At 40.7% G+C, this 121,679-nt stretch overlaps 3 protein-coding genes across 11 annotated transcripts; all 3 read left to right on the plus strand.

Annotated features, from left to right (window-relative positions):
* Positions 1–1,206: 1,206 nt before the first annotated feature.
* On the plus strand, positions 1,207–7,837 carry SULT1C4 (sulfotransferase family 1C member 4). The gene is made up of 8 exons (XM_066313718.1): positions 1,207–1,252; positions 1,709–1,886; positions 3,506–3,643; positions 4,948–5,045; positions 5,357–5,483; positions 6,683–6,777; positions 6,980–7,160; positions 7,320–7,837. Exons 2-8 carry the CDS (start codon positions 1,721–1,723, stop codon positions 7,430–7,432), a joined length of 918 nt encoding a protein of 305 aa, XP_066169815.1. The 5' UTR covers positions 1,207–1,252; positions 1,709–1,720; the 3' UTR covers positions 7,433–7,837.
* Positions 7,838–13,617: 5,780 nt separating this feature from the next.
* Positions 13,618–44,501, plus strand: GCC2 (GRIP and coiled-coil domain containing 2). Its single transcript, XM_066313719.1, has 23 exons — positions 13,618–13,719; positions 16,589–16,651; positions 17,323–17,407; positions 18,474–18,541; positions 19,660–19,764; positions 20,568–23,039; positions 23,700–23,769; positions 24,456–24,556; positions 24,637–24,735; positions 26,312–26,431; positions 27,811–27,975; positions 28,346–28,450; positions 29,033–29,195; positions 29,750–29,850; positions 29,978–30,055; positions 30,743–30,880; positions 32,906–33,027; positions 34,607–34,783; positions 35,959–36,176; positions 37,603–37,797; positions 38,592–38,731; positions 39,538–39,739; positions 40,843–44,501. The coding sequence occupies exons 1-23, from the start codon at positions 13,618–13,620 to the stop codon at positions 40,911–40,913; spliced, it is 5,160 nt and encodes a 1,719-aa protein (XP_066169816.1). The 3' UTR covers positions 40,914–44,501.
* A 6,783-nt stretch (positions 44,502–51,284) lies between these two features.
* LIMS1 (LIM zinc finger domain containing 1) lies at positions 51,285–119,571 on the plus strand. Of its 9 annotated transcripts, none has more exons than XM_066313733.1 (11): positions 51,285–51,377; positions 102,015–102,174; positions 107,414–107,480; positions 110,283–110,403; positions 111,252–111,401; positions 112,607–112,757; positions 113,554–113,646; positions 115,046–115,094; positions 117,170–117,245; positions 117,501–117,692; positions 118,069–118,145. In XM_066313733.1, the coding sequence occupies exons 1-10, from the start codon at positions 51,340–51,342 to the stop codon at positions 117,646–117,648; spliced, it is 1,053 nt and encodes a 350-aa protein (XP_066169830.1). In that variant the 5' UTR covers positions 51,285–51,339; the 3' UTR covers positions 117,649–117,692; positions 118,069–118,145. The 9 variants fall into 9 exon arrangements, 8 of the variants coding, with proteins under 8 accessions (XP_066169830.1, XP_066169834.1, XP_066169831.1 ...); XM_066313737.1 differs by lacking the exon at positions 51,285–51,377 and adding an exon at positions 77,531–77,631; XM_066313734.1 differs by lacking the exon at positions 51,285–51,377 and adding an exon at positions 80,016–80,164.
* The last annotated feature ends 2,108 nt before the right edge of the window (positions 119,572–121,679 follow it).

The following is a 121,679-nucleotide window of genomic DNA, read 5'->3' on the forward strand; positions in this document are numbered from 1 at the left end:
CTGGAGAAGAGAAGGCTTCACAGTGACCCAACTGTGGCTGCGCAATACTTGAGGGGAATCTACAAGAAAGATAAACTTTTGAAAAGGGCATGTAGTGACTGGACAAGGGGGCTTCACACTGAAAGAGAGTAGATTTAGATGAGTTGTTAGGAAGAAATTCTTGACTGTGAGGGTAGTGAGACAGTGGAACAGGCTGCCCAGAGAAAATGGGGATGCCTCATCCATAAGATGGAGATAATTTCCCCCATAGCACCCTCAGAGTGCTAGTAAGTATAAGTGCAGTAGGCTTACATACAGCAACCACCTGTGGGCTGAAGCTCTGCTTCCTGGAAGGTGGGTGGATCACCTGCTGATGGGAAGTAGAGAATAAAAATATTGGGTGGTTCTTTCCCTTACCTGCACACAAGGGATCTTTGCAAATTAGATTAGATATTAGGAAGAAAATTAATTATTCCAAGACTGCTGACAATGAGAGAGACTAAAATAATCCTGCTGGAGATATTGACTGACATTTTATGTTGTTGGGAGTAAAGAATCACACTTTAGATAAGAATTCCAAGTGCTTTTCTTCCACGGGGTTAGAAAGGATTACATAACCCACACCAGAAAACCTGCTCAGCTGCTGGCTGCTGCTGCCCTTCCTTCTTTACTCTCCTCACACTGATAGGAAGAATGGAGTCTCCACCCACACAAATTTTAAACCTACTTGTGCCCAAAGATTTAAGTTCCTGCATAGTTGTCAGTACAGCCAAGGACTGAAGACATTTAAGCAGGAAAAATTCTCTGGCAAGTTTTTTTTCTTTCATTTTCTTAAAATTTCTTGAGTCATTGACCAGCCACCAATCCAACATCTCATTCCGCTCAGCTGAATCTGTATGAAATTGCTGTGAGTAAACAAGAAAACTAAACAAAATACTCTAGCAATGTTTGCTGTCGGGATCGAAATGTCTCTTTTTCTGGCTGATGTTTTTAACTAAGGTTATTTCTATAGCCTCCTCTTAAGCATAGCTTTCCTCTGATCAGACTCTGGAGCTCTGAAAGTTATGCCTAGGAAGTCTCTCTGGGAGAAATCCAGAAATCAATAACTAATTATTGTAAAACAGATTGATTCATATAATTAAAGTCTAACAACCTTTAGTTAATGATCAATCTAGTTCAGGTTATTTATGTGCAACATATTTCAAAATACAGCTGAGATCCAAGAACTAAAAGATCCAGGAAGGAAACTCAGAAAAGGTCTGCAAATACTTTTGTAAGTATAAGGCACAAAAGGTGTTAGCAGACATTTCTGTTTATTTTCTCTCCAGAGGAAGGGTTGGGTCCTGTATGCTGATTTCATTGCCAGCTCTTATTCTCTGCCTTCTTTTGAATCCCACCTCTGATTTTTTTTTGTTTGTTTGTTTGCTTTTAGAAGCCCTCATACCAACCACTGAAATTTTACATAAATGTGTTTGATATGAGAATAATGATGTTTCTCTTTTTGTATCTGAGTAAACAGAGTGAAACAGAAAACTACCACTAGCAATATACCATGCACTTCTGAAAACGAGATTCAGTTTTAAGGAATCTACATATGGCTCCAGATAGACCAAACCATGGCCAAAGAAATCAGGACATGGAATTTGATGAATAGGAGAGACTTCAAGATGAGTAAATTCAGATTTTTTTTCAGAGCAGCCATGTTAATTCTAAGCCTTTCTTAATGCAGTTCTCATTGGCCATGGATAAAATGAAAGATCTGAGTCTGGGAGAGACAATTCTTCGACCTGAGTTAACTGAAGTGGAAGGCGTTGTCCTCACACAACCAATTGCCAGCATTTGGGACCAAGTGTGGAAGTTCAAAGCCAGGCCTGATGATGTGCTCATCGCAACCTATGCAAAAGCAGGTTGGTGTGGGTAGGAAACAGAAAAGTTTGGCATAGTACTTATTGTTGGGATTGAGATCTGTGTTTTTTCTATTGTGACGGATACTGGTTTAACTCCAAACTAGACATATTTCAAAGGCATGGAGCTGTGTCAGCTGTGACTAGTAACTCCTGTCTTCTTTGACAGATGAATCTGTTACTACTGAAGTACAAATCGCCAAAATCTAATGACATATAATTGTTACCTTTAATTGAGATTATACGCATTTATATTAATGGTAACAATGTAAGTTTACTGCCAATATGTAGTGATTTAAAAATGCCTAGAAATAAGTGATTATTACAAAGAAATAATAGAAGTTGACTGTATGACTGTGGAACATATTATATATTTGGGGAATGATTTCTTCTGTAAACTAGTACCGATTTCTGAAAACTGATTAATTCTTTAAAATAACCAAATTAATTTAATAATTTTGGCCAATAAAATAAAATCCCATCATTAATATTAGCTATCTGGCATCTTACTCAGTGACTGGACAATATTTCTTCTCTTCGTCAGACCCTTTATACTAACCACACAAGAAACAATGAGTAACAAGCATCAATATTAATTCTGTATGAATAAATACATGTGCAATTTTCCAGATTCAGGAACAGATATGGGAGAATTTTATCATGCTAAAAAAAATTATTTTAATTAGCAACAATTTTTAGGGCTTTTTTTTTAGGGGAAAAATATGTTTTCAACAAAACAAAAACAAAACCAAAAAAACACCATTAGTTTTCTAAAACCTTGAAAGCTTTTGATTTACTACCTGTATACTGAAGGAAAAACTAAATTTTTTTTTTTCCAGCTGGGATTAAAACTTCCCAGCCACTGAACTGAAAATAAATAAAGTTAGGATTCCATCTGACATTATGTCATATCTGTGTGAAATGCATAACACAAGCATCTTAAGAAGGGCTGAAACTCCTGCTCAAATTGCTTTCCAATTTATCCTTCAGCCTGTTCTCTAGCTGACCCACTCCAGTACCTCAGAGGAGATGCGGTTGACACAGCGATGACAGCTATAAAAGAAAAAAGACACGAGATACACTATACTGTAACTCTTGCAAAATGTTGCAGTCACTCAGGCAGATGAAACTGTGTACAGACCTTCATTAAGGTGTTTCAAAAGGAAACTTTGCAAATACTGAAACTTTTTAAATATTTCCAAACTGTGTGAAATTTTTACTCTCTTGAAGTTCAGGTATTGCGTTTTTTTTACTCAAATTCAGTATAAAAACAAAATTGAAATACTTGAATTTTGTGAGGGATGAAAGGAGGATATTTCATTCCTCTGAAAATAGTATAGTCTCCAAACCATAGTGAGTTTATCCCAATGTTTTTTTCTACACCAGTGTGGGAGTTATTTCTTTAATCAAGAAGTCTGTCTAAAATGGAATTCCTGAATTGAGCTTTGGGAATTACCTTTGTTGCTTAACTAGACATTTTACTCTCTTTCCATTTTGTCAATTATTTTCTATGCTATTCTTTCCCCCATTAGCACATAGTCCATTACTCTGGCTTTCAGTTACTTGTACAAGAAACTCTTGACGATATTGGAGGGAAACATCTAAACACTCGATATTTTCAGGTACCACATGGACACAGGAGATAGTGGATATGGTTCAGCAAAATGGAGATACTGAGAAGTGTAAACGTGAGACTACTTACAAACGCCACCCTTTCCTCGAGTGGTATTTGCCAGAGCCTGCGTCTGCACGTTACTCAGGTGAATATTTTTTGTATTTCAGACAGAATGGAACAAAACAACCACATGGTGCTGATGCCACAAGTTTCCTGGAAAAGGTCCCACTTGCTGTGTTCTTGAATAAGCACCATTTTGGCTACTAAGGACCAGTTCAGGTGCTTTAACATAAACATTTAGTGCTACTCAGGGTGCTGCAGGGCTGACAGATGTGATCGCTTTGGGTGCTACTGAAGAACATGATGTTTTGGAGTGGTGTCTGAAGCTGTGTTTGATACTCCACAGTATTTAAAGCAGCAGCAGATATGTATAAAATGGCAACATGAGCGCAATTGAATGTCATTCTGTGATCACAGGCCTTCAGGAAGAGAAACCTATGTCATGGACTTATTTTCAAAAGCTGCATAACATTTTCAGCGGTTTTGGTACTGTTTCAAGGACCTGCTGCTCAGTTCTAAGGTCTTGTCATCTAAACAAGCTATGGAAAATTCAGGCAAGCAGCAGGCTTCACTGGTTTGCAGTTTCTTAAAAAAGTCACCCCCAGCAAGGCTCCATTTCCACACAAATCATTGTCAGACTCTTACATCTGAAGTTAAAAAGGTTGATTAGCTCTGCAGATCTGCTACTTTTTTCCTTCTAAGTTAGCCTGTGTTGACATAGAGAGAGAAAAAAATAATTATAGATGACAGATGATGATAGATGATGACAGGGAAAAAATTATGGACGTCATGATAGATGTTTAAAAGGGAGAAGGGAGGAGATAACACATCTTCAAATATCACCAGAAATTCCCAAGTAGTCCCATATATCTATAGCTACTGAAAATCCACTGGCATCCTAATAGTTTCTCTTTATGTGCTATCCACAAAGTCTAGTCAGTCATCATATTCCTATACCCTAGAAAGAAACTAAAACTTCTTACCTGTTAGGTGGAAGGAGACCACTAAATATTGCTAAGGAAAAACTTTTTAAAAATATATTAAAAGTTTTAAAAATATAAAAAAAATTTAAAAAATATAAATCAATACTCATCATTATCCCTTGGAGAGAAGGAGTTGGGTATGAGCCCAAGAAAGCAATAAGATATAAATCAGTGTTTCCCCTTTTCTGCTAAAAAACGCTGGTACATTTTTTTCTAGAAACATTGAAGATGGTTATGTAATGTTGTACATGTTACCCTGCTATGCAAGTGCTTTGGAGATGAGTGATCCATGCAAGGTGTAGTGCTGAAAAGTCACAGTCACAGTAACAATCACATGTGAGCATAGGAAAGAAGTGCTAATGCAATTCAGAAAAGAACTCACATTGCATAATTAAACATCCCCCAGGTCTGGAGCTAGCTGAAGCCATGCCATCTCCACGAACAATGAAAACTCACCTGCCAGCTGAGCTGGTGCCTCCATCCTTCTGGGAACAAAACTGTAAGGTAAGGCTGAAGAGCCCTACTCTACTTCACAGACAAAGAAAGTCACGTAAACCAGGGCAGAAGATGTTTTCCAGAATCTCTGGGAAATCAAAAGGTCTCCAAAAATATTTTCCCTTTAATGTGCAAAGTCTGTGAAAATCTAAAGTCACAACTAAGTTACCTGAGCTGGATTTTAGAAAATGACAGCTTCAAAGCAAAATACCTTAAACCTCTACCAGTAGGCTCCAAGAGGAAACACCAGGAGATGCTCAGTATCTATATTTGTATGTGCAAGTTAATTTCTTTCTCTCTCTCTTTTTGTATTAATGAAGATAATCTATGTGGCAAGAAATGCAAAGGACAACCTGGTGTCATACTACCATTTCCACAGAATGAATAAAGGATTGCCTGATCCAGGAACCTGGGAGGAGTATGTGGAGAAATTCATGACTGGAAAAGGTGATTAACTGCAATCAGTTGTTTAAGAGACTTTGATAATTTTAAGAATGCATGGCATTGATTTATTAATTTCAGTTATGGTTTGAAATTGAGTACAGACGCTGTGGAAGAATATCTGCTGAAGGTGTTTCAGTCATAATTTTTCTTAATTCACAGACTTTTATTATTACCTAAAGGATTAAATCTATCTTTATGCTCCAATTTTGAGAAAAAATAAAAACACTACTCTTTATACTGTTATAATTCAGAAACATACATGACAATTTTCAGGTTTCATCTCTTCTCTCTGAGATTAAAAGAAGCCATTTGAAAAGGAGCAATGGTTTAACTGGTTTTACTTTAACCTGATAAAATCTGAAATTTAAAAAAGAAGCAGAGAGTTAATTTTCAGCACGAATTTGAGATAAGGGAGTCTTTGTACCTAAATTAATGTATCTAAAAATCAGGCATCTGAACAAAGACAGTTATCTGACTAAGGGCAGGCAACCCCAGAAGCTGATTCCTCCCTTTCTAAAAGAGGTGCTGATATCACAGGATATCTAAGAAACAAAACCTGGTCAAATGAATGGCAGTTTAAAGTTTGGGTTATTAAAGCTTCCTTATGTCATTTTTCCCACCATGTAGGCCTAGAAATACCACTGTCTGGACCAGCGTGAGAGTCACATGTCCAAAGGAGACCTTATGTCTTGTGTTTGGGCAGCTCAGTCTGGGAGTCACCTGTTGCAGTGCAGACATATAGAACATACCTACTTCTGTCTTAGCTAATTTTGACACTTGCTTGAGAGAAGGCGGCACTTCTGATAACATAGCAAATATTATAACCATGTAGAATCATAGAATAATGCAAGCTGAAATGGATTTTTGTTGTCCACACTGTCTCAACCCCTGCCCTGCTCAAAGCAGGGCCAATTAAGACAAATCTTTTTCAGCTGATCAAATTAATACTGGAAATGTGTGTTTCCATTGATTATAATGCATCTGCATTTGTTGCCCTTTAAAGCTACACAAGAATCCTGTTCTGAGCATGCATAAAACTGAGGGATTAATAGCAAAAATGCTGTAATAAGCACAGAGCACAGCCATACTGATTCAAAACCAGCTTGGAAATTCACAGGTACTGGTTAAGAGAGAAACATGTGTTCCACATGTGTTAAAGACAGTTCGAGCATCTATAGCTGCTGATGTTACTTCTTTTTCAGTCCTCTGGGGTTCCTGGTATGACCATGTAAAAGGATGGTGGAAGGCAAAAGATAAGCACCGTGTTCTCTATCTCTTCTATGAAGACATGAAGGAGGTAAAAGGAGAAAATATTTTTATAGAGCTCTCAAACCTCTAGGTCTAGTAGATACTAACTACCAGCCACAGTTTTATATTATAATGCCAGTATCAGTAAACCACACAATAACCTGGTCTTCTCTGTCTGCGAATTGCAGCTCTTGTTTGACTTCTTTGCATTTCCTAGCTCTGTATCTTATCCCATGTAATCGTCTCTGCAGAATCCAAAGCGAGAAATTCAGAAAATTGCAAAGTTCCTGGAGAAGGATCTGAGTGAGGAGGTTCTAAACAAAATAGTCCATAATACCTCATTTGAGGTAATGAAGGAAAACCCCATGGCAAACTACACTAAAGACTTTCAAGGAATAATGGATCACTCCATTTCCCCATTCATGAGAAAAGGTACTGAGGTTTATTACTGACATCAACTCTCTCTGGTTGTCATTCTGTTTTGAAATAAGCATTAAAGTACAAGCATCTGATAAGTTGTGCATAATGAGCTTCAGAAAATACTGGTAAACCAATCTCTTTTTTTTTTTTTTTTTCTTTGCCATTTCTTAGGCACTGTTGCAGACTGGAAGAATCATTTCACTGTGGCACAGAATGAGAAATTTGATGAAGATTATAAGAAGAAAATGTCTGATACCTCTCTTGTTTTTCGCATGGAATTGTAATTACTTGCAATGGAAATTAATGATCTTCAGCCTTTTCCATGTTATATATTTTGCTTTTCCTTCACAAAATGTCAGTGTCCCTAAGATTCCAAGATCTCCGTTTCACACATCACTGATTTTTCATTATTGGGAGACTGCTCAAATTATGGCAAAGTTTAAGTCTCCCTGAAGAAAATAATTCCACTGGACACATCTCAGTCAGCCCTACCACAGTAGTTTTCAGCATTAATAAAAATATTTCAGACAGGCTGTGGGTTTTGATCTTTGTAAAATTGCAGTTGATAGTGCTGATACTTTTTAAATCAAACTCTAACAGAAACTAGGAGCCAACAGGAAAAAAGGTGTTAAAAGAGTGCAACAGGTTGTACAAACATTAATCAATAAATAACAATATACAAATTTAAAGGTGGTCAAGTATAAAGAAAGGAACAGAATTACACAAAGTAGAATTAATTTCATTTTCTCTCATTTTAAGCTGGACATAAGAAATGCTGTTGAAATAAAAGCAGCATTTCCAAAAAACACCGAACACTCATTACTTCCTTTGATAAAACTTGCTGAAGGGCTACACAGAGCCATTTATCTACAGTCTAGCTGTGGGCACAGTAGTCCTTATTGCATCTCACATTTGCCTTCTGAACTGGATAGTGTTCTCTTAATATCTGGAAAATTCTGAAAGTTAGTATGAACCAGGTGGAGAGTCAATGCTGCAAATGCCATCCTCTTCACTGTTGTAAAAGCATTCATCAGATGCCTCAGGTCATTGTTTTCCCTTTTACCTTACTCTTAATCAAATATGTAAACATCTTGTTGACAGCTCTCAGTTGCTATATGGCCTGGTAGATATTGGAAAATAAAAACCAGAAAACTAGTTCTGCTTCAGCGTTAGCACCATAACTACAGCCATACTTTGAGTTTCTGCAAAGTTAACTGAAGCAATTCATAGGTCATTTAATTATAGGCAACTGTTACCAAACCACTTTTGGATTTAAAGTGCCATCGTTGAGCTTGGCACAAAAAAAAAAAAAAAAAAAAAAAAAGGCCACAAAGATTTCCTGTCTAACTGAGTTTGCACTCCGAATGTTGGAGGGAACAGAATGTAGATTACAGCAGCTAAAGGAAAATACTGTCTTATTCTCATTTAGTCTAGTTTAGTCTAGTTTAATACAAAAAAATGTTTGCTGGGGATATTTTTCTTTTTGCTCATGGACAGTTAAAAGTAAGTTAAAAGCTGTAGCAATATGAGCAGCTGTCAAATGCAAAGTTAATTTCAGCCTACCTATTTAATCCACATATCTAAAGTGAACACAGTCATAAAGGACAGCAATACCTTGCACCAATTTGAAAACAAACAAAAAGTTGCCTGTTAAATGCAGGGGTTCCATTGTCCTAGCCCACAGAGTCTTCCCCAAAAATGCAGGAATCACTGAAACTGGAAGCATGTATTTACGATATTAGTGTAATTTTTAATTTTTTTTCCAAATTGACAGATTCCTGCCCGCCAGACTTCAGGTTGTCCTGCCCACAAACAAAGGACAGCTCAGTAAAATGACTGCCTGAGAAAAAACCAATCTGTCAGAGGCACTGCTGCTCATGACAGCAAGGCTAAATACCAGCTTGAGGTGCTTTCTGCTACTTGCTTGGGTTTTGTTTCATATTAACTTGATTTACTGTCTCACTAGTATGAGGAAAAGGTGTTGCTCTCTCAGATACTTCCGTTCTCTTGGGTTGCTCTATGAAACCACATAAGTCAGCACAGTTGGTCAATATAATCCTCATTCAGTGCCGCAAGGGGTATCAGTAAATGGAAAACATGCTTAACTCAGTAGTTTGGTGACATTTTATGAGCAGTGCTGTACAAAAGGTCACACAGATGACCTGTTTGCTTCTCCCTTGAAATCTCAAAACTATCAGAAAAGCAAAATGCTGACAGTGGCTGAGCCTGATTTGAAAAGGGAGTTGCATAGCAACTGCGAGGGTAGAGGCGCCGTATAATAAGGGTCTTGTATCACACTGGGAAAGTCACCTTTGCTCTCACTTCCTTAGGTAACCAGCTGCAATTCAGCTGCTGTGAACAACAGATAGAAAGTACCACAGTGTTGCTTCGTGTGGCAACAGTGTTCATCGTGTCGAGGAAGGTGCAGCCGCCGGCGGGGAAACAGACGAGGCAAGTCTCTTTTGTTAAGCACAAGAGTTCATTTTATTTCCTCCCCCCAGCCCTAGTCGGGGTGGGAGGAGAAGGCGAAGAAAGAGAAGGCGAGGGGCGAGAGAACCGAGAGAGGGAAGCTCAGCTCTGCCTCCCCTTAAGGGGAGGGTCCGGGGCCGGGGCAAAGGGCAGGTTGAGGGCATTGACCTGAAGCCAGTGGCGACACACCGAGGGGGAAAGGAACCACAGGCCAAGGTCACTGAGGTGAGGGCAGAACCGACCAAACCACTGTGTACAGAGATTACATTGAGTGGCTGAAAGCATTCCACACCACAGGTAAGACTGCAGTCCTAGAATAAAAAAGTGAAGAACTCTTGATGTGTGGCTACATAAACAGTGGCTTTTCTTATTTTATTTATATTATCTTTCTATATATTCAAAGACAGAAATCTTAGATATTTTGACAAAATACAGCTGGCAGGAGGATAGCAAAGTGGGCAGTTTCTGCTTTTTATGCCTTCTCAAGCCACGATAGCTGAGAGATCAACTCATGGATTCAATTATGATTTGCAAAATGCTCATAATTAAACTAGAAGAAAACTAGAGGGAGTAGTTTATTGTTACCAGTGAAAATTATTTTACCTGTAGTTATGAAGATAATCTGGGTAAAAGGTTAATGGGTTGTATGCATCCGTCAAAAGACATAGATTCTACCATGGTTTGGTGCCTATTTTGGCTGTATGTCAGTAGATATCTGCATATGCTTCTGGGCTGGAGGGTGCCCTCATCCAGAGTGCCTTTAGTTTCCATATCTGTAGGTCTGTCAGTGTGTATGGACAGAAGAGCTTTAAATGACGTGTTTGTATATGGAGATTTTTTACTAATACTAACAAAAGTTGGTAAGAGATTTACTATCATTTACCTAAGATACCATAAATCAATGAGCACCTGCGAAGGAGATTGTACATGTTTGGCAAAATTATTTCAAATAATTTATACTATAGTCACAAACTATTCACCTCTGTTTCCTACTGCAATTTAAGACCAGAATTAAGGACTATATATACAGTCTGTTTTTTTAACACCTAGCCAAATCCTTCACACACAAAATGGTACTGAGATAAATAACTCTTTTTTCACTGTACCATTCCATCCTGTGGGAACCTACTGCACCTCAACCTAACCTGACAAAATGACCATAGTCAGCCAAATAATTTGCAGTTCATCTGCACAGGGGGTGTGCTTTAAGTTTCCCAACTGAGGAGAATACTACAAATTACAACTATAGTTACAATACTATAAATTCATATGCTATTTTCCTTTATGTTAACCTGGCATGAAAAAAAAGGCATGTGAAAAGAAGCAGCTCAAAGCAAGTACTCGGACTGGCCTGGCATGGGTCACAACTAAGAGTCTGTGATCCTCAGAAGTTGTTGCAAAGACAGATGCTACAGTGGCAAGTATTTCAAGCATCTGCTCCTTTATGCTGAAAACACATTCCCTGGTAGCAAAACTACAGGCATTTTCTCATTCTGTGCTCTTCAGAAAATTCTTCCAGGTCTAATAATTCCAATGATAGTGAACAAGCATTTTTACCCTGCCTTGATGTAAGGGCTAATTACAGCCCTGTGGGACTTGGCTTCTCAATGAAAGCAGAATTGAAAATTTGTTATGCTCTGCTCCAACACATCTCATAAATCTCTTGGCAATCTTGTTTTACATAGACAATGCTATTTAGAAAGATGAATTAATTACCTTTTACAAAGATAATAAAATCATGGGATATATGGACTATGTAAATTATTCTTGTTTTTCTCACTTATCTTGTCTCAAATCAGCTGCACTTATTATTATGTATCAGCTTACTGTCTCCTTCTAGATAGGTAAGACACAATTCATAAATTGTTTAAGAAAACTTTATCAGACTATTGCAGGTACAAATCAACATTTTTCCCCACAAAATTCAGAGCAACTTGTGCTTTATTGTAACAAACAGAAGCAATCAACAGTCAAAATCCTCTACCTTTTTTCTTTTAGTTATTCTAGAAACTTTTAAAATTCTTCTACCATTCCTTAACCAGGATTCTTTGCAATTGCTCCTGCGATTCAGGACTGGAATGAAAGACTGTTAAGACAATCTCAAATGTACAATATATCTAAGTCCCATTGCATAAAATGGAGGGCGGGAGGGGAGGTTTGGCCTGTCTCTGTCAAATAAGTGTCTCACAGGAGCATGGAGCACAGGGAAGGCGGGGCTGACTGGTCCTTAGCCAAAATCAGCTTCAGAAAGCCTGCAATGAGTGAGCCTGAGTTCATTGTCTTCAGTACTAACACCTCTGAAAACTCTTTTGTGTCTGCTTTGGATAAGCTCCAAAATCAATTCCTTTGTAGCTAAATCATGAGATGACCCAAGAGTTGGTACACAATACATATTTTCTGAAGACAGAACAAATTTGCATGAAACATTGCCTTCTCTGTGGTTTCTCAAAAGAGAAGGTTAGTTTCCTACAGTGTTCTTCCCAAATATCCAAATTCAGCTGGAGGCTGACCTCAAAGCACAGAGCCGTGCATTATGGCATAGTTTAGGACGAAAAGCTTCTGCTGTGGAATGGTTTTGGAAGGACTCTATCTCAAAAGACTCTTCTAGAAATTATGTGAAATCCCCATGTTAGACCAGAGCTGCACAGGCATAGGTATCCAGTTCAGAGTACCCCAATGCAAAAGGAGAAAGAAAGAATTAATCTGTTTAATGCCCTCTGAGGTTTCTAAAAAGTATAATAGAAGAAATGAAGAAGCACCATCATGCTGTTTGGTAAGGGACATCTGTTCCTTGCCAGTAACCTATGTGAGCATGGAACCATATGTTCCTGCTACAGTTGTTAGCTGCATAAAAAATATATATATGAATACATATAATGGACAGTGAATACAGTGGAGGGGGAAAGAAATAAACACTTTCTTAAGTATATGTAAAGAAGCTTTCTGTTTTTTGTCACTATTTGCTGTTTGAATTTTACAAGAAGAATGACAGGAAGCAGACTTGGAAAAATGCAATAACTCTTCCAAGACAAGCATTTTGACAAACATGTTTTTTTATTAAAATACATACTCTCTCATGACATTATAATTAATTTGGTGATATTCAGTATTCACCCAGTGAACCATAAACAGAATAATATGTCTAAATTGTTTTTCCCAGGCAACTTTTCATTAAAAATCAATTACTTATAATGTAATGTGAAAAATTATTCAAGCACTACCAAAGTGCATGCATGGTTACAATGAAAAATGTGCGCCCTTTAAAGTAGGCGTTGCTCCCCTCAAACACCTACTCAAACAGGCATAAAAAGTCTCTTTAAAAACATGTCATTACAAGCCATAACACCTAGGTTCTGCTATTTGCTCTGGTAGTCCTTCACATCCATTTTTGAATTTACGCAATCATGGAATTCTTAGGGTTGGAAGGGATCTCTGGTGATCATCTCATCCAACCCCCCTGCCAAGGCAGGGTCACCTAGAGCAGATGACAAAGGAAGGCATCCAGGTAGGCTTTGAATGTCTCCAGAGGGAGACTCCACAAGACCTTTGGGCAGCTGTGCCAGTGCTCTGCCACCCTCAATGTAAAGCTCTTCCGCATGTCGGGGTAAAACTTCCAGTGGTTTTGTTTAAAGCCATTGCTCCTTATCCTGTTGCTGGGAGCTGACGAAAAGTCTGGCACCATCCTATTGGCATCTGTCGCATTTGTTTGATAAATAATCGCTACGTTTCTGCGCGAGCCCGTCACCCTTCACTTCATGCCCTCCTCATGGAGGCAGTGAGAGAGGCGCCTGCAGCACTTAGGAGCCCCTCATCAACGTAGAACAGCGAGGGGCAGTCGTGTTGCAGCGCTACCTCATCCCCTTTGCCCTTTTTATAAGGCGGAGAACACGAAGTCGGCAGCGCCGCCCCCGGCCCGGCTGGCCCAGCCGCCGAGGCCTGGCTCAGCCCCGCCCGTGCCCCGGGGCGGCGCTGGGTGACGGGCCGAGCCCGGCGTGCCGGGATGACGGAGGCGGAAGCGGCCCGAGGAGGATGTAGCGGCGCTGGCAGCGGCTGTGGCGCCGCGCTCTCCCCGCCCCTGCAGCCGGCCGGCCCCGCCATGGAGGTAAGGCGGCCGGCGGGGGCAGAGGGGCCCGGAGCTGTCGGGGCACCGCAGCGGGGGCGGTGCGTGACCTTGGCGGGCGGCGAGGGGGAGCGGGAAGGTGCGGCCCAGCCCCTCCCACCCCGCGGGCTCCTTCCCCTTCCCACGGTGACGGGAGGAGCCGCCCGCGGGCCGCTGGGGTCCTTCGCCGCCGCCTCGCAGCCCCGGCGGGCGGCAGCGGGGAGGGAGGCCGGGGGTGGCGAGGGGCCCTGCCGCTGCCCTGCGGAAATGCGAGCGCCGGTGCGGACTACAGGCGGCTTGTTTAGTGCCCCTCCTGCTTGGAAGGTGGGGACGTCGCCCTGTTGGCCCGGGCTGGGGAGAGCGGGCGGTGCTGACTCGGGGGGAGCGACCCTCGGGTGACTCACGGCCCGGCCGGGGCGGCGAGCGGTGACTGTGTGAAAGCACCCACGGGCGGACAAGGGTTCCTCTTCCACTGAGGTGACCCGATGTGTTAACAGTACGTCAGCTGTGAAACACCCACCAGCACAAGCAAATAAAACCACTGAAGTGTCTGTGTCTAGTGTAGCTTTCGTAAGCACCAAGGCAAATCCAAAGGCAGCGTCGAAAAGCTCAGACAGCAAATTAACTCTCCTGGTAGTGTCTGTGCTGCTCGCGTGCCACATTCTAATAGAGGTTCAATGCCAGCGTTGGTTGAAGCAATCACAATTATTCGAAATGCATTTTGATGTAACTTGGTACACTTAGAGTTGATGGTAGCTGCACATTGCTCAGAAAATTGCTGTTAATGATGGCCATTACTGTCACATTTCACAGCAAAGGCTAATATATTGCATTTATGCATTGGTTAGGCTTTCTAAGTGTATGTTAAGCTATTGCAAAGTAAGGGATAGATAGCAGTTAAAACACATAGAACATCTTTAAGTGTGGCATGGAAACCCCTTGTAGTGTAGGTGGTAAAGTAGGCTTGAAATAAAATCTAAAAAAAGAATATATGTGTGTATGTATATATCAGTAAACTATGGAAGCATCCAGATTTCAGAATGGGTGGCCTAGAAACCATGCAGGATTGTGTTGGGCGTAAAACCATACTTAGTAGCTGCTGTCTCACAGCTTGGATACAGCTAATCAAGGAAAATTCAGGGTTTCTTTGGTAGCTCATCTTATTTTTCTTCTAACGTATGTGGGTGAAGCCTTCTACATGAGCTGCCTCTGGTTTCTGTTGCCAGAAAAGCAAAACTGGATGCATTATTTTACACAGTGTGTGATTCTGCCTCTGTATGTATTAGCTTGAAGGAATAAAAGTATTGAGAGAAGAAAATTCATCTGACCTTGTTGTAGTACGGAGAGTGGTGAGCTGTCATTTTCTGAACAGTATATGCAGCTTGTTACAATTCATTATGCTGCCCAAGGGCAAAAATATTAGGAATGTAAATGCTGGCAAAGTTTTACAAGCTAAGAAAATCTGAAACTTTAACTTTATAGCTGTTTTTTTCCCTAATGCTGTACAGCACATTTTTTTCTAATAAGTTTGCTTTTGCCATCTTAAAAAAAACAAAACCAAACACTTAGCATATGTGTTACATAGATTGCTATAACTGCCTTTGTCCTTGGTCTGTACTTGAACTCATAGTTCTAAGGGTGATGCTTTTTACTATCTATATCACGTGTTCTGTCTAAATTATTAGGGATTGTTCATTCTCATATTGTTCAGATCCAGTTTGGTTCTTCCTTTGTTTCTACTATAAGGGTTTTAATTTTTCTGCAGGATGAAGAGAGTAGCAAAATAAAAGTGAAAATATGCGTGTATACATGCACAACTATATATATAAAAATACAAATATGCAGATACATACACCACTTTTATACTCATGCACATATGATAGTAAGAAGAAAAAAGCAGGGTAAAGGTCAAGGCTTGGAAATGCTATTCCTAATATATTGGAAGCATCTGTTCCCTTTTCCTTTGCAGTGTCATGGCTGCACACATTTCTTTGTGTTCCTTATTATACGTAAGCATATCCCATATAAACCACTGTAAAGCAACAGTCTCCCAGATTAGACCTATGGAAGTTTACAGTAGAAGGCGTTTTGCATGTATTTTAGGGGGAGGGAGCCCAGAATTTGCAGAGCCTTTTCAGATAGGTTTGTCAGGCCAGCAATCGGAGTAGGAACTAGGATGTTTTTGAAAAAAGCAGAGGGGGGTTATAATTTGTCCAAATGAGCCCTGACTTTGCTGAATCTTTTGGAATAAATTTGGTAGGCTAACTATTGTAGTGATAAACCAGTGTGTTTAAGGAGGAAACAAAAAAAGATAGGAGCTTATGTGGTTCAAAAGTTCCCAAGGTTTGATTTAACTGCAACTCTTCTACACATTTTTTGGGTTTTTGTTTGTTTGTTTTTGTGGGGTTTGTTTGTTTTTGTTGTTCTTTTTGTTTTGGGTTTTTTGTGGTTTTTTGTGAGGTTTTTTGCTTTGTTGGTTTGGGTTCTTTTAGTTGTTCTTGCTTTTCTTTTTTTTTTAATGGCTCTTTTAAGAACAAGGTAGTGAGTCATGCTTTTGAAACTGCTTGTAAATAAAATTATTTTGCAATACTGTATTGGTTTTAGATGTCCATTCAGTAATGGAATCATAAGATCATACTGGTTTGGACATTGGGAGCTTTCTATTCTGCTGTTCTAATAATCACAGTAGATAATTTTCCATTATGTTTCTGACTAATCCTACAAATTCATGTTGTTTCAAATTTTTACTTTAATTCTTTTCTTGTGCATTTGCTGTATTCAGTTAATCTCTCTTTGAAGACTTTCAATTAGTTCTTTTGGTAGTCTTCCACTGAAAAGTTCATTACTGCAGATTGTACTTCATTTGTTGTAGGTTCAAGATGCTGGGCAGGAGATGGTGGCGTCTTCTGGCACGCCAGGATCAGGCAAATCAAAGGTAATCAGTCCTCACAAACCTAATTTATTTGGATTTCAGTAGTTCCAAGGGTTACAGCTTAGCATGCAAGCTGTGACTAATAGGAAGACAAAGATATTTTTAACTTCTCTTCTAGACAGGATAAATTAACTTAAAAACATTAAGATAAAGTGTTTTGGAAACCATGAGGAAAAAAAAATCTCTTTTTGGTATGTTCACTTCCTGTTATTTTTGATAAATTATTAATAGCATCCAGTTTTGGTAGCAGTCTGTTTCATAATAGACACAGATATCTTTGCATATGTTGGAAGTAAATTTAAACAATGACAATGTTAGTTCATGAAAATAGCATGCTATTTTCAAAATATTGTTGAAATTGTATTAGTGAATTGTAATCCTTCCTAACTGAGTTTTGCTAACTGATGCTGCCCAATTGTGTGCTCCAGAATTCTTTCCTGAAAAAGTACAGAATGAGGAGTAGTTTCTGTTACAGTAATTGAAATAACAGAATTGGATAACAGAGCATCACTAACTTGGACTGTTCTTTGAAATGTTATTCTTCTTGCAAATGTATTGTAAGAGTTTCTTGTCCTAAAATTCAGTTTCTTGGAAGTCAGATGCTAAAATGCCTTGTTTCTGTTTCCCTCTGGGTTAGAGGAAACTGATTTCTCTGATACAAATATTTTTTACAGCTGGACACATTGCCCAAAGAAGACCTCATCAAGTTTGCAAAAAAGCAAATGATGCTTATACAGAAAGTGAAGTCAAGATGTGCAGGTATCTTATTGGAAAGTGCAATTTCTGCCTTAATGCTTAGCACTACCTGTCCTTTTCAAATATCACTGTGTCTTTTTGATAGGTAGTTTTAAATTCTAGGCAAAAATACTAGATTTTATTTTTCTTCAATTTGGCTATGTATGGTGGGAGGATAAGGACTGAAGTAATTTGATTAAGAAAGAGAAGAAAAGAAGCATTGCTTTTGTCAGGTATTAAATTAATTTTGGTCTGATAGTATGGCATGATGTGTAGCTTGTGTAAAAGTTTAAGTGGGATTTGTCATTGTCTGTTCCCCATATTGATGCAGGTTGTCTATCAGGAAACAAATGGGAGGAGGAATGTCTGATTTAATTTTTTTTTTTTGCATAATTAGTAGAGTATAGTTTGTTATAGAGTTCAATAGCTTCTTTAAGTTAGTTTGCTACTTTATAGTTGATCATTTGTTGCTTTAACAAGAAACTGTAAAATATGCCAAACAAACCTTTGTGCTTAACACGTAAAAGTACGTGTAAATAAATTTGTGCTCTCATGTGCTGTCCTTCTCCACTCTGCTGTCCCTTTTCCTCCAGTGGCCCACCACTTGGACAGTGTCACTTCCCTTTGTTTGGGATGACAGTTATGCTGACTGCTGGTAGCTGCCCACTGAAACAATAAGGATACAGAGATGGGCTATCCTCTGTGTGGTTATTCATATGATTTTGTTCTTCTGCTTGATGTCTGTTTTTAGAGAAACAGTAGAAACTCTGTATCTTTCCTCTGCTTTAAATTGACCATGAAATAGGAGGTAAGATGATAATCAGAAGAATTTCTATCTGTTGTCCCTCCGTCCAAGCAAGGAAGTTTTGCTTCCTCAGGAAACCATGTGCAGTGTCAGGACTGGAGAAGTAGTACCGAATATATGTTCCCTTCCTGTTAGTCCTGTCTATCTCTCAGTAACAAACAAAAATTGATGAAGTAAAAGACATCTCTGATTTGAATAGAAGTATTGTCAGGCACAAGATTTACTAGGAATTTGCTACTGTGATGCAGCATCAATTCATACTGTGAAATTTGTTTACATTTTAAGAACTGGAGAAAGAAATTGAAGAACTCAAATCTAAAGCAGCTACTGCAGGAGCTGATGATATTATTCAGGTAGGAATATATAATGGGTTTCTATTGTATTACATAAACTTAACTGAAATAAATCCACAGAAATAATTTGATAAATAGCAAATAGCTTGAAAACCATTATTCAGATTGAATGCAATCTTCAGGAATCCAAGACACTTTATAAAATCTTTTTTTTTTTCCTTCTCCCCTCATGTCCTTACTCCACTTGCCAGCAAACACCATTGGTTCTGTGAGGAATAGTCTAGAGTAGTACACTTTCCAGGCAGGACTTGCCTCAGCACTTTAGTACTTGAAGGGGGCTTATAAGATGTGGACAAACTTTTCAGCAGGGCCTGCTGCAATAGAACAGGGCATAGTGATTCTACTCTAAAAGAGGGTTGATTTAGATTAGATATAAGGAAGATGGATTTTTTTATGGTGATATATTGGAAAAGGTTGCTCAGAGAGGTGATAGATTCCCCACCCCTGAAAATATTCAAGGTGAGGTTGAATGAAGCTCTCGGTAACCTGATGGAGTTGAAGATGTGGTTGAAGATGTGCTCACTGCAGGGGGGGGTTCGACTAGATGGCCTTTAAAGGTCCCCACCCACCCAAACTATTCTATGACTATGAATGTCCCCACAGCAAGACTTTTCCTTGTGTGGCTGGTTAGACCAGCTTTTGTTTATTTTGGAGTGACCATTGCAGAAATACTTCAGCCATTTAGAAAAAATCTGAGACAGTCATTTGATGAGATTAGAAACATGTAATTAAAATGTCATGTCACAAAAAATACTCTGAGGATCTGTCTTTCTCAGGATAAGGGTCATAGCATATGAAAGTGAAAATTGGTAGTGAGGAGGAATTTCTCAGAGAATTGTTTTGAATAATTTGGATAGAGATTACTTTTCTACAGAAAAGGAACTTCACCACCACCACCTGGTAATGAAAATTAGCTGATCACAATTTTTAAGAGAACCTAACGTCATTGTTTTAGTCTACCTATTTTATATCAGTTGTATTTGGGCTGGAAGCAATTTTTAAAACCAGACTGATGTGTTTATTTGACAAAAGTGTCATAATCAATATGCGAGTACCTGAATTTTTCAGAAATCACTGTTTCCATTGTTAAGAAACTCTTTTTTCTCATTTAAAACTAGGCTCTCACAGAAAGACTGGATGTTGTGCTTCTGGAAAAAGCTGAAAGTCAGCAGCAGTGCATAGCACTGAAAAAAGAAAATACTCAAATAAAGCAAGAAGCAGAGGTACTGAAATGAGCCACAGAACATTACTGAAATATTTCAGAATTGTATTTATTTTCTAGGTTTGCTTGGCGTGTATCTAATTTTAATCTTTTTCTTCACTTACCTGTGCTCTATCTCTTAAAAAATTATAAATCAATATAATTTATATATTAAAGCATTTTATCTCTGTACTCCCTAGTTCATAGTAATAAATACAAAATTCTTACATACACTGTCTAGTTCCACGGCTGCAGGAGGAAGTCAGTCTGTGCATTAAAAGCCTACATAGACTTCAATCAATCAGCTCTGTCTTTCTATGGATAGCACAGATTTACCTTTATGAGGTAAACCTTTAGATATTCATATGAGGTTTACCTTTAGATATTCATAAGAAAGAGCCTATCAGACAAGGCATCTATATTATATCAATAATCTCAGTTAATAATAAAGTGAAGACTGAATTGCTTGCAATTGATGGACATTGTTATATTCCAGATACCTGAGTTCAATGCACTTAAAGTAATCTGATCTTTAATACATTATCAGAATAGTTCCTGAAGCTAAACTGTGGCTTGACCATGTTGTGAAATTATGCTGGTAAACATGATTTAGGACTTAGTTTTTCTTTCTCATTCTGCAAATGTTTTTGTATTCTATGCAATGTTTTCTGAATTGAATTGTCCTAATACAGTTAGATATTTAAAAGCTACAGAAGTTTATAAAACTGAGGACTACTGCATTTTCTAATTAATTATTGTAAACAGTTCACTTGGAAATTCTGTCTTCTAAATTACCAGTATTTAATAATTTGCTTGTTTGCTTAGGCCGCGGTGGCTAAAACAGAAGAATTGCAGAAGCAACTGGAACAATCAAGAACTGACTCTCTGGAAGAAGTAAAAGCTCTGAAGAGTGAATTAGCAAATGCACAATGCAAGCACGATGAGGATTTAAAAAAGCTGAAGATGGAATTAGATAAACAAGTGAAGAAACAAATGGAGCTGGTGGAACAGGTTGAATGTTACAATGATAGTCAAAAAGAAATTAAAAGATTAGAAGATGATGTCCAAAGAATTAAATCTACTTATGAGGAGCAAATTTTGTGTCTGAACAAGCAGTTGGAAGCCGTGAATGAAGACAAAAACAAAGAAGTGATAAATCTGCAAGAAACTATTAAAAGCAACTCTCAGTGTTACCATAATGAAATAAAAAATCTGAATGAAGAGCTTAAAAACTTTAAAATTACCCATCAGGAAGAGGTGTCAGAACTAATGCATCGGCTTGAAATATCATCTAAAGAAAATGAAGAAAAGCAAAATCAAATAAATCAGTTACAGCACAATTTGGCAGAGAAAAATGCCAAGGATGAAACACCTGCTCAGACTGACCAGCGTGAATACGACTTGGAGCAGCTGAGAGAAGTCTTAAATAAAAATTTAGAAAACAAGATAGATGTTGCAGATACACGAGAGGAACCTTGTGTAGAAGCAAAAATGGAAGAAAAAATTAGGTACCTGGAGCATAGTTTAGAAGAACTTCAGTCCCAACATAGTATATTAAAAGATGAGTTAACTTATATGAGCAATGTCAAGATAAAACTGGAAGAAGAAATCCATCGTATGAAGGATGAGTACTTTCATGAGCGGGAAGACTTGGACTTCAAGATAAATGAATTGCAGCTTACTAAAGAAGATTACTGCTGTGTAATTGAAAAACTAAAATTGGAGCTTCAAGCAGCAGGACAGCACTATGAAGCTGCTGCAAAGGAGCACAAATTAGAGATTCAGACTCTGAAAGATCAACACGAGAGAGAAATTTCTGATTTAAATGAAACTTTATTATCTGATTCTGAAAAAGAACAGATGGCATTAGTTTTTGAAATGCAGGAACTTAGAGAACAGCTTGAAAAGCTAACTCAGGAGAAAGAAGAAGCAGTGTCCAATTACAACAGCCTGAGAGAAACAATGGAAACTCTACAGGCTGAGCTAGGTGAATCTGCTGGAAAGATCAGTCAGGAGTTTGAATCAATGAAACAACAGCAAGCTTCTGATGTCAGTCAGCTGCAGCAGAAACTCCGGGCTGCTTTCAATGAAAAGGATATTCTTCTTGAAACTGTAAATAGCCTCCAGGAAAAAGTAGAAAACTTGTCATCTAATCAGTTAGAGATAGAAGAACTTAAGTGTCAAATTGATAGTCTTCAGGAGGACAATAACACACTGATAAGCTCCATTAACCAAAAAGAGATTACTGTAAGAGAACTGGAAGAGAAGATCATTGCTCTTACTGATCAAAACAGGGATATTTTAAATGATGTAAAATGCTTGGGTGAAGAGAGAGAAACCCTTCAGGAAACATGCAAGCAAGAGCAAGTTAAAATTCAGGAACTTCAGCGGGAAGTAGATGTTGCTAACCAGTACAATAATGACCTGAAGCAAAAGGTAGAGGAATTAACAGAGAGACTGAATGAAGCTTTAACTTCAAAGGGTGCAAATGCTCAAATGCTAGAGCAACTAGAAAAGCAGATTGAATCTCTGGTGCGTGATAAAGAGCAGCTTTCATCTGAAGTGTACACTCTTTGTGAGGAAAATAAGAAACACATTCAGGAAAAAGGTGAATTAAGTGAAGAGCTGGGAAAGACTACAGCTGAAAAAGATAGTTGTTTAGTATTGAAAGAGCAGTCTGAAAACTTAGAAAAGAAACTGCAAATGATGACTGCAGAAAAAGAGCACATATCAACATTACTTGAAAATGAACAAGAACACACATCCCTTGTAAGAACTCAGCTGTACCACCTACTTGAGCAAGTGGGGTTCAGCATTTCAGATTCTAATGAAGAATACGATTCTCTTAACTTGTTAAAAATTGCAAATGAATGCTTGTCAAAAATTAAAGAAGAGCAGTGTCGTGCTCTCCAAAAGGAGGAGGAAGTAATTAGTCTGCAGCAAGAAGTTGAGAGATTACAGGAAGAAAATGCAGCTCAACATAGAGAACATAGATCCCTGATTCAGGATTTTGAAAAAGAAAAAAATCTCTTGAGAGAAGAACTGGAAGGAGTGTTGTCTGAAAAAGAAGCGCTTCAACGTGATATCCAGGAGCTGAGGGATGCCAGTGAAAAAACAAGAATTGAAAATCAAGATCTTTTAGCTGTTACTGAAGAGATCAGTCAAAAACTTGCTCTTTATGAAAGTCAAATACAAGAACAGCAAAAAGGATCTGAAAAACAAGATGACTTAAATTTCATTCTGGAACAAAAGGAAACAGAGCTTAGAAATGTGAAAGACGAACTGAGTTCTCTAAAGGTTATATTTTGTTATTGAAGTATAAAGACTAAACCTCTAAAGTCTTCAGAATTAAGGTTCAAAAAATACTTTCGATTCTCTCTTTTCTTTTTTTTTTCTTTTTTTTACCTTGGCCTGAAAGTGAGTCTCCCTTCTAGAAAGCACATATTTCTGAGTTTTCTAGCGTCTCAGAATTCCCTTCTTTCCCCCAGGAAAAAAAAAAAAAAAAGGAACCCAATCATAATGTTTTTTTAAAAAAAGTTGCTTGTACTTGAGCCTTTCTTCCTGTCAATATCCCTTGAGGCAATCAATTGACTAGATAGAGTAACTGACCTGGTAATCTTTCACCTCTAACTTTCTGTGGTTCCATCTCAAACAAAACTGCTTGATCTGCATTAGCTTCAGGTCTTGGGAATTGCTGGTCATGTAAAGCTGACCGCTGCAGAATGAGGGTGTCTCCCCTTTTTTGTCCTTGGACAGGATGGAAAGCAGCTCTTAAAAGATTGGAATGTTCTGCTTTCAACATAACTTTCACCAAGCTGTTACAAAGTGGCTTATAAATGGTAGTAAGAACACAGACAGTTTTAGCTGTAACTAAAACTTCTGGTGGCTCATTAGGGACCAAACCAGTACCACAAGGAAATGTTTTTAATATTTCTTATATCTTTGTTTATAATGCAGAATTTAATGGAGACAATGACTGAGAAAACTGATCAACAGTCTTCAGTAGCAGAGCTTCAAGAAAAAATTGGTATCTTTCTCACTTTTTTCTTTTATATAAGTGGTTTGGCTTCTTTGGATTGTTACCTTTTCGTCATTTGCCTGATTGTCCTGTATTTCCACAAGCTGAGGAAGATGGGGAAGTAGTTATTAATGCATCTTCCTACAGCATTCCTTCCACTGGGGATTTAAAATGTTGTTAGCAATTTTAAGTTATATATGATTTGATACTTTTTAAGGCTTTTTCTTACTCTGTACATCTGTCTATAAACAGTGTAGTGGATTTAATCTTTATTTTTTAAAAGCGGGAAATGTATCAGTAAGAATCTCTGAGGCTACCAGAAGGAAAGGGAAGCAACACTGCCAAAACTACTGCTTTATTGCAGTTATCCCAACACATTAACAGGAAAATGCTTCTGAGTTGTTAAATTTATGTAGAAGTAGACAGGAATATGGCTCTTAACTGTGATGGAAACTTCTGATGGGGAAAGATTGTCCAGGGAAAGATGGCCCCTAAGCTCTTTGTGTGTCTGGATGTTTTAGCTTCAAATTAAATGCTTAACTGAATGAAACACTTGAACATTTCCCCCTCCTTTATATTTTGTTTGGTTTTGAAGTCATGCTGATGTTTGTGTTCTAATTGAATTTCATTTCATTTCACTTCTTGGGAAGAAATGGAAAGGTGTAATTTTTAATTTTCTTATGTATTTATCTTAGGGATGCTCGAAAAAGAATCTGCCGAAAAAGGAGAGAAGCTAAATAAAATTAAAGTGGTTGCTGTGAAAGCAAAGAAAGAATTGGATGCCAGCCGAAAAGAGGTACCCTGACTACTTTCTAATATGAAGATGATTCTGCACACGGGGCTTTGTTATAATGACACAGAATTCTTTTTAATAAGATGCAGACTCTGAAGGAAGAGTTGGAGTTGGTTCGATCAGAAAAAGATCAATTGTCTGCTTCAATGAAAGATGTAATTCAAGGAGCTGAAAGCTATAAGGTAAGAGTAGTGCTGCATTCAGAAAAGACAGTAAGCTGTCAGAAAATACTTTGAGTTTGAAGCCTACCCTGGCTTTGTTGCTATTTACTTGGGCAGCTATGTTTGGCGAAAGAAATTGTGTTGGTGCAGTTCAATACCAGCCAGAATCAAGAAATGTAAGGTTCTCTTAAGGGAGCAATGCAGCTGCTGTCTGCAGCATGCAGAAGAAAATGAGACACTTCCTTTCTACTGGAAAGCTATTTTTAAACCTTTTGAATCATAGATACCAAGCAGTATGTTGCTAGGCAAAGCATAAATCCCTGTGAATTCTGCTAAGTACATAAAATTGAAGATCAGTTTGAAAATCCTTAAATGATGAAGACAAACTTGTACTTCCCTGGGAGCAAGACTTGTTGGAGCACATCTCTGGGTACAGGAAGCAGAAGCAGGTAACTAGTCAGGATTGCTTCCCTAAGAGAAAGCTGTTCCCTGTAAGACTTAGGAGGAAAAGCTGTGGGAACTGGGATTATGTAGTGTGGAGAATAGGGCTCAGGGAAGCCTTTTATCACTCTCTACAACTGCCTGAAAGAAGGTTGTAGTCAGGTGGGGATCAGTCTTTTCTCTCAAGCAACAAGATAGGACAGAGGGAAATGGCTTTGAGTTCTGCCAGGGGGGGTTTATATTGGATATTAGGAACAATTTCTTCACCAGAAGGGTGCTCAAGCATTGGAACAGGGAAGCAATGGAATCACCATCCCTGGTGGTAGTTTAAAGTGCATTAAGTAAACACAGCAAGCACTTTATATACAAGTATTTAAAGTAAACATGGCATTTAAGGACATGTGTTAGTGATGGATTTGGCAGTGCTGGGTTAACAGTTGGATTCAATGATCTTCAGTGGTCATTTTCCATCTAAATGATTCTGTGGCATCATTGAGAGTATTGCATCTGTCTTGTACCCCCTTCTGCCCCCAAATACAAGAAAGACATTGATACCTTGAAGTGATTTTAGTGTAGGGATGACAAGGTTGGTCAAGGGACTGCAATAAGTGATGAGGAGTTGCTCAGCCTGGAGAAAAACCTCAGAGGTCTTCCAACACCTACAAAGACATTATGAAAGGAAGAGAGTCACTGTATTTATGGTGGTGCAAGGTAAGGCAGTAGTCCTCGACTAAAAGGAGAGATTCCAACTGGATACATGGATAAACATTTTTATGCTATGAGAATGATTGAGCTTTGGAATAGGTTGCCCAATGGAGTAGCCATCTCCATTCTTGGAGGCAAGTCCTTGGAAACACCTGATGGGACAAAGCTCTGAGCAGCCTGGTCTCATCTCACTGCTGACCCTACTTTAAGCAGGTGGGTGACACCTGCTGAGCTGTCTTCCAACCTGAATTATTCTAGAATGTCCTGAACTGAAAGGGGTTTCTCCCAGAGCCTGTAATGGAATGATAGCTTTATTTTCATTCTGATATTTCTGATGTTGCAGTTAGACAACTCGTATAATGAAATACTGGGTAAGGACATCTGAGGTGTAGAATGTGCATATGCAATACCGTTTGTAAAAAATTACGCCTTTTTGTTTGTATGTGTTAAGAATCTTTTGATGGAATACGACAAGCAAGGAGAACAGCTGGATTCTGAAAAAGGCAGAGCAAATAATCTTGAACGTCAGATAGATGACCTCACAAGGCAGCTACAGGTGTCATCCGAGCAGGTCAGTTTTCTATGTGGGTTTGATCTATTGGAAAGTACCACAGAAATTAATTCTGCCTGTTTGGTGTAAGTTTTAATCATGTGATTGTTGCTATAGTTTCATAATGTAAGTGTTTTTTAAATAATGACTTGAAATTTAGAGTGGTTTGTTTGTTCCTTTTTCAACATCTGACATCTTACCTGGGCCATGACAAATGCCTGGCTAGAATGCCTGGCTTTGTCAATAGAAAGAGTTTAATTTATCCCAGGTCAACTCACAGAAAAGAGAAGATCATCTCTGGCTTGACTTTGGACCTACAGCTCTGCTGCAAGTATCAAACTTGCACTGTTTCTCTGACTGCACACCTACGCTTCTCATGAAGTGCAGTAACTTCAGTAACCTAACTGAGCCTTTTTTTCTTCTATTTCTTCAATAAAATGTGGTTTGGGGTTTTTTAATTTTTTGTTTAATCAACAGAGTGTTTAAATATACTAAATGAATTATGGATTTTACATTTTTACGAGGATGAGACTTTTAGATGCATTGTAGAGTACTATAATGACATTCAGAGGGGTCTAAGATGGTAATTAAGGGGCTGTGAGACACATTTTTGCAAAGCTAGCTGCAATGGGTTTGGTAATTAGGATTTAAACTCCCAAACCCCATATACCAAAGATCCACCTGGGCCACTGTTTCCTTATAAATGCAAGCCAGTAGTCAATGGCATAGGAAGAAGTTATAAATAATAGTATATATTCTGCTGATTATGCAGGCATTGCGTTTATCAAGTTTGTTGTAAAGAATCTGTAAATACAATACTGTTTAGGTAGTTGCCATCTTTTACTTACACTTCATTCTTAATAGGAAAGTAAAGACTAGGATACATCATTGAAGATGTCAAAATTTAATCTGTTAAAGTCATTGCAAAAGTATGCCTGATGGAGCAGAGTTTTACTGTATACTGGTGGAAGACTTGGTGGTTTAGCCTTTTTTAGGAGTTAATAGTGTGATCATTTGTTTATAAATACAGCAGCTGTATTTGAAGTGTGGCAGTAAGTATTGAAGTACTGTGTTGTTGCAAGGGGAAGGTGATAATGCAGAAAGCGTAAAGTTTTGGGTATTTTTTTCAGATTTCTTTTGATTCTTGCCATTTTACAGAAAGCTGGGCAAATTAACTGAACAAAATAACCAAAATGTGCTAATGGCTTTAATTTCGCCTGTTTATTAATCTGGTTTAAAAGAATTAAGCTGGACAAGACTTATTTGTAGGAGCTTTGTTTGTAAGGAATTTGGATAGAAATCAGTGTTGGGTATTTTTTTTAATACAGAAAATATTTTATCTGTTGACATTGCACATAAATTCAGCTTATGTTTTTATCATTCCTTTGTGCTAATTTCAGCATGATCAGTTACGCTCTGCTAATGAAGACCTCCTGGCTCGTGTGGAAACACTGCAAAATAATGCTAAGCTGCTGGAAACTCAGATACTGGAGACACAAAGAGCCAAAGCAAAGGCTGACAAAGAGCTAGAAGCTGAAAAGCTTCTAAGAGAACAGAAAACAAAGGTAGTACTTCATAGAGATGGTGAATGGGTTGAGGCATTACTTTCACTGGGTGTGGTTTCTGTTAGACCTTTGTAAACGGTTTTTATAGATCAGCTTCCAAGCTTTCCCTCCATGTTATTTGACTTTTTTTGAAAACTTGGTCTGTTCATTGAAAGAACTTTGCAAGGCTGTCAGTTCAGGTTAAGGGTAGTTACACAGAAAGTGAAAACTACTTCATAGTATTGTTGATTTTTCTCTGGTTCACAGTAATTTCCTATAAAAGGAATCAACTGTCTTTGTACAATGCAAATGTGTGTGTGTCTAGGCATAGAAAGATGCTGACATCTATTTTGAAATTGGACTGTGTAATTGACAACTACTTAAATTTCAGGAACATAGTGGTGCTCTCCGAGAAATGGAGGAACTTCAGATGCAGCTTCAGAAGGAAAAGAAACATCTGCAGAAAACTATGCAAGAGCTAGAGCTGGCCAGAAAGGTAGAGTTGCTGTCCATTAGTGCTTCATGAGCTACCAAAGACTTTGGCCCATCTGGCTGTATTGAATGCTTCCCTTTCTGTCCTGAGGATTTTAAAGCTGGAGGTTTACAAAAAGGAGAATGTGAGGGCTTTTGACTCTGGTTGTGTGCTTGGAGATCTGAAATGTACTTTTGGGACTGGTTTTGTTGTTTTTGTTTTTGTTTTTGTTTTCATTTGTTTGTTTTACCTTGGGTTTTGTGGCCAGTTATGAGTAGAAATAGGAATACAATTCAGATGTCTGGAGTACATGTATAGTGCAGTATTAAGAAATTGCCTTGGTTGTAGGGACTGAAGATGACAGAAACTAATACGTGCAAAATACCTACTGATAAAAATAGCAGTAAGTTTTTCAAAGCTTTTGATTATTGTTTGAAAACAAGTTATTTACTGAGGATATAGAAACCAAATTGATGGGCGGTGTTTGTGGATATGGATAGAGACAAAATCTTTGTCTGATGGGCAGCATAGTTTTTTTACAGAATTACAAAAGTCCTAGCTGTCAAGGCAAATTGTAACTCTAACTTTGTTTTGTGTACTTTGCAGGATGCTCAAAAGAGTACACTAATGGATATGGAAATAGCTGATTATGAGAGGCTAGTAAAAGAGCTTAATCAGAAGATTACTGATAAAGACAGCAGAATAGAAGATCTTGAGCAAGAAACAGAGATTCAGAAACAGAAACAAGAGACCCTACAAGAAGAAATAAGTGAGTAAACTATAAACAGCAAGAGTCACTATGGTATAGTTAGCAGTGGTAAAAAATGCAATTCAGAAACAACTTCTCAAGTCAGCAAGTGGGGGTAAGCTTTGCAGGGAACACTAAACTGTTGCATTAGGGAAGCAATTTTGTCTTAGAGGAACCTTTACAAGGTTATCAACCATTTAATCTGGTGTTCAGCACTTAAAAGCCAATTTGCCTGCCTGCCTGTGTTTCTTACCTGATTAAGTTACTCATAAGTTCTGAATATTGGTGACTGACAAGGGTTTTCTTTCTGATTTACCACACTCATAAAGCTTTACTGATTACCACATGCTTAAAAATTCCATTTTTTCCTTTGCTCAAGTGTAAATCCTAAAAAAACCTTTCACTTATTTTAAGATCTTTGTGATACTTAGGAAAAGGATATTAAAGTTATGGTAAGCTACTTGTTTCCAGCTCTTAAGGAATCTGTTAGAATTTATTTAAATATTTCCTGGCATTTATAAGCAAATATAAGAGGGGAGGTTTTCTTTGCATATAATTGTGGTTTTCTGCATTAGAGTCACTTCAGTCAACTATGCAACAGGATGAGGACAGAAATGCCAAGATAAAACAACTCCTGGTGAAAACCAAAAAAGAACTGGCTGATTCAAAACAAGCTGTAAGTCCATATGCTAATGACTGTGTATTCTGTTTTTACACTAGATTTTAGAAAACCGCTGGTAGCTGAATTTTTAGATTACTGAGGTTTGGAGGTTTTTTAATATCCAGGTAATTTTATCTTCCAGGAAAATGACCATCTAATGTTGCAGGCATCATTGAAAGGGGAACTGGAAGCCAGTCAACAGCAAGTGGAAGCCTATAAGGCAAGAAACTTCACTTTTTTGTTAGTACGAGTTTTCTCATTTAAGTACTTAAGAGTGAGATTTGTACTGGGCACATGGAATATAGGCTGAAGAATAAAGAGGTGCTTTTTTTACTTCTAGTTTACAGGTTCTTTTTCCTAAATGGGTTTTGTCTGTTCGCTGCTTCCTCCAAATATTTTTCCCAGTGGAAAAATAGGCAGATTCTTTAGGCAGATTTACCTTGTCCTTTTCCTCTTTCCCTTTCCACCAAAGGAGAAGACTGGAGTTTAAAGCTTCTAACTGGAATATATTTTTAAATGGTTCTTTAAAAATAAAAGTTGCTCAGTTTAAAAACAGAAAAGCACAAGATTGTCAGCAAAAATAATAAGTGTCATCCATCTGTATATAGAATAGAAATCAATTGGAATGTAATGAATGAAGCAGGGTTTTGGTTTTGGTTTTCTTAAATGCTGCCAGCCAAGCATTGTAGTTTTATCTTCAGTTCTCTCTTTAAACCTAATTTTTTAAAACTTAATACGATGTCTTTTTTTTTATTATTCTATTTTTATTGGATTTTAATTTCGTATTCACCAGTTATGTGCGGGAATTACTATGCAGGTAATAGAGTCCTAGGTTCTCGGTGGCATGTTCTCTTGGAGAAGTAAGAAAAATTTTTGTGATAGTGAAGTGTTCAACTGACTTTTTCAGATTCAAGTGGCTGTACTGACATCAGAGAAGCATAAAGTTCAGGAACAGCTGCGAACATCTTCGGAGCAGCACCAGCGTACAATCAGCGCTTGCCAGCAAAAAATTGCAACCCTGCAAGAAGAGTGCAGAGCAGCCCAGGTATTCCAGTGGAAAAAATAATCTTAGAGGCTTAAGAAAGGGAGATTACTAGCACACTCTGCTTCTTCAAAAATATTTTGCAGATTTTTCACTCTTTTTGTCTTTCAAGAATTGCAAATTACCCCAGTAATTGAGTGGTGGTATAAAGGACAAGCCAGACTGTCCTGGTTGACGGGTATCACTTGGGGTGAAATATCTAGACTTGCATACTTCTATTTCCAGTAGGGAAAAACTTGTGGTAGTGGGGAGCCGGGGTTTATTTAACATGATCAGTAAGTATACACTCAGAGAAAAGAAAAGTCTTTAAAGAAAAGAGCACAAATGAAAAAAATGAATATAACTTGCTTCATGTAAAACCAATTAACACAGATACCACTTTAAAGAACAAAAGCTGTGAAAAATATATTTGCAAGCACCTTTTAATATGCTGAAATATGAGCAGCTTCTTAACTGGCACCTGAACTACATGGAAAACTGACACTGTTGCTAAAGTTATTATTATAGTTAGTATTATTATTTCTGGGGTTTTTTTTGTTCATATAACACTGATCATCCTGGAATGCAGTGTTTGCATTGGAGACAAACAGATTCAAAATATAGTAGGACTGTTATGTTCAAACCACCTTTATGGAGATTACTGCACTACTCTATGGCCACTGTTCTGTGGTAAGTGTATGTCCTGCAGGTAAGCAACAGCTGAATGCAACCTCTCAAAAAAGCTTCTACATTCTAAAAAGCTGAACTGAAATGAAGAAACTTTGTGATTGCTGCTACAGGAGGTTTGCCTTAGTTGTGCTGGTACACATGGATCATGGTTTTACAAATGTATTCTTCATACCTGGGTGCTTACAGTACCTGTCTGTGGTGGCTTGTCCTGTGATGTTGTGAAATCAGCAAGGTTGTAGATCTTCCACATTGGAGTGGCTTGAACCTCTTGGAAGATTAGCTTTCCTATTCAGATGCCCTACATATGGAAAATAGATACTATTACAAGGTTATTAGCAAAGGGAAATTCTCTCTAAAGGAAATGTGGACACCAAAGCAGATAGTAGAAAACAGAATTTATGCTGACATTTAAGGCTGTGTAGCTGAGGACTTAGGAATATTCACACAGCCCAACAGGGAGAAAAGCAAAGGATTAATTTAAAGAAAATGCCTACAAATGTACAGACTCTGAAAATCTGGACCAGTGGCTAATCAGAGTCAGTTCTGTAGAATTTAAAACACCAGTTCAGTTAAGGAAATTTTCCACAATGCTTCTCTTGGAGATGAGAGCATTCTTGCTACCTGTAAATGGGAGTGACTAATGGATCCATGAGCTTGTCCTAAGATCCGAGAAAGAAAACATGTGTCAGTGTTTTGGTTTTTGTTTTAGAGGAATATGCAACGTTAGTACTGGTAGGATGGCAATAATCTTTGCTGTGTAGTGTACAGTCAAGGATGAAGCTGCTATGATGTGAAGCAATTTTCTATAGGCCCACAGAAACTCAGGCAACAGCTGAATTTAGAAGAAAAGACAGACCAAATACCTTTACAGTCAACAAGAATATAATATCTTGTGCTGAATAATACCATTGCAAGACTGATTTAACTCCTCAGAATTACGCATAACTTTATGGCACATTAGAGCATTGGAAAGAAACAAAATTATAGTAGTATTGGAAAAAAACAGATTTCTGTCTCTTTTTGTGTTTTCTGTCATGTTTGCCTTCATGTAAAGCTGGTCATAGAACCCCTGGCTTGTGAATCTCTCAGTTGAATGCAGTTTTTGAATTTTTAAGTATTCTTTCTTTTCTTTAATACTGATATGTTGAAAATCAGTGTCTCGAGTTACACATTATATGATACTCAGTTAAAATTTAAAGAAACATCTGTTATGGTGGTCGCTGTTATAATTATCTCTTTTAAAAAAGGAAATGCAGCAGGTTGGTTTAATTTTTTTCAGTGTAAGATGCATTTCATTATAGAGAAACAAAGGAGCAGTAGTCAATAGTACAACTTACAGGTTTGTTTTCTGTGTCGTAGGCTGAACAAGCATCTGTTACATCTGAATTTGAGAGCTACAAAGTCCGTGTTCACAATGTTCTAAAACAGCAAAAGAATAAATCTGCTGCTCGGACAGAATCTGAAGGAGCCAAACAAGAAAGGTAAAACTAAAATTTTCACGTGATCTGTAATCTGACTGTGGTACTGCCCAGCTGAATAGAAGAAATATTATCAGCTTCTATTGTTGGGGTGCTGTATTAGTTTCTAATAGTTGGATTTGTCTTTTTTACCATTATTTTTGTGTAGATTACCTATTTTTACAGTCATAAGAAGAAGTAAGGTCTAAGGAAGTTTTTTAGGACTCTCACAAGCAGAAATTAGCCAGCACATTCTGTGTAGACTTGACATGTTTTCTCTGACATGAAGTAGCCAAGTGCCATTTGTAGCTAAAAAGAAAAGAGCAGATTGGTTCAGTTCAGCTGAGCTCACTTTGAACATTTTCAGGAGTGAGTGCTTTAGTAGAGGTAAAACTCTCGATACGAATTCAGTCATCATTTCCAGCAGATTTATGAAATCCTCTATGTTGTATCATGTGTGGAAAGATTTGGAAGAAAGGAATTACAGTACCAAAAGTTCCCTGAAATTCTTTAAGTACAGTCATAAGCCAGGTGAGTTTAGATTCGCTTCAGAAAATGTGTCAACTCACTGCCAAAGTCAATCAATTTCTGCAAGTTATTTTTATAAATCATTGATGACAGACTGGGTATTTATGTGTGAAGTGTCAGGATTCGTTTCTGACCCAGACCTTCAGTCGGTATTGGCAATTGCAGCCAAAAATCCACCAGAGGGCGACGTGTGCCTTGTTAGAGGAGTTTGTTTTAGGGTTAGTTTGGGGTTTTAGGGTTAGTTTGGGATTTTTGAAACATTCTTGCTTTTGAAGCAACCAAACTGTAAGAGTTGCATTTTTTTGTCTCTACTTTTTGCAGAATTTTAAGAAGTTCTGATATTGTTACTTTTTTTTGCAAGAGAGAATCATCTTGGAAGCAAACTGGATAAAAAATAAACAGATGACAAATGGTTCCCAAAGAAATTCTTTACAAGTATCAGCTCTAAGGATTAGTGAGATACAGAGTTCATGAGATAATGGAGGTGTCTGCATATATAAATAAATGCAGAGACCAGTAAAAAAAGAATGTGACTTAAGATTTTTTTCATCCTGGTCTTTCTGATTTTGAATTGTTTCTGACCAACTGAGTTCATCTGTTACGGACTTGATGTTCTTTTTAGCAATTTGCTCAAAATCTACTCCAACCATTTGTCCCCTGTATTTGCTCTCATTGTACTGATGTGCATTTACTAAACAAACAAAAAAAGCCTCGCCACTTTTAAGAAGGAATTCTTTCTCTTCTCTGAATCCCATATATTATTTTCCTTCTGTCTTGTCCCTCCTTGAAGTAGAAAGTGCTACCAGTCGTGCTTCCTGCCCCAATAGTTGCATTCCCAGAAGTTCAGTTCAGTTCAGGGATGTGGCAAACCTATTTGTATCTATCTTGAAACAGGATCTGATTATTTCTGCTGTAGCCACATTCTAAGATTATTTTGGTCTTAGTGCTGTGTTGATTTATTAATAAGTATGCAAATTGGGTCAGGTATCCAAAATGTTGTGGATATCATATAGGTTCTGAAAGAATGTAATTATTTTAAATACATGTTGTGTATTTCTGTTTCTTCTGCATGCAGGGAACAGTTGGAAATGGTGATAGATCAGCTTAAAGTTAAGTTGCAAGAAGCTCAGCATAATTCACAGATGAATGCATCTGAGCTCCAGACATTGCAGTCTGAGCACGACACCCTGCTGGAAAGACACAATAAGATGCTGCAAGAGACTGTTGCAAAAGAAGCAGAACTCCGTGAAAAGTATGATCTGCTGATGAATAGATGTGGATATTTTTTTTTGTTTGAATTTTAAGGTTTTACCATGTAGAAGCCTATAACTGTACTTGACAAAGAAAGGGCATGTTGTTAAGGAAGTTAAAGGAATTTTCAAAAGGATTGTTTTCAATTTTTCACAAGCCATCAGATGTTTCCACAATGACAATGAAACAGTAGCTGATTGAGGAATTTGAAATTTCTGCAAGCTTTTTACCTCTTAACTATCAAATCTAAAAATTAACATTTTTTAGGCACATTAACTATTTTTAGGTCTAATGCCCAGCACCACAATTGTGTTGTACCACTCTACTGAATTTTATGAACATTTCCTATTAAAAAAAATAAGATAATCATATGCAAAGCAAACAAGTTCACTAACAAAATACCCAGTTCTGATCCATTAAGTGTCTTTCTTACAGAAAGTACTGTATTTTAAGTTTACACTTGCCACAGGCTTAATTTGCTCTCTCTTTCAAGATGAAAGGAATCTGTTTAATCTGTATCACTTCTTGTAAAATCATGAGTGTCTTATTTGAGCTCCTCAAAAAGAGTCTATCATTCTTTTCTTCTCCATTTTGGGTACAAAGAAGTTCACATGAAGTGTTAATTAGAAATTACAGATTGGTATTAGGAATTGTTGACTTCTTGTCACTGTCTTTGTACAGTTTTATCTGTTCCTGATGGCTACATAATCATTCAGTGTAGTGAACCAAATCATGTTCTGCATTTTCTGGAAACAATCCATTTCACAGTAGGTTCCCTTTATACCTAAATGCTGGTTTTTCTGCTCTGGCTCTGTTGAAATCTGTATTCTTGTAAGGGTAAGTCCTGGGCTTAGTTTCTCCATAAATGCATTTGTTTAATTGCTTGTGACTTTATTTATTTATCCAAAGACGTCTGAATTTTTTTGTTCTGAAATAGAAGTCAAGAGCTTATATAGCACAGTGCATTCATATAATAGGTAATGTGTAACTTTTTCAGTCTCAGATTTTCCCTGTAAAAATAGTACTTTAAATGAAAATAAAGTTACACACATAGTCACTCTAAGTTAATCATATGCATGAAAATTCAAAACTGCCTCAAACTGTAGAAATTTTGAAGTGTAAAACTTACAGTGTTTTGCTGCTTGTGCCTTACTGTTTGTGCATGCACTTTTTCAGACTCTGCACTATACAGTCTGAGAATATGGTCATCAAAACAGAGCACACCCAGGCATTGAGTCAGCTGACAGCCCAGAATGAAGCTCTCCGGAACAATTTCAGAGATCAGGTCAGGAACCTGCAGGAAGAGCACAGGAAGACAGTAGAGACACTTCAGCAGCAACTCTCCAGAGTAGAAGCTCAGCTCTTCCAACTCAAGAGTGAGCCAAGCACTAGAGGTAACTTCCAGGCAGAATACCAGGTTTTTATGAGTTAGTTACAGATTAGTGCACCTCTTTCTGAAGCTAAAACATGCTTAGAGTATTTGATTCTGTAAAAATCAACAGCAACATTTTCTGGAAAACCTGCAGCATGCTGTATCAGTCCACAGATACCAAGCCAGGAATGTGTCTTTGCTATTACTGTCACTTCAGAATCCTTGAATACATCCAGAGGAGGGTAACAAAGGCGGTGGAAGGGCTGGAAGGACTGTCCTGTGAGGAGCAGTGAGGACGCTGGGTTGGTCAGTTTGGAGGAATGGGCAACCTCAGTGTTGTCTTACAGATTGCTGCGTGGGAGAAGTGAGGAGGGAAGAAGTGCTGAGCTCTTCTCCCTGGTATTGAATGATAGGACATGTGGGATTGGTTCAGAGCTGCCGTGGGGAGGTTCAGCCTGGACATTAGGAAGCATTTCTTACCAAGAGGGTGGTCATACTCTGGAATAGGCTTCTCATTGAAGTGATTGATGCCCCAAATCTGTCAGTGTTTTAAGAGGCATTTTGACAATGCCCTTGATAATGTTTTAACTTTTGATCAGCCTTGAAGTGGTCAGGCAGTTGGACTAGATACTTGTTGTAGGTCCCTTCCAACTGGAACTGTTCTGTTCTAGAATCTGGATCACTGATACCTATTCTGCAGTATCTGCATTGTCTGACAATGCAGGGAGGGAAATTACTTTGTAAATATTTGGTGGTGTTCTTATCAGGTTGTCTCAGGTTTTTGGAACATGCTGGACATCTGCCTGAAGTATGAAGTGTAAGGCTACAGAAAAGTGTATTGGAAGCTGTTTTAAGAATGTTTGTTACTTGTATACATGCTATTTATTATACTTGCTATTAGATCCTTCTTCCAATTTAAGATTTTACTGTCTTCTATCTCAAGTGCTATTTTCATATCTGTGAAGTTACTAATCAGGATGTAGTTGGACATTTGCCAAACAGCAGTAACAGTTTAAGAAGTTGCTGTGTTATTACCGAGGTAGAAAGGTCATGCACACAGTAATAAAACAGAAGAATTTACACCTCCCAAAAGACTGGTTGAAACAAAAGTGAATTCTGTTTTGCATTAAAGATATTGGTTACTCTTACTATAGCTAAGGCACATCTTCAAGGAGATGCGCATGAAGGTTTCATAGTCCCTGAAATAAAAATTGCCAATCCAGTTTTGGTTTAGATTCAGACTTTGATTGGAATGGCCATTTGGAGGTGAAAGGCTGTATTTTACTATTATTAATTTTACATATGTATCTGGCTTTTTCTTTTTGCTTCACCTTCCCCTGCATTTTGAAGACTTTATTTTATGTACCACTCTCAATCTGAGACAGTCACACCTAGGAAATAGCCCTCCCAATTTCATTGTGGTGTGAACATCAGTAAGTATCTTTTAGGTCCAGCTGTTTCAAATCCGGCAACGAAGACCTTGAGAGAGCGGCGGAACACTGACCTTCCTGTCCTCGATGTCCACACTGTCGCTAGGGAAGAGGGAGAGGGCATGGAAACAACAGACACAGAGTCTGTGTCCTCAGCCAGCACCTATGTTCAATCCTTGGAGCAACTGCTGAACTCATCAGAAGCAAAGCCTGGTACGTAGAATGTGGCTTTCAGAAGTGCTTGCCTATATAGGTGGCCAAAGTTCATGCCCTCAAAATACTGTGTTTTTATTGTGCATTGTGTTTTCATGCTTTTAGGTGAAAGACACAAGTCTAGTAAGTGCCACTGAGTTTACACTTTCCTGAACTTTTGTCGGAGTTTTGTCATTGAGTAAGGCGGAAGAGAAGGACATTCAGACAGGCTTTAGTGATTTAAAGATGTCATATTTCTGAGCTTTGAAAGGGAAGAGACTGGGTGAGCAAGTCATTGAGTAGTTACAGAAGTTTTTGTATTCTGGATGAGTCGCTAATAGGCACAATTAAGTGCTGATTTAACCCTGTTTGTCTTAATGAGGGCTTATTAAAACAGTACTTTATTCATAGGGCTTTTTCTAGGAAAGTGAAATCCAGCATTAAGAAATAACGTTTTAGAACTCCCCAAAACCCAGAAAAATACATGGTCGCATATAATCCTGTTTTAAATGTGTACTGAACACTTCATGGATAACTGTTGAAAATCTCCTTATGGGTAGGAAACAAGGAATAAGTTAAAACCAGGTATTTTGAGGTACTCTAGAACTGTTTTGCCAGCCCCCTTTTAATGTATAAATAAAAATAGATCAGAAAATAAGCATGCAGCAGCATTGATGCCTGTTAAGTCTGCACTCTGACTTTCCATGAATTCTGTTCATAAGAAACTACATTAATCAACTCCTGATGTTAAGTTAATATGAAGTAGATGCAACTGCTTTTCCCTTCTATTAGTTTTCTTTTCCAATTAATTGCAGAACCATCTCAGTGGCAAGCAGATCTCACCAAGGATGAGCTGATTCAGAAACTAAACACAACGACTAAGAGTGCTGATCACTTGAATGAACTACTCCGTGAATCGGAAGCAACCAATGCAATCCTAATGGAACAAATAAAGGTTAGCAGACACACAAGAGATGTGAGGACAGCTCTAATTTCCATCGTCTGTTTCTTAGAGCAAATACCTTTCATAAAATCCCTGTCTCTAAAATTTTGGTGATAAAAACCTTAATTTGGGAGGAGTTTTTATATTCCACAGGTCTAATTAGTGCTTCCAGAGTCTACTTCAGTTTTGGAGGTTTTTTTCATCACAGTTTCTAGTTGGGTAGGCATGGGGGGAGGGGGAGAGGAGTGTGGAGTAAAAGCTTCTACAAAAAAAACCCTCAGGAGTTTGGAAGTTTAATGTTTAGTAAAGGGTCAGTACTATTTTCACTTAGATAAAAGCAGTAAATCCCAAGGGAAGCATTGTCTGGTTTCTCTTTCTGTAACCCATCTTAGCTGTCTTAAGTTAAAAGAAAACACATGAACTAATGTACGAGTGAGCATCCTGAAGGCATTTCTAAATGCAGTAAGCTTCCTTTTCTAAAATGCTTTTAAATTAGTATCATCAAATTTCTGAATTATTTAACTGTTCAACTGTTGCTACTCATTTATCACTGATACTGTATCTCTATACTGCAGAAATTTTATCAAAAAAGGTTCTTTTTAGTCAATAATAAGTTAATTCTTATAACATTATCGCATATTTAATTTTCACTGGATTTTTGTCCTCAATATGTTCCTAAGCACCCATTTTTCTTTGTGAAGGAAGCTGTGCAATTAGTTTTTTAGCTCTTCAAAAGACTTTTGTTCAATTAATGAACATTAATTTAATTTGTTCATTAATGAAGCAAGCAGTATTAAATTTTTTTTCCTCAACTGCAGCTTCTTAAGAATGAAATAAGAAGATTGGAAAGAAATCAAGAGAGAGAAAAGTCTGTGGCTAATCTAGAATACTTGAAGAATGTTCTATTGCAGTTCATATTTCTGAAATCAGGAAGTGAGAAGGAACGGCTGCTCCCAGTGATAGACACCATGTTGCAGCTCAGCCCGGAAGAGAAGGGGAAGCTGGTTGCAATTGCCCAAGGTAGGTGGTGTTCAAAATATTGTCACAAAAAAGAGGAAAGGTGAAAAGGGAAAAGGGTAGTTGTCTGCTGTCTGTTGTGTAGACCCCTGAGGAAAAAACAAAACTTAGTATCATAATACCAGTGTACTGGTCATAAAACCATTTTCTTTGTTGGGAAGTTACTATGCAGTTTTCAGTAAACAGAACAAATACCATAAAATTGGCATGAGATATAATTTCTTCTGAAAAATTCACATTTTAGGAAGACAATGGTAAGGTGAACAATTGAATATGTTCATGTTTTGAGAGGAGTTAAAAAGCATTTTGTCAAAATAGAGGTTGATATAATTGAATTATTTTCTTTGCAGATGTTCTAAACAGATAACTAAAATGGTCTTCTCAAGGCAGTACTGCAGATACATTAGTTTCAATATAAAACTTTTAAAGGTATCTTAAAATATAATCTTCTTTGAAGAAATAAAGAACTAGAGAAGGAAGTAAAAAAAGTTAGGCATTTGCAAGACATTAACACAGGATTTCTGTGTGCAATAATGTTCTGTTTCTGCATCAAATACTCTGAGCATTTGTTCCCTAAAACAGGAAGGGATTTTTAAGGTATTGTTTGTCGTTTGTCATTTCTCAATGACAGCAACTGTAGCTTCTTCATTAGCAACTGACTTATACTTTGTCTTAGAATTAATATAAACGGTAAGCAACACATTACATATAAGAACTTAAAACCTGGGAACAAAATCACGTTAAAAGGGGAAGTGTTCAAGTATTGCATTCCATGATAGGTTGTGCATTTGGAAAAATAAGATGTAAGTCAAGTCATGTTGATGATGTTCCGGCCCTCTAATGAAGACTGATTAGATTTTTCTGGAGAATGTGATAAATTACCTTTTTCATACATTCTCAAGTACCCAAAGTAAAGTGGACTTGGTGGTACTATCCTATATTTTATGTCAGCCCAAGAGTGAGTTCCTTTCTCAGCAAGGTTGAGGACAGCATTTGAAAAAGGATAAAGGCAAGGAGTGGGGGCAAGGTCATGTAACCAAATGATGCAATGTCTAGCATAATCAATGTCTAACAGAATATAAAGTATGTTTTTCTTCCTCTTTCAGGTGAAGAAGAGAGTACCTCACGGCCTTCTGGGTGGGCTTCGTACCTCCACAGCTGGTCAGGACTTCGATAAAACAGTGAAAACGCTGAATCTTTAAAAACATTCCACAGCTGCAAACCTGAGAAGTCTTACTGTACATCTGTTGGTGTGGTAGCATGGAACTGCAGGGTTTTTTTATTTTTATGTGTTACTTTCAGCTTTTTAGGCTCTGATAAGAAAGAAGTCTGCAATAGCTCTGAAAGATGGTCCTATGTTATGCTCTTGCAGCAGTGAACTGTTTTTCTTGTAAATGTTAAAGCTGATAATAAGATCTGTGAGAAGTGACAAATTAATCGCAAATAGTTTGGAAACAGAATTTCTCAACCTCTGATAGCTCTTTTGATATCAGTTTAAAAGTTTGACCTGATAGATTAACTGGAATAACTAGAGTTTAGTTTTAAAGCATTTAAAAGTGTTTACAGGTGCTTTCACATATTACTGTCAGCTAGCTAATCTATATGGTTAGTGTTATTCTCTGCACATTTAAGACATTCAAAATTATTTCCTCTCTTGTGATAACTACAAAATGTAAGATAATTAAGAAACAGACAGGGCATTTTCTGCTTTAAAGTTGTAGTCTTTCTTAAATTATTTTGCTTTTGCAGAACATGAAGGCAACAGTTCACAAAATATAGGGGATGCAAAAATCGGTATGAAATACAGTGCTTGTCACATCTGGACATGGTACTGTAGTAGAGATTAATGGCATCTATGGAAGCCTTAGAATAGTACTCCAAGACTCAGAGGCCCTAAGTGAGCTGAAGCTTTGTGAGAAAGGGCTTAAGCTGGGGCTTTTTAATCTTAAGGTTGGAAGTTTGTGGAAAAGACATGGGAGAAATGTTCCGTTACTGTAATGGTGTCTGTAATTTGACACGACTACTCATACTGACTTAGTTACAGTGAAGACACTAAAGAATCTGAGCCCACAGGTCAGACTCCTAACATTAACTTCTGAGAGAAAAGAATGAAGCTTTTGTCAATAGATGCATCATTTAAATGTTCTAATGACTGATGATCTTATTCTCTCACTTACCTGTGTGTGCACGTCGTTTGCATAGATCTTTTGCACAAATGAGATGATCTCTGTTCCAGGTTACTCAACAGAATGTTTTAGCTTTTTCCCAAGAAAAATAAATTTCTACCATCTCTGCTTCTATTAACAACACAGCACCTTTTTTTACCTAAAGTTGATTTCTCCCCTTTACAGTCTATAATGCCTTTCACCATCTTAATTTATTTGTCATGTTTTAAGAAGCATACACATGTGTTTGAATCCTGCTTATGTTTAAACCAGAGTCTTTCTGTCTTTTTCACTCGTATTTTCATGTCCTCTGTGGTGTTTTACAGAGTCTTTTCCTGGTACGCATACAAATACTAAATAGGGTTTTTCCTTTCCTATCTACCTTAGCTCAGGCTCTGAGGAAGTGATGCTTGTTTGTTTAATACTGCCTTATTTCAGGCTGAGATGTATCTGAACATATAAACAGTAGAATGGCAGCGTGTTGAGAACAAACTGTTCAGTAAGTTTGCTTTTGGTTTAATTTTTTGCTTGTTGTATATATTTCAGTACACAATCAACAAAGCCAACAGGCTTTATTTAGGTATTTTAATTCCTTTCCACTGTCTTAAGCACTTCTATTTTCTTCTCCTCCAATATGTATTTTAACTGGAACCCTTATGGTTTGTGTTATTGGGAAAAACATTCTTTGTGAACTTCCAGAACACAGAGCTGATCAACAGCAGTGTGAGGGATGAGTCTCAGGAGTCTGTAGGTAGCAAACAGGAGGCTCTGTTTAGGCTTTCCTGCATTTGCCTTTGGAATGATTTACCTTATCTTCAGCATTCGTGATTTGGACCAGGTCTCGGATGTTGCATTCAAGCTCCTTATTCAGGTGGATTTGGTTAGTGTCACTCAAAAGAATGCCAAAACACAGCAACAGGAGAGATTTGAAGTATGTATAAAAATAGTCATCCTCCTGGTGTGATTTTAACGATGGAAGCACATGAGTAGAAGGGTATGGCTTTGTCTCATGTTGTTCACACTCCCTTTGTGGCTGACCTGATTTAGTCTCTGCTGTTGCTAAAGAGCTGTGACAAGTTCCTCTTAAAATGCACATATTTCAGAACTGTAAATTATTTAACATTGTAAGCTGTGAATAAACGTATGCAAGTAACATATATCACTGGCTGTATGAAATACCAGTTGCTTATTGACTTATTTCAAGTCTGAGTTGCATGCTCACTGTTTTTAGTACAACTTGAGTACCACACTTATGAATGTAGTGAACAACTTCCATTAATATATTTTTTTTACAATGGAATATTGAGATCCTAATTAATGTAAGAATATTTTAATAACTGTTACTAAACTGTTTTCTGTTGTAAGATTGCCAGAACTTATCTGTGTGGCAATAAACTGACTGTAACCAAATATATGAAAGTTTAACAAACACTTGAGTAAATGGCATAGAAGAATGTGAACTGGAAACAGGATTATTTTGGATAGAGAACTTTTTATATGTCATATGTTTGCATTTGTAATTTACAGCATTGTAGCTGTGATTTGCTTTCAAAAAGCAGTTTAAAGTTTTAAGTAGTACTGCTGCTTCTTGATATACTGTGGTGCTCTTTTTTGGAAGAGCACTGTGCTGACTTTGCTTTCTGGTTCTTTTTGTTTACATTACAGTACGACATTGATTAAAATGTTTCACAGAAAATTTCACCCTTGCCCAAGATGTTCATAAGCTTAGGACCAGTTTTTATCTTTTGGTAAGATAAAGCCTGCCTTCACCCAAGCATAATGAGGGAATAATAATAATAACAACAATAACAACTCTTCTGTCACTATGCAGATTACATGTTAATTTAAAACCAAATATGGGAGTGATTCAATGTTCCCAAACCTGCATGTGCACTGTGGCTGAATTTTTAGCTATCTTAGCTGACTTAGAAACAGGTTATATGTCTTTCATTTTCCCTTTACCCAGAAGGGAGACTCATCTGTGGAAGCAAAAAGCCGAAAGACAGGAAGATCAGAGCTTGTCAGGCTGTTGTATAGATGTGTCCAGTTGAATCTGGGATTCAGGATGCCCCAAGGGAACCATGTTAGAAATTATAGACAAGAGAGTAAAGTTGCTTTTTTTCTTCCATGGCCCTCCTTCCCCAACATATAACTGTGAGAATACAGGGTTAGATTATTTTCTAAATTTAAATCCTCCTTCATCTATCGCCTTCCATCCTTCTGCTGTGATAAGAGATGATATATCATGAAATTGTGAAGGAATGCCTAAAAACTCTCCTTAGTTTGTACTAAGTTACTTTGAAGGCAGTTTAAACATACATGTTCCATTATGCCTTGACTTCACCCAGTGTACCAGTGCTTCCTAAACTGCTTGCTAGTTCTACTATTGTTGGTACTGTGAAAATATGTCCCTTTGAAGCCTTGCAAATAGCAGTCACCACTCACAAGCTGAGAAACCAAATGTATGAAGAGATAAAAATATATTTGTTGTAGTAATTTCAGAATTGCTAGTCTGGATAGATAAGTATTTTGTTTGGAAATAATGTCTTTGGTGGCCTTTTCGTGTGGCCATCACTTCAATAAAATTCACCTTTACTCAACGGAGTGCCTTTTCTTTTCCCTGAATGCCTGTTCTTACCTGAGAAAACGCTGCTCAGGTGCAATGTAGAAAACAAGGGCTGTCTACCATTATATTGAAGAGATTTTATGGATCTGGTATAGTATCCATAGCCTCTACTTTGGAAGGCAACTACAGCAATGTATTCTTCTGGGTGAACAGAAAAAAAAGTTGGTTTGTTATAGGGCTTTTTAGAGAAAAAAAAAGTTTTAAAAAAGCTCATTTAAATTACTTCAAATGTGTTACTAGATTGTCACCAGCAATCTGACAACATTAGACATGAAGGAGAGGACTGATGCAGAAGCTCTTAATGGTCTTATTAAATGCAGGATTGCAGTTAGTGTGTTTGAGTAGTAACTGCCATAAGATCAGCATGTGTTTCTAATTGCACTCAACTTTGAAATGGACATAATTACCTCTTCCCTAATATGCTGTAATAGTTTTTCTTTATCTACATGATTGTCCTAGTGGAAAGATTACATAGTCAGTGGATGAAGAGGTCTTAGTTTGATTTAAACATGAGTTTAGTGTATTTATTTTCTTGACAACCTTTTATCATAGACCGTGCTTATTACACAAATACATGGTCAGAGAGGGGATCATAAGCCGTGAAAAGAAGACATAATGAGTGGATATAAGGGTCAAAAAAGAGAGCTTGATACTTCCAGCCAAAATCTAACAGTTTTCACATAAATGTATATATGCTATGGGGTAGGGAAATCATAATCTGATGACTTTTTAAACGAATTTGACTAAAACTTATCATATTGTTGTGAAAAGATGAAAAGATGCATCTTAGATTCAGAAGCTTCCTGCCTTTCCTTCCTGTCCTGTGTTTCTCAGGCTCATTCTGAAGATTCAGGCTGGATTGAATAGTGAAGACTGAGAATATTAAAACAAGTATGGAAATGCGCATCAGGTACTGCTCCAACAAATCAGCATGCCTTGGTATTGGCAAATCATTTGAATGCCTAAAGGCTTCTTAAGAATCCAAGGTAAATGTAATCAGTGTCAAAAACAGTGTGCTATTTCGGGCATGGGCCCAGTCCCAGTCCTCCCACAACAGGTTTTGAAAGTGTTTTAAATTGATAGACATTGGATAGCAGCTGTGTATGAGCACAGGATTTAAGTGGGGTTTATTGTTTCATTGCCTGAAAATTGAAGCTTGTTCTGAGAATGCTCAGACTGTTTCCGGAGAGCAGATATCTATTAGCTCTTGGCTCTCTTGCCCTCTGCAGCATGCAGAGCATCTCAAAAATAAAGAGCAGAGAAACCATTATAGAGCTCCAGAAAAAGGCTTTTAGCCAAATACTGTTTTACTGTTATTACTCCCCTTTGTGGAGTTAGGTTGCTGATGCTCAGCATTACTCTTGCCAAGGGAGAAGGGCAGTCATATAATTTTGGCTTTAACATCCACATATTTATACAGACTACTTAATGTTCCTCTCACATCTAGTCACAGCATTAAATTGAATTAAACCTGCAACTGTAGCTGCAGTCCGGGTGAAGCGGCCCGCCTTTGCAAGGGGACAGACAGGTGGGTGGGCCCTCTGCTCCAGGGGCAGAGGGCTACAGCCTCTGGAATGGGGAGAAAAGCAAGTGATGGTGATCAAAACCTGAAACAGCTCTTGATGTTGGTGTGGCAGCTCTCTGTCCCTGCCCTGACCACCCATCAGCTTTTCTCCTGGAAACTGGTTAAACCAGTTGTTTGCAGTGGTGGGGGATAGTGGATATCTTGCTGGAAGAGGATTTTCAGAAAATGCAGAAAAGCTAAGGTTAGATTTTGTAACATTCTCGGAAAGATGGGGATTGCAATGACAAAAAGCTTGAAATAGAAAAATACACACTTATACTAAAACTGTGAGAGTAACACCATGATCTCCAAGAGTCATTATTTCTTCAAGTACCTGTTTTGTGGTGCTGCTGTAAGTTTTTTCTTTTGCCTTTTCTGTGTCTGTACAAGTACTGATCTTGTCATGAAGCAGAAATTTATACTGCTAAATAGGGAATTTTATTGATCAATTTTGAAGAGATTTGAGATGGAACAATAGAAGTTATATCCTTAGTTTTGCACAGTCTCCCCTCTTCCAAGAAAAAATTACGCTGAATGTACTAAGTATGTCTAAAAATGCATGAAGCAGAAATCTGACTCCTTTTGTATGGATGTCAGAATGATCACTAAAATAATTCTTCTAGTATTCTGAGCAAACTACATATTTTTAATAATGTTTTTAATAATAGCAATGTTTTTTAGAGGTATCAAATAGTGGTCAAAACTTATTTATTTTGTTCATTTGTGAAGTTAATATTGAGCAAAAATGTGGAACCTAAATAATACTTCATCTGTTAATTCATTAACAGCTTTGCTATGAATATTTAGCTGGGCACCTTGTGTTCAAAAATTATTCCTACTTACATGGTCAGAGTTTCCTTCACTCTTGCTTTAACTTCGTATCTTTGGAGCTGTGACATGATCACTGACACAGTTAACAATTTAAATCCATTGATTACATTAAGGTAAACAAGCATGAGGCTGCTCTGCTCACAGGTTCTCAGGGGCAGAGTAGGCTTAGACTGGATATCAGAAAGAAATTCTTTACTGTGAGGCTGATGAGGCCCTACAACTGTTGCCCAGAGAAGCTGTAGATGCTTTGAAGTAAGCATCCATCCTTTGAAGTATTCAAAGCCAGGTTGGATGAGGCTCTGAGCAACCTGGGCTAGTGCAAGACATCCCTGCCCATGGCAAGGGGTTAAACTATGTGTTCTTTAAAGTTCCTTACAACCCAAACCATTCTATGAATCTACCATCTCCAGTTGCAGGAAGTTCTGGAATAAAACAAAAGCTAGAGCAAATTACCACAGTTAGAAGTTACTTATGTAGAAGTTACTCATGTCTCTTCATACCACTCTGGCAAAATCATAAAATACTTTTCCAGTTCCAGAAAAAGAACTTGATGTAAAGATGCTGATATTTGTGATTAGAGACAGGCACTCAAATTCTTTGATCAAGCAACTGCCTTCTAATCTGTCCCCAGTAACCCTTCCTTTCTCACTCCTTCCCCAGGCCTACAATAATAACCACCTTCAATGTCAGCAAAGCTGATCATGCATTTAGCTCTGAATAGGTAAAGGCTCTGTGCTGTTACCTAAGACTGACAGAATCATTTAGGTTGGAGAAGACCTAAAAGATCAGAGTCCAACAGTTAACCTGGCATTGCCAAGTCCATGTCACTAAAGTGTCACTGCCAGGTGCAGTACAATAAGTTTGGTATTTCAACAGTGATGGAAAATGTAAAGTAGTCTGGGAACAGAACATCAAAAGCATATGCCTTCTTAAAACTGCATTTTAGTCTGGTCTTAAAGGGAGAGATGAGAGCGAAAAAAAACCCACATTAATTTTGTGATTAATATGCTGGTCTGGAGACATGGAGTCCAAATTCTCTGCTTTGCCACATGCTTCCTTTGTGAATTTAATTTCAGCATCTCTGTCTCTATTTCCTGACTTGCCTGCTGGGGATAATGGCACTTCTCTACCTGATGCCAAGTACATTAGCAGCAGAATGTTAAAATTTGTGATGGGTTTGTAAGCAGAAATAAGTAGGCAGGTTACCATATTTTCTTTAAACTGCATGAGAAGAAAATCATCATAGCCTGCATTATACAGGAATGGAAGGAATGATCTCCTTTTGAGTCTATAGTGTGTTTTGTGAATCCTATTAAATTACTTGCATAAGTATTCTGGACTGAATTTTACAAGTTAATTAGAATGCCATCATGCTCCAATACTACGTAATGGACAATTAATAACAATTAAGCATTGTTATTTCTGTTGTAAAGCAAGACAATACAAAAATTTAAATCATACCCCAAGGCTCCAAACTGCTGCAAAGTGCACAGAGCCTGGGGAGGCTAACTGGGAAACTGAATTCCTGGCTTTTTTTGGTAGATCATTTCCAAAAGCTGCTAGTACTTAGTGTTTGGCATTTGTACATATTTGAGGGAGGCTCTCCCACTCTCTATGAGAATGCCTTTGCTACTTGAAGATTATATTGCCAGCAGACTAGGCTTTGGGGATTTCATCTTTAAAAGCCCTGGAAAACTGTACATGGTGCAATTCACTTGCTGTTAAATCCATTAATGTGCTCTCCAAAGGAAGTGCCACTAGGGCTGCGCTTGTTGGCTGGCACTGCCTGTTAATTATTTCCAGAATTTACTGGTTTGAAGTTTGCGGCTCTGTTAGCTGCACGCCTGCCCAGCCGCCTCCCTGCTGTTTCAGGCCATGCTGGTCAGAGGTGCTGCTCTTTAGCAGCCAGGGACAACCACCTCCCTAGGAGGATCTGCAATGAGAGAGAGACTGAAATCCTTGCAGACAAGCTGAAGTTAATTAAAAACATTCATGAGGCTGACTACAAGTAATGGCAGACTGCCCAAAGCAGATTAGAAAAAACCAAAAGGGTTGTGTTACCTTCAGCTGGCACAGAATGAGTACTTACTTATTGAGATGATATAAGGAAACTTTACTGATAGACTCGTTAAAAAGGGTGGGTGTTTTGGGGTTGGGTTTGGTTACTTTGTGGGTTGTTTTTTTTGTTTTTGTTTTTTTTTTTTAATTGAGGGGACTTGTTATTGGTTTTTCAACATAAGCACACCATTGTTGAGGTTGGGAGGCACCTCTGGAGGTCACTTGCCCATCCTCTCTGTTCAAGCATGGCCACCTACAGCCAGGTTCCTAGGACCAGGTCCAGACTGCTATGGAGTACCTTCAAGGGTGGAGGCTCCACAGCCTCCTCTGACAACCTCTGCCAGGCTTCAGTCACTCTCACAGTGAACATTTCTTCCCTGATGTTCAGAGGGAACCTCCTGTATTTCAGCTTGTTTCCCCTGCCTCTGTTTCTGTCACAGGACTCCACCGAAAAGAGACTGGCTCTGTCCTGCTTGTACCCTCTCTTTTCAGATATTTTTATTAGTTGGCAAGATGTCTGTGAGCCTTCTCTACTCTGGGCTGAAGCAGTCCCAGGTCTCTGTCTCTTCTCATAGGAGAGGTGCTCTGGTCTCTAAATAATCTCAGTGGCCATTTGATGGGATCTTTTCAGTATGCCCATGTCTCATACTGGGAAGCCCAGAACCAGACTCAGCCCTCCAGGTGTGGCTTGACCAGTGCTGAGTAAAGGGAAAGGATCACATTCCCCTCTAATGGCATATCATCCCTTTCGTTTTCAGCCATATACTTTATTTTTCTCTTTATGCAGAAATATGATGCTGATGTCTTGCTGTATTTGATTCCTCATCTTGGCAAGCAAACCTGAACCCTGCCAAAGAGCAAAGTAACAAATAAACAAAAGTACTACAGACAGTCTGTGTTTCTACAGCTATAGTCCTCTCTAGAACCATGCTTCTGCCACAGGCATCAAAAACCTTTTGTGCATCATAGTCACAAAAATTTACATTCTTTTCCTGGTTCTGATGGATACCAAAGTAGATGTGCTCCATGTTTGAATTATTCTTTCTGATCTGTGCTCACTCATCCCTGTCTATGCTGATTTTTGCTGGCTTAACATACTCCTTGAGCTGTCTTCTTGGAGCCATATAGACATTTCCTTAAGCCTGGCAGGCAAATATTTGCCTTTTTCATTCCAATGCACCACTTCCTTGTCCTGCTATTAAGGACAGCAATGGGTGGTGATACAGACAGCTCAATAATCCCACCTTTTCTATTATGCTCCTTTCATTTTTCCATAGGTCTGCCTTTGAAACTTGTCTGGTTTGGCCCCGGGGCTGGCAGCGTTGGAGGTAACTTTCTTACATTTACTTTCTAAACTGCTGAGCCTGAGCGAGGTGCTAGTCTTTCCCCACGCCATTGCTTATTAATACTGTTACATGTTTAAATAATATCGATTTAAACCGGACTCTGGCTCCAGCAAAATTCACCTAAGCATATTTGGCGCCCCAAGGTGTGCCGGCAGCATTCTCGCTACAAATTATCCTGCACTACCCAATCACGTGTAGGAAACAGTGAAAATACTTGGAATAGTTTTGACAGCAATTTTCAGCTCTGGAAAAAGGGGGAAAAAAAGAAAAAAAAAAAAAACCAGCCGAAAATCACAAATCCAGCAACAGCCGCTCCCAGACACCTATTCCAGGGAACTCTGCGGGGCATTCCGGCCGCCGCATCTCGCGCAGGGCTGAGGGGGAGGTGAACGACCCCTCCCGGGAAGCGCATGGGGCTGGGGGACCGCAGCTCTCGGCAGCGGCTCCCGTCCATTTCCCGGGCAGGGCGGTGGGACCCCGTCTCCCGGCGGTGTGTCCCCTGTTTCCCGGGCAGGGCGGTGGGATCCCGTCTCCCGGCGGTGTGTCCCCCGTTTCCCGGGCAGGGCGGCGGGATCCCGTCTCCCGGCGGTGTGTCCCCGCTTTCCCGGGCAGGGCGGCGGGATCCCGTCTCCCGGCGCTGTGTCCCCGCTTTCCCGGGCAGGGCGGTGGGATCCCGTCTCCCGGCGGTGTGTCCCCCGTTTCCCGGGCAGGGCGGTGGGATCCCGTCTCCCGGCGGTGTGTCCCCCGTTTCCCGGGCAGGGCGGTGGGATCCCGTCTCCCGGCGGTGTGTCCCCCGTTTCCCGGGCAGGGCGGTGGGATCCCGTCTCCCGGCGGTGTGTTCCCTCTTTCCCCGCGCGGGGGCGCAGCGGGGCCGGGGCGGGGCGCGGCGCGGGCGGAGCGCGCCCCCCGGCGGCGGGCGGCGCTGCGCAGCGCCATTACCGCGGCCCGGCGAGGCCCCTCCCGCCGCCGGTGGGGAGCGCTTGGCGGGAGCGGCGGGAGCGGCGGCCGCCGGGATGCTGGGGGTGGCGGCGGCGGGGATCAACTGTAACAGGTAGGAGAGGCGCGGGGGCCGCCCGCGCAGTCCCGTCCCGCCTCCCGCGGCGGGCGGCTGCCGAGGGCGGCGCTTTGTCTCGGCCGGGCCGCTGTCACCGGCCGCTGCCCGGGAAAGGCGCGTTCCCGCTGCCGCCGCGGGCGCCGGCGGGGTCGGGCTGCGGTCCCGCCGAGGGGACGAGGGGCCCGCGGCCGTGCAGGATGTCCCTGCTGCTCCTCCTGTGGAGTGTCCGTTCCGCGGGGAAACTTTTCCCTGTCCCGGGCAGCCCCGGGAGCCGCAGCGAGCGAGGGGCACTGCAGGAACCCGCTCAGTCCCCCCGGGCGCTGGGCGCGGAGCGCAGGGCGGGCCCTGTGCCCTCCTGACGGCGGTCAGAAAACACCCCGAGCCGCGGCTCGCCCGTCCCGCGCGGCGTGAGCGCCGTCTGAGCCCCGTGTCCCGGGCGGTGGCTGTTTAAAAGCACCGTACTGAGTAACCTCGGCTGTGGATGTGGTGAGATCAGTGATGTTTTATGCGTATCCCACACTTACCGAGCAGTCCTGTCTTGGGGACGGGTTAATGCGGTGGACTACGGAAAGCAGGCGCTGCTCTTCTCATTGCCTTGCCCTGTGCAGTCGTTTCTTGGTGAGAAATGGCCCTAATTAAAGCACTTGGCAGAGTGTCGTGCTAATATGTCAAAACCTGGAACTGAGGGAAGGAAAAAGAGTGATTTTGTAGCTGTCTTGGACTGCAGGTACAGGACGGCTACTGGCACACAAACTTTAGCATGTCGAAAGACTGCCTTATCTTTTCCGTGCCTGACTTCTGCAGGCTTCTCCTGCTCCCCGCCATACCTTTGCAGCTGCTACAGCTTTTCTTCAAAGTCAGGCTGAGTTTGGGCTACAGAGGTGCCATCCTGAGCGAGGTGAGCCAGCTCTGCTCCCAGGATCAGTACCCTGATGTCCTGGGCAGGATCTCACCAGCCTTGACCAGCTTTTGCTCCAGCTGCAGTGCAGCCACATGCTTAGAAAAACATGATAATGTGATTCAGGTGTCCATATATATTGACATAACTGTTTTTTCTTCAGATATTCCAATAGCCAGTTGCTTTTCTAGTGGGTGGTAGATGCTTCCAGGCCGGGATTCTTTCTGCATTCCTGAAAGTGGCCGAGTTGTCAGTATTTGTGCTTGCCAGCATCAGTCGGTCACAGCCGCCTGTAGCTCTTTTCTTTCAGCCCCACACAGGTGCTTCGGCTGAGCCACCTTTTTGGCCAGGTAAACAGAGCAATTACATACTTGGCATCTGTTCTGCTGAAGTTGGCAGGGAGCGGGCCAGCTGCCCTGCTGGTACACGCTTCCAAGGATATGACCTAAGCTACACCCCTGGCACAGTGAGAAATTTTGTGACAAAGTCAGACTAGAGCCCCCTCTTGCTAATACTTGCACAGATGAAGTAGTAGGGAGCTTACCTGCAGCAGCCTGTGGCTAGCAACACATCCAGGGAAACGCTGGTGGCAGCAGAGGCATCCAGGGTACAGCTGGTGGCTCAAGCATCCCTTCACAGCAGCAGGAACAATCATGCTGCCTCCTGGCCAAGCAAATCCTCCCATGGCTGACAGTCAGCCTGGAGTCTTGCTGCTGCTAGTGTGCTCTGAATAAGAACTGTTTGCCCAGTGAAGGCTGGACATGGGGCCCCTGGGTTTCCTCTGTTCCTCTCACGGTTCATTGGGGTGAATGGTTGTATGGAGGACAAGGGGCTGTGCTGTGGTCAGGGAGCTGAAGGTGCTGTGCAGTTCACTGTCACAGAAGCTTGGCTCGGGAGAGCAGAGGGAGGTGCTGGCCAGGACAGGCAGTGCTGTCATCTGGCAGGGTGGCCCTGTGGCAAGAGGCTGTGGAGTCAGCTCCTTCGGAAGAGCTGTTTCCAGATCGTCTGGCTGAGGGGGTTTTCCGCAGACTATTCCAGTCCACTGAAGTGAAAACAAAGGGGTAGGACTCTAAAAAGATGCATTTTGATTTTGTAAAATGTGAGGAGGGAAAATTAAAAATTGGTGTGTTGTCTTGTTTTGATTCTTTGGGTTTAAAAAACCCACTAAAAATGTGACCTTTTCATTCAAACCTACTTTTTAACAAAATGTAAAGTGATCTCAAAGGCCTTCACAAGCTGGAATTCCTAAGGGGTTTTGTATCTTGACTTTTTGGTCTGATTTAGAGAGTTTAAGTAATCTGAATTTTGGTGAGGAAAACGAAAAAGGAAAGAATGATTTGAGGTCTCTCTCCAGATTTGATACATGGAAAAGCCGCAGACATCTGGTCAGCAGGTATGCACAAGGAAATACTCTTCCTTTTAGCCTTTTTTGTTTGTTTGTTTTATGAAGGCTTTTTGAACTTGAGCCACTCCTGTGGCTTTTGTTTTGCAACTAGAGGAACTTGCAGGCTGGTGCTGTCACTTGAACAATCGTTTCTGAGGCAGAGCTTTCTCACTCAGCATCACGCTGGGAGACCAGACTGTCCTAGAAGAGAGGGAATTGGGTAAGGAGGGATGCGCAGTGGGTCGATCAGTAGTGATGGGTTGTTCAGGATTGCTTGCTGTGCATACTGGGGCTGATAGCTCGTTGTGGCAGTGCCTGCTTGCTTTATAAATTGCCTCTGAGTTTTGTGGGCAGCTTTTTCAGCTGATTGTGCTGAACTCATCTTGATGTGTTATTATTGGAGTAAGTTTCATATGCGATTCAGAGAAAAACATTAGCTTCTCCATTCAGAACCATTATTATCTTAAGCTTTTGTAGTTTCCTAGAACAAACTGAGATTTTCTTTGTAGCAAGAAATACAGGCCAGCATGCAGCAAAATACTGGAAAAAGCCAGGTCCTCTTTATTCCAAGTATAACTACGCTTGAAAAACTAGCACAAACTCATTGGATTACATTTCTTATTCCACTGTAGACTGAAGCTGAAAAATGGGGGCACTTCATGGTGTTACTGGCTTTGATGGGGGATTCAAATAAGAAGCTAAATGTGGTGCTGCAATTTGGTCTCAGTTTTAGTGCACAGGTCTTTTTCTTAAACTGGCTCCATACAGTTACTGCAGGGGAACCGTTAATGGCCTGCAATATATAGAGGGTGGTTTGCGCAGTTAACAAATTATTTTTCAAGTTGCAGTGAAATATTTATTATTGGAGCACTTAAAGCAAGCTTTTCAGCTCCTGCAATTGTGGCTTCATGCTGTGTGTTAGATTACACATCCTGATTTGTCTGTGCTTTATTCTCCTCCAAAGCCCAGCTGAAAAGTTTTTCGCTCCATAGCATGATGCAATCTCTTACTACTTTTCAGTATAGGGAGGCTTTAATTATTAGCTGTGCTAAAAGCAGCTTGATAGTCAGTGGGGAAATTACTCATGTCAGGTCTTTCCATGATGGCGAGTGCTGATGACAAGGAAAATTAAATTGACAGTCACGTTTTCATAGCCAAAGCCTTCCCTTGTCTAAGCTATGCATAGTGTGAAAGAAGCAGCCATGTATGTGGTCTGCTGTTCTTGTCGTGTTAGGATGTGTTAAAGAGCACGTCACCCTTAACGGCCTGTGCAGAAGTGCTGGTGTTGGGGCAGAAGGGGTGAAAGGTCCTATTTCAATCTGACAGTTAGGGAAAATGTAGTAGGAGACTGTGCCCTAAGGTTAATATTTTTCTTTAATTTAGGTTCCTTTGCAAGTATTTCAGCACTTCCCTTCCTATGGTGTCTAAGTCTTTATGAAAATGCTGACTTCTGTTTTTTAAGCAGATAGAAGCGAGGAGGGGAAAAACTCAGGGTACTGTAATTTCCTTGGCTGGTTTTCTGTACCATAGTAATTCTTCATGTCAAACAGTTTGCTGAATTTGTCTCAGCATCTGGAGAGTATTAGCAATATCCAGGATGCCAGAAGCTGATGGTGTGGCCAATGACCAGCTATGGACAAAGTGGACCTCCTCTACAGCCTGAAGCCATGTTCCTGTGCCAAAATGGCGTAGTCTATAGTCTACAGTTGTAATGATATTTTTCATGCACCCTAGAGTGCATGAAAAATAGCATTGCAACATGGTTGGCACTCAGGAGGAGGTTTTATGCTCTGTATTTTTCATATTGATTGCTTTTCTTTAGATGTTAAATAAGACATTCTTGATTTCCAGCTTGGATGATCCTTCTTTTCATCACTTTTTGATTTATTAAAAAAACCTCACCAGCCACTTCTTTAGAATTCAATAAGGAGGTAGGTCCTTAGTCACATGGATTTTAGGGTTGTTCCAAATGCTTGTATTAAATAGTTTGAAGAACTGAGAGAGCACTGGTGGATGTGCTGTTGTCTGAGTAAAACCTGAACTGGTGTGGACAGTAGAGTTAAAACCAGGGCGGGGTTTATTGCTCGTGTCCTGGGTGGGGAATTGATGTGGATCATCTGGGGAGCTAAGGCATTGTTATGAGTTTATGAATATTGCCTGGGTGGCCAGAGCAGCATGGAGTGCTCAAAATTAAAAGGGTTTTCTGTATTAATATGTTGTTCTACTGTAGTTGGGGACACTGGGAAAGACCACAGCAAAGCAATGCAGTAACGCCAGCAAATATTTGGGAGGCAACAACATGGCAAAGTGGCTTCAGTCCAGACCCCACACTGACAGGCAGCAGCTGTGGGATTGATGTGGGGAGAGGGAACCGTGCAAAAATTATTTTCAAACCCTGGGAGGGAAAAAAGAGACCTCAGTACTTTGCAAGGACTCTTTTGTGAGGGCCTGGCCATCCCCACCGGGGCTGGGCGCTGCCTACCTGGGGCAAGGAACTGGCTGTCAGCCTTCTGTCTTGCAGAACCACAGCATCCCCAAGTCCTCCTTTGGTGTCTGCTGGCACACTCCACCTCTGATTTGGGAATGAAAAATACACTTGGCAAGCGGGGGAGCACCGACACTGCCGGGGGAAGGCATCCCCTGTGGATTCAGGGCTGAATTGGCACAGCAGCCTCTGCTTGAAAAACCCTCGTTTCGTAAGGAAATGCTTGCAAATAGGCACATAGTGCTGGGCTTTGCATATGCCCACCATGCTCTTCTGAACTGCATTGGTAGCAGGACAGATTTGTGTTTCATGGCAGAGAGACCGATATTTGTGCTGTATTAAGTAATTTACTTTTGCTAGGGTCTGCTGTAAGTGGGCTGATTCACTTGGCAATGGCCAGCTCTGGCCGGTGTTATGATTCAGGACAGACCATCTGCTCTTCCCACAGGCAGTGCTGATTACAGAGGCGTTTTAATTAAGCATGAGATTGTGCTACAGCTGCCTGGGGTGGCCCACACATTCCTGTCCCCCAACATTTCTTGTGCCAGCACCAGGGACCTGAGTCAGCTGAAAACCTGTGGTGAAGGAGGTTGGTAGATATGTAGATTTAAAATGGAGCTTATCTCAATCTAGATCAATTCCTTGATCTTGTGGGTGGCAGTGATGTCCGTGGGAAAGAACTTGGGAAAGGTGGCAATACGCATTTTGGCAGAAGTGTGGTTTTGTGCAGAGTATGTGAAAAGTGGAGTTCTCTGACAAGGTGTTGGGAATTTAAAGAAGGTGGGAGCAGTGTTTGGTGGTGGTCTGGGTCGGGTCTGGAGACTGCTTGTGGCTGCCCTGGATGCAGTGTCAGGGTTGGGAGTCCATGCTCTGTTGCACTGGAAGGGGGATCACCTACCTTCCTGTAGGTGGTTGGGGAAGGATTCTCTGGGCAGTTTTGCTTTTTGTTGTGGAAAGTGTACTTGAATGTGTTCTCTCTACAGCCTGCTGTCCCCTCCTACTGTCCTGTCAGAAGGGAAACCACACTGGCAGTGGTTTTGTCATAGTTCTCACAGGGTTGGTTTGCAGACATTCACCTTCAAAGGATTCAGAGGAAGGAAATCCCGTGCCCTGCCCCCCCGACACGTAGTTTATGGTTAGAAAAGGACACAGAATACTGTCACACCTTGATGCCTGTTTAAGTCTACCTGACATTTGTTGGTATGACAGAACTTTGTGATCTGGAGATGCCCTTGGGCTTTCTTCGCCCATTGCTTTCAGGTCCCAGAATATGTGTGCTGTTTGTACTCACATGTACTGTAGGGAAAAAAGAAGGAGCAAAATATGCTGTGAGGTCTTGCAGGCTGAGTCTTGTCATGCAGAGACAGAGCTGTGGGGCAGCCACAGCACACGTGGCTGCTGGCTTTTTCTCAACCACTGTGCCCTGGAGACAAGGCAGGCTGTGGGAGGGGGGCTTGTGGGGAGGTGTCCAGGAGCTTCACTGGAACTGAAACAAGGATAGGCACTTCTCTAAGGAGACATTTCTGTAGTACTTTGAACAACCCAGAAAACATTTTTTTTTCTCCTTTCTGTGTTTCCTTTTGTGAGTCTATGCAGTTGCAAGAGAGGGGCAGTATTCTGATTATATGAAAAAGGATTTGAAGTGGGGCATTTTAAAGCTGCTGCTGCTAAGAAAAAGCTGACTTTTGAATCTTTGTTCCTTCGTTCACATTTTTTCCTTTTTGTTAGCCAGTCTCAGGAAATGAGAACATTCTTTTGGCTTTCCGTGCCTGAGTCACATCTTATATATATATCTATCTATATATAAAAATATGTGAAAACATCTGGAGATGTTTGTTTCAGAGAGGTACTTGTTTTGTATTAGAGTGTCTGAGCTTTAAGTGTTTATACAAAGTCGGACGTTTCCAGAATTTCCCATACTTCTCTGGTTACAAGGACATGTATATTGCTCTCAGCAAAGCAAAGGGAATTGTGCTGATAACCTAGAGAATATACAGATACGTAAAAGTAAAGCCTTTCAAGAAAGTGAGAATTTGCTTTTCTTTTTTTGAAATTTAAACTATCAAAGCTATTGTTTACCTTGAGTTGCATCCAAACATTTAGTTGTTTAATGTTTGCTAAGTATGTATAAAAAAAAAAAAGTGTGAGGAGGAAAAAAGAAAACACCAGTAGCTTTTCTCTTGGGGTTTTGTGGGGGGTTTTTTTTGTTTGTTTTTTTTTTTAATTATTATTTTTATTATTTAAAAAGTATGGAGAAAGGAAGTATTTAAAAGCTTATTACACCCATCTCTACTACTGAGTGGGCTGACACTCACTGGGCTCGGGTAGTGTCCTGAGTGCATGGTGGGGTCTCCCTGCCTCCCTCTGTCCTCCCACCGGGGTCACAGGGAGATCGTGAGACCGCTCTGAAAGGAAAAACAAAAATCCATTTAGTTTAACCAAAGGCCAAATATTTAACTTTAGTGGGGGAGGTGGTGGGATTTAGGAGAAGGAGTAAAATTTCCACCCTTGGTTGTTTACCATAGCTGCACTGACAATGATGGGAAGCCGGGGATGGTGGGCACTGGTGGTGTCCTGTGCAGGGAGAGATGCAGGGATGGCATCAGTGGGGCGTGAGGATTCCCCTAAGGGGCTCCATCTGCCATGACCACATAACCTCCAGGTGTTCACAGCAGCTTCTCCTCCCACAGCTTCCACTGAAATGCCCTTGAGTTTATGGCTTGGGTACAAAACCACTCACTGATCAAATATTTTGATTGCATCCTGGCCTTCCTGTTAGTTTCTTTGATCTTTTCTCGTTAGTGGATTGTAGCGGACTTTTGAAAGTCTTGCTTGTTGAAGTAGTTGTACAAATATGATCCTCAGGGTAGGTGTTATTTAGAAAAGTACTTATCTCCCAGAAAAAAATATATACCTCCTTTTGCCCCTTTAGTGGGCTCATTTGCTATTGTGCATCAGAGAAGTGTGATTTCTATAATTATATCAGAGAACAGTAGTTTATTGTTAATTGTTTGAAATAATCTAAAGGCCAGTGGGTCTTATTCCTTTGGCTGATTTCCTGTTCATTCGAACACTGAAGAAATGTTTCAGGTTCACATTAAAAAAAAAAAAAAAAAAAAAAAAAAAAAAAAAAAAAAAACCCAAGAAACTCACAGAGCCCAGACTATCTTGGGGGGTGGTCGGTGGCATCTGAAGGGCTCACAGCTGTGGGATTAATCCCCCTCTGTTGCATTCTCTCACAGTTACAATTTCTCCCTTTTCAAAGCAGAAGGGCTCCCCTTCTCCATGGGAATCCTGTTCATGTGATGTCCCTTCTGAAATGGCTATGTACAGCCTCCCTGAATGCCATGCTGGAAGCTGGATGTCTTCAGGCACTGGCACAGGGCTGTTTGGTCACCATGTGGGGTTTAGCTTTGGGTGGTGGAGAAATGAGTTGTGCCATAGCATTGCAGTCAGATGAAGTGAGGGAGGAGGGCTGGAATATTGCTGGTGGCTACACATGGTGTAAGCCTAAAGGTCAAAATTGCCAAACTTTGTCTAAGACTGAAAGCCACATTTTCCTTATTGTCACATGCAGGATAGGAATTACCAAACTTCGCTCCAGCAGGACTGGAGGTGTTCCATGTGTGTCAGGGTTCTCAAGGAAAGGCAGGATGCTTCTTGGTGTCACCTTATACCCACGGGAAGACAGATGTAGTGCTAAAGGGAATCCTGCCTCCGGTATATTGCAGCTGTGTTAATTACCAAAGGGTGGCAACAGCCTTGCCCTCACTGCTGTGGGTGTGATAAAAGAGTGAGTTATTGGTGGAGGGTCACTAGGAGTCTTCTGGCTGTGCTGTGAGGAGGAAGGGACAGGAGGTCCTGTGAGGGACAGATCAGGTAAGCTGCTGTACGATGGACAGATGGGGTGAGGTGGCCGTGCTTAGGGACAGGAAGCAGCGAGCCAGAACTGCAGAAGGAAGAGAGAAGAAGGAGAGAAAGAGCCAGAGCTGCGGGGAGCTGCCCATAGGATTGCTACATAGAAAAGATCTGAAAGATGTCTAGATAACAAGGTGCTGATATTTGAAGCCCTCTGAAGTTTTTATTGAAGCACTCTGAGTGTGTGGCCATCTGGACTATGGCACATACTGGAGGCAAATCTCACCCTGCAGCTGCTGCACTTCAGACCCATCCGATCAAGCTGAAGATGTCTCTGCCCAAGGCAGACCTCACTTCCAACCCAAACAATTCTATTATCCCCTCGACAGCCTGCATTAAAATCTGCTGCTGGACCTGACCTTCATTTTGAAAAGTATGGAGCAAATGCAGCACTGTTTTCAGCGTCCTGTATTAACAAGGCTGCTCCATTTTGATGGGAGTGAAGCTCTCTGTGCTTGTGATTGCTGATGCACTGCAAGGGGAAATAATTTGGACCTCTTGTGTCAAATTGCATCTGAGTCACAAATGTGAAAATCAATATTTTTATCCTTACCCTGCAGAGATGGGCAAACAGTACAGTTAAGAGGATCCTTGACATCACCCTTGGGAGAATTACTAGCGCATGATAAAATGGCAAAGAATCCAGGAACAGTAATATTCCATTACTGCTCAGGTGTCATGACGAATCTTTCTGCTCACCTTGGGCTGTTTATTAATTTATGAATAGCTTTGTCAACTTGTACTTCAAAGAGAAATTCAAGGAGTTTAATGTCAGTATGTGATACTGGTGTCTTTTCAGGGCAGTTTCAGGCAGGACAGATTCCCAATGAAGACAGAATTACATAATAATGTGTATTTTGTGTCATTTGAGGTAAAAGTGGTCTTATAATTTTTACCTCGTGGATTTTGGTAATGTTTAGCTGTGTAGTGATTTGATTTCAATCATGGATTTTTCTTGTTAAATCCAATAGCACACAGTTAAAAAGGTACAGTAGTGTTAATTCCATGCATGTACAAAAACAAGCACCAGAGTTCACAGAAGGGATGGGATGGGGCAGATGCTGGGATCTCAGTCACTGTGTGCCCAGCAGAGCAGCTGCAGCCATCACAGTCATCACTAGGGCGGCTGAGGCGGTGGTAATGTGGCGTGGGAGGTTTTCTGTGGGAAAAAGGGCTGTGTTCTCCCAGAGGAGGAACTGCACCGCTTAAAGCTGTCTTCTAGTGTCCAGCATGTGTAAGCATGAAGGGTCTTGATGATACAAATTTCAAGTAGAGGATTTTTCTCTTATATACTGAGTATTTTCTCTTGTATATTGAGGTTTGCATTGCCAGGTATTTGCTAGTTGTCCCTGCCACAGTAGGAGGGGAATATAGTGAAAAGCTGCTGAGTCCAGATTTTTTAACCTATCATTAATCCCTTGTCATGAAAGTAAAGGCAAAATGAGCAGGGCCTTAGTTGCAAGTCAAAAGATTTTTCAGCTTGGAAAGAATAATATATCAGTTCTGTGTTCATGGTTTGAATAGTAATATTCTTGGAGCTGTTCTTGGAGATGCAAGGAAGGCAGGGTCTACCTGAATTATTGTAAAGAAATGCATAGTTTAAAAAAACAACTTTTCTTTCTACTGTAGAGATGTCTTATGAAGTTCATGTTGATTTAAAGTTTAATAAGGTAAAAGTGTTGGTGCTGTCAGTATCCAATATTTCATCTTTTGGTGCTGAATTAGTGGTCGAATGGAAGTGTGGCAAGGGCATTAACAGAATTGCATTTACTGAAAACTTTTTCCTATGCTTTTTTCCTTATGATGTTAAGAGAAGTCAGGGAGGACAAGAAGATCATATTTGTTTCAAGTATTCGTATCTTAAAGTGAACATTAAAAATGTTTAGAAAGGACGTACTTGCTTTTCAGAAATTGATAGTGAAATGTATCTAAGCAAAAATAATCAAATTAATTTATTTAGTCTGAAGACAATACAGTCCTGCTCATGCAGAGCCCTGAAGTTAAATTCCTGAGTTCACTCAGGTCAAGTTATGAGTTTAGATTTTAATTTAGACCAAGTTCTTGAAGCCAAGAACTCAAGTGCAAAACATGTCCTCAGTTAGCAGGATCTGGGTTCACCCCCACAGTTTGTGGCTTATGTGAGGGTTGAGTGTGTTTGTGTTCTGTATTCTCTTTATAAGCTTTTTTGTAATATACATCTGTCTGGCAAGTAAAATATTCAAGCCAACCACACAGGTAAGAAGAGTGGCAAGAGAAAATACAGTTGTTGGTGGGTTTTTTTAAAGTGATTCTGCCATAAATTTTTAATTCTGTTCATTGTGTACAGGCAAATGTTGCAATAGGTGTTGTCTCCAAATTATTACTAGCAATTGCCTAGTCAGGCATATAAATGAACACTTCTGAAGTCTTTCTTCTAAGGCAAGAAATGCACCATCAGGAATTAAAAATTTCAACCCTCAGCAGATGATGGTGTGGCACCAAAAGCACTGTGGCAAGGGGTGCTTTGTTTCTGCCTGTCTCCTCCACAAATGTTGGACATTTTTGTCCTGGATGCTGGGAAGTTGCGCCTGCCCCTCGTTAGGATGCTGCAAAGGGAGGGAGAAGCTGATGCTGTGGCATGGCACAGCTCAGCCAGGGGAGGGGTCCCAAATGGTTGCTCGATGGGTGGTAAAGGTTACAGACCTTCCTGCCATGTCTGTCCTCATGGGCTTGTGCAAACATGCAAAGTTTGCTCCATTTAAGTTACAAAGGAGTTGAGAGAAACAAGCAGCGGCATCTGGGAGCATCCAAACACAAGGCAATACTTGGCAGCCTATGTAATAACACGGGTGTGGGAGCCCTCCTGGCCACCTCACCAGCTGGTAACTCTGCCTCTCCTGTCTTCCCTCAGAACCGGAAGAGTTTTTTTCTTATCTACCTTATCATTTTTTTATTACCTTGTCATGGCATACTATGATGTTTGATTTCCTAGTAACTCAGGTGTATCCTGTTTCTTTGCTTCTGTAAATAACACATTTTCTGTGCTATAAAATGTGTGCTTTTACAGAGGACACCCATCTTCAGTGCTTCATCAGCCCACACTACAACAGAGGCTTTCTCTTCATCACAGAGGCACAATGCTGTGCTGTGAACCTATTGCACTCATAACTTACGTACGGGGGGGAGACAAGAGGAAACTGCTGAAGTCAGGGATTGTTGGCCTATTCAGTACTTATGAAGAGCCAAACTGAGCTCAGTTCTAGCTAGCTAGCCAGGGTGCTACTGCTTGCTTCACTAGAGTTTCTACACAGGTACTGCCTGCATGACCCCTTACTCACAATCAAGTTTCTTTCAAATCTTCAGGGGTGTGTTACTGACTTCGATAGAAAATAGATTAATGAAACTTTGTGACAGTTCCTCAAGACTGTATGCATATAAATGGAGAATTCTACACCGGTTTGATTATCTTCAGCATGTTGTTAGGGACGAAGAAAGGACCGTATGTTTGGCTTCTCACTGTTTAATGTTTCTGATAACATGCAAATTCTAGAGGTTAGTTAAAGTAGTACATTTAGGAGAGCAAGTCTAAACCAATTTTCCTCAAAGCCAGTTGAAATTCCACTGCCCTCTTTAATGGGGCTTGATTTAGTCTAAAGGGTCCGTAAGTGGAACATCAGTGGTCAAATAAGACAACATACCTGCTAATACTTGGAAACTAGTTGTGTCAGCTTTGAAACCTTGCTGCTTTGTCTGAGGTATAGGGACAAAACCATCACTGTTCTGAATTAGCTCTGTGTGGATGGTACAGTAAGGTCAGCCTTGTAAGAAGAGGATATTTTCCTGATCTCTGATTTCTCATATTTAAAGAAGAGCATCTGGTTATTAGGCAGAGGGGTCCACTATGCCTGGCCAGTGTCACATCCTTGTGCCTGTTGATAAATGCCTTCAATTGAAGTTATTGTACGCTGGATTTGATACCTGGCAAAGGTTTGTATACTTTATATCTTGTTTTTATAAATACTAGGTCTGTTTCAGCTTTTTTTAATACAAATGACCTGAATTTAATTTAAAAAGATCATTATACAATATATGTGTGTGTGTGTATATATGAGACCTTGTAGTTTTACTTACAGCATTTTTCAACAGATCTCTTTGATGCCTTTTTTTTTTTGCTGCAGTTGGGTTCTCATAGTTTGGCAAATGGCCATGCAAATGTAAAAGTGTGAAAGAAAACAAAAATCTGAAGAGCAGAGCAGGTCACTGTCACCACAGGTCTGCTTGCTCGTAGGAGCAGAGGCCAAATGACCCTCTGGTTTCAGTCTTATGCAGTGAAGTGTTAAGAAGTTGTGTATTAACCCAGTGTACTGCTAACTGGTATAGTTTAATTTACATTTTTAGCCCAGTAGCCACTTGGTGGTGGCCTGAATGTTGCTCTTTGGTGCCAACAAAGTGGTTATGGATGGGTAAGCAAGGAGGAGGTTCCTGTTCACAGGGGCTTTTGTGAGTCCTCAGTCACACCCCTCTGAGGTGTGAATTTTACAGCGAGTGAGTTGTGTTCATGAAACGGAGCTGAGCTCTGGTCTGGCAGTGGAGTTACTGCTGCAGGTGGGTAAGGTTTGGAGTGGGATTGGTGTCTATGGAACTGTGGGTTGTGGGGCTCCTGGTGACCTGCCTGAGAGCTGGGCTCTGCCTTGGGGACACATGGGTCCACTCTCAGGCTGGTGGTGTTCTGCACTAGTTAAATTTTGACAAAGTGAGAACACCCATTCAGGAAAGAGAGAGCAGGGGAGAAGTGCTGTGCCTTGTAGCAGTGGTTAGTGAATGTTGCACGTGGATAAAAGAGCAACAGGGAAGTTGACATTTATACATCAGCTTGGGCAAGAGGATTTTAGTAACTTAGGATGCATCCCACAAGCTGTGGGGCTTTGAATCGCCTGTGGCTGGGCAGTTCAGTACTGAAGAGGTTAAAGAAGGAAGTCGAAGATAATATCTAAGTCACTGGGGTTTCTAAGGTAGTTTCTAAAAATTTATACTGCTTGCGCAATGTTTCTTGCCTTAGTCTGCAAGTATTTTATACTTGTTATACAAGTGTATAAGTATGTATACTTGTGTATATATATACCTATACTTGTGTGTATATATATATATATATATATACACACTTGTGTATATATATACCTAAATATACAAGTGTTTTTCAGTAACATTAAGAACAGCGCATTGGGGTTTAATGATGTTTCTGTTAGTTTGATATCATCCCCCTCTTCCCTATGAACTAGATTTGATTTTGGACAGCTGTAATGATTTACCCATTAAGTTGAAATCACAGTCTATGAGTGTTCTTTGTTTTGGTTTTTGGTGGTTTTTTATTTCTAATTCTTTTATGCTGGTGATTTCTGCTGAGTGCTGAGCATTTGGTAGAGCTGCTCAGAGATACATATTATTATCTTCTTTATAAATGCTTCTGGAAAACCAAATTTCTGAAGAGGATAGTTGCAAGGTAATGTTAGTTTGAACAGATTTGCTGCCATTGCAGTATCAAGTAAATGTGATATTAAACAGGTGATTGGACTACTTTTGCTTTCACACTGCAGTATTGTAGCACCCCAAAAGTCAAAGGGAAGGGAGTGTGCTTTAATTACAATGATTGCTGAAAACCAATAAAATGAGAAGGATTATTTTGCTGCAATAGGCTTTTTAGAAGGGGTTAGCACTTTTAGATATTCCAGTTGACAATACTGGCAGATTTCATTTGACTATAAGGAACTCTTATTCCTATCCCACTTTCTGACAGATAAAAATGTTGGTAGTTTTCAGGGGCACACTGGTAAGTTTAAGTGCAGCTTGGGGCTGGGCTTACACTTATGCATGATGCCACTTGGTGGGACAAACATGGTCAGACACAGGGACAAATGATGTCTGTGTTTAATTGGGCAGAGCACACAGCACAGAATTTATGCCAGCTGTTGGAACATTCATGGTGGTATGTTTTATAACTTTTTTAAAAATATCTGGTCAGGGTAGCAGAGTTTCTGTTTCCAGAGCACTGGAACAGGCTGCCCAGGGAGGCTGTAGAATTTACCTCTGTCTCAGGAGACATTCAAAACCCACCTTGACACATTCCTGTGCCACTGGCTCTTGCTGACCCTGTCTTGGTAGGGGGTCAGACAAAATGATCTCCAGAGGCCCCTTCCAACCTTAAGAATTCCATGATTCTGTGATTTAAGGGACACATTCATTGCTAAGTGTTGACTTTCAAATTAAGGGTGGGGGCAGTTAGAGAAATGTGAAAAGACACTACCCATGTAACTACTTAAAATGAAACAAAAAGAGAAAACCAACAACAACAAAAAAGGTGAAAACAAAAAATCAGTAAAAGATGCAATGTCAGGCACGTACTTTTATTTTAAATTTTAGTTTTCAGGCTGGGCCTCTGGCTGGTCTGTGCCATTTACAGTTATTTGCAGTCATTGCAGATGAAGCAGTTCAGATGGGATTTGCAGGGATCCCGTCCTTCCCACAGCAGGAAGTGGAGACAAAAACAGCAATAGGCAGAGACAGTCTGGGTAGAAAAAGCTGATGCAGTAAGAGAGGACTTCAGATGATGGATGGTGGGAGGGAGGGGAAGGGAATTACCATAACTAGTATTTTGGAAGCCACAGCCCATAATGGGAAACAATAGAGTTTCATCCTGGAAAGTCCAACATCTCACCAAGTCCCAATATGTTCCAGATTTATTAGTGGTTAAGAGTAGATGCTTAAAGGAAAGCACAAGAATTCCAGTAAATGAATTCAAGATTAATAAAACTGGAGAGGATGACATACACCAGTATTATATGAAATACAATATGTGAAATGAAAGTGAGACTCAGGGGAGCACCTTCAAAAAATGGTTAGGGAAATATTTCTGAACTTCTGCTGACATGAATGAGATCAGCTTCAGATGTTTAGTGGTTCCCAAAATAGAACTTGTAATCCAGTGCCTTCTCTTCCTGGATTCATTACAGAAAAACAGCTTTTTAATTATCCAGATTTAAATAACCCTGAACTATTCTGTACCTAAAACTTGAAATTAAAGCAGATTTTCTCAAAAAAATGCTCAAAGTGCTCAAAATTCCTTTAAATTCTGCCTTTTTTTGTGTCCCTGACTTTCAGCCTATAAATGTCAAAAGATATTAAAAAAAATAAAAATTATATCAGCCCTCAGCTTTATTCACTGGTGCCAGGAAACCATGGAACAGCAACTATATACTGGAAGAGGCAAAAGGGAAGAAAGAGAAATGAAGATAAATTTTTTTTGTTGTCAGAACAGCCACAGGATTTCTCACCGAATTCCTTTCAGCTAGGGAGATCTTAATAAATATGTTATTTGTCTGTGGATGAAGTACAATAGAAATGCATGGTTTGGTTAAATTTTAAGGAATTAAGACAGGCCAACCACACCAATTGGCACGTATCTACCCAAAGGGAGGGGTGAATGTTCCTGGGGTGGACTGTGCTATGCTGCTGTCACCTTCTGGACAGGAGCTGGAGGAGAACCTCCTTTGGGGCTCAAAGCAACAGCCTCTAATCAGGGAGGAGCTTGCTTTATTGTCAAGCCAATCATTAATGTATGCTTTGACTGTTCAAAGGAACCTTCCCGAACACAGAATTATCAGTCCAATCAACCTGGAAGTCAGAGTATAAAAACAAAGGATTCAGAAACCAGATACCACTAAGGAACAACAGGGGCTGTTCTTCCCTCATAAGGTAGGAGATGAAATGCTAGTTCAAGAGTGCCTCATTGCTGATGCTCTTGAGAGCAATACTTTTGGGAAAGCAAAGGCTTCCTTTGTTTTGTTTGCTGGTTGTGTGTGTTTGTTTTTAAGCTTTCTTTTTCCCAAACAAACAACAACAAATCTGTATACCATTCCTGGCTTGCTCTCTGATCATGTTGAGGTGGAAAATCTTGTGTTTTAAACCTCTAGTAGTTGCAGACACCGGCATGAATTGGTGGGTTTTTTGGCCCCAGTCTGGCCAACTGTCTCTTCCTGGGTTGCATGTTCACAGTTATGGGGGAGCTAAAAATGACAAAAAACCTCCACTTTGCTGCTGGTTGTCCCCACTCACATTTCACAGTATGGCAGTGATGGGGTGGTCTCTGGAGCAGGGCACCCAAGAGATGCTGTGGGGATGTGAGGAGCTGAGCTCCTGGCTGCTGAGTGTGGTTGTTGTGGGCTGTTTCAGGTTTTTTTTTAATAAAAACTTCCTCTGCATTTTCCCCCCCAAATCTGAAGGAACCCAAATTGTTTTTCCATATGTGCTTTCAAATGAAAATGCTTTTCTTCCTCTTTTTCTTTCTGTCAAAAGAACTACTGGTTTTTTTGAGTAATATTCAAAGACCTTTTTTTTCCCTCAGGCTTAGTCTTTATGTTGGACTGATGCCTCGTTTTTCAGTAGCAGATCAGAGCTACCAAAAAAGGACTGTGATAGACAAGCAAAAAACTTCAAATTTAATTTGGTACTCTCCTAATTCATCAGGATTAGTAGTTGTATGTTACTGGCATTACCATGATCTAAAAATGGTAATAAAATAAAGGTGGTTTAGGCTGGCACATTTTGCTGTCCTGAATGAATTTTGTTATGGGCTGTGTTCAAAATAGCTTGGCATGCTTGCAGATTACTTAGAAAGAAGGAAAGTCAATTTTGCAAGTAACATTTCTTTTGGGATATCTAGTACACAAAATTCACTTTTACTTTTTGTCAGACACAACATCTGGGAATTTCCATTTCTTCTGCTAAGTCTTATGCTCAAATGAGGCTGGGGAGGGTTATTCTGAAAGATGTGCATCAGGCTTTTTCGAGCTATATGGCAGCACTGTTTTCAAATCAGTTCATAAGATTTGAGTGTCTGTGGAAGTTCCAGGTTAAAGCACATCTCTGTCTAGGACTTATATTTTCCTTATCTGTTGCTATCATTGATGTAAGCATGTGACTTACCATAAGGGAATTAATTAGGGGGAAAAATAGGCATATAATACTAGTTCTGTTACTGCTCTTTTTTTTCTAAGTTTGCCCTATTTTCCATACAAATAAAAATTACCTGTACCTTGCCTCACACCTGATGTTGTTGATCTTTTTACTTATTTATGTGCTGAGTATTTGATGTGCTTCATCATTACTTGATGACTTGCTATTTTTATAGCAGTTAGAAGTAAACGGAAATTGAAATGGGAATGCCTGTTGTCAGAGGAAGCACGAATGATGTGCCAAAATCCCACTGCAGGTTAGTACTGACTTCAGACCTCTGTTTTTAACTGGTCGTTAAGGGTAAACCATGATAGTAATTATTTATCTGAACATGATTGTTTATATGCATGACACATATGTGACCCATATTTAGGTTGACTTTAGAATCTTTGTGAATGCTCCTTCCTCACATTCTTTCATGAAGGGTGTGTGTACACAGAGGCTTTAAAAATTACTTTTAAGGGAAGAAAAAAATTGAGAAATACCACACACTCTTGCTCCCAAGAAGCTTTGTGTTGTTTTTCTTTTGGTTATGTTTCCTTTTGTTTTCTTTTGCCTTCCTAAGACTGATGCTACCTGAAGGTCCCCCGGAGTATTTGATGGTGGTATTGGCCTGTGTGATGGCCAATGCCAGTGAGCAGATCACAGGTTCTGTAACCACCTCTTCAACCTCTGCAGTCTCCTTGTGTAGTGTTGGAACTGCACGCACATAATTTATAAGTAAATAAATGTACCTGTACTGGGGATATGAGCTTAACATTTTTTTACTGATAGAAGTACGCAATCAAAACAGTTTGGAGGCCACAGGTCTAGCAGATGTAAAATCAGTTTTCTTTTTTCCCCTTATTTGCCACCAGATTATGGCCCTGCTAAATTCAGCCTTCTGCAAATACAGCCTCCTCCAAGCTTTCAGACACTGTGCAATGGGATGAATCCACCAGGTAATTTGGCTGAATACACCACCACCTCCCCAAAAGACATAAATGAAGGGGTCTGGCTAAAAGGGAAGCCTGTTTGCAGCCTGCCTCACCAGTGCAATTAATTGAAATGCATCCACGTGATCCCTTCCCTTTGATTTGAATGGGAACTGGCTGGTTTCCCAGTGCAGGCAAAAGAGCTGTTTTCTTCTCCTAAAGTGAAATGCCTGTTTCTGATGCACTATTTACTGAGGACAGTTAAGGGAAGGAAAGGGAAAGGGGCACAGCCAGCCAGAGGGGTGACTGAGGCCAAGGGGTAGCAACTGCGGTACCATAATTGTCAGGGTTGGCAGAGTGTAGCAAATATGGAGATGGAGTGATTGGAACAGTGTTCCCACTGATCCACCCCACTGTGCCTCCGGGCCTGGATTCCTTCTGTCCTGCCACTCCTTTTTTCTTAGAGAAATGCTTCCCTGCCCTCTCCAGAAATGAAAATGCAGGAGCCTGCCAAAGTGTTTTGGAGGATGGCCTCTGGTGGGCTGCAGGAGCTCTGGTCTTGCTCCCCATGACAGATGAGCAATCTTCAGGTGAATCTGTGTCATCACTCTGTGTGGAATTGTGAACATGAATTTGTCCTGATGGCCACCACAGTAGCACCCAAGTGGGCTGCTGGTGCAAGGGAAGCAATTCCCCTTCTTCAGACTGCCTAATGTAAAAAACACAGGAAAAGGAGTGGGACAGACAGACAGATGGACATCCCCTGTCTAGCTGTGTCTCCAGCCACTGATTTCAAATCTGGCTCTTAAATGCCAGAGACCCTCAGCCCAGCCAGCGAAAAGGCTGCAAATCCAGAGTTGAGGTGGGACTGTGCTGCTGCTGAGGGCTTTGCTTGAGAGCCCTGAAATTTTTCCCTTTTGCGCAAGTTAAACTGCTCCATTTCTTTTCTCTTCATTTTAAACTAAGCAGCCTGCTAGAGTGTATCTCCAGACTTCATGTGGTCTGAGGCAAGGATGCAAGTCCAGAGCAGAATTTGGTTCCCTGTGCTGCACCATCTCCTGATCCCAAGTCTTTGATAAGTGATGTTGCTTCTGTCCCAGCTCCAGAGCTGCCAGCTGAGTTCCACAGCACCTTGTCTGACAGGACTGCTTGAGGACAAATAGTGTAAGGACCGTGAGATCCTTAAACACTGTAGAGTCAGATCTACACATAGCAGAGGGAAGTAGCCAGTGGAGGACTGATAGGTAAGGTAGTTGGTCATCTGGGGAATGACAGACTGCTTTGATAACCCCTTCTTCCTGCCTAAAATAAGCAAAATCACGTAAAGCTGCAGGAAGAATACAATTCTGAAATTACAGCACATCTAATATTCCACACAGGTGGAATTGCAAGCAAAAAGGTGTTGATGTTAAATTAATTAGTTATAATTTATTATTCAGTACAAAGCAGTAGGATGATCGAATGTGACTTATAATAAAAGTATTATTGTTCTCCCTTTATGATTTGCTTTGTTACAGTGAGCAGAATGGATTATTACCTTAGTTTATCTTGCAGATAAGAGTTTTCTGCTTTGCTGTAAAGTGTCCCTATTTTTCAGAAAAAAAAAAGAACAAAATGCTGGTGACAGCTTGGAAGGTTATTGCATAGCCACTGTCACATAAAGCAGAATTAATAGCAAGAGGTTTAAAATATGTGCAATATGTGCATTGACTTCCTAAAAACTGGAATTCTTCACAGTTCCTGGTAGTAGTTATGCCAAAGTTTATGTTTGTAAGGTCAAAGACAAGACTTTTATGGTGAATAATTACAGATGAGTTGTTTTGGTTTTATCTTCTGAGTGGTAGCTTTTTGGTCTGTACAACAGGGAGTACACACTTGTGCCTCTGTGTTGCTGCACACAATGCTGCACCTTCCTGCTGCGCTGCTGGAAAAGCACCCATATGGAAAGTCCCTGGGTAAGTCACTTGTGAGGGAAGAGGAGAGTGCTGAGGAAGGAGGGGAGGGTGTGCAAGGACTGGCAATCTCTCTGGGTGACAGAAGGGGAACTGGGTGATATACAAGGGTGATTTCTGCAGATCCATGACCTCACTGCTCTTGACGTGAGAGGGTGGAGTAGTTCTTGAGGTTTACTGCAGTGATACACAAGGCAGACTTGGACTAGGAAGGCTGTCTGAATAAAAGTACTTCAGGCTATTTTGACCTTCAGAAAGAAATATTGCCTACATTTCTAGTTCCTTATAAAATCCTTCTGCTTGGAGTAGATGAATTCTTATACAAGTCCTTACACTGTTCATTTTCTCTGTCTCCCAAAATAGACTGGGAGAAGGGCAAGAGAGGAGAGCAGCATGGTGGGTGAGGTGGGAGGGAGAATGGTGAGCATGGAAGTTCAGTGCCACACATAGGTGATAATAATCACTGTTTCTTGAGAAATATGCAAATAGACCAACCAGGATGTAATAAAAAACTTGAAGGCAGTTTCATGTTGGAACACACATTTCTTCAAACTGGGACCCAGCTGATATTGTGAAGGAAGTCCGATAATCAAAATACTTATTCACAGGTGGGGTTTTTGAATAGGAGAGCCTGCAGAGTCTTTCTGAGTCTATAAAGTACTTTGGAGTCTTGTGAAAGGTTGTACTGAGAACACTTGAAATTTTAAAAGGTGACTCACTGTGTTTTCCCCGCCAAACAATTAAGTTGTTTCACTGAGCTCATCTTCACTGGTCTGGTATGTAATAACTTGTTTTTCCCTCTGCTGATGCCTGCATTTATTCCTCTAACAGTGTTCTTAAATGTAAAACTGCTTAATGAACTTTTTTTAGTGCTACAATTGATCAGTAGTCCAGAAGTTAGCTGCATGGAGGGTTGCCATAGATAACATGATTCTGTGCAGCTTCTTAGTTTGAGCATTAAATAAACTGGGCTTGAATGAAATCCAGTGTTTGCAGTGCATTTTCACTCAGGTTGAGGCAGGCATTTATGCCCCAACTCTCTCCTCTGCCCTGTGGTTCAGCCCTGACCAGGTGGGCAAGTCCAGACAGTCATTACCTTGGCTGATCCTTCATCCAGAGAATCCTGAGTTGGCTCTGAGATTCAAGGACAAAGTTAATGTCTGCTGGTGCTATGGATACAGGGCTTCCTTCACAAGCCAAGCCTCTGCCTGCATTTTGTGATGGCTGGGGAATGGGGCAAGCCCTTGCAATGTCCTGGTGAGACAATGCCAAGCACAAGTTACTTGGTATCATTGGGAGGAAAGGGGGAAAGGAGTAATTGATATTCCTGATTCCTGATGGGTGAAACAGTGAGTAGCAGAAGGGAGGTGTGACAGAAGGGAAGCAGCGTGGCCGCCGGTGGCCAGCTGGCCTGGGGTTGGTGGCAGCACGCCTGGGAGGCGAGATCTCTGGGCCCCTGCCAGCGAGTTTGGGAGGAAAGCAGCTACCGATGGTGTTAGTCAGTGTGACTGCTGAGTGCTGTTCAAAGGGCTGGAGCCTGTAACAAGGACGGATTGGGCGTTATCTCATTTCCTCTTTCACATTACCCCAGGGAAAAGGGAGAATATTAATGAAACCCTGGAGCTGAATGGAGCCAGATCCAGGGTGAAATGTGTAAAGAATTTCTCACAAGAGATTTGTCTTTTTGGTCCTTTTGTACTATTCCACAGGCATGACCTTTCTGGTTGCATGTTGTTTGTTTTCCCTTGGCTGCCACTGTTCCTGTTTAATCCTTAAAGATAATAATATACATTAGTAATGATGAGGAAGAATGCTTTTCGTAACATTAATGTCAAACATAGTGTGGTATGATTTCTCTAATATTTTGGCTTAATACTGTGCACATTATGCCAGCAGTAGTACTGGATGATTCAGAGACTGCTGTTAGGCCTATTAGGGATGTTTTTTCAGAGCTCGTGTAAGAGGCCCCAGAAGACATCCAGAAGATTGACCGCAGTATTTATATTTGAGAATGGTGGCAAAAACAGGCTGCTGGAAAATTAAAGCTCAGCCTAATTTTGAACCCTAGCAAGTCATGCATGCAACTAACAGTCAATATATAAGTGCTTACTGAATAATACAACATTAAAAGAGCCACATGGATTCGAAGAAAAAAGTCATTCAAAGCAGCTGATTTTCCAGGTCTGGCAGATGAGCATGCCTTATAAACAAAAAGGAGGAAATAAATTAGTTGTATCTGCTGATGTTGTCTTGCACAAAATTTCATAAGCAAACGAGAAAGAGGCTATAGAATTCGAGTAATGGTGATTGACTTTGTTGGAGCATAAACTTTGCAAATCTCTTCTGTGTATCCACTTGTCACTCTTGCTGTTCTTGTTGTTGTGGACCATTCACATAAATGATGCTGGTACCTCCTCCTGTTCCTTCATCATCCCCTTGCAAGGTGTATTAGTTTGGACTCAGTGCTTGGTTTCAAGAGAAGCATATTGCAGTTTGGAAATAACAGTCTAGGTGAAATTGCAGGAAGGGAGGTGTGCAGCTGTGTGAAAAGAAGCATTTGGACAGGAACTGATGTTTTGACACAGAGCCACTAACAGGACCCCCCCTAAACAGAGCCTGCCTGATCCCGCCTTGCAGGAATTCTCTCCTTTACCACTTGCCTTTAATAACTTGATCAGTGACTTGGATGCTGCTGCTGAAAGTTGGCTTACCAAGTTTGTGGACGTCCTTGACTTGGAGGAACCCTTTAAGGATACAGAAGGTGAATTAAGAATTATCTTGGCAGTCTGAAAAGAGGCTCCACATTCAAGAAGTTGAAATTTCATGAAAAGAAACTAAAAGAGTGGTGCTCACAAAAGAGAATTCAAATCACCATGGGCTGGACCATTTGGAAGATTATTAAAATGCCTTATCTTTTATGATGTGCCTGCAGAGAAAAACAGATCTTATTTTGGAAATGTTGTGCATTAAATATGCACAGAAAGATTGACCTAGATTATTTTGAAGAGACTCTATTTATTACTGAAAAAGCCTGAGAGTCATTGTTCTGCCAAAGGAGGATAACAGAGAGGCCTTGTTAAAGCAACAAAGCACTTGAAGAAGACTGGAAATGTACTGGCTGGTGCGTGCTTCTTTACTGAAACCTAGGAACAGGGGTTGTATTCATGGATGGTACATCTATTTTGATGGTATTTTAGTGCATATGTAGTCTGTGAAAGTGAAATAGAAGGGATATGATAGCCCTACCTAGGGATTAAAATCACTTTTTTCTCTAAAGCAGCATTTCCTCCTCCAGTGTGCTCTTGTGTCAGAAAGGAGACAGGTACAGCGATTTAGGTAGTTGTAGTCAGAGATCCTGAAAAGGGACTCGTGCCCTGACATTCCTTTGATGACTGTGTCAGTTTGACCCATGGCTGTGCTGTCCATGCAACAGGGTGTGCGCATCTCCCTGCACATCAGCTGCAAGGAACCATCCAGTTGTGCTGGGCATTATGTAGCCATCCTGTTTGTCTTCCCCTGTCATGGGCACAGCAGACGAGGAGGTGGGAAGAATGGCAGGGATGTCTTACTTCCTAACAGCAGTACTCTTGTGGAAAGGTCAAGCCTTTCTTCTGTTACTCATAACCATTTTAGAGGAGTGGAAGCTTTTGACAGCTCCCGACATCAAATACTTCTTCTGATCAGCTGCTGCAACTCCAGTCCTGCAGTTCCAGGTGTGCCATCTGCTTGTGGCTGGCACTTGGGTCCCTGCAGTCGGCTCCTGCTCCAGTCAGCTCTGCCACTGATCCAGGAAATCTCACTGTCACTGTCTGGGAGAGGATGTGCAGTGAGGAGAGCGTGTCTAGTGGTGAAGCTTGTGTTTCCCATCACTTCCTAGCAAGAGGCCCTCAAATGAGCAGTGTGGCTCATCCTAGGGCATCGCTTCACACCTGGCTCAGGTGTAGCAGTAACCCTTTTTAAAGAGTTGTGTTTAAATATTGCAGTGAGTTTAAGAGAAGACGAATGGTTGTCTGTCCTCCCATCAGTTGAGACCAGACTATTTTAATTGGTGCCATTTCACAGAACCATAGAATTTGGGGTGGAAAGGACATGTAGACGCTATCTAGTCCAATGTCCCTGCAATGAGCAGGGACATCTTCACCTTCATCAGGTTGCTCAGAGTCCCGTCCAGTCTGACCTCGAATCTTTCCAGGGTCAGGGCAGCTACCAGCTCTGTGGGCAACCTGTTCCAACATTTCACCACCATTAATGGTAGTGAAAAATCTGGTAGTGAAAATTTTCTTATTTGAACGGGACTTTTAACCCGAACTTGAGTCAGTCTATCTTGGAGGTCCAGCTCTGATTTATGTATGCATTTATGTTATGTATGCATATGTTAGCATTTAGTGGCCTGGGCTCTGCCTTGAACGGCAGCTGTGATGACACCGACAGTAAGGACTGCAGGGGAAGCCCAGGGGCCTCTGGGGCCTTTTTTCCCCCCGTTTTTTGAGCAGGCTTCGCCTTTCCCCGCTGGCGATGTGGGCTGGGTGGGGTGTCGGAGGGAGGGCGCTGCGGGCAGGGGCGGGAGCGCTTCGGGACGGGGCCGTGCGGAGCGGCGGCTGCTCGGGCCCGGCCGCGGCTCTCGGGCTCCGCCTGCCGGTGCGAGCCGGGCAGGGCCGGGGGAGAGCCGGGGCAGGGCCGGGGGAGAGCCGGGGCAGGGCCGGGGGAGAGCCGGGGAGAGCCGGGCAGGGCCGGGGGAGAGCCGGGGGAGAGCCGGGGGAGAGCCGGGCAGGGCCGGGGGAGAGCCGGGGGAGAGCCGGGGCAGGGCCGGGGGAGAGCCGGGGCAGGGCCGGGGGAGAGCCGGGGCAGGGCCGGGGGAGAGCCGGGGAGAGCCGGGCAGGGCCGGGGGAGAGCCGGGGCAGGGCCGGGGGAGAGCCGGGCAGGGCCGGGGAGAGCCGGGCAGGGCCGGGGAGAGCCGGGGGAGAGCCGGGGCAGGGCCGGGCATAGCCGGGGCAGGGCCGGGGGAGAGCCGGGGCAGGGCCGGGGGAGAGCCGGGGCAGGGCCGGGGGAGAGCCGGGGCAGGGCCGGGGGAGAGCCGGGGCAGGGCCGGGGGAGAGCCGGGGAGAGCCGGGCAGGGCCGGGGGAGAGCCGGGGCAGGGCCGGGGGAGAGCCGGGCAGGGCCGGGGAGAGCCGGGCAGGGCCGGGGAGAGCCGGGGGAGAGCCGGGGCAGGGCCGGGGAGAGCCGGGGCAGGGCCGGGGAGAGCCGGGGCAGGGCCGGGGAGAGCCGGGGCAGGGCCGGGGAGAGCCGGGCAGGGCCGGGGGAGAGCCGGGGCAGAGCCGGGGCAGGGCTGGGGCAGGGCTGGGGCAGGGCCGGGGGAGAGCCGGGGGAGAGCCGGGCAGGGCCGGGGGCGGCTGCGGCCGCGGCCGGAGGTCCGGGAACATGGTGAGGGTACAACTCACTGCTGCTGAGCTGGAAGGATACTTCCTGCATCTTCCTCCCTTATGCTGTGTATGGCACCAACTAGTCTTTGTGCTGCAGCAGCTGCATTCATTACCCACTCCCTCAAACTCATCTTCTCCCATTTTGGTGGCCAGGAGAGAGAGCTCTCGGGAGAGGAAGACATGGGCTAAAGCTGCTTGCAGCTGGGCTGCAGGTGATGGAGGAAGGAGTGCGTGGGGAGGGGGAAGGAAGAGCGTCGGAAGGAGAAAAAGGAACTTGGTGGTGAGCTCGAGGTCAGTTCAGCCATCTCTTGTATACACCCTTGGCAGACTGGAACAGCTGAGGCATGAGTACATATTTCCTTCTGCTTGTTTTGCCCCGGAGATGGTGATTTCAGGGGGTGATGAGGCAGCCAGCTGCAGGGTGTGACTGTCTGGCTTCTCCACCAGCTCCTGGCAATTGCAGGCAACTCAAAGTTCTCCTTGCAGAGGGTGGCTCTTGTTGCCTGAAGCAGAGAGGACACTGACTTGTCCAAAAGCTGCAGTGTTGAGCATATTGGAGCAGCTCTGGGGATTTGGCTCTACCTGTTTTGCAGTTCTAGTTCATGTTGGCCTGCTAGAGGAGCAAAGAAAAATACTCTGCATCTGTGGAAATGTGGATAGAAACCAGTGGTTCCCTTCCCTATTTAACTTCTGCTTGTAGACTAACTTTTTGGTCTCATTCTGTACCTAGTGCAGGTCCAGCCCCCCCTCTGTTACCTCAGGAGCTTCATGATCCCTGCAGAGCCACATCTGCTGACCCCTTTTGCAGGAGCCCTGGTGCCAGGAGCAGCTGATGGGCTTGGCTGAACCGTGTGACTTTGTCTAGAGCTGTTCATGTGACTCTGTCCTACACTTCCCATTCGGCCTGATCTGGGCAACCACAGACTGCAACAATCGGTCAGTGCCTGTGAGCATAGTTTCTCTGAGGCTGGTCTTGTTCTGCTCTCCTTGGCCAGAATTTTCTTCACCAGTTTTCTTTTAGCACGGCTCTTTTGGAAAACAAGTTGGTGATAAAAGAGAGCCAGCTATTGCGATGTGAACAAAACTGAGAAACATGGTTTAGCCAGGCCAACTGGTTAATGAATTGCTCAAACGTGCTTGAAAATGTTAATGGAAGAGTTAATGCTTGTTTTCCTAGTTCCCTTTTAACGGATGCTTATTCACATTAACCATGGAATGTTGCAGCTTTTACAGTTATCATGAATCAACAAACTGACCTTGCCTTTTTATAAAAGCGGAACTGCTGGCATATGAGCAATATATTAAATAACAGTAATTGCAGTAGCAACCAAGGCCTCTTATTCTGTACAACTGGTTTGTTGTGATTTTCTTCATCCTCAAGAACAAAATGCTGTTACCTTGACGTTTGCCACATTATTTTGAGACACAAAGCTGTAGTGCATTCTTTTGCCTTGGAGGGTAATTGTCCAGTGATAAGTTTAATGAAACTTTACTGCTGCTTTTGTACTTGAAGGGTCTTTGCAGGAAGAGATAAGGAATTCAAATGAGGAAGCACTATGTGACAGTATGGGAAACAGCAGCTTGGAAAGATAACTTAGATTGTTAATTTGTCCAAAGAAAAGGGTTACCGATAGTGTTAAGTGGCCTGAAGATAGGAGCAAGAGGCAGGATGTAGAGACATGATGAAGGAAAAGGAAAATGAGGCTCTGTTGGTATGGCATAGCATTATTTGGTCTTTAGCATTATTTTGTGTATATAGTAAAAGCAAGTGGTAAGGAAACTTTCCTGTCTGACCATTCAGGAGGGCACACTGGCAGTCAGGGGACCAAAGCCTGAAGCCACACTGCTGTACAAACAGAGATGGGGACAAGTTCTGCTTGCAGCATGTCCTGCATGTCCCCTGCAGAGATCAGGTTGTGGCCTCATTTCTTTGACACTGATGGTGAGCGAGGTTTCAGGCTCCCCTTGTTACAGATCTATGTAGCAATCAGCAGGGAAATGTTGATTTTAAGGGTATTCCCGCTTTAACCTGCAAAGGATTGCCTGGGGCCTTTGAGGTGTGCCAGGGATTCAGATTGCTTTAGGAAAACTGAGTTTGAGTCTCTGTCCATACAAGAGAGACATATCTCAACTCTTATTTGCCTGGGCAGGTTGACCACCCTAACCTGCTCTGTGAGATGGTGGTTATTTTTTGTCCCCAGTTAGTCCTTGTCCTGTGCTGAGGTTGTCAGAGATGGCAGTAGCCTTGTAGTGTGTGACACTATCTGTCATCTCAGAAAAGTAGAAAATCAGAGGGTATTCTTCTTTCTCAGCGGGTGGGAATGTGGGGAGATCAGTCTTCCCACTCCAGATGGCACTGACAGAGATGCTTGTGCTTGACTCTTTGCTGCTCATTGGTGATTCCAGGGGTTGCTCTTCCCATAAAAGGACCTGGAATGCTGTTCCGCTGTTCTTACGGTTTTGTACTTCTGTACCGTACACCAACGGTATAATGAAAGCTTTAGCCTTTTCTGTGAGGTGGAAGGTTTTTTTTCCTTCTCTGTTCTTGATGGTTTTGAGATGGAGAATTGGCATGACACAATTTGTGGAGCTGAATTCTAAATTTTGATAAATTTATCTTCTTCTTTACAGCATCAAGTTTTTACAGGGTCAAAGAAGGAAGTGGTTTACTGAGTCACTTAAGTCATTATTTTTTTTTATTTTATCACAACTACCAGTAATAACCACAGGGAAAAACATGCAAACAGTGGGTATTAGATGTGAAGCTTTATATGGTAAAGGCTGCTCATTGTGAACGTGCTGCCAGCAAGGCTACAGGCTGACAGTAAGTGTCCACCTGGGCATTGGGGTTGAGGGTCTGGCTGAGGCATCTGCTGGAGTGCACATTGTGCTGCCTTCTGAGCCAACAGCCTGGCTATGAATGGTGTGGGCTTTTAGTAATTCTCAGGGAAATTCTTGGGAGCAGGGGCCGTGCATGGGAATGGTGATAAATAGAGTTAAGAAGAGAATGAGTAATAGTTTTACTTTCTGGGTTTTATTACTACTAACAACAAGCAGCATGGTAACAGAGCTTTTAGGAAAGTCCTTTGTTGTTCTGGAAATGCACTGAAGTATTCTAGTATTTCCAGTAGATTTTTATCCTTTGCTCATTGGGTGTGTTTTTAGAGACACTATTTTGTCCCCACCCAGAACAGAGGATTCATGGTCTGTTTAAAGATACACCATTGCTAACGGGTTTTCTGCTTGCTGAGGAAGAGGACATTGTGACAGAATAATTGTAAATTACTGTAATTCCAAAACTGTAATTCCAGTGGAAGGAAAAGATTTGTCCCACCTGTAACAGAAATTGTGTTGCTTCTGGTGTAGTTATGTTCAGAAGTCAGTAACTTTGCCAGCAAAGCTTTTATGGTGGGGCAGCTGTGCATTTTTGGTTTAAGGCTTTTGCTCTGATTTAAGAATCATAAGTATGTTTTTCATGTGCTTTAAAATATTATGAAAAATCCATATAAGATCATATTTTTATCTTTTATGTTGAATTCCAAAGTAATTTTTACAGCATTAAGGGAAGGGGGGAGATGGCTTTTCCATTTTACATCATCCTGAATGTCCAGGTTGAATTATTTTCATTTCTTTTGCACTGTGGGTTTTTTTCCCAGTATGGATTTTTCTGCTTGGATATGAATTACAGGTTTCAATAATTTCAAAACCAGAATGTAAATACTTAAAAATTAAGATTTTTTTTTTGAGTCACTAAAAATTGCGCCTTGCCTGTGATTTTCAAGTGTTTTTACATGTATTCAGCTTCATTCTTTGTAGACACATGATCTACTTTCTGTATTTTGCTTTAGAGAATATATTTGTTCTTATATACAATAAACCATCATACAGGTTTCTGAGCATTTAAAGGTGGTAATCTCTCAGGGCCGACTACTTTCCACCTTTCTTGGAAATGCTGGTAAGAACCACTTTTCAGTGGTTAAGGCATCAACTGTTTGCCAGCTTATTTGTCACTTTTTTTTAAGAGGCTTGTGTACAAATGGCAGGACAAAATTAATTCATGCTGTGTCACACTTTCTTCTTTGCACACCTACTCATGCATAGATCATCTGCTGATTAACAGCATAAATTTCTGGCAATAATGCCAATTTGCCTCTTCACCCGCTTGTCTCTCATTTATCTCTATTCTCAGCTCGGCCCGGGTCTGAATTACTGAAGTGTGTGTGGGTTAATCCGTACCTCCCTCTGGCTGTAGGAAGAAATACTGGCACGAGAAACAAGGCAGTATTTTCCCAGTAGAGGGAGGTATTGTAAAGCTGAGCCAAAGTTTCTGCTTGCTGGAGAAAAGGGTGCTTTTTATAGGAGGTTTTTTTTCTTTCTGCTGAATTTAAGAAGTCATGAAGCAGCATGTGCAGAGAGTTTGGAGAAGGAAAGAAAAATACCTTGCTCCACGTTCGGGCAGACAGAAGATTTTCCCATGTTTACTTTTATATTTTTTTATAATTGGAATAGAGTATGTGGAATGAGAACAGAGATCTCTGCCATGCTTCACCAAAACCTTGTGGGCCACCAGCCATGGAGGTGGAGATGCCTTTGGTACTGCCAGGATGAGAAAGGACCCTTGTTCTCACCACAGTAACCCTGCCTTCTCTTTGCCTCATCAAATCCCAGAAGACTTTTCAGTGAGCTGAGTGCATCACTGCTCTGAAGAGTGTTGAGCACACTGTAGAATGGTTTGGGTTGGAACAGAACTTAAAGAGCATCTAGTTTGAACCTCTCCCCCCTGCTATGGGGCAGTACACCTTGCACTAGACCAGGCTGCAAGTATCATGTAGGTTTTTACTTTACATTGTATGGCAGGGAGAGGCATTAGAAGATGGGTTTAACAAAAACTAATAACTACTGTTAAATTGCAACAATCACACTTGGTCAGATGGAGCGTGGACATGAATCCAGAACTCTGCTTTGTTGTGTGGATATAGATAGATCAAGTGCCTCAGCACTTAGCCTGATCTGCAGATTACGTTTGCATGCTTCAGGATTGATTTATCACTAAGTGGAACACGGGAAGAAACATCAAAATGAATGTTGGAGTTACATTAGACAAGGAAGGAAACAAGTAATTATTTAACTCCTTGAACCAACAGTTTAGGCTCCTGTGAAACTTTGAAATTTTAATTTCAAGGTGTGTGTCGTTAGCACTTGTGCTTGGTATTCTCTCTGTGCATTTCATTTTATCAATGCCTGTCCCAGCAGGGACCCACAGTGGAGTAGCTATTCCTTGACACTCAAACCCATCTGTGGGGACTCATTCTGCAGCTCCAGAGAGAGATGTGAAGCTTTGTTGGCATTGGCACATCATTTGGGTGCTTCAGGAGTTCTTGCAAAACTGCCAGAAGGGTTATTGCTACCTTCCTTCATTTTCTGCAGTGGGTCCTTCGCTGATATATGAGCCTTTTCCTGCGCTTTAAAGGAAATGCTTTAAAATGCCATTAAAATGAGTTTTTTATTAATTTGAAAATCTTAAACTAAACTTAATTGAAATTTGGTTGTTTTTTCACAGTTTGGAAAAAAACAAAACCAAGAACATGCCACTAGGGGGAATAAAAGATGACACACATTGGCTTTTCTGTGTGGAATAAGAGACCTAAAACTTCATATTTTCTGGTTTGAGTAGTTAGTGCATATTCTCTGTAAATACAGGCTTATGAAGGAATGTCCTGAATTTGAAGAACTTGACATTCATTGTTATTCCCAAATTCAGTTACATGTTTTCCAGCATCATGAACTGTTGTTCACATTGCTTTGAATGTAGTATAAAGTAGCCGGGTATAACCTGTCTATCTTAAAAGATTTTTAAACTGGAAAATTCTGCTGAATACCTAGAGTCAGCAGAACAGCAATACTTTCACAGAAATTTAATGGCGAACACTTGAGGCCTGGAATATCAAGATAAATGCTCTTTAGGACTGCAGTGAAAACCTGACCATGAGCCTTGTCCCACATAATAAGTCATTTACTGCTTGTGATGAATGAAGGACTGCATACCTTCTGTCTCAGTTTCATCTTGTACTGGTTAGACATGGGGGAATATTTTCCTCTGCTGAAAGACAGGTACCACCATGGTTATCCATGACATCACAGTGCAGTGTTGCCTTTCTCTGGGGGCAGGAGGATGGTCAGTTGCATGAGGGAAGAACACTGGAAAATGAAGAGTAAACCTACAAAATAAAGGATATACAAGAAGGCTGTGCATTACTGGTAATGAGAAAAGCTGTGGTAACTTGGCTGGTCCTCAGAAATTCTGATGGAATGTGAACGGTCCAAGTGGCCCCATCCCACATGAGAAGAATGTAATCTCTCATAAAAGGAATTATAAACATCAGATAGGGGCTAGAAGGTAAAAAGGGGTGTGGGGAGCAGGAGGCACTTGCCGGGGAAGCTCTTCTTGGAGAGCCAGGTTTATCCAAGTTGCTTTGTGGAAGATTTAAGCGAGTTAGTTGAGAAATAGCATTTGTGTTCTACAGTGTTTCTGCAAAAAACACCTTTATATCTTGTATTCCATACTCAGAACTTAAAGTTTGACTGTTTGGGTAAATTCAGACTTGAAACCTCATCTCTTTTGAGGATTCATGGGCAATCCCACAGGGCAGAAAACGAGTCCAGTTTCGATTTCTTCTTGCAGAAAGCTTTTAGCTTGTTCTGAAGCCCTCAAGAAAGTGTTTTTGGTATCAGTATAGATCCCTGTTGGTTTGCTGAAGAGGTCTGTTAAATGGAGCTGAGTCCACGGTCTTACTTGAAAAACCTTACCATCTTGCCCTTCTTTATATTTAGGTGGATTGATATGTATAAAAACTCATTTTTGTGTCAGGACTTGCTGTATTCCTTTAATTTGCATGCTCTGTCTTGGTGCAGCTCTGGTTTCCAAGGACATTTGAGTGAAAGTTGTTGCCCGAGCACAGCAGCTGCTCATGCAGATAAATAAAAGTTTGATGAAGTGATATATTTCAGACTAATGCAATGTTCAGCAAAGGGGGTGAAGAATTGTCCTTTTATTTTTTTATTGGCTTGTATCATGTTTAATACAAAAGTACTCAGTATATGCTCGATAGATGGCTACTGTAGCAAATAAGAATCTATAAACAATTTTATAGGTAATCATTCAATTTCAATAGTTTACAGAGAGCTTTTTCACAGAAAAAAAATGTACTCATCCCTTTTGAGATTATTATCTAAAATTGATCATTTGGACAAAAATGAGTCATTTGTACACAGATATTTAAAGCAGAGTATAAACTGTTGGTAATGTATAAAAGCTGCCGTGCCATGAACATTTGTCATCTGCTGTCCTGAACCTCCACTCATAACAGCATTAACGTTTCATTGGATTGCTGATTGACTGACTGCAGGGAATTGGCATTTAATTACGTTTAAGCTTATCCTACTGTGTACTGAGAAACAACCTTAAATACTTCGTTTGAAACTGGAATGCAGCGTGTTTAGGCAAATATTGTGATTGTTCTTACTTTTATTTTCTGAGGACAGGAGCTCAGATGTGTATAGCTTGTTGACAGTTCAGTGTGTGAAACCCTCTAACATCATATAAATCACTTTGAATTTTTGCAGCCATTATCTATTTGGCATGTTACGTGGTTCCTTTTCCAAAACAATTTTGTTATTTTTTCGTTGTGTGAGGTTTAATATTATGTGCTGATGACAATCCAGACTGCAGTGCATTGATAGTATTATATAAAATTACTGAGCTTGTGTTCAGTCTGGTAATCTCAACAAAATTGGTGTCATGTGATATACCCAGTATTACCTATGATACACTTTTTTCCTTTAGATAAATTCAAAAATACTCTTACATATATTCTGCTACAAGATAAACACTTTAATAATGAACTCTGTAATTCACACCACATAGAACTTGTTTTCTATTATAGTCAAAACACTCCATGCGGATTATTAGGTTTATTGGCTTTTATTAAATGCAAATTCATTTAAAAAATGCACCTTCCCCACTCACCATGTAGAAATAAAACCTCTGAATTAAGTTTTTGTTTATACATGTCAAGAATAATGTCAAAGAAATAGCAAACATTTTTCAAGAAGTGGTAAGCCTTTTTGAAGCCTCCTGAAATGTTTTATTTACTACTAAAAATTTATTAAGTGAAATGAGACGCAGAGCTTGCAAAATTCCCTGCTAATCGCCTCACAAGAAATTTGAAGCATTTCCATTCCTGTTTTACAATTACGCAGGACACTCCATCACTACAAAATGTGATAAACTGCTATGGTGGTTGTGTTTTGATAACTGAGAGTAGGAAGAAAATTACATTGTGGTTTTCTTATGATTTTCGAGGTAGAAATAAAAAATGCACATTGCTGTTGCATTTCCACAAGAGCATTTTAATGCTAGTTACTGAAGTTACTTTGCGGCACACTGCTGCATTAACCTCCCTGTCAGAGCTTGCCAACGTGCTTGAGTAACTCTGAATTTTCATAGCTCTAATGACTTTCCTTTTGTCATAAATTAGAACAGGAAAGAGTAAACAGCTCACTGCAGTTCTGGTGATGTGGAACTGTTTGCGGAGGCGCTGGAAGAGCCTCCTGCTTTACCCGGGACAGGACAGGGTCGTGCCTGTCGGGGCGGTCTGAGCTGGAGGAAAGCTGGAGGGAAGGGGGTGCGCTCGTCGCACGCATCCCTTAGGTGTGATCAAGTGATAAAGGAAATGTGGTGCCCTTTGGGAGGGTGTGTACCTACGAGGAACAGGAAGCAGCTCGGCGGGTGCCTGCCCTGCCTGCCTGCAGAGGTTGGTGGCTCCGGCGGGCGCAGGTGTGCCGACACACCGCCCAGCCGCTCCTCTCCAGGCATCTTGGCAGGCGCGCTCCTCGGCACCCGCAGCTGAGAGAGGCGGGGGAAACAAACCCAACCCAAAGCCAAAACACCCCCCTCACCTTTAAAAAAAAGCCAGCCTCCTCCAGGTAGGGGAATATGACGGCCTTGCAGCTGAAAGAGTTGTCACAGTCAGGTCTGTACAGGAGGAGACGGGATCGTCCTGACAGTGTCCTGCCCGGGTCACAAGAAGAGAACCTGAGGTGAGTGCAAATGGATGGTACTGCCAGGGCACCGAGCCTTTCTCTGCTGCCCGCTTGCTTCGGCGGTTTTAACCAACAAAATGCAACCACAGCTCTAGAAAGTCACTGCAAAGCACATGCATCGAGAAACAGCCCCGAGGCACGACAGAAAACCCCCTGAAGGAGGGATAACAGGAGCCCTACGGGGTGACCTTGCGTTCTGTCGATGGTGTGACAGCCTTCCCTGACTGGGAAGGGCAAATGCTAGCCGGCATTTATCGGGATCCCTTCTGACGGCCAGCAGTCGGAAGTAAATAAACGTTTTGGAGCCTGACAACTTTGCTCCGTCTGCTTTGAAGTAGTTCTGGGTCACCCAGGCTCCGTGGGCTGTGCTGCCTCTTGGGTCTTGGTAGAGTCCCTGCGCCAGGCTGGTGCTGTGGAGCTGGGGTGGCAGCTGGGCTCTGGGTTTCTTCATGGGGGGTTCTATGTTGCTGGAAAGGACTGTAGACAAAAGAATGCAGCAGGGCCACTTAGGCTGACCTTACTCAGCAAGGGTGACCAAAAATTAGAAAGCCGTTTAAAATCCGGGGTTATCGTCTTGATGCTGTGAACTAAGTGTGCTTAGCATGAAACTAACTAACTAGTGTGCTTCTAAGTGTGCTCAGCATGAAAGCCATCCATTCCGAGTTCAAGCTCCGCAGCAAAGGAACCTTGTGTATCCGCTAACAAAAGCCTCAGTGGAGAGGAAATACTTCCTATGTCCTAATGCCTGTCTCATTGTATTTTTAGATTATTTTTCCTTGGTAGAGGTTGTGCATCAGGTTGAGTGCTGTGTCATTTGAAAGGTTGTTACTGTGTTTTTGTCAGCTGCATTAGCGATTTCAGAAGAATGGTTATTCAGATCTGGAGGATTTCCTTTTTTGTTACAACTGAGGACTTTAATTGTGGCATAATGTATGGTTGTAACTTACAGAAATCATTTGCTATGAGATGTCAGAAATATATCACTCCTAGGAATGTGTTAACTTGCAGGTTTGGTATATGTGTTTGGTATTTCTTTGTAGTATTAATTCTGATTTCTGAGATGGATGTCTAATAGCATTAGCAGTATATATGTTATATTCCTATGATAACAGTTGGAAGAATAACCAGACGTAGTAGAGTAAGAGATATGCAGAGATTCTTGACATTTTTACGTTTAGTTTCTTTTGTGCAAAACTAGCAATGAGGAAAAATAGATCTATTTGGGGAAGAGAAAGCTTCTTTTTAAAGTATATATATAAAAATGAGTACTACCTCTGTATAGTTGCATTGCTGTCATTACTGTGCATATCCAAGATGGGAATGAGGCCGTTTTGAGGCGGAATGAGGGAGGGGGTGTGTTTACTGCACCAGTAGAAGTCTGGTTGTTTCAATCTCCTGAGTCTCTTCCAGTTAGAGATGAGAAATACATGAAACAGGGATTGGTCTTGAGAAATAAAATCCAAATTGGAGGAAATAGCAAATCAGGGGCTTGTGTATCAGCAGAGGGCAGAGTGTTGGAGGTACAAGAAGGTGAATAGAGCATGGTCAGATGATGCTTTTAGTGCAGGGGGACAACCCATACCTGCAACCAGAGCTTATCTTATGTTTGCTAATAGCTTAAGCTGGTTCTTATTCAAACTAAACCTTGCTCCTTCCTAACCCATATTTCAGTGTGTTGCAAGGCAGGGTTACTTACAATTTTTACTGCATTCTCCATGACAAAAGGCTATGGCATTATAAACACAGAATTATGACATATCAACAGGGCAAAGAGCAATTTGGAACAAAAAAGAAAAGCTCATTAGTTTTCTAAAAATGGAAAGCTCTAGTTTTTTCCATAAATTCTCCCAGTGCCATTTAAATGCCTGTCCTTAGTAAATTCTTTCACAGTATCTAGAGTCCACAAGAAAGACAAGAGGTTTCTTTCATGTGTGCTAAATATATCTTGCCATCCTTTGCTTTTCGATGCCCTCCCATAGTATCTCTCTCCAGTTCTTTGTTCTGGTGCCTTTGTATTTTGTTTTACATACATATTAATCCAGATGTGTCGAATAATATCAGCCCTCAAGCAACAGTTCACTGAAACCTGCTTTCTCTGTTCAAGTAATGTTCTTCTAATCCTGGGCCAAAATGTGCTCAAGATGCCAGTGTCCCCAGGTCACCCTTTGAGAACCTCTGTATTTAAAACCTTTAATTTCAACTGCTGGGTCCAGCCATCACAGCAGGAGCCAGATGTGCTTGGTAGGACCTGTGTACCTGCAAACTGCAGCTGAGATACAGCCAAGTGTTGGCATTACAAAGCAGCTCAGCAGGGCTTGGTGCCGAAATTCTGTCTTTTTCCTTTCCTGAGAATGTCAGTGTGATTTCTACTTAAAATGTGTGGGATTACTAATAGTAAGGGCACTGTGAAGCAATGTACTGAAACTCCTAAATGTGCACTAGAACATATGTTTGTCATATAATGTATCACATACATTTAATTTGTCCTGACAGCACAGAGCATTGATGGGGATGGGAAATTCAGCTTCTCTGTCTGTCTCACTCCATGCATCACTTAACAAACTCCATAACCTCTCTGGCAGCCTTTTAGTCTGCTGCTAGAGATGCAACTGGTGCTTTACTGACTTCTAGGGGAGCTGCAGCCTGTCTGTGCCATGCAAAAAAGGTGGTCTGGATAGCTCATCCTTTTCTTGAACTTGTACAGTACACAAATGTGCTTGGTTTAGACCCCCAGTGAGGTTGGGGTGCTGAATGCAAACCTCTTTTTGCCTGTTTCAGTAGACTCAACAGCTCATAAATCTAAATTATACAGGATGCTCCTGGGGTGCAAAGTTCAAAATGAGGAGGATGCCAGGCACCTTCATCTCTCTCCTGTGTGCAACAGATGTAGCTGTCCTTGAACTAAATGCAACCTGAAAAATCTGCTTTTCAGAAGAGACTGTTCTCAAGACTTGTTGTTTTCCAGCTACATTGATTTAGTGGGAAAAAGATGACATCTCATGTAGGTATTGTCTTGCTTTGTCTTTAAACACAGCATGCAAAAAAATCTATCTACTGAGCTGTTCTTTCTTGCTTTTCTCTGCAAACAGGATGCAAAGGCAATTGTACACATATATTTATGATTAATCATTAGGAGTCACTTAGCAATAGCAGTATGCTTGCTATTTTTGCTCTTTCCCCTTCTCATCCCATGGGTTTTTGTAAAAATAGAATGATTCCTCTAAAAGAATTGATACTATTAATTCTCAAGGCTCAGTACAAGGTACTGGCAGAAGCAGAGGTAATTATCTTCAGGTTTTTTTTGGCAATTACACTTAAAAATTAATTTGATCACTGTTAGCTACTACCTGTAGCTCTCTTTTCTAAGTTACTACACATTCAAATGCCATTAAAAATGTAAACAACTTTTAAAGAGCTTAGTCTCAAATCTTTGCCAAACAGTAGATTTCAGCATTTACAATAAATAATCTTTGATGAGCTTCCATCAGTGGCTGTCAGTCACTCGTAGCTCGCTGCCCTGTTGTGTGCAAAAAGCACTGTAGATGTTTTTCCGTATTAATAGTTTTAAAGTATCTGCATTCCCTTTGCTCTCTGCTGCTGAAGCTGATGGGTACATGTGTGAGTAGGTGCAGGCAATCTTCTGCTGGATCTGCTCAGGCTCCTGCCTGCCTCTGCACATTGACTTCAGGCTGGAAGGCATGTGGATGTGCCCCAAAATTTCAAGCACAAATACTTTCTTGGAGATGAAACAGGAGGCTTAAGCACATTGTTACATCCCACTGAGCCTTTGGAGGATAGGCTCTGCACAGCAAGGCTTGTAGGTGAGTGTAAAAAGAAACAAATGAATAAAATTCCCCCCATTGGCAACACAGTAGGGCTGTCTTCCTTTCTTTATGAGGTGCAGCATTCGGGAGCTGTGCAAGGTCACAGTTCTCCTTAACATGTCATCAGAAGCACGTGTGTAGCAGCCAGACAAGGTGTGCAGCTGTTTCCCGCCCTACATCAGCTCTGTAAACCTGCTCTTCCTAGCAAGAAGGAATGAAAATTATGTTAGGGACTGTCTGGGAAACCAGGGACCTGTTGAACCTTCAGATGCTTTAGGGTACTGAGAGCAGGTTAAGGTGAAAAGATCTGTCTGCACCTGGAAACTTACTTAAATTTGATTTCTCCTGGTAATGTTTCTTTATAGCATCACCAGTGTTAACATTTATATGGCTGCTTTCTGTGAGAGTTGTTTAACTTGCTCACTCTCCCAGTGTCAGAAGATGAAGCAGTAATTATTGCATACTTCGGTTAAAAAAATATTAATTTATTAAAGCAGGAAAAACTTTAAAGAAGTGCTGGGACAAAAAAATTGTGCTTCTCCCTAATAACTTTGCTAGAATAGTGGAGAGCTGGGTGCTACAAATACTCATTTGAATCAAGTGTTTGGGTGCTCTGAACTGAGATACACTTCAGCTTGTCTGCTAGCTGCTCTAATTGAAGCAGAGATTTCTCCATGTAAATGTAACACTGAATTGGTACCATTAATTAGAGTAACTTAGCCAGCAAAAATATGCTTCGTGGTTAGATTTAAATATTGGGATACCTAGAATTTGCATTGCACCTTAGTTTGAGGTATCCACATGACTAGAGGCTTTACTGTTCATTTGTGCTGTATTTTTTCATTGCTCTAGGGGTTAAAATAACTCCTGAGGAACACACCCTTTTTTGCTTGCCTTCTCTCTCACCCCTTGTCTCCTACATTGCATAACAACTAAGTGATTTTGTTTGACTTGCTCACCCAGGCTATCACCTCTCATGACTCCAAATCACCAGAGATAGCTGCTTGTGTAACAGCAACCAAAGCAGTAACTGCTTTTCCTCTTAAATCTACGATTTTAATAAATAGATAAGCTTCAATTAGGATTTTAATTATAGCAGTTATGATTTTCACTGCTCTTATTTGCAGGATTAGCTGACTAAAGGTGGATTGTACATTTCTTTTATTTTGCTATTGTTTTCATGTGCCCTGATGATACCTAATCAGAGGTGTTCTCTAAAAACAATGTATCATGGTTGCTTATTATTCTTCATTATAATTAAGCTTTGAATGCAGTCTGTCACACTGAAGTGAATTTACACACAGAAGAGAAAAACTAAATTATGTTATTGTTACCACTTAATAAAAACTACTGACTTGCAGTTAGTACTGCAAGTACTAACTGTGAGAAAAGTTTAAAGGTTGTAAGCTTGGATTCCCTTTCTGTATATTTTTAATTTTTTTTTCCTGAGGCCTCTGAGCTGTTCTAGGAAACCTGAAGCTAACCAGCACAGTGTCCTCAGGACCATGAGCCTTTCACATGATGCTCTCCAGGCATGAGAGCAGCTTGCTAAGTATGCTGCTTCTGAGGATGGCCAAAGGCTGATGCCTGTGGAGGGAGGTAGAAGGAAAGAGTGAACCTTTTATGGGATTGGCCTTGCTAGTAACCCCAGCTTGCTGCCAGATGTGGCTCAGGGACTTCCTATAGAGTTTGTGGCATTCAGTGTTTTTTCCTTCAATTAACTCCTCTGGTCTTGCCTTGCACCCAGCAATCTCAGGGCATTTATTAAGTCACTCAGTGCTCTAAGTTTTCATGTGTATTATCTGATCATGTAGTTCACATAGTTATGTGGGTTGGTTTTTTTGATTCTTGCTTGATTTGTCATAGCAGCTTTAGGCTGCCATTGTTCAGTTTTCGTCTTTGTATCTTCCAGCTTTGTAAAAATTCTCATTTCAGGTAGTTGCTGGTAGAATTCTGAAATGATGACTTCATATATAATGCTCTGTGAGCAGTGTTTTTTGATGATACTGCTCAATTTTGCCAGCTGATTCTGTCATCCTGTGATGTATCTTTATAGATGAACCTTTCAGATCTTTTGGAGCCTTTTGTCCAGCAAGAGAAATTTGATTTTTGACTTTTGTGACATATTTTCTTGTAGCTCCTCTGCGGTTTCTGGCTGCCCTAATGGCCATAATAGAGTTAGAAAAAAAAATGAATTAAATACTTTTTACTATTAGCCTCAAAGGAAGTCACATACTGGGAGACACAGATAGCAATACCTGGCAGCATTTCTCAGTTTGTGCTTTTTTAAATTAAAGATTCAAAACATTCAAGCTGTTCCAGCAAGGAATGAGTGGCCAAAGGCAGAGCAAATGTGAAATGATGTTTGTCTTTTCTAGTGTGAGAAATCCATGCATGCCACACTCTTCATAGATCATAAAGTTCTTGATCCAAAGGTGAGTCTACCTTTGGAACTCTGTTACTATGCAACTATTGGACTGCCACAGAGTCAAGCCTTGCCGTGGCTGGTCTCCTTGTTCCAGTAAGGGAAGTTTGCATTGAAAGCTATTTGTCCTGCACAATATTTGGCTTTTCACATTTCGTTTTGTACATTTCTTCTGACTGACTTCAGAAACTGAAGTGAAGCATACCCTATATTTCTGATACATTGCAAAGCTGGTCCTAATATATATATATACTTTTTAAAGGACATTGTAGTAGTACAGCTTCAGAATAAGATAACTCCATAAACTACCAAGTTGCAGGTTATGAATTTTGCCTGAAATGTACAAGTAATTGTGTAGTTTTAAACTCAAATGCTTGCTAAAGTGTTTTCTAGAGCTACTCCTCAGATTACACCAAGGTATGTAGCAAAGCAGATGGAGGCTTGGCAAAGCTCAAACCCCTCTAATTGAAAGCGCAAACTGCTGCCATCTTTCCTCTTTCCTTTGCTTCTTTTCTGTCAGGCAAAAACCCCGCTGTTCTTTTGGATGATCCCAGTATTATATTCTTGAAAGGGGTAATTTCTGTCTTCTTCCCTCCTAAGTGTTATGATAGATACTGTAACTGTCCACTGCTGCTTTACTCTTTGAGGATTAGTCAGGTATTGGGACAGAAACCATTACTTTAAAAAAACCTGACAAAAAGGCTTAAAAAAACCTTGCCAAACCATCTGCTAGAAAAATGCGTGGACATCTTGCTTTGCGCAAACTGCTACTGAAATTCATTCATATTTACTTGACAGGTGTGCTACTAGCATTGAATAGCTAATAAATATAAAGTACATTTATATTTTAAGTAAATGAAAGTGCAAGTTACTTTCATTTGCATTACCCTAAATGTTAAGACTGTCGTAATGAAGTCAAAATGATATTTTGTGTTACAGTTATTTGTCGACACATTACTCATTTTTGCGTCTTAGGAACATAAACTGCTTCTGGTTGTTCTCTTGGCAGTTGAATATTAGGGCTGTTATCTCATGCTGCATTATTAACTGCAGATGGCTTAGCTGTGTGCCATCCTCTGTAGGTTTTAAAGACAGGTGATGCTGTAGTGAATGTAGGAAGAGAAGAATGTGAAACCAAAACCTGGAGTGACTAATAATTACAGTTTGGTATGTGTGTGAGAGAAGAGGAACAGCTGAAATGTTTTCTATAACACATTGTACTTCTGCTCAAAATTAATTAATTCAGGCAATGAAAAACTTTGCACTTCATCATATAGAAGCTCAAACTAATGAAGGTGAGAAAAGGTTATGTTGCTGAAGGTAGAGATTAATAGTAATAAAGTAATAATAAAAAATGTATGTGACATGCAGGTTACTAAAGCTGAAGGTCAGTCCTCAGCATGGTATCTCCAGTGGAGATGTGACTATAATAAGGATGTTGCTGCGAGCTGGGAAGCCTGGTGTTGCCGTTCTGTCTGCCCTACAAGGAGCTGCATGGATGAACTGGAAGTCTCTCCTGATTGCTGGGGTGTACTTGAGTCATAGTATTAATTATAGCTCCTGGATGAACTGCTTGGGTCATGGTGTTCAGCTTGTCAAAACATTGGTTCCACATAGTGCAGGCAGATGACTCAGGCAGAGTCAAGCTGGCATTTGCCGTTATGCTGAGGATTCAGTGGAGAATTTTTGGTGGATGTCAGTGACAGATGACATGAACTGAATATTGGTGCTAGGAAACCATTAACCTAAAGAGAAATATGTTACTGCGTCATTTTAGAATCACAGAATTATTTAGGTTGTTACAACCCCTTAAGGTTATCAAGTCCAACCAATAACTCACCACTGCCAAGTCTACCTCTAAACTATGACCCCAGGTGCCACATCTACATGTCTTTTAAATAGATTAAGGGATGTTGACTCTACCACTTGTCTGGGCAGCCTGTTCCAATGCTTGACACTCCCTTGCATGAAAAAAAAAAAAATAATGTCCAATCTAAACCTCCCTTGATGCAACTGGAAGTTGGTTGTTTCTTCTTGTCCTGTCACTTTTTTGGAGCTTGGTGGATCTGGTCCTCTCTCTTTCCCCTTGAAAAGATGCTTCTTTTCACAGCAAGCGTCTCAGGAACATTTTATGTACAGCCCCTAGTACTGAGTGCCTGACCTTTTTATTCTTAATTATAATAATAATAATAACAATAATAACAATATTCTTATTATTCTATTTATTGTTTTGTTATTCTTAAATTGGCAATGAGGCTGTAAATGTTTTATGAAATGCATCCTTTATTGAGGATTTATAATCCTCCAAATTTATAGAGTTGGAGGAATTTGGATACCATAATGGAGTCAGCATGCAGTTGACTACACAGGGTGCAAATTTCAAGAATAACCAATAATATACTGTGTCTCATGGAACACAAAATGATTGGAGTTCTTGAGCTTCTCATATATGATACTGTGTTTATTTTGTTTTTCCTGTCTGCACAGGATTTAAAGAAACCAGTAGTGGGGGAGGAAGAGATGGATGTTTTAAAGAGTATCAAATATCTGTACACAGAAGTCATTATTTGATCTACATGGAGCATGGGTTCATTTGGTAATACTTGTAACCAGCAGGAAGAAAATACTTTTCTGAAATATTACTTATAACAGGAAAATGCTGTAGTTGCATATTGCTCTCCCTTTCTACAAATTCTGTCAGAGGCTGGTATTTTGCTGTGCCTGAATGACTTGATAAACCTTGTGTGGGAAGGTGCAGCTTATCTGTCTATTCCAGTTATATTTACTTCCTTATGGAGAGATGGAATGTGAACCTTCTCCGTTTGTGGAGACCAAAGCATTTTTTGGACATGTTTATACTAGAATATATTTATACTGAAGGATATGAAACAATTAGAATTGCCTTTTTGTTCGCCCTGTTTAAACTCCCACCACATAAGCTTAATTATGCATTTTGAGGTGAAGACTAAAGAATGAAACTTTCAGGAGCACTCAGAATTCACCTCACTTTGACTGCAGTGGTTTCAAAATGGTTTTCTATAATTTTTAATAGAAAAAATAGTTAAGGCAGTGCTGAGCACATGTGAAAATCCTACCTGTAATGTGCATTTGAATTATATAAAAGATTCATACCTTCTTTCAAACTGCCTTAGGAGACCAGCTTAACATGGAAAGTATTTTATTGCTTAAGAGATAAACAATTGCAGCAACCAGAACTCAAGAGTGTTTTTAATTTCAGTAAAAAAAAAAAAAACACAAAAGGTCAACTAGTGCTTTCAAATGTTGGTGGAGAAATCAGAGCAGGGCACTGCAAGCCCACGCGTCTTTTGCAGCCAAACTTCTGTTCTAGGCTGTTTCTGTATTTTGCGAGTGAGAGTCACTGCTTGGCATCTGTTAATACATCGTTAAAACGAAACCACACGTACCTGTGAGGGCGGTGGTGGGATGCGCTGTGCTTACTCATGCTCCCCGCCTGTCCCGATGGGCCATTCGGCCTCGGGGCAGCGCCGGCGGCGCAGCGATATGTCACGGTGGCACAAATAGGCTGCCAAGCAGCAGCTACCTTTGCCAAGCACCTTGTTTGGAGCCGTCACTGCTCCGCACAAGGCTATTTGTGGCACGGAGTGACATGCTCAGCGGGCTTGGCTGGCCACCGAGCCGTCTCTGTAAGAGTCCCTGTCTGCCCCTGGCAGCCGCTGGCATGGGCAGCCAGGTTGGAAAGGCGTCCACAGAAAGCAGTGTGGAGTGAGGCGGCAGCCATCCTTCAGCAGGGATTAGGCAGTGCATCTATTTTAGCTATTGTTTACCAAAGCCCTTCTGGTAACCACAGTGGAACACTTCTCCCTCCCTCTTCTACCATTTCCTTCAGCACCTTCCCTACCGCCAGTTTTGGCTCCTGGTAAAATCCTCAGTGTGCCAAGAGGAGACTGTCTTTTTCTTTCATACCTACCTTTTCTAGTTAAACACTCAACTCCCTTTTCTCTTCTCCCTAACACTGCATCTTTAACAACAGTCTGGTGTATTTTGTCCCATATCTCAAGGAATGCCTCTGGGGAGCTGCTGTTGCAAAACAACCCCTTACATACTTCTCACTCCCCATGGAGACAGCTTCACCTGAGAGTAACCTAGAATTCCCTAATGAAAATGCAGTGTATTTTTAACAATGTATTTCAGATCTTGGCAGCATGCCTCCTGCAAAATGTCAGAAAAGAGAAAGCTAGTCTTGATTTGTGATTACTAGACCTTCACAGTAGAAGCTGTGTTTTCCTTCAGTAGCATAAAGGCCCTTTTTAAACTCCTGTCAAACTCCTTTCTTTCTTAATGGAGGAAATTTGGAATCATTACACCAGCAAAAATGGTAATATGACTGGAGAACCAGGCAGCTTCTACTTATTGCACATATGAAGGACTTCTTGAAAAAAAACTAGGAAGATAAAACCAGGCTTTTTGGGTGGACATCTTACTGCACTAACTTGCTGTACTACTTGCTTTGCTACAGCCATGCAGAAGATTGCACAGTAGCAAGCTGAAAAAGCAAGCAAATGTTTTCTTGTTGACCAAAGAGGACACGAGGCAGCAGAAGTGGCTTCCAGCCATGTTGGTCACCTGTGGATTTCAGGTCACTGCAAGAATTCTAGTAGTCCACCAGGACTAAAGTCCACCAGGAGAAAGACTCTACAGGGCACTTTCCATTTGCAGCAGCATCTTCCCAGGAGAATTGTCTGTGATCTGGGACAAAATACAGGAAAAGAATTGTGGAATTGTTGAGAAAATAGTGGTAAGAGGAAGAGATAGGCTGACTTGCTGTTTCTTATCTTAGTGGCTTCATTCACTTGCACTAATCCTGGATGAATCAGCATTTTCAGTCCACTGCAGTCAGTCTTGCTGAAGTTTTTTATACCCGCAGAAGCTCAGCATTGACCTGTGCAGAAAGTGTTGGGAAGCAAGACGAAGAAGAACTGGCATCACTATAACTGCATGTCTGTTGGCAGACACTGCTCTTTTTCATCACTCATGCTCCAGAGAATGCAGAAACCCTTTGTTCCAGGACTGCAGTGGCGCTCTGGCAAGATCTTTGTGGCCTAGGGCTACAGCCTGAGCATTGCTTCATCTGGAGCTTGCCCTGTGACATAAAAATAGGGCTTGAGCTGCAGCCAGGCTGTGTCAGTGGTGAGGGTGCAGCCTCCTTAGCCTGTTGGAGCTTGTGACTCCTGGTAGCTCTGGCATAGGGTGAATAATTGCACCTACAGACAGGCAAATAAGCAGGGAAATAGCTTGCCTGGGGAGTTGCTCCTTGTTGAGGGGAAGTGAAGGAAAGACGCTGACCAAACCCATTCCACAAATTTGTCAGCAAAAGCAGCAGTAGGGCTGTGTTGGCTGAGCTGTGAGAAGGTGGCTGTGTGCAAGCTCAGGCCTGCATGGACAGTGGCATGTGGGCTGCTGTACACATGTGAGCAAGCTGTCCCAGCTGCTGGTGAGATACATGGCCAAAACCCATCATCAACCAGACCCTCCGTGGTAGGTCCTAGGAGGGTGCAGGTATATTAGGAAAGTGTAGCCTTGACTGGAGCTTCTGTCATACCCTGTGACAGGACAAGAGGAAATGGCCTCAAGCTGTGCCACGGGAGGTTTAGATTGGAGATGGGGACAAACTTTTTCATGGAAATATCAAACACTGGAGTCACCATCCCTGCAGGTATTTAAAAGATCTGTAGGTGTGGCACTTAGGGGCATGGTTTAGTGGTGAATATGGTAGTATTAGTTTAATGGTTGGACTCAGTGGTCTTGAGGTCTTTTCCAACCTAAATCATTCTGTGATTCTCTGATCTTCTAGTTTCTCTATTTGTTTCCATTCATCTCCTCCTTGTAGTCCTCTTCTTCCTCATGCCCCCTCACATACTAGCAGATTCTTCAGTTACCGGTGTCCTGTGTGTCATGAGCACAAAGTGCATGCAGTTCTGCAGTTCAACTGATTGCTAACAAGGCTGAGACAGTTCAACGCAAAAGTTAGTTACTCAGGAGGGCTTCCCAAAAGCCTTCCTTTTCTGCTGTTAAAAAGTGCAGGAAGACAAATATCCCACATCTACCACAAGCACTCTGCTTCAAATAGGGAGAGCTTAAAGGAGTGTAATTATTAGCTGCAAATCTTACTTCAGTTAGTGTTCTTGTATTGGATAGTTGTTCTAAATGCAGGACGTCACTGGAAATAAAGCTTTGATTTTCCTCCTTCATATATTGTCCGTTATGGCATGCCTGTCAGTTTCCTTAATAGCCTGAGAAACACAACAGAAGTCAAACTATCTGCCTGTACCTACCCCTTGTCTGAAGTACTGACAAGAGGAAAGACACCTAAAGATAAATTCAACACCATATAACTTAGAGGGTACAAGTGGAGCACTAAAGGCCATTTTTACCATGTAGTTAACGCATTATAGCATTAAAGCAATATTTACCTGGAGACAGGAGTCTTCTCTTCATGCTTTCCACTGCTGGTTTGCCCATGATAAAATAATATTAGACTCTGCCTCCACACCCCCTCAGCAGAAAGAAACTGCAGACAAGTTTTGTAGTGAACCTATTTGCTCATGTAGGTTACTCACACCACAGCTGTCCTGGGCAGCTTCTGTCAGCAGCCAGCAGCAAAGACCCTTTCCAGCATCCGAGTTTACATGAGGGCCTGGCAGGGGAGTGTTCTCTGTGCACAGCCAGCCTGAGTAAATCTCAGTGTGACAGGCTCACAGCCCTGCCGCTGAACTTTTAACTTGAAGCTCTAGCAGGGTGCTGAGTAGCTCCAGCTACATGACACGGAGCTGTGAAAGTAAATCACTTCACTGGAACAAGGGGAAGTCCAGCATATTGTCTTGCAGACGTTGGCTACAGCTTCTTTGCAGTATAAGTATAGAATATATACGCCCGGGAAAGCAATCAGAGCGAGATGGATTTCCAGCGCAGGGCTCAGCCGTACCCCATCCCAGAGGATCAAGAGGTTGTGTACAAGATCGCTCCTGATGCTCACAACTCAGCAGGAAATGAAGACGAGAAACCAGTGTCAAAATTGCAACGTAGGCACAGTGAAACAAAACTCTACAAAGAGTTTTGTGACTTTTATGCAAGATTGTAAGTTCATTCTGTTCAGCTTCGGGGTGTAACTGCAGTGACAATACTGGTGTACTGTACATAATGTATTTTACTATCTGAGATCTGAGGCTCAGGCTGTGCAAGTTGTTCTCTCATCCAACGTTTGCCACTGTTCTGCTTGAAACATTGCCAGTTGTAACTGTCAATGAAAATTTGAATTGTTACTTTAAATTTCATCATTAATTGCATCAGAAATTTTTAATAGCAGTAGAAATGGTGTTGGAATTTGTGAATTAGTCTCTCTGCCTTCAGGTTATTTGCTGGTTATTCTGGGAAAATGGATAAACTGCTTCATTAATGCAGAAGTATTACATAGTTCACTAGTTTTGCATATATGATGTGTTTCAAAGTGAAGCACTTTTTCCTGAAGAAGGAAATTTTGTTTTTACTTGGTTTTGAACTTTGTTTCGTGTTTTTGCTTGGATTATACTTTACATACAGCAGTGCTCTAACATCCTTAATGCTCGAGCAGTGTTGAAGTGATGATGAAATATCCCAGTTTCTCTTAGGATTATTCTTCATTTAGATTGATAAGGAGGATGGGGAAATTGACTGAGGTTTTGTCCCACAGAAAGCATACACAGTTCATGAAGATGATTAGTGAGCTTTATAGTTGATCACAGTTTATATGTACAGTCACTCCAGTTTGTCCATAGGTCTGTTATGTATCCTGCATCTGATCTTCATCTGAGGTTTGCTCACTTATTTCACTGTGAGGGCAGTGGATATTTGGATGGCAGTTACTCTTTTCCTCATCTACAAAGATCAAGAGAGAGAGAAAAAAAGTGCCAGCTAATAATAACATGTCAGATGTGACCTTGTGTAGGACTCTTCCATGAGACAGTGTAAGAAGTGGATAAAACACATTCCGTTTTGAACCACGTGCTAGGTGTTTGCTTGCTCCCTTGGATGGTGTGCAAGGAATTAATTCAATTCCTATTGAACTTGGTGGGAGCCCAGAAGTCATACCCACTTGGAAGGATAAGAAGAAAGGCTTGGTATCTTGCAGAGGACTGCAGGCTCTGCACTTACATATGCCGCGTGATAGCTGTATCAAAATGTGTGCATGCATGCACATGTGTTTCAAATAATGTCACTTGTCTAATAACCTTTCAAATACATTTTGAGTCAGTGGTTTTGTCAGCTGACCTCTGATTGTAATAAAACTAGACCATTGCCCTATATTTGCTCTCAGCTACCACGTGATATTAGGGTAGAGGAGTGATCCTAAAAGGCAGAGCTTTGAAAGTCTAGATATGAGTGATAAAATGTTTGCAAAGGAAAAATCAAAAGAGCCTTTTTCTAGCCTTAATACTGTCTCCCCTCAGATGTGGACAGCTACCACACTGCCATATTTTGGGTCCTGCACCTGTGAGAAGCAACCAAGGTTGCTGTTTCAGTATTTCTTTGCATCCCTGGCATGGGTTTACCAGCTTGTGTTGGCCTGTGTGTGGATCACAGTGGGGCAGCCAAAGCATTCCCACCCTCCCCCTTGGCCCTGGAGTGGGCTATGAGCTGGCACATGAGCTGAGCTCCCTGAGATAAACCCTAATAAACCAATCAAAAATCCCATGACTTCAAACTAAATCTATAAAATGACTTCAAGCTATGCAGAGCTCTTATAAAGGGTATTTATTTACCTACTCTGTTTTTCATTAATATCTGCCAGACTAGATCCTGCACACTCTTTCCCATTGTTTATTTAGAGCTCAAAACTAATGCCATCATATATATATATATATATTTAGAATTAGGAATTTCTTTACAATAAATCATTTATGTCTTCCTATGTGATGCCAGTCCTCAATCATTAATATTTGCCTTGTTTTCAGTAATTTAAATGTGCTTCATAACTTTTATAGTACTTTGAATTGCCTGTCTTTTTTCATCATAAAAAAACTGTAAATGTGTCTGTCGTGACAACATTTCTCTTTAGGATTTTTAATTAATTAGAGCACGTCACAGGGATTTTGTTTCTGAAGAGTTGAGGAGCAGGGAGAACTGGTAGTTTTATTTCTGAGGAGACGCCACAAGCCATGAAGTTCATTGAAAAGCTTGTGTTGAGCAGCTTAGCCTTAGGGTGATGCAGTTTGGCCTTGGGAGAGAAAAGACCCACAAGCACCGCTGTTCTCTATTTATGTTAATTTTCTATTTCTTTTTTTGTTTGTTTCTTTTTTTAATGACAGCAACATGGCGAACGCGCTTGCAAACGCCATCTGCGAGCGCTGCAGGGGCGGCTTTGCCCCTGCCGAAAAAATTGTCAACAGCAATGGTGAGCTGTACCACGAGCAGTGCTTCGTCTGCGCCCAATGCTTTCAGCAGTTCCCTGAAGGGCTCTTCTATGAGGTAAGCAGGGCAGAGGACCCCTCCTGTCCCCACACCCCCTCTTCAGCCTTCATTCCCATAGCAGAAGTAGCTACAGGTAGGTGGATAGCTTAGAGAGTCCCATGGGAGAATCTGGGCTCTGAAAGAGTGTGCCCAGTAAAGGGAGGAAAAGACCAGAAGCATTTCTGTGCTAATTTGGAGGGCATAAATGTATATAACCTTCTTTAAATATGGACCTTAATGTTATCAGCACTGGGAGAAAAACTCCTGGAGACTTTTTTCTCAGTGCAATTTTTTTCCCTGAAATTTGTGAATCTGATGTGAATCATACCAGAAATACAGAGAAAACATGCTTCTTAGAGGAGAAAGTCATATAAAGGGAAATCCCAGCATCCTGTGGTCCATAGGAGGTTTATTGCTGAGTTGAGTGAGTCCAGCTTGGCATTGGAGAAGAGATGATCTGTATGTGAGCATGCTGTGATTCAAACCAGACAGGGCCAGTATAAGATGAACTCTTAAATTTAACAGTCCATAGCATTTGAAATCATCAGTTCTTAACACACTTTCAGGGGTTTAAACCTGATCCCATTCATATTTCTCAGCTCTCTGTTGATATGCCTCAGCTTAGGAGGGTATTCTGGTATAGGTTTCATTTCCTTTTACGTACCCCTATAATTCAAAATGTGGCTCAGCACAAAGTGGCTTTAGTGAAAGCTCTAGACAGGTTCATAAAACACGAAGTGATAGGTATAGGGAACAATAGATGGTATGAGACAGGGAATTACTGTCAGAGAGATAAGGCCCTGCTTGAGTAGCTTACAGTCCATCTTAGGGTAGCAGTTACAGGATTTATGTCATATATGTGAAAAGGAAAATGAGCAGAGTGTAAAAGGAACAATTCTGTGCTCTCACATACAGGTTTCATCCTTTGGCAAGAGCATAATAGTTTATCTTCCACAGAAACATTTCTAATTTTACAGAGGCATGTTATGTGGTGATGAGGAGAGACTGAGGGAGGAGTGTGGATTGTAAAAGAGACTGGCTAAGGGGATTCCTAGGGATCTGCTTTTTCTCACCTTGTTTGAGGATCAAAAGGCTCTAGGGATAGTGTTACACGAATTGTAGTAAATCAGCCTCTGGTGTTCTGTAAGACATCAAAAGGTGAGCTGCAAGGCAGAATTAATTAAATAGGAAGAAAAGAACACCCCCCCCAAGATACTTAGCAAGTTGCATTACAATTGTTAATATATACTGAGCTGACTTGGTAAAAAGTCCATCCTGACACGTTAAGACCTGAAGAAATACAAAGTGATATGAATGTTTCAAAGCTAAAATATTTGTAATTATGTTAATAAAATTGTCTTAAGCCAGTAAAATGTATTTTCTCTAAATAATGAATATTATTCATTCTTTTTCTGACTCAAAAAACAGTGAGACATTTCAGGGACCTCTTTCACAAAGCTGAATGGTCCTTAAAGATAAAAGTTTGGGAAACCATGCTCTATGCAACCTGTGTCTTCTAGGGGAGACTACAGCAGAAAGCAAGTCCTACTTTTTGGGCCTAGTTCAGGAATGTTGCAATCTTTCTCTGTTGCTCATGGGTGGCCATACCTGAATCTCAGTGGCAGAGGCAAGCATCCTAGTGGTGCTTGGACATACTGGATGTAGGCATTTTGCTTCCTACTGCTACCTTGTTAACATTCATATTCATGATGATTGGTCCTTGAACACTCTCTTACTGAAACATGCTGCTCCCAAAGACAGTAAGTCAGAAGTGAGTGCCAGTAGATTGTCCTGGGAATGAAAATAATACTGGGTGCTAAACATGTTTTGGCTAACGTTGCTAGGGGATTTTTTCAGGCTGGGTAGGCTGAGAAATGTTACGTAGAAAGTGGAAAGTTTCAGTTTGGATAGACACTTCTTGTCACAATTACTACAGAGGTAAAATAACATTGGATAGGCTGAGGGAGCTGGGCCTGTTCAGACTCAAGAAGAGACGACTGAGAGGGGATCTCATCAATGTACATAATTATCTGAAGGGAGGGTGTCAGAGGAGGGAGCCAGGCTCTGCTTGGTGGTGCCAAGCAGCAGAAGAAGAGGTAATGGGCAGAAACTGATGCACAGAAAGTTCCACCTGATCATGGGGAGGAGCTTCTTTACTGTGCACTGCTACAAGTTGCCCAGAGAGGTTGTGAAGTCTCCCTCACTGGAGATACTCAAGAATCATCTGGATGCAATTCTGTGCAGTGTGTTCTAGGATGACCTTTCTTGAGCAGGGAGGTTTGACCAGATGACCCCTACCTCCAACCTGACCCATTCTGTGAGAGGAAGGAAAGCTCTGAGCAGGTAGAAGATGGGCTTAGGTTTGTGAGTGCTCAGGAATGGCTGACAGTGCTCAGAGGACTTGAGATAATCTGTATCACTGTCAAGAAAAACAGTGACTGAAAAGACAGAAAGGACATTTTCATCAGACTGGCTTAATGCAGTCTTTGAGAAGATGGATGTGTTTGGAGGTGTGGCCAGGTAATGTGTTTTTCTGAGCAGGTTCCCATGGGTAAACACAGGCATTGTTGGTTGCCCAGCATGAGCAGTGTTTACTCTGTGCCCGGTTTAGCTAAGCTAGTATGTCTTGGAAATGATTTCCAGCTCTTTGCAATTAGGAAGACAAATATTGTTCCCCTGCCTATTGCAAGCCTTGCAGGGTTCCCCCAGTTAGTCATTAAGCTGCTTATCACACTTGTTGTCAAACGCTGCCGTGATAAGCCTTCACGCTGTGTTCCATGGGTGGGGGTGGAAGAGGTCTCCTGTGCTGCAGGACTCGTCTCTGGGCTGCCTTGCAAGCACCCCGATCAGCACAGCTCGCTGTGGTCTGGCACTGCAGCTGAGTCACTCACAGGCAAAAGTGGTACCAATCCACTGCTTAGAGTCTGCACAGCATAGCAGAGGTTTTGTGGATGTCCTCTTGAGCCTGAGTTAGAAATTATAGTTTGTGTTCCTGAGGGCTGTTTGCCTAATGCTGCACAGAAACTGTGGGTATGGTATATTTGATTTGTATTCCAGTTTGTTCAGTAACATCATTTTAGCAAGTTTTTGTATACACTCAATCTAAACAAAAATTAGCACAAGCACATTCCAGTAGAGTTATCAAACTTCATTCTTTGCTGTTAGGTGTGAAGTGGTAGCAATTCTGGTCCGTTTCTACTCCACCACCTTGAAGGCGTGTATTCCCTTGAGCTGCTGTTGTAGCATTTCTCTACAGGTAGCAGTGCACAGTCCTATACTAATGGCAGAACAGATGGTCATGTTTATTTCTATTCCAGTTGTACCTTGAGTGTTTTCTTAAAATGTTTTTTATCAAAGGCTGCCTTAGAGAAACAATCTCTTAAGTCTCAGGCTTTGTGCATGACTTTCCACTTAAGTTAGATATGCAGGTAAGCTGGAGGTTATCTCACAATGAGATGTTTTATGCAGAACCATTTACCTCATGGACCTTCATCATACAACAGTGAAATGACCTTGCTTTTAAACGATGTACTTTAAGATTTGTTACAGAAGCTCAAGGATTTCTCTGATAATAACTGCTGGGTCATCCACAAAGGGCAGAACAAAGGAGCAGAGAGGTTGAAAATATAAACAAGACTGGATGGAAATCAACTTGCCTGATGCAAACAAAAGGGGAAGAAAACCTGTTTGGTCTGTTCAGATCAACATGTGGTGGCTTTGAAATTCAAGCAAACCTAAGCACCCCCACTGGACCACCTGTTTACACAGAACAGGAAGCTTTCAGGTTTTTTTCAGTTTGAAAAGGATTTTATCCTGCAGGAAGCAAGCACAATTCACAATGAACCAGCAATTTCCATTGCTCCTTGAGAAAGTCATAGCCCTGTACCTCTCAATTATTATTTTTCTAAAAGCCAGAATTAAAAAGTAATCTGTTTTAGAGTATTACACTGGAATAGCACTTGATAAATTTCTGGCAGAGACTTCTGAAAAGGTCTGTACTGAGTTAATGTCTTTCTGTTCCTAATAGGTGCAATTCAGATTGGGCACAGGAATTTTATAACCATATATATCTAGTGAAATGTTTTATTAGATCCCCATCCTGCCAGTTGCAAGAGTATTTATTATATTTATATTGTACTCAATCCTTGTAATTTCATATTATGCAACAGGTGATCTTGAAACACATTTCTGTATTTTCTGTTCATGCACAAAACCTTACTTTGTGAATATTATTTTATGCTATTCACTTGGTTTTGTCTTAGGCCCAGTAAAAAGAAAGGAGCAAAGTTTCCTGCTGTCCTCCTTGTTCCACTGTTTAAACTGAGACATTCAAATCCAAACATTTTGTGGCATACCTAATATCGTCTATGTGGTTTTGACATGCTCATTGGAATTTGTGTCTAATAATAATGGTGCCTGAAGTTATCTAAACATTTCCCTTCATTTCAGCACATATTTGCCTACGTGTTTTTACATATTCTTTCATAGGCTAAGCTGCTAGTGCAGTGCTGTTGAATCTTTTTATTCCATAGGGGTTTGGTTTTTTTCAATGAGAGCTTGAACTGTAGCTGAACTTACCTAAGCTGATAAAATTCAAATCTCTTAAAATCAATTTAATTTGATCGATGTAGTGAACTTTGCTCAATATTTGGACTTGATCATCTTGAGGGTCTTTCCCAACAGAAATGATTTTATGATTCTATGAAATAAGCATCATGAAGGAAAAAAGCTTACTTCCCTTCACATTTTGGCTTGAACTGCTCCATTAATTGGAAAAACTTCTGCCTCTGGGTGCTCCTCCTACCCCAACCTCCATCATATGTACTTCCTCTGGTATGCTGGGTCATTCTGGCAGGAAATGTAGAGAGAGGAAGACATCAAATAGCTTTGGGAAAAATGCTTCCCCCCTCCTGCTGGCCAAGGCTGTTTGTTAGCTAATTTCCTGCTCAGAATGTGCTTGGTTGCTTCAGTTTCAGTAGTCTGTCAAAATTCAAACGTCTCTTGTGATGTAAATGAGTTACAGAAAATGCCTTACACTCTCAGCAGTACTGGAGAAATGGTATGTTATTAACACTACATGCTAAGTAGTAGGTGAACTAAGGTGGGTGGATGTAATGCCTAGCACATGTAGCTCATGGTCTGGGTTTCTTTTGCTCAGCCACTCATGTTTAAGTACCTAATTGTATCTGGAAACACAGCATTTATGTTAAGTCATGTTTCTCATCCCTCTAATGCTCAGATCCTTTTCTATTTGCAGTTTGAAGGGAGGAAATACTGTGAACATGATTTTCAAATGCTTTTTGCCCCTTGCTGCCATCAATGTGGTAAGTTTTAACTTAAGGTGAAATACTTCACACTGATCACAAATGGGAGTGTCGCTGGGGGAAGATGTGCTGCCCTTGTGTCCGTTCTCTGAGAGGTGTTCATGTTCAGCTGAGCTGAGCTCATGTTCATCATGTTCATCTGAGCTTCAGGAATGAGCTAGACTTCATAAAAACTGCGGAGTTGCTTTTTCTAAAGGTCATAAACCAGTAGGATTTAAAAATTAAATTTGCATTCATTTAGTAAGTAATTTAGCTGCTGAGCCAATGATCCAATGAACAGACCATTCATAAATTCCTGATTGCATACACCATTCATGGCTCCTGATTATTTATATCCATGTGCTGACATTTGTCCCTTCTCATGTAGCTAAAACCCTGGAACAAGACTTTGTCATCTGCTTTGACTCTTGTAACGGACCTGTGCTGTTCTACTTCACAGAAGCTGAGACAATAATCTAGTGTTGTAATCAAGTGATGGGCACCTGGGCCCCCACTCATTTTTTTGAACCAAATACCTTTCAGGTTTCAGTGTCTAGCATCCGTCCTAAATGATACTGAGGGCTGCTTTTTATTTGCCACCGTTGGTGTCGATGCTTTGTGTCTGCTGTGCTGTAATCACTTGCATGTCTTCTTTTTCCCCTGTGTGAGACACATTTTGCTGGGCCAGAGCTGGGAAGTCACCATTTGATTACTCCCTAAACTGCTGTAGAAGTCCTTGTGTTTCTTTGCCACCTTTGGCAAGGTGCTAAAAGTTTCATTTATCTCAGTGAGGCCTTTCCTCTTCTGGAGGGCAGCGTTGAACCCCAAGGGACAAGGAAGCAAATGTTGTGGAACTATGAATTCAAGGTTGCAGATGTGAACAGGGAAAGAGGAAGAAGTGAGTTGGTGGCAATTTGTGAGGAGCTATGTTGCCTATCTGTAGGGGAATCCATGGATGGCAGGGACAAGGAACTCTGCTGACCTGAGATATTCTAAAACATGTGGTTTTATTGCAAGGGTCATGGGTAAAAGGGCCTTGCCTTCAGCCACCAACCTCGGCTGAAGGGAAGTCCCAAAGAGAGAGGGAGAAAGAACAGCAGGGTGAGAGCTAAGAGAGAAGGGAGCGAGAGAGCAAGGTGGCGGGGGGAAGAGTGCAGTGAGAGAGAGCAAGAGTAGGGGGAAGAGCCAGAGGTAAGAGAGGTAAGAGCAGGAGAAAAGGATAGGGGTTAGAGAGAAGCAGTAAGAGGTAAGGGAGCAAGATCCTTGTTACAATACATTATATCTCTTTTTGTGATGAATATTCTAATTTACAGTGACTAACCATACAAGACACAAAATCCTATAGAATCTACATACAGCCTATAAGAACTATTACATTACCATACTGTGTTATATTTTAAACTCTAAAAACTACTCTTTAAACTTCGGTTTTGCTACATTGACCTTTGGATCCCTTAGCGAGCAGAAAGGTATTGTTCAATCAAAAGGGATTCTCCTTCAGCTAGCTAGGCTATTGTTTTCAGGTTATATAGTAACTAAGACTCGCTATCCTACAACTCACAGTAAGCTTTCATTTCTATTTTGATTATAGGTTTCATATTTTCAGAATCTTTTGCTAAGCAATCATATTTATAAGGTTTCCCTGATTCATCTTCCCAACACCTATCTCTAGGATTTCTCCTGCACAGTTGGCACAGCTCTACCTTCTCCTGCCCCTCTCCTGGTATTGCCAGCTCCCTTAAAACCTTCTCAAGGTCTTGCCTAGAACTGGGCTTTAACTGCTTGTACTTAATAAACACAGACAAAGTCAATGGGGCTGTTGTCAATGATGAGGCCTTGAGCATTCCTGACGTGTCTGGAGTCCATTGGATTTTGTTCTTGAAAAGCCATGACTTTATAGGAATGCTACAGAGTCACGTGCTGGATGTTACTGCCCACATCAGTTACCTGCCTGATTGCTCCCCTTTGGCAGCTCTTGGAGTTGTTCTCCAAAGCTAGACCTCAGCCTCTGACAGCACTGGAACGCTGAGCTCCTAACACATTTTGCACTGCTCAAAGCCCCTGGCTACACTGTCCATCAGCATAGAGAACAACTAAGTCACGTATGATGGACATCACCCCACTGCCTGTGCAGTAGTCACATTGTGCATTCAAAACACTTGTTCTCACATTATTTTTTTAATGCCTTATGGGACAGGACTCCTTGTGGGAGGCCAGAAGATGTGTGTGTTAGATAGACTGTTCTGCAGCTTCACTGCACCTTTGAATTTGGACTCTATTGGGGTTTTTTTGCAGGAGGTCCACAGCCACTCAAGTTCAGTTCTGTTGCGCCTTGAGTATAGAATACCTTCAAGGCTTGGTCCTCGTGGAGTAGGAACCCCTGCTATGTGGCAAGTTAAATTTGTCATACTCTTAAAGAAAAGAAGGAGAGAGATGATTAGGAGACAAGAAAGCCCTTATTATATGAAGTACTCCATAAATTTCTTAACAGCTTGAGAACAAATAAGTAAAACCAGTGAAGGGACTAAAACAGGATTATTGCAAAGAGAAGGTGGAGTGATCATATAGAAGGACAAGTATGTAAAGAGCAGAAGGTCCTCCATCAGCAAAGATGTTTTCTTCTGACCCATAACAAAAAACTAAAAAACAAACACAAATTCCAGGGTTTGGACTCAGAACTACGATATTGAAAGCAATGTGTCCTACCAGATTTTGGGGTAAGGAAAGGAATGCTGATTGTAGTCATTGTAGTGATTCATTTGTGTGTTACTTTTATGTTTGTCTAGAATGGTATTTTACATCCTGGTGTTGTGTTTCTCACAGGTGAATTCATTATTGGTCGTGTTATTAAAGCCATGAACAATAGCTGGCATCCAGAGTGCTTCTGCTGTGATATCTGCCAAGTAGTACTGGCTGATATTGGATTTGTCAAGAACGCTGGCAGGTAAATCTCCACCCTTCTTTTTGTTACATGATCATAAATTAAATTAACTAATAAGTGGGACTGAGAGGTTTTGGTTCCTGAAACTTTCCACTTGCATGGAGCAACTGAAGTATTTTCTGTGAGAAGAAGGTCTAAGAGTGATGCCAAAACCAAGAATGGGTATCTTAAAATATTAACATTTTACCTACTTGAGCACTAAATTTGATGGCAAACATTTCTTTTACCCAGTGACCTTTTGGAGCCATTGTTGTATGTAATAAGATAAATCATTCAGATACAGAAGCATTGTCTTTTTTTTATATAAAAATGTTTACTTTCTTTTTCCAACTTGGTTCTCTAAGTTTGAACTAGTTTGGCACCATATTTATTAATAATTGCTTAATGTTTAGTAGGACCCTTCACAGAGTAGGATATTTTTGTCAGCTAGGATACAAAAAATGCTTTACAAGTGGATTATATGGCCACTGCCTTATGTATAATACAATATACAGAATTATCTGTAAAAGTAGGACCTGTGTGCTCATCCAGCTTCCACTCTAAATTTTTAAGATTTTGAAAGTAAAACATTCATCAATGCGAATCTACTAGAAACTTCATTTTCTGTGTTTCAACACAGCTTTAGAAGAGCTGAAGAAAGGATACTCCTGTGGTGATAGACAGTTAAATGATCATCCTGAACTTGGGCAATCATTTTGGTGCTTTGGACTTGGTTTGCCTTAGCAAGGAAGTTATTTAACAAGACTTGAAAAAGAGTTGATTGAAATGAGGTTCTGAGAGATTTTTGGTTTATATTTTGCACTGTAGTACCTGATAGCAATACTTACGTCTCTTTTTTTATGCCTTTTCAGACATCTCTGCCGTCCTTGCCATAACAGGGAAAAAGCCAGAGGCCTGGGAAAGTACATTTGCCAGAAGTGTCATGCCATTATTGATGAACAGCCTCTCATATTCAAAAATGATCCTTATCACCCTGATCATTTCAACTGTGCAAACTGCAGGTAACCTGAGTTCTGCAAAGGGAAACAGGAAAATGCTGGGTTTATTTGCTTCATCAATTTAAAGTGAAAATTTGTCCTGCACAGCTGACAAGAGGGGGTTTGGATGTCTTGTGGCCAGATATGTGTTACTGCTTTTGGCTTGGTGGGGTTCAAACAACAGCTGATCTGCTGGGGACTAAAGAAAGATTGGACTCTGCAGGACAAGGCAGTACCTTACAAAATACAAAGTATCAACACAGATGCTATTTCTGTAGTAGTGAAATGATAGCTCACTATTCTGCTAGGAGGGGAGAAGTGATTATCTTTTGTTGCTTGAATTACTATCTTGCCTATTTTTTACTTTTTGTTTTTTTAGTTGAACAGAGTCCAAACTTTGTTCTCTTTTTAAAGCCTGCCTTTTTTGAAGCCTTCTCCCATCTCATTTTATTGTCTTCTGCAACTGCAGCACATGAAACTGCACATTTCTACATCCTGCACTGATGCAGAGATCTAGGATAAGCATTGGAGCATGGAGTATTGCAGGACATAGCATGGATTCTTAGTTTTTTATTTCTGCTGCAAAGGAAGCTGCTATTTCAGCACCAAAGTAAAGGCTGATTTGTGTAACAGTGGGTAGTGTTATATCAGTGGCAACCAGTTGAGAATTGTGATTACAGTCACTTTTAAGGTTTAGCTGTTCTTAGTATCTAACAATGCAAATTACAAAAAATAGAGTTCATAAGATTCTGCCATGCAAAATGAATGTGTGTAGCTCATGTGGGTCTGTAGTTCTCTTTCTCTGAAGTTTGATACAAGGAAAATGTAACTAGATGTCGAGGACTATATTTTATTTTCAGTTGTAGTTATGCAAATCTAAAATAAACTGGTGATAAGTGCCAGAATATAAACCAAAAGTCTGCAGCTTTCACACACAGATTTGTGCTGCTTAAGCAGAATGACAGTAGCTCAGTAGCTGTTTCCAGAAAGACTGGGTGCACCTCGCTTTGCAGCCTGTTCTCAGTTTACTGTGATCAGGCTTGAACTGTGTTCAACTATATTATATTTGATGTTGCTGCATTACTGTAGTGTAAATATAATTTCTAAAGCAAATGCAGAATTTCTTTTTTCACTTCGTTTTTCACTTTTCACTTGAGAATAGAAACTCTTAAGGGTTGACATTTTTGAGTGCCTTTATTCAACGTCTCCATTCATTAACTTCTGAACAGCAAGGAACTTACTGCTGATGCTCGGGAGCTGAAAGGAGAACTCTATTGCTTACCGTGCCATGACAAAATGGGTGTCCCCATCTGTGGGGCATGCAGGAGACCAATTGAAGGCCGTGTGGTGAATGCTATGGGCAAACAGTGGCATGTGGAGGTAAACATGAGATGCTATGCAATCTCTCTTACAAATCTTAGCATATTTATCTGTGATTTTGCTGATCAATTTCAATGAAAGGATTCTCAAAGTTTGCAGCAATGATTATAACTGCCTTCTCCAAATCCCTCTTCAACCTCATTGTGGCTGGTCTTTCACTGTGAAACAGGGCTTATTTCCCACCTTACAGAGAGCTTTGACTGTGAAACTAAAATCAGTAATGAAAGGAAGCATGGCAAGGTCCTTACAAAAGAAAACTGCAGAGCTCCAAGCAGTACATGTGGAAAGGCAGTCAAATCTGTGGCAACCATGTTACTAAGCATGATAATACCCTTAGGTTTTCCACAGTGACCTGCCATGTATATATGCCTTTAACAGTTCATGTAAGAGTTCGTATTTCAAGGCCACATATGAGACGTAGTTCCACATGTTCCATTTTAATTAGATAAATTGTTTATTCCTTCTGTTGTTTTGCGAGTCTCCTCTAGGAAGTGCTTTCTTCACAAGGGCATGATGATAATACAGATTATTTAATAACTCTTAATTTTGTTCATTGATAAAAAATGAGAATCCATTGCTTGATTTTATTTGTAACTTCTGGATTGAAATGTTGAAGACATTAAAAGAAATATCATTTTAATGGTCTAAATGTAGAAACAAAAGTTTTAATTCTGCTTTTCAAGATGGCTCAGTAAACTTCAGCCATGTTCAAGTAGTGGACATGTTTAGTTTGGTTTCCAGAAAAAATAACGTTACTTCCAAAAGATAAAAAAATGTATTGTAATTTTCTTTGTAGCATTTTGTTTGTGCAAAATGTGAAAAGCCATTCCTGGGTCATCGTCATTATGAGAGAAAAGGCTTGGCGTATTGTGAAACCCACTACAATCAGGTAAAGTTACATATTTTTAAAAATAGCATTACTTGGTAAACCCACAAATTGGTTTTATTACATAGAGATGTAAAACCATGGACATCCGTCTGTCTTGTTAAAGGCACCCGTGGGTGTAATGGCTATTAGCATATATTCTGTTGCCCTTAATTTATACAAGTTTCCCTATTCATCTGTTCATTGATAAAACTGTTAATGTGTTTCAATGTGTGGCATTGAAAAAGAAAACTGGAGATATTTTACAAAGGCTGGCCAGGACAATCAGTATCAAGTTGTTCTTCAAGCTTAGTGGTTCTTAAGTAGAGCTGTTACAGGGCATTGACGTGTCTGTGGATCAGAGCAGCTAATGACAACTAATCTCTCCTAAGGAATTAAAGATGATTTGCCACTAACTGCATTTGGAGGCCCCAGTGAGTGGCGTGGGTTTCTCTGCAGCTGCTGCTCTAAGACACTGTGTTCATATATGCTGTTGCTCAGTCATTAATTAGGTTGATAAAGACTTCCAAGACTAAATTTGTCAGAAGACACCCTCTAGTGACCACTTGCATTTATGTAGAAGTTAGGTGTGGCAGTACCTCCCATCTCCAGGCGCCCTTGGGTGGGAAGTCTAGCCCCATGATGCATATTGTTCTCTGGAAGCCATCTGTGTCACGTTACATTCACCTCCCTTGCTTACATAAATACATGAGGAGAGGTTACACTTGGGAGTTGTACAGCATCTGCTAATTACAGATGGATTCTTAGTTGGTCATTAGTGAGAAGGGCAGATGATTGGTGCTGGCACCTTTGCAGACTGTAAATGCTGTGACGTTCACAGTAATAGCATTGCAGCTGGGATGGGCCAAGTCTGTACACCAAACGAGCTGAATGTAGAGTGGATGTCTTTCCCTAGGTTAACTACTACAGTTAGAAAAAATACATGAAGTTTTTGGCACTTCTTGCTATATTGTGAATAAATGTTAAACCTGGAAAAAGATTTAATACTTTTTGTCTGAAATTTTCCTAATAAAGAAAACATTTTCTTACATTTACTGTAATACATTGTTTTAGTCATGCATGTAAGTCCAAATGATACATTTTCTGGTTAGTAACAATGACACCAACTATTTCAAATCTTCAGGATTAGAGAAATCGTGAAACAAAACCAAATCATACTTACGGAGAATTGAAGGTAGATAAATGTTTTCATCTTTAATATTATCAGGACTTTTTGTGATGAGATGATGCAAAATGTATTTGGAGAACCAAACCAGACTTGCCAGCATTCTCTTTATTTCACTAGAATAAACAGGAAAGCAATTGTGCCCATCAACTGAAATACAGTTATTTTGCTAGTTTGATAAGTTACCCTCAATAAAATCACTATATTAAAAATTTATTACTTCTCTTTCCTCTTCAGCTGTTTGGTGATGTTTGTTTCCATTGCAACCGTGTGATTGAAGGAGATGGTAAGCACTTTTCTGTTTCCTTAATGTTCCTTTTTGATGGAAGTTCTCTTTAAAAGTGACAATAAAGGGGAAGCAGCCTGGTTTTCATTAAAACAAAAACAGATGTTCTCCTGACCAGAAATTAAATTAGAGCTGATTCATCAGAGACCAAATAGTAGGAAAATCTACCATCACGAGATGATGGTAGACCACCCCATGGCCAAAGAGAACTGTGAAACCCCTAAGTGACATGCAGAGGCCAGGGATGCTGGAAGATGCTCAGAAATGGCTTCCTGCTACACCACCTTCAAAAAAGAACACATGCAAGGGTGAGAAGGAGTATACAGGCATCTCCAGAAATGAATCTATGGATCATGATCCAAATTGAAAAAATATTTAGATACTGAAAGACATCTTAGGAATTTTTTTTAAATGCCTTGTTCCCATTAGGTCAGTTTGAATCCTGGAGGTATTTACCTATTGCAAGCACCTGTCTTTTGAAAATCTAGGTTAATGATAATGTCACAAAACCAGGAATGATCACACTTGGAAATATGCCCTGTAAAGGCCAAACTGGAAGTAATTTGTTTGCTTTGTTATTGTTTTATTGGGTTTTCTGGGAGATGGGGGTGGGTTTGAGGTTGGTTTTTTTTTGAGAACTATTTCTGATAAAATGCCAAAAGCAAATTATTCTACCTGAAATAATGTGACATTATGTGTCTATTTTCCCTGTCCAATGTAAATACTATGCTAGCCTCATCTAAGTCAAAGGCATTAGCAAAGTAGTAGGAAGCTTCTAACATTCAAAAAGAGACACAAACTAGTTTATAGTCATGTAACTATAGGTTAAGACATACATTCTGTAGGTATGCTTTCCCTACATTTTCTGGGTTCCACTATGCCTGCAGAATGACAATCCAATATGCTTTAGAGGAAAGAGTCCCCATTTTCAGGAAAATTCTACTGGAATGAGCAGAAATGCTGATAACTATATCTCTGTATTATTCTCACCTTTCACCACATAGTCTGACGCCCATATTGTAAGTTTTGGTCTCTGAACTCAAAATAATACAGTACACACTAATTTCTTTATTTTTCAGTGTATGTCTTCAATTACATTTCTTCTTTCATTTCTGCAAACAAATTTTGAGTCAGCTGTCACAAATTTGGTATCCAGTATTGTTCTCTGTCAGGTAAAACAAATACCTGTAGCAGCAGTTTTTCAGGGGGGGTCTCTGTGACTGCATTACTGAGGTTGCTTGGGAGCAGAGACTTTCACCTGTCTAGTATTATTCTGGAAAACAGTGGAATAACTGTGTATCTGTGGACATACTTGGCCCATAGTGCAGGAAAACTCCTCTGCATGACAATGCTTTGGTTCTCCTTGTTGTTGACAAAATACTGTGAGAAAAACATTGAAAGACTGAGTGAGAGAAACATTATAAGAAAAATATTTTCCTGCATTCTCTAACTTAGGAGTATTTTGGCAGGGAAAACTAGAAAGCTGTAGTGAAAGAGAGAAAGAACAGGAACTGGATTTACCTACAGAACAAATAGGGAATAGTTACTTTCTCTTCAAAGCAAAGAATAAAAAAAGTCCATTTTTTTTTACCTTACTGATTTACCAGCAATGTCTGGCTGGTGGCTTCACATTTTCTTCAGTTGAGCAAGTGCAACTGTTGATTGCAGTGCAGTCTGAACTGGATCTGAGAAATAAAACTGAATAAAACATCAACACAATTGTGCTGGATTGCTCTTCAGCTGGAAGGATTTCCTGATTAAGCTGGAACCCGGCCTCACAGAACCATTGCCGGAGATCAGCTGGATATGAGATGAAGTGGAAGCAAAAAATAGGAGGCAGAAATAGGTTAAGCTGGTCTTGCCTCAGAGACAGCTGTATCAATACTTCACAGTCCTGCTTCATTACACTCTAAAAATGTGCCTCGCCAGTCTGGCCATGTTATTGTTACAGTCTTTAATACTTGATACAAAAATGAATGTCTTCACACCTCATGAATATGTAAGCTTAAAATCTTTGTAATCGCTGGGTTTTTTCATTGGTAAGGGTAATGATTTCTTTTTTCCCATCTCCCTAGTTGTGTCTGCTCTGAATAAGGCATGGTGTGTGAACTGTTTCGCTTGTTCAACTTGCAACACTAAGTTAACCCTCAAGTAAGTTTATGGATAAGTGTGATGTCTTCAACACATATCAGTAGTTCTCTTCCAAGTGTAGATGTTGCTACTACAGTGTAGCTGTTACTGTATGAAAAACATGTAAGCAGCATTCAGGAAATAAGTGCCTCTTTCTTCCTCTTGCTCCATTTAGTACTTTCCATCTCTTTCAGCTGCCTCTTCAGTCTTCCTTTAGTTAGTCTTCCTAACTCTTCTCCTATTCCATCCTTTATTTTTTCTTGTTGAACTCTAAAGGGATAAGTTTGTTGAAATTGATCTAAAACCTGTCTGCAAACATTGTTATGAGAAAATGCCAGATGAATTTAAGCGACGACTTGCCAAACGGGAACGTGAAGCTAAGGATAAAGAGAAGCAGAAAAAGAAAAAGCCAATCTGTTTGTAAACTTCTTTTCCTTCTCACCGTCACCTCGGCTCCTTTCTTCTTTGGTTAGTCCTAAGGATGCTTTTTTTTGCACTTTTGCATGAACTTATGGCAGTCCAAACCAAAACATCTTTCACACAACTGCAGCTTGAAATACTAACTTGTTATTCCATTATCTTGTGTTTAGTCTAAAATTAGGTTTGTAAGGCTTTCTAAATTACACGGTTAATAAATATGGGCTTTTGTGTAAAATCTGCATCACTTAACAGGGTATTGTAATCACTGTCTGCAGTGTATATAACTTGTAAAAGTAACTTAATGTGTTTGTATAAATTGGGGGGTTAATTTTTTGCTTGTGCACATTTAATAGGAGATTTTTTAAATTATTTTTTTCACTATCTCATCTGCTAAAACTTTGTTTCTTTTGCTTTGTTGTTTTAGGAATAAATTTGTTGAGTTTGATATGAAGCCTGTCTGCAAAAAGTGTTACGAGAAGTTTCCTCTAGAGCTGAAGAAAAGACTGAAGAAATTAGCTGAAACTTTGGGAAGGAAGTAAAGACTTCATCTACTCTCCTCTTCCTTTGTGAAAATCTTACGGATACTCTTGTGGGGGGAGAGGGGAGTTGTTGCTTTGAGCCTGCAGTCAGACAACAAATGCTGATGCATGCTTTCTATCAACCCAACATATATTCAGATTCTCTGTTCTCTATATACGTATGCTTACTAGTTGACAAACAGACCATACTTCCAAAATAAATACCAGCTCACCTGAAAGATTTCTGACCAATAATGCCATTGGACTGATGCAGGTGGCCTATTTTATACACTAATTCTCAGTGGAACTCTTCAGAGAGAGAAAATTTGCATGTGAACACCACCTGTGAAAATGTGCCCAACTTTAGGGATGTGTACTGTCATTTATGTTTGTGAGAATATTAACCTTTGTATTAAGCATGCAGACAAAACTTGCCCAGTTCAAGTGATTTGGGCAGGAGGAAACCAGTCTGCTTTGCCTCATGGAAAAATTCACAATTGGATTTCAGGTGAAGTTGTCTCTTTAAGGAGTCTTGTTTCAGATAGTTTAAAAACTATCAGATTTCTAAATATAGCCACTGTACAAATGACACACATAAAATAATAAAAATGATAGATTATGCTTACATGATGTTTTCTACATCAGGCTTAGCATGAGATACTTAAATAAAAAATGTATTCCTATTGCAAGAAATGAGCATACTTAGAACTACTTGAATTTTGCTATATTCCACTTAAAATAACACATTAACTCCTATATATGCTTTTGCATTCTATTTACTTTTTGTGCCTTATTCTGCTGGACCATACATAACAGTGTACCATTAAATATATATAGTTTTATATTTTATTTCATATTTTTATGCAGAAACTATATAGAAGGTATTTTCAAAAGATAACATACTTTGCCTTAATTATACAGGATGCAAGAAGTATTTGAAATGTGAACATCTGCATTTAAAATTTAGCTTATAAACCTCATTGATTTTCAGAACAATACTGAAAATGCATATTTCAGTTAACTGGCAATATTACTTTTACACCTCTGAGTGTAAATATGCAAGGTTTGATCCTGCTAGGATCTACTTCTTTAGCCATCCTCAAGGACTGAGCTTACAAATGATCGAAATTCTTGGTAACATACATTTAATTGTTTTATACAATTGAGTTGTGTTCATGCTGAATTGTTTTATTTTTCCCTGTCTTATAGAAAATACAGCTACTTAGGTCTTCTTGATGGTACGAAGCATGCAAACATTTTTTTTTTACTTTTTTACATTAGTGACTTAAACAGATTTTATGTAATTACATAACAGGAAGTAAAATTTTCTTTCCTGTTTATGAAAAATTAGTTACTTTAAAACATCTGCTTTCCTGTGTCATCAATAAAGGCCATGTTATTAAATCTTGTATTGCCTCTCTGAAATAAATTCTTGAGATGGGTGGGAAAGCAGTAAGACTCCCTTGGATCCCTGAGCTTTTACCTGTCACTGTGTAAATACTTCCTTATTATCCTGATTTAAAGGAGACATATGCTTTTTCTAAAGGCGTATGTGTGTACATAGTTCTAAAGTTCAGAAAAGACACCACAGTTTGTTTCATAAAGAACAGCTTGATTCTTCTGAGTATTTTCTGAATTGGCACAGTCACTAGATTTTCCTAAAGAAACTATCCTGTCTGAGTGTAAAACATACACCCTCCTGGTAACTTTTTCTCTCCTGTTTTCACTGTAATAAAACTGTCACCCCAACCTTCCAGATAATTGCTAGGTAGGGTATTTTTTGACTCTTTTATCCTACATAATTATTGAATGCCATAACATTCATAAATGTAATCCCTGACCCTGTTGAAGACTATGAAAGCTTAAAATGTCCTCAAAAATTGTTAACTAGCACAGTAGCCCTGTTGGAATTTTGGACTGTACCATGGATTCAGTAGACCACACTCCTGCTTCCTCCTGAAGTTATAACTGACTTCTAGGTTTTCATGTTACACTGACTGTACATCTCTTCCTTCAGGCTTTGTGTGCCCAGCCTTACCAGGGAAGGGTCACTAGCCCCAAAGCTGAATGGCAAGACTGGGCTCATATCCACATTGCTCAGGGTTACATCCATCTGCAGCACAGTGGCCTCAGATTTCCTCTCCACTCTGGTGTCCCGACACAGGTTGGGTTTTCCCATTTCCAAATTCCTGATGGTGAATGCTGTGCTACAGTTCACCAAGGCAGTACCTTCTGTTTCATGTGTGTCTATGTCAGACCCCATGATGTAGCATTTAAAGCATCTGAGGGTACTGGAGGGTTCAAAGCATGGAAAAATGTTGGATGGAAGAGACCACTAGAGATCAGCCATCTGCTTAGAGTGGGTCTAACTTCAGAGTTGCCATCAGTGCAGAAGGTCTTGCTTGGCCAAACTGAACATCACCATGCCAGGAGATTTTGCAGGCCTTTGAGGACAGTGTGTCCCAGTGCTTCATCACCCTTATGGTGAAAATATTGTTACTGGAGTCCTTTCTCAAGTGGAGAGTTCCCAAAATCCATACTGCTCCCTTGGGAGCTGTCTTTGGCATGAACTGTCGTTGGTATAATACCCCTGGACATTGTCATGAAGAGGATTAGTTAAAAGCTATTGCAAAGCAGAGCCAAGGAAGCAAGCTAGCAATTAGCAGCCTGGACAATTACACATCTGCTGTTGAAGCTCACTTCCTGGCACAAAGTATTATAAATATTTTGTGTAGCTGCACATACTTTCCTAAAAGAGGCAGAGCCTAGTACTGTTTTTCTACCCATGACCCCTGTAAGGTCTTGTCAAGGCATCTGTAAGTCTGGCATTTGGGAATGGATGCCTCAGAAGCTTTGTCCCTTTCTGCTGCATGGATCAATTATGCACAGGCAAGAGAGGTTCCTTTAGCAAGCCTGGTTAGGCTAACAGTAGGGAACACTCCAGAAAGCCCAGTGGAAGTCGCTGCAGGGGGAAGAGCTGAGCCTAAAGCCTTTCTGGTGCCAGCAGTGGCACATCCTGTGCTCAGTTCCAGTGGACAGGCAGCGAGCTGGGCACAGTCAGGATGCAGGGACAGCTCTCGAGTCAGTGCTGTCCTGCCCACCGCTGCGACCACCAGGGACAACACACGGGGTGCCACTTCCATAGAGATGGGTGACACAGTGACCAGTGCCAAGGTACTGGACCTGGTCTATATGAAGGCAATTTTCCATGCCTCCCCATCCGCTTAAGTACAGTAATATTCTCCAGCGAGTCAAGTAAACTCCGATGTTCTCCTCTGCATCAGCACCAACACTTCTATTAGTTAGCTTGGCAGGTGCAGATACTAAATTGATAATCCCAGCTGCAGGCACACCATTAAAAAATACAGAGAAAAACAAGATTTTTTTTTTTTGCGGGATTAATTCCAATGTCTAAATAAATCACCATTAATAGAGGAAAGAATAAAAGAGAGGATTCATTCTTTCAGTCAGGGTCTTACATGGATATTGCTGGTTTTAAAGAAAAAGTTGGCTATGT

This window comes from Sylvia atricapilla, chromosome 2 (genome assembly GCF_009819655.1).
Source record: "Sylvia atricapilla isolate bSylAtr1 chromosome 2, bSylAtr1.pri, whole genome shotgun sequence".
Taxonomy (NCBI): Eukaryota; Metazoa; Chordata; class Aves; order Passeriformes; family Sylviidae; genus Sylvia; species Sylvia atricapilla.

What these genes read in the sequence shown, in the direction of transcription:
- SULT1C4 (XM_066313718.1), top strand. Translation starts at nt 1,721, where the DNA reads ATGGATAAAATGAAAGATCTGAGTCTGGGAGAGACAATTCTTCGACCT. An exon ending in GAAATTCATGACTGGAAAAG is followed by an intron (nt 5,484 to 6,682) that starts GTGATTAACTGC and finishes CTTCTTTTTCAG; the next exon opens with TCCTCTGGGGTTCCTGGTAT. An exon ending in TTCCCCATTCATGAGAAAAG is followed by an intron (nt 7,161 to 7,319) that starts GTACTGAGGTTT and finishes GCCATTTCTTAG; the next exon opens with GCACTGTTGCAGACTGGAAG.
- GCC2 (XM_066313719.1), top strand. Translation starts at nt 13,618, where the DNA reads ATGACGGAGGCGGAAGCGGCCCGAGGAGGATGTAGCGGCGCTGGCAGC. An exon ending in AAGGAGCTGAAAGCTATAAG is followed by an intron (nt 24,736 to 26,311) that starts GTAAGAGTAGTG and finishes GTATGTGTTAAG; the next exon opens with AATCTTTTGATGGAATACGA. An exon ending in AAGAGTGCAGAGCAGCCCAG is followed by an intron (nt 30,881 to 32,905) that starts GTATTCCAGTGG and finishes TCTGTGTCGTAG; the next exon opens with GCTGAACAAGCATCTGTTAC.
- LIMS1 (XM_066313728.1), top strand. Translation starts at nt 99,626, where the DNA reads ATGGATTTCCAGCGCAGGGCTCAGCCGTACCCCATCCCAGAGGATCAA. An exon ending in TGTGACTTTTATGCAAGATT is followed by an intron (nt 99,808 to 102,014) that starts GTAAGTTCATTC and finishes TTTTAATGACAG; the next exon opens with CAACATGGCGAACGCGCTTG. An exon ending in GTGAAACCCACTACAATCAG is followed by an intron (nt 113,647 to 115,045) that starts GTAAAGTTACAT and finishes TTTCCTCTTCAG; the next exon opens with CTGTTTGGTGATGTTTGTTT.